Source organism: Balaenoptera acutorostrata, chromosome 4, assembly GCF_949987535.1.
Source record: "Balaenoptera acutorostrata chromosome 4, mBalAcu1.1, whole genome shotgun sequence".
In the NCBI taxonomy this organism is placed as follows: domain Eukaryota; kingdom Metazoa; phylum Chordata; class Mammalia; order Artiodactyla; family Balaenopteridae; genus Balaenoptera; species Balaenoptera acutorostrata.
Genome location: NC_080067.1, coordinates 56,701,478 through 56,840,875, shown reverse-complemented (window position 1 = coordinate 56,840,875; position 139,398 = coordinate 56,701,478). Strand labels below are relative to the sequence as shown.

Genomic DNA, 139,398 nt, shown 5'->3' with positions numbered 1-139,398 from the left:
CTGAAAAGACTATTAAATTTTTGCAATAAATGGGCAATATTTGTTGTGGTGGATTTTGTTTTTATTACCTAAAGTTGTGATGAAATAGAATTTCTAGGTTTTACTTTTTATTTTTATTTTTATTTATTTATTTTTTTATTATTATTTTTTAATGCTATTCTTGTCTGCTTACATTCTTTTTATGTATGTATGTATGTATGGCTGTGTTGGGTCTTCGTTTCTGTGCGAGGGCTTTCTCTAGTTGTGGCAAGCGGGGGCCACTCTTCATAGCGGTGCGGGGTCCACTCTTCATCGCGGTGCGCGGGCCTCTCACTATCGCGGCCTCTCGTTGCCAAGCACAGGCTCCAGACGCGCAGGCTCAGTAATTGTGGCTCACGGGCCGAGTTGCTCCGCGGCATGTGGGATCTTCCCAGACCAGGGCTCGAACCCGCGTCCCCTGCATTGGCAGGCAGACTCTCAACCACTGCGCCACCAGGGAAGCCCTATATTTATTTTTTAAAGGAACATTTCTTTCTCTTTTTTTAAATAAATTTATTTACTTATTTTTGTCTTTGTTGGGTCTTCATTGCTGCACACAGGTTTTCTCTGGTTGTGGCAAGTGAGGGCTACTTTTCTTTGCGGTGCATGGGCTTCTCATTGTGGTGGCTTCTCTTGTTGCAGAGCACAGGCTCTACGTGTGCGGGCTTCAGTAGTTGTGGCACATGCGCTCAGTAGTTGTGGCTCGCGGGCTCTAGAGCAGAGGCTCAGTAGTTGTGGTGCACAGGCTTAGTTGCTTCGTGGCATGTGGGACCTTCCTGGACCAGGGCTTGAACCCATGTCCCCTGCATTGGCAGGTGGATTCTTAACCACTGCACCACCAGGGAGGGAAGTCCTAGGTTTTATTTTTAAGTATGAAATGTTATCGACCAATAATACCATCTACTTTATAGTAAATTTAACTATTTCATCATAGAATTAAATGTTTTACTGTAACTAAATATTAACATTGTAATGGCACATAGAACTCATGTAATTGTTTTTCTCCTCTGTCACCATCCTTACCACCTCAAAGCATTTGTGAAATACATAGCTATATATAAAGCCACACTAGGTACAGTTACAAAGATTCAGTCCCTCTAAGAATTTATCACTTAAGATTTTTGTTTCAAAATCTTTAATGAGTAGCCATGGAATTCTGTACTTTCTTGGAATTATTAACATTTTCCAATTAAAATGTTGTATTTCCAAGTTGGTTATAATATAGCATCTTCCAACCTGTCATCTCTGCCTGTGAAACAAGCTTTAGAAATTATAATCACTGTGAGCCAGAAGAAGCTATTTTACATACCTCAACAGTCAGTAATTAGGATATGAATCATTGCTTTATTTATATGAATCATTAGGCTGTAAATCACTTGACATAGATTTGCAATAATGTACAAATTTACCACTTAAAGTTTCACTTGGACAAATAGAATTACTGTTCCTTGATGGAGCAAGAGGTTTCCAAATATGGTGAGGCCATTTTTCAAATTATGTAATTTGATTAGCAAAATTTTAGATGTGGAAAAAAAAATCTCAGTTCACTAGTCTCATTCTTTATTTTACAAATGAATTTTACCGAGGCCCACAACATAGAGCTTATATTCCTTTACCAAGGTCAGGTAACTGGTTAATGGAAAAACCAAGATCAAAAATTTTATTTCTATTAATCTATTTTGTCTTTATTAAATTAAAGATACTAATATTTATATTTTACATTAAACTTATAAAAGTACCAATATCTTTATTCATACTGCTTATATATTTTACTTTTGAGGACATTAAGATGCTTTCAGGGACTTCCCTGGCAGTCCAACGCAGGGTTCCATCCTGGTTGGGGAACTAAGATCCCGCATGCCACCCGGCATGGCCAAAACTAAAAAAATTTTTAAATTAAAAAAAAAAGATGCGGGCTTCCCTGGTGACGCAGTGGTTGAGAGTCTGCCTGCCAATGCAGGGGACACAGGTTCGAGCCCTGGTCTGGGAAGATCCCACATGCCACGGAGCAACTGGGCCCGTGAGCCACAGTTACTGAGCCTGCGCGTCTGGAGCCTCTGCTCCGCAACAAGAGAGGCCGCGATAGTGAGAGGCCCACGCACCGCGATGAAGAGTGGCCCCCGCTTGCCACAACTAGAGAAAGCCCTCGCACAGAAACAAAGACCCAACACAGCCATAAATAAATTAATTAATTAAAAAAAAAAATCTAAAAAAAAAAAAGATGCTTTCAGTTCCATAAGAGCCTTGTTGGTCTTGTTCACCAATGTATCTATCTTCAGCACCTAGCAACAGTTCCTGGCATATAAGATGTTCTCAAAAGTTGTTGCATGAATAACATTGTAATTGATCTTCAGAATCCATATTACCTTCTTCTAATTAATTCTCAAGTTTGCATTTAGAGTGACATTATGCAAATCCAAACTCATCATATCACTACCTCCTTAAAACCCTTCAATCCTACTAGGCCTCCATGGCCTGACCTCTACTTATTTCCAGCTTCATCTTACACCATGTTCACTTTCTTTCTCTTGAGTTCTATACCTGGCCTTCCTTCTCAAGGATTTTTGCATCTGCTCTTCTCTCTACCAATTCCTTTGATCCCCATTCTTTTAACCTAAGAGACAACTTCTAATCCTTTTAGCATTTGCTCACTTACTACTCCTCAGAAGATCTTTGCTAACTACCCATAACATCAGAATCCCCATTATACAGCCCCCAGCACCATGAGTATCTCTTTTGTGGTACTTATCAAAGATGTGATTATTGGATTAATGTCTCTCTCCTCCACTATCTAAGCTACTTGAAAGGGAAAATGTCTTTTTGTTTACCATTTTGTCCACAGTGAAGGCACTCAATGAAATATTTGTTGAAATAACAAGTAAATGAATTAATGATTAAATGAACTTATTTTTATTATAATATCAGTGATGTCCTTTCTAAAGTTATTTTAAAAGTTTTCTTTTTTTTTTTCTGATTTTTTTTTGGCTGTTCCGTGCAGCTTGTGGAATCTCAGCTCCCCAACCAGGGATTGAATCCGGGCCACAGCAGTGAAAGTCCAGAGTCCTAACCACTAGGCCACCAGGGAACTCCCCTAAAAAAGGTTTCTATTATTTTTACTTTTATCTAACCCGTTATTTATGACAATTTTTCAGGAAAAATTAAGTGGCATATTTCCAAAATTAATAAATTTACAAAAGGATAAAATAATTTACATCTTTTATTGACAATTGAGTAAATTACACAAGAATTGAATGCTTCTTATACCATGCCTATTCCAGCTATGAGTGGAAGAGAGTTAATGCTAATAGTACTAAACTGATTGGATAAAACTTGCCAGTGTTTATGAACATAGGCAATTATCCATATCAAAAATTCAGTTTTCCTACAACCTACACTTTCATACATTATACACTGATACTTATAAATTGCCTCTTCCACACTGTCAACTGACTTGTAAACATCAAAGTTATCCCAAAGTGATTTTGTCTTCAGTTTAGTTTTGACAGTAACTCCGTCTTTGTAGAGTAGTACTGATATTTACTGTGACGACAATTTGAATACTTGGATTGTACTTAGCAATATTTTGTTGCTGCTATTCAAATGAATGGAAAAATGGAATTGCTAATGCAATTGAAATAAAAATGGAACCCAGGTCCTCAAAAAATGGTGGATATTTGACCTCAGTTGGCATGAGGATTTAGCATAAGCAGATTAACTGTGGGTTTAACAATGAAGGAAAAATTACATGTAAATAGAAATGCATGGGGGAAGGTATTTTAAAGGTGAGATATACTGTTTTAAGCGATATTCAAGTGTATAATGCAACTATATATAAATCCTATGCCTAGAAAAAAATTAACATTAATGAAATACACAAAATGTTCTTAGTGTCTCTATCTTGACCATTGCATTTGCATTATTCCCCCTTCTCCTTTCCTTTTTTTTTTTTTTTTTTTGGTACTTTTCAAATTTTCTATCATGAGCATTTTAGTGGACAGTTGTTGCTTTCCTGGCTGTTGAGCATTTAACCATTCCTTCCTAATAATCGTCTGATTTCCCTTTTGAGAAATCACTCATTGAATATGGTTTTAGTGCAAGGTAATGTTCCTCTGTTACCATCGATCTCAGTGGAGCCACATCCTCTTCCCACGCTTAGAGCTCAGTCATCATCTGCTCTTTCAAAGGATTTTGAATTTTTAGCATGTGCTAAAGATATGGGAAGGGTTAAGGATCATATATTGATACATTCTAATAGCATCAACAGTGTGCAGACCAGCTTCTTTGAGTCCAGTAATCTTTGATGGTATTTCCACTGCCTACACCTCTGGAGCTCTCTAGCTCCTCCCAGTTCCTGAGGCTGACCCTCATACTGATTCTGTGAATTTGCAGAATAAATTAAATCCTTTTTTCCTTCAAGATAGTTAGAACTGGTTTCTATTGCTTGTGACCAAGAATGTCCAGACGCGTTGCTTTTACAAATCCAAATCTTGTTGTTTCTACCTTCAAAATATGTCCATAATTAAACTAGTTCTTATCCCTCCATTACCCTTTTCTACACTACCATCATCTCTCACCTGAATTATTGCAATAGCCTCCTAACTCATGCCCCCTATTTTACCCATAAATCTTCACCATCTATCCTCAAAGAAGCAACTGGAATATTCCTGTTAAAATATAAGTCAGATCATGTCTCTCTGCTCAAAACCTTTATTGGCTTCCAATTTCTTTCATACTAAAGCCAAAGTTCCCACAATAGTCTTCATGGCCCTACATAATCCTCATTGACATCCTCGCCCTCTCCCTTTCACACCTTTACTTACCTCTAGCCACACTGGCTTCTTTGCTGCTCCTCAAAGACACGAGGCACACTCCTAACTCAGGCGGATTTCTCTGCTTTTATGTTCTTCCTTCATATGTGCCTGACTTACCCCCTCTTCTCCTTCAATTCTTGCTCACATTCACCTTATCAGCTAGGTGGCTACCCCTCCAAAAATTGCAGCTCCTCCTCAAGCTCTCCTGGTCCCCTTTGCCTTACCCTTTTAATTTCATAGCCATTATCAACTACAAGTATGTATTTATTTGTTATGTTATTATTTATTGTCTGTCTCTCCATACTAGAATGTGAGCTCCATGAAGGCAGCAGGGGGGTTTTGTCTGTTTGTTCCCTAGTATATTTCCAGTGACTAAGTCAGTACCTGCCACATGATAGGTACTCAGAAATTTTTTGAAAAAAAGAATAAATGAAAGAAGAAAGGAAGGAATAAAAATAAGGAAGAAAGGAAATAATTATTTCTAAATATTACTTACATAATATAATGAAAATTTAGTTAATAGTTTATCCACTGTTTTCAAGCTTTTTGAATATTTCTTCAAATGAAATGTCACAGTGAACTCCAATACATAAAACAGATAAATGCCAAGCTGAATTGACATAGAAGAAGAGAGGTCATGATTTATCTTCATAGAGACTGCAGGAATTTTAATTCTTCTAGAACATAGAATTTGAAAACCACTGACTACTGACAGAATTTGGAAATGATTGACCATGGTATCTGAAGGGCCAAACCCTTTATTTACAAAACAAGAAGATGAGATTTACTCCTAATAGATATTTACACCCATCTATGAAGTTATCTAGCAAAAAAAAAAAAAAAAAAAATTCTTTTTGAATCTGAATCTAGTTAATCTCTAGATCTGATTTTTAGGAAATACAGAGAACAGAGAAACGTGATAAATTATAGCACAGGGACACAGTCAGTAAGATCTAGCCTTGTAGAAACTCTACAAGAAACCCTGATTTCTTCAACAAATAATTGAAAGGGGAAAATGAGTAGTAAAGGGATAATCAATAGATGAGACTTAAAAGACATAAAACCAAATACAACATGTAGATTTTATTTGGATCATGATTCAAACTTTTTAAAAAATTATGACAGCAGGATTTCTGCTTCTCCTATAGCTGAGTAAACTGCTGAACAACCAACTCTTTCACAAATAACTATAGATATAGGGGAAAAGTACAAAAAACAATTACCCAAAGGATTTGAACAGTGAACAAAAGCAGGTAGACTCTGCAGAGGAGTAAAAACTTGGACTGACATGGGGTGTTTAAAAATGTTATAACTTTTAGAATAAGAAAACTCTGCAGTTATTGTTATGCAGAGGCCAAAACTAAAAGTCAGTCTTTCTGTCATAAGGAGCAGAGGACAGAGTTTGGGGCAACCACAGCTGCTGGAAAGTAAGGGGGTACAGAGGGTCCTCTAGAGAGCCTAAGAGAAGCATGCTAAATTCTGCATATAAAATGAAACCATCTCTAGCTGAATCCTTAACCATGCAAATACAAGGAGGACTGCAAGTAATCCTGTCAAGGAAAAAAGAACAGAACTGAGATTTGAGCTGCTGCTCAAAAGACAGAGTTTTCAGTTTGAGTTCAAACAAGTAATTGCCTGACAATACAAAAATATCAGCATGTTTTTGAAGAATAAAACAGAATTCAGAATCTCCAAGATATAACCATCACATCTATGTTCTGTGCCATATCAAAAAAAAAAAAAGGCATGACACATTCTAAGAAAAATAAACCAATAGAGGCTAATTCTGAGGTAGCCCAGATTTGAAGATTAGGATACAAGGACTTTAAAGCAGTTATTATAACTATGCTGAACGAGATAAAGGAAAGTATTCTTGTAATTAGTGAAAACACAGAAAAATCTCAGCAGAGAAATAGTATTAAAAAGAATCAAATGGAGCACAAAAAGCAAGAATCATAATATAAATTAAGAAAAATTTTATAAATTATATTTCATAAAATTAAAAACGTCTACCCTCCAAAAGTCACTGTTAAGAAATGTCAACAGTTAAGAAAGTGAAAAGATAAGCCACAGACTAGAAAAAAATTACTTTCAAAATACCTATATGACTGAAGATTCATATTCAGAATATTTAAAGAACTCTCATGACTTAATAAAACAAGCAACCCACTTTTTTAAAATGGGCAAAGAAAGATTTGACAGATACCCCACCAAAGAAGAGACACTAATGGCAAATATGCACATTATAAGATGCTCAGCATCACTATTCATCAGGGAAATACAGGTTAAAACCACATTCAGGTACTACTACACATCTATTAGAGTGTATAGAATTTAAAATAAAAATGGTCAGTACCAAGTTCTAGTGAGGATGTGGAGCAACATGACCTCTCATACATTGCTGGTTCTTACAAAGTTAAACATAATTGCCAAAAGACCCAATAATCCCATTCCTATGTATGAGAATCATGGAGGAAATTTTATTCATAATTGCTAAAAACTGGAAAGAACCCAACTGTATATCATTAGTGAATGCATAAACAAGTACATCCGAAACATGGGAAACTACTCAGCAGTTTACATGCAACAAAATGGATGACTCTCATAAGCATCATGTTAAGTGAAAGAAAACAGAAACAAAATACATGTTGTATGATTCCATTGATGTGGCATTCTGAAAAAGACAATGGTAAAGGGACAAAAAACAGATAATGGTTGACGGAGGCTAAAGGGTAGGAGTGGAGGCTTACTGCAAAATGGCACAAGAGAACTTTGGGGGATGATGGAAGTATGCATGTCTTGATTGTGGTAGTGGTTACACAAATGTATATCTCTGCCAAAAGTCATGAATTTATTGTATTGAATAATGTCTTAATAAGCATAACTTTAAAAAAAGAACAAAATGGGAATTCTAGGATGGAAAATAAAATAGCTAAAACAAAAAATTAACTGGATGGGCTTAATAGTAGATTATGAGCCTGGCACACTGCCTACTGTGCTAAGGAGGCAGATGGATGGACCTAATAGAAGAATGAAGAGTCAGTCAGCTGGAACATAGACCAATACAAATTACCCAATCATAAGGACAGAGAGAAAATTTTTGGATAAAAAATGAGAGCTTTAGGAACCTGTGGGAAAACATCACATATAATTGGAATCCCAGGAGGAGAGAGAGAAAGAAGAAAAAATAATTTTAAGAAATAATGGCCAAAATTTTCTCAAATATGGGAAAAGACATAGCGTTTGCCAGAAGAAAAAGTTTCTATTTCCAGAAGCTCAGGAACCCAAATTAGGATAAATACAAAGAATGTCTCTCATATCATAGTCAAATTGCTGAAATCCAAAGATAAAGGCAAAATCTTAAAAGTGGCCATGGGGAAAAAAAAAAAGACACATTACAAATAGGAGAACAACAATTTGCAAATATACTAACTTCTCATTAGAAACTACGGAGACCAGGAGACAGTGGTACAACATCAAACAAATACTGAAAGAAAAAACTATTAACCCCAAATTCTATATCTAGTGAAAATATCCTTCCAGAATGAAGGCAAAATAAAGACATTTTCAAATAAAAGAAAACTAAGAATTAACTGCTAGAACACTAGTATTACAAGAAATGCTAAAGAAAGTTTTTCAGGCTGATGTGAGATGATTCCAGCTAGAAACTTTAATACTCATGAAGAAATGAAGAACTTTAAGAAATGGTAAATAACTGAGTAAATGTGAAAGATTATTTTTCTATTGATTTCTTTAAAACACATGTAACTGCTTAAAACAAAAATTATAGGCTTTTTTATGGGGTTTATAATGTAAGTAGATGTAATACATAGGACAACTACTGCATAAAGAAAGGCAGGAGCTCTAAACGAACCCACATGGTTGCAGAGTTTGCACATGTTGTCTTAATCTGTTTAGGCTGTTTTAACAAAAACAACATAGACTGGTTGGTTTATAAACAGCAGTAATTTATTTCTTTTTCTTTTTCTTTTCTTTCTTTTTATTTATTTATTTATTTATTTATTTTTTGACTGTGTTGGGTCTTCATTGCTGCATGCGGGCTTTCTCTAGTTGTGGCGAGAGGGGGCTACTCTTCATTGCGGTGCGCGGGCTTCTCATTGCGTTGGCTTCTCTTGTTGCGGAGCATGGGCTCTAGGTGTGCGGGCTTCAGTAGTTGCAGCACGTGGGCTCAGTAGTTGTGGCTTGCAGGCTCTAGAGCACAGGCTAGAGCTAGCGCAGGCTAGCTAGCACAGGCGCAGTAGTTGTGCTGCACAGGCTTAGTTGCTCCGTGGCATGTGGGATCTTCCTGGACCAGGGCTCGAACCTGTGTCCCCTGCATTGGCAGGTGGATTCTTAATCACTGTGCCACCAGGGAGGCCCCAAAAGCAGTAATTTATTGCTCACAGTTCTATAGGCTGAAAGTCCAAAATCAGGGTAACAGGTGGTAAGGTTCTGGTGAAGACCCTCTTCCAGGTTGCAGACTTCTGACTTCTCACTGTGTCCTCACATGGTGGAAGGGGTGAGGGATCTCTGTGCAGTCTCTTTTAAAACAACAGTAATCCCATTCATGAGGGCTTCAGCCTCATGACATAAGCACCTCCTAGAGGCCCCACATCCTAATATTATCACATTGGGCATTGAGATTTCACCATATGAATTTTGGGAGAATGCAAATATTGAGACCACAGCACATGTTATATGAGGTAGAATATGAAAAGTTGACTGTATACTGTAATCCCTAGAGAAAACACTAAATTAATAATTCAAACAGGCATAAATAAAAATGCAAAGAGGCAGAGAAAAAAATTAAGTAAAATTCTAAAAACATTTAAATAAACCAGAAGAAGGCAGAAAAAGGGAAAGAATAAAAAACTGAGAATCCAAAAAACAAATAATAAATGATAGATCTAAATCCAGAAGGTTTAAACAGACACTTCACAAAAGAATACAAACTAATGGTAATGACCAAGAAGCACATAAAAAGGTGCTCAATGTCATTAGTCATCAGAGATAAGCAAATTAACAGCAAAATGAGATAACACTATACACTCATTAGAATATAAAAAGACTGATAATACCAAATGTTGGTGAGGATGTGAGAAAATCAGAACCTTCATTGTTGGTCGATGTAAAAAGCTACAACCTCTTTGAAAAAATATCTGAACCATTTCCTGTAAAATAAGTATGCACCTACCCTATGACATTAATGCTTACTCAAGAAAAATCAGTACATCTGACCACAAAAAGACTTGTATAAGAACTTTCATAGCAGCTTTATTCATAATACCCCAAAACTGGAAACAGCTCAGATATCCATCAGAGATTATATAAACAAACTGTGGTATATTCACACAAGGGAATATTATTCAGCTGGAAAAAAGGAATGAATCACTGATTTCCACAACAATGTGGATGACTGACTCTCAAAAACATTATGCTGAGTAGAAAAAAGCCTCACACAAAAGAGTAAGGCTATTTATATAAGGTTCAAGAACAGTAAAATCTATTATGGAAAATAATCAGAACAGTGGTTGTCTCTTAGGTAATGGAGATAGGGAGTAAATGGGGAGGGGCATGATGGCAATGGCAATATTCTGTATCTTGACAGCAGTTTGAGTTACAGATATATGCATTTGTCAAAACTCAGTATATACTTAAGATTTGTGCATTTTATTGTTTGGAAATTTTATGACAAAAGAAAAAGTAAACAAATATTTTACTCTAGTTAATGATGTGCGTATTGAAGTAAATATTTAAGGGAAATTGTACTGATATCTGTAATTTACTTTGAAATGTGTGAAAAAAAATAGATGAACTAATGGATACACAGAGGGATAGATATATGATAAAAACAGAAATAGAAAAACATTAATGGTATCATCTAGGTGGTCTGAAAATAGGTGTTCACTGTAAAATTATTTCAACTTTGCTGTATGAAAATTTCACAATAAAATGTTGGGGGAAAGATTCAGTAAAAATTTATTTAAAATAAGAGGATATCAAAGAAATGTGAATGCAGACTGGATATTTGATGATATTAAGGAATTATGTTTATTTTTGTGTGTGTGATAATGGTATTGTGGTTATAGTCTTTAACGATATCTTATCTTTTAGAGATGCATTACAAAAAAAAAATCACATTTTTGAGACCCTTGCAAGTTTTTCTTTGTTTGTTCCCCAAATTTATACTTTTTTATTCATGTAAATTGACCTTATGGGCTTCCCAGTTCTCTGTTTTCCTATGATTGTGATATATTGACCCTGAATATGATACCTTTACTAAATTCTGGAGCAGAAATAGAACAAAAGAGTGACTGTTAGCAGGATTCACAGCTTATGGGATATGAGTTCAAAGGCACTGGGACTCGAGAAGTTTTAAACCCACAATGACTGAGCTACTAAAATTCTAGCAAGCGTTAGGGATCAAGTAGTATGTAAGATGCTATAGACCAGAGCCACACACAGGAAAAGAAATCCCATACTTTGGACAACAAAGGTGAATCAGAGGAAACCTAAAATTCAGGCAATTGTGTGCTTCCAGAAGTTCTTAACCTTTGCCCTATAGCAAATAAGCTAATGGGTACCCCATGAAGTGGTCTGTGAGTTTTTGTGCGAATTGTATAAAATGATGTTAGTGCTTAGAATAATGACACATAGAAAGCACTCAATCAATGCTAGATATTATTATTATTATGTATTTGACAAATATTTTTTAGGTACTTATTATACATCAGGCACTGTGCCAGGCACTGGGGATAAAATTATGAAACAAATTGGTGCAGCCTTTGCCACCATAGAGCTCAGAGTTTAGTGAGCTCTATGTAGACAATCCCCACTCCATCATAGTGCTTTCCTTTTTTTACAACTGGAGTTCACAAGGCCATATAGCATGCTAACCATCCATAACAGGTAATTTTATGTTAATATGTATAAAATAGAAAAATGTTTCCCTAATGCCTACTAACATGAAAGTTGTGATGCTTGATAGACTCGCAGATGTGAAAAAAAAAAAAAAACTAATGCTTTATGTCTCATTATTTTTACCTTCTTTTTCACACACAGTTGAACTTATAGAGGCTACTAAAATATTAGGCTATTTTCTCCTTCATTAAGCATAATTTCCTTTAATTTTTTATTAACATTTTGCATGCTTCTCTTTTTGAAGATTAAATGGAGCTATTATGTATAGTATCATAGAGTTGTTTATCAATATTTTCAAATTATGTTTCATTTTCCTAATTAAAATCCTTTCTTTGTTTTCTTTTTTGCATGAATATGACTGACCAAGGAATTGGTATATATTAAATCACTGCTCTTGAGAACACCAATGTGAAATTAAAAGCCATTATCTTATCAGATAGTAGATACCTTTAGACAGCACTTCTATGTTGATTTTTTTTTAATTGTAAACATGGATTACTTATATAATTTAAAACTTGGGAAAACAAAGCATCCTATTTATGCCATTTTCCTTATCAAACCTTTGACTTCCTGTTACCAGTAGCATATGTCCAAGCACTTTCCCATGAACATCCAAGGCCTTTTACCAACTCTCCCCCAAGCAGAAAGTACAAATATGTTTCCATGCTTTGAAAATAAGGAACATAAGTTAAAAGACCCATTTCCTGGAAACTCTTGGAATACTTTAAGGTAGAAACCACAATTCATATATTTATCTGAAGTTTTAATAATATCTAATTAGATATTAAATCATCTACCCATAAACTTTACAAGTATAGTGTAAATCTCAAAACAAAACAAAGCTTGAGTTTCTAGTCTATTCATCTATTGCATTATCTTGTTAAAATTGTAATGAATATATTTAGTATCTTACTATCTTAGGTTCCTAAAGAAAAACCAAATATGTGTTTGATTATCACAAGATTATCATAGGGAAAAGAATTTTTAGTAAAACAGACTTTGTACTGTCTTAAGCAAGGTCTGGCTTGATTTCTTGAGCGTACTTTAGAATTCCTCAAGACAGAAAAAAGTTTTATTATTGTGGCACAATTACTTTTCTTGAACCAGGAGAAGGGGGTTTAAGCGTAGGCTTTGTTTCCTAGGCCATAGAAATGAAGGACTGTGTTCTAGTTCACCATCTTTGGCTTATACCACATTACTGGGCTTTACCTTCACCTGCTTCACTTGGTGGTCCTTTTTTATATCTCCTCTCAAATGTGGACACATTCTGCCAGGAACCAGGGATCCCACAGTGGTCTCCCTTTTCTATGGGTCTTAAATAGCTCAGGCTGAGTCAGAGTACACTGGGCTGCACTATATTTGAAAAGGATGTGAATCTGCTCCACAATCCTGGATCCAAAAAAACATCATTTTCTTTATTGTTCTAAATTAGATATGCATGCCTAAGCTTTCTACTCAACAGGATTGGTGGGATATTTAATCCATCTTGTTTAGCTGATTATACAGAAGAATGCATATAAGGCAGACGGGCTGCACCCCTCTCTAGTATCATAAACAATCTGGGTCATCGTATACAATCCAGAAAATTTGGGGGAAAGGATTCTGGTCTTCAGTCCATTTTGATCACCGCTGAGATGTTAATTATTGATGCCTGCATAAATTATTTACAGGCAGCCACCTCTACTCTCGTCATACCATGCTTGAAGAAGAGTACCATCTGTTCCCCAAATGATGACACTTCGCTTCAGTCCCCAGGCATCCCCAAGCTGCCCCTACTCAGCAGCTGCCCCGTTTCTTACTTTTCCTGGGGAGCCGCGTGGGAGTGGGTCTGAGATCTTTATCACTCTCAGGACTGCCTCCACCATGTTTCAGGAAAAATGCCCTAAAAGTCAGACCAGAATCCATCTTCACCTCAGGGAACTGGTCTCTATCTTCTCCCTCTCCTCTTTCCAATCTTCTGAAACCCAAAATGGCCTTCTTCCTTGAGGGCAACGGCGGGAGTGCAGATGGGATCTTCAACATTACGGAGCTTTTCACGGAAAGGAACGCTCACTCCTATATGTACTTTGTTTAATGCTAACTTACTGCACTAACTAAACGTGAGTTATTATGAGATACTAAATCAAAACAAATTTAAACATTGATTATTTAATGAAACAGAAGTGTATAATAGAATTTCATATTTATTAATTAAAAATCATGTCTGATATATCAGGTCTTCTTAAATAATATAAACACATTTATCAAACTAAAAAACACAGATTATATTGATTAAAAAACTTATTACTACTTTTATACTTCAAGCAATTAAAATGTATTAATACTATGGATTTAAATTTGTTTTTCATTATTTCTATACTATTCTCATTATTATTTCTCATTACCCTTAGTGGTTGCCTTCCTAGGGTTACAGAAATATTAATTACCTGGAGGGGTATAGTGCCAAATTAAAAAGGAGAAAACATCAATGCAGGGTAGCCAAGGTTGCAGTTTCTGGATTGTCGGTATGTTGGGTCTGGCTGTATCTTTCAAATCTCAGCTGCTGATCTCCAGGCTGTACTTACTTTTCATAATTATTTTTGTAGCAAAGACTCTAATGTGAAATTTATGATAAGGTATTTTGGGCAAAGCAGAGCCAGAATCAATAAGAACAGCAGGGGATAAACCATGGAATGTTAAAGCTAGAGAACACCTTAAAGTCAGTGTCTGCTCATTTCATTTTTCAAATGAGGAAAAAGAAAAAGAAAAGATGCTGGTGGTAAGGAGACAATTAAGATGGCCTTTTTTTTTCCTCCCAGAAAATTGTTTATGTGATACTCTTCTTTTTTTTTAAATAAATTTATTTATTTATTTATTTGTTTATTTTTGGCTGCATTGGGTCTTCGTTGCTGCGCGTTGAGTCTTCATTGCTGCACGCAGGCTTTCTCTAGCTGCGGTGAGCGGGGGCTACTCTTCGTTGCAGTGTAGGGCTTTCTCATCGCAGTGGTTTCTCTTGTCGCGGAGCACGGGCTCTAGGGTGCGGGCTTCAGTAGTTGTGGCATGTGGGCTCAGTAGTTGTGGCACATGGGCTCAGTTGCTCCACGGCATGTGGGATCTTCCCAGACAATGGCGCAAACCCGTGTCCCCTGCATTGGCAGGAGGATTCCTAAGCACTGCGCCATCAGGGAAGTACAAGATGACCTTTTTAATAGCCCAGGAATTGTGATTCTATGGTCTTGAACAAGGGTGGCAGCAGTAAAAAAGAAGGCAGATGTCAGAGGCAGGGTAAACAAAACTGAAGACTTGCTGCTGACTAAGTTGAAATGCAAGTTTCTGTAATTGGTAACATGCTATGGGGAGTTGGTTTTATAACAAAAGTGTAGTTTATTTACAGCAGAGCTTGCCTTGTTTCTCAAAGCAGTAAAATTAGTAGAGCCAGCCAGTGAATGGAGTGATTGCCATTGAACAGTGTTATATCCCCAAAAGGATTGGTTATCAAATTGGTTTTTCTTCATACTATGCAGTAATTTTAGGTGTTCTAAAACAATGTTACCTAAAGTATGATCTGTAGATCAGAACCAGTCTATAAACAGTTATCAATTCACAGTGAGATAAATACAGAAATTGTGAGTAAGCATTTAGAAACTTTAATACCAATTTAACATTGCTGTGACATTCAACTGCATGATCAGAGTAACTTAACAAAATATTGGTCTGAAAGGATTGGAAAAATCCCTGGTCCTTCACAGGCAGTTTGAGAAACTCTGTTTTCAAAGACAAGGGAAGACTGGTGGCGCAGTGGTTAAGAATCCGCCTGCCAATGCAGGGGACACGGGTTCGATCCCTGGTCCGGGAAGATTCCACATGCCACAGAGCAACTAAGCCCGTGCACCACAACTACTGAGCCTGCACTCTGGAGCCCGCGAGCCACAACTACTGAGCCTGCATGCCTAGAGCCCATGCTCCGTGACAAGAGAAGCCACCGCAATGAGAAGCCCACGCACCTCAACAATGAGTAGCCCCTGCTCGCTGCAACTAGAGAAAGCCCACACGCAGCAACGAAGACCCAGTGCAGCCAAAAATAAATAAATAAATAATAATAATTTTTTTAAAAGACAAGGGAAGATATTCACAATATATGAAATTACAAAAGCAGTTGATAAAAACTTAATATTGTATGAAACTATTTTTATAAATATATACATTTATCTATAGTAAAAAGATAAAAGTAGAAATATATTAGCCAAAAAAGAGATTAAATAAAATAATGTATATAAAATACTTAGAACACTGCCTGGTACAGAGAAAGAAATACTCCATAGGTGTTCCTCATGATGATGATGACGATGCTGGGACCGCTCTGCAGTTGCCAGTCCTATTCTGGCTGTTCTATAACCATCAAGGATTTTAGTTCTATTCCGTAGCTGCTGCTACTGCCACCATTGTGCTTGCTGGTCCCTCACTGTTGGTACAGACCTCACCCCAGGGTCTCTGCCTTATCACTGTGCCATTCCAAACACACATTCATCATTAATCATGGATTGTTCCCTCGGCAGCCAAGGCTCATGGCTCTTTCTCTTTCTGAGTCAGTTTCAACAGGAGTTAACAGGATGTTAAGCCTACCAAGAAACGTAACAATACCTTAGGCTGCTTAAAAATCAAAATGCATAGAGTTGCTTGTGAAAGTCAGCTTACATCTTCCTTGCGGTTCTTATCTAGATTTACAAAAGAATACATTTATTTAGAGGGGTATAGCTGAAAGAAACACAAGAGATCACCTAATGCAGGTTAAAGAGTAAAGCTTTGGTAACAATGTGTCAAAGTCCATAGTCCAGCTCTGCCGTTGCCTAACTGTGTGACTTCGGGCAAGTTACTTAACCTCGCATGGCTCCTCTCTTAGCCTGAGATAGTAATATTACTTATCACCCCTTCAGCAGTGACTAGCAAAGTATGTGCTCAATAAATAATAGCTGTTGTTATTAACACAACCCTACCATTGACAGAGGAGGAAGCTAGGTCAAAGAGGCCCAAGATCACATGTTTGGTGCATTATTGAACTAGGACTAGATGCCAATGCTCTTTCTCATACCCCTCGCTGCCTTTCACAACTCTGTTCTCAAATTCTATAAATCCTCAGAGATGCCTCAGCATTGTGTTTATTTGTGTCTTGGAAAACATGGGCAAAAATATAGATATCAGGTTCAGCATATGTTTTTATTTTGTGCATTCATTAATTCTGGAGATGCGGTGGTATAGACCTATAGATGGATGTATACAGAGGAGGAGAGGAGAGGAGGAGAAGGAACAAATGCAACTAAGCTGTAATTCGTCTGTATCCTACGGATGTGCCACCACTGGCTAGCCTCTGCCTTCAGGAATTCTCATATATTAATGAGCTGGGTTTATAGAATATTAAAAATCATCATACTTGTGAATTTATTCTGTAAACGATTGTATCTGGGCTTTCTGTTATAAACAACAGAACCAACTCAGTCTAGCTAGTTTTAACAGAAAAGGACCAATCATTCTCAGAGGCTAAAGCTTCTTGGAGCAGTACCCAAAGCCATGAGACTGTCCACTGTGCCTCTGGGAACAATGAGGACAGACAGTACCACCCACCTTCACCTCTGACACCGCTGAGAGCTCTGTGCCTCTCAGCCAGACTCTTCATGATGCTCTTTTGAGGCAAAGGCATTCCATGAGTGCTGCTAATCGCAGAACCTAGGGCATCTGAGATGTGAAAGAGACTGGAGAGGTGACATTTATAGCTTCTAGCTTGCAGACCTGGGATTTACAATGTGGGAAATTACCAACATTTAGAGTGTTCAAAAGATTCTGAGAGGCCACAGATTTACAAAATGCCCACTCTGATCCTCATGCAAGTTTTCTTTTGGAATAAGGTCCCATTCACATGCCCACAAACTTATTTACTATAAGATGTATGAAGAGTCAGATGATTCACCTTTTAACATGGAATAAAATGAATATTTCTGAGGAGTTAAATAGTTAAAATTTTTTCTTTTTGTTCTCTTTCCCTCCAACACTCCCTTATCCCCTACTTTCCTTCCTATTCTCCCTCCTTTTTCTCTTGTCTTTTTTCTGTATCTGTGATTTCTCTAAATACTTATCAATAACCTGTATAAGTGACAATTGTCATTAAATTTTAACAAAATATTGAGTGAATTTACCAAGTTTTTTCATACTGTTAATGTTTTAAGTATTCAAATCTACATTTCACTAAGATCTCTCTCCTGAGATCCACACCTGTACATTGAACTGCCTCCCAGAATCTCCCTTTGGAAGTCTCACAATTACTCAATCTTCAGTGAGCCCCAAACTAAACTCAATATTATCTTACACAGACCTTCTTCTGCTGTATTTTCTAAGTGAATGGTGCCACCTACCCAATTGTCCATGACTTTAGAAACTTTGGAATCATCTTCCACTCCTCCCTTTTTCCAAGCTGTAATAGCCCAGCAATCCTGTGTACTATGCCCCTCTAAAATCCATCCAGTTATTTCCACCCCTTCTGCTGCTATCTTATTCAGGGTCTCAGCTCTTTTCACACAGACCTTGGAAGTGATGCTTCCAGGCTAACATCCTGACTTTCCTCTTGCCCTACCCACTACAGCAAGCATATGTTATCAGAATTATCTTTTTAAAAATGTTGATCTGATTATGTTATTTACCTTCCATTAGACTATCTCAAACAACTTCCTTAGCCTTCAGGTCAGTATAAAGCTTAAGCTACACCTTGACAATCAAAGTCCTTCATGATGTATTTACTGTCCCCTTCTCTTGCCAAGGGGTAGGGCTTGCCTTGAGTTGTATATTGGAGTCCAAGGGTCCAACTGGGGCAGGGCACTCTACCTATCTAAGGATGGCATATATGCACACTTTGGGCCAAGGATAGTTTTGCAGCATTCCAGGGTACCTTCCTCAAGTTTTTGAAGGGTTGCATTTAGCAAGTGAGTGATATGTATTTGTTTAGTATCTGAGACCATACAAGATTGAACATTTGTACTTATGAGATTAAGCTTAATCAGCAGGGATTTTGGTTAGTCTTAAGAGAGATAAGTGTTTTCCTGTTAGTTTGATTAATCCTGAAAGCAAGTTGTCAAATCTCTAGAAGTGTTCAAAAACATAATCTTATTTTGAGTAACTAGACATTAATCTAATACCAGGAGACATGCAGTTGTAGGAAAGAATTTTTTATAAAACAAAACATTTTATTAACAAAGATTTAATATACACAAAAATATTATATCTTATCACAAGAAACCATGGTCCACTCAACATACTAAGGGGATAAGACACAAGCTTAAAGTTTTATGGGGAACCTCATCCCCCCAGTCCTGCTGGAGTAGCTCTGTATTCATCCATTTGACCTCATTTGGAAATAATTCAAGGTTCATCTTTGAGGTTGTTTGTTGGTGTGAGTTCAGGGCCAAATGGCCCTCTGCAACAACCCCTCCCTCCAGTTTCTGGTTATGACTTTTATTTTAAAAGAATACTCTTTGTTCAAATAATCAATACAAATTAACAATGCTAAAATAAATAGCTACACAGTTTCAGGCAATGCTTTCCAGAAGAGTCTCTAAATGTTCACTGATTCATCAAGGGTAGGTTCCCACATCCTCTTTTGAGGGGCTTTAACTTGCTGCAGAAGACCTTGGCAAAATGATATGTGATGGTTCCCTGCTCTGCCCCTGAGTGTTGGGCTGCAAAAAAGGGCCAGGATCAGGCAAGAGAAACACGGATTTTAGAGCTGAGCCCCAGCAGAAACTTATTTAGAGTTTGTGTCAGTACTCAATGTGGGTGTCTACAGGGCATTCACTGTTCCCTAGGGAAGGGTTATATCACCTCAGCACTGAGACATGAATGGGGTTTCAGTCAGGCCAGTGGTCACTGTCACAAAACAGCTTTGCCCACTGTGCCAATCATACTGTCATTCTTGTTGACCTAAAACAAATAGACTGCCAGTTATTTCTCCAGCAGAAAAGAAGTGAGTTTATTCAGGATAAGCAGAGAATTGCAGTTTGGGTTCTACAACCATGATGAGCCACGGGCAAGTCCTTGCATGGCAAGGGAAGGAGAACTCTTTTACAAAGGGGTAAAGAAAGTTGGGAGGGCTATAGTAAACAAAGAGTCCATGGCTTTTCATTGGTTGAGTCCTTGCCAGGAAACCAGTCTTTCTTCTTCCTCTTGGGCTCTGCTATCATTCAGGGTGTGAGAGCTCCCCCTTCTGGGTTCCCAACTCAATTTTTTTGAGGTTTCTGTTCATTAATTTTTTAGTTGTAATAATTGTTATCATTGGATCAATACCTTCTAATGTATATCACTCTTTACAATTTACAGCATACTTTCACTTGCATACTCTCAGATTGTTCTCCCAACCATCCTATGATGTGGGCGTTATTATACTCCCATGTGTCAAATGAGGGGACCGAGGTTTAGAGAGATTATCTCACAGTTAAGTCATTGGCATAGCTGGGATTTGAATTGAGAGTCCACGTTCTTCTTCTTCTTTTTTTTTTTTAAACCTTATTTATTTATTTATGGCTGTGTTGGGTCTTCGTTTCTGTGCAAGGGCTTTCTCTAGTTGTGGCGAGCGGGGGGCCACTCTTCATCGCGGTGCGCGGGCCTCTCACTGTCGCGGCCTCTCTTGTTGCGGAGCACAGGCTCCAGACGCGCAGGCTCAGTAGTTGTGGCTCACGGGCCTAGTTGCTCCGCAGCATGTGGGATCTTCCCAGACCAGGGCTCGAACCTGTGTCCCCTGCATTGGCAGGCAGATTCTCAACCACTGCGCCACCAGGGAAGACCTTTTTTTTTTTTTTTTTTGGCCGTGTCACGCAGCTTGTGGGATCTTAGTCCCCTGACCAGGGACTGAACCCGGGCCTTCCGCAGTGAAAGCGGGGAGTCCTAACCACGTGCGAGAGTCGATGTTCTTAACTGCTCCACTGCAACCATCTCAGCCAGAGCCTCTCCATCCCCAAAGCTGGTGCCAACCAGACTCTATTTGTTGAAATAGTCTGCTTTAGTGACTCAGCAGTCAGTGCAGTGGAGTGAAACGAGCATGGCTGTGCAGTCAGACCCAGGTTCAAATCCCAGCCATCTATCTGAGTAACCTTGGGCAAATGACCATGTCATTCTCAGCCTCAGCTTCCCGTTGCGAAATGGCAGGAAGGGCAGAATTTGCTACTTCTTTTACCTTTATTGTACCTGTGGCTATGTTGTATGTTGAATGTCACAGATATGATCTGGTCCCTAACTTCAAAGAGGGGAGGGCCATATGTAAAGTGGGAAATGAGTCAGAGAATTCAGAATAGGAATTAATTCTGCCAAGGGAGGCTTCGCCCAGAAGAGAGTATGCAAATAAGGCTTTGAGAGAGATGAGGCCATGGGCTGGGTACACTCACATCTGCACAGGATATGTGGTTGACAAGGAATCTCATACCTGTTATCCAGTTGATCGCCACAGTAATGTTGGGCTTTAGCCCAGCTAAAGAGAAGGGTCTTTAGCAGATTACACCTTTGCAACTGGGGAAACTGAAGCAGACTGTATTCAGTCAAGGTCACAAGTCAGCAGGGAGCTTCCTGCCTGTCTTCTGACTCTAGACCAGTGCCCAATACCTCTGTTCCTCTCATAATAAAGTGACCCCAGGGTACCCGACTATTCCTGAACAGCTTGACAGAGCTTGTGTGCCCTTCTCTGGTCTCTGGCTGAAGAGACCCGGGTCATTCACATCTCCCTGGATTCGCACAGGGGACAGGCCCCACTTACTTCAGAAGGGGAAGGTGCCCAATTTGTGCAGATTCTCCTTCAGTTTCCCGTAGTCCACCTCTGCAGTGTCAGTGGAGGGGGTGGTCATGGAAGTAGATGCTTGTGATGCCCACCTTCCTCCCCTCCCTGAGGCCCAGCTGCCCGGGTTCCTAGACAAGTTCAGGGGCCCAGCATCTCTGCAGGAAGGAGAGGCCCATTTGGTCTCCGCCCCAAGGGAGGCTGGGTTTGGGCTCCTTCCTACCCCTATTAATGATAAATGTGTCTAATTAAAAATTTGCTACTATTAATGATAAATGTGTCTAATTAAAAATTTGCTACCCCCTGACTTGTCAGCCCTGGGGCAGGCCTAGGCTGGGTGGACTTAGAAAGTCCACATGGACTTAGAAAGAGTGGAAAGGATAACATTTTAAAACAACAAAAGTAGAAGAGTTAGCATAAAAGATAATTTTTAAAAACTAGGGAGATGCAGTTATTAAGTAGATGATCAAAGAATTTATAAGATTAATGAGACCTTCATTTAATAGAAATAGACCATTATATACAATAAAAAACTCATTATATATATGTTTTTCAGACTAGCCTGGGAAGTAAGTTTCTTCTTACTTCCTTACTAGGACTAGAAAGAACACAACTTCCTTTGTTGGATGCTGAGATCTCTACCACTGATTATAGAATTGATCTTGTAATTCAATTCATTAAAGCTCTATTTATAAAGTAATTAGTAATGAGTTAGTTAGTCATAAGTATTGCAAAAGCTGAATGATTCATTTTACCTAAGGAAAGGAAAAATAACTTTAGGCCAATGAGTCTAGAAGAGCTTAATTATGCTCCATATTTTTTCCCAATGATAGAATTTCTTGCCAAATATACATTTCTGTGGATTATGATCACCTATTGAACTAATACTGTATTTTAATGATTCCTTATTTTTTCCCACATAAATTACTTTTTTGTGTGATAGTTTTTGTATTTTTCTAATAAAAGTACATTTTTAGAGCCTTAAAGTGCCTTTTGGAATATGATTAGCCTGTATTTGCATTCTCATATGACTGGTAGCTCTTGGAGCTAGAAGAAATCTTAGAGATACTAGGTCCAAATTATTATTTTACAGATGAAGAAACTAAGAGTCAAGAATGATGAGTAATTTTCCCTAGGTCATATAGATAGCCTGTGATAGAGCCAAGTCAATAACTCCCAGCCAGCTTTCTTTCTATTAGGATAGGCTGTTTGAGGCAAATAAATTATAAAGGATTGTTTTATAAATAGAATTTTAAAATTGGATAAACAGATGTAAATAATGTAACTTTCAATGAAAGTCCAGGTTTATCTGGTATAAGATGGTTCCAGTACCAATTTTCTTTGGCATCTTTGTGACTTTTTGTTTCTAAGTCATTTTAAAAACATTATAGAGTAATGAATGAAGAAAATTGAAAATTTCAAAGTAATAAAAAGAAAATAAAATTATTCAAAGTTCTATTATACAAACACAAATGCATTTGAGGTTTGGGTGTATTTCCCTCCATTTATTGTATTTGTGTTGTTTTAAACATAATTGTTACCATAATATATATTCATTCACTTATAACTAAGCAGTTGTTTGTGTTGGTGGTATCCTGTTTTTTAAATTATTTTAAGGAGAAGGTGTTCTAATTACATTTAGATATTTATTTTACTATGTAGAAGAAACTTATATGTATTTACTTTAAAATAAATATTTTTCTACAAGAAACCATTTACATAGTTTCCAAGGTGTTTTCAAAAAAAATGTAGATAACTAATCTTTACTAAAGAATGTTTTCTACATAAAGATTCATAGCATCATTTATAAAAGGAAACTGGATACTCTCTATTTACCTACGTTTCCCAACATCTGTATGATCTATTCTAACTTTATAATTTTTTGGAGGAAAAGCAGGACCCTGGAAATTATTTTACATTCCTTGACTCTTGGAAGGTTAAACATTTTCCTATGTGTCTCTTTACTACCTGTGTTTTCTGCTACATGAATATAAACATTGTTAAAATGTACTTATTTTTATCAATGGAGTTTTATATTGATAAAAATTTTAAAATAACAGAAATTTAAAATTTTTAAACAAATGTATCAAAAGTCTACCATATTTTTTACTATGTGTAGCAAATTATCATACCTGAGTTACAAACTTGAGGGAAAAAAATCCTAAAACAGAGTTGACATGATACAATGCTGCAATAGTTGAATCACTTTTCAGGAGTCTTGAAATTACAACTTGCTGAATTAATTGTAAAACTCCCCCTTTAATGACACACATGCACAAGCAAAAAATAAAATCCTGCACATTTTAACAATTTTTTCCCTTAGCTTTTAATTACTGGTTTCAAGAGTTTGTTTATTTGTTTGTTTGTTTGTTTGTAAGGGTGGGGGCACTGATATTAGTATGATGATGGCATAGATATCCCTCATTTCTGTCTTCCCTCCCACCCCAGCAACAAAAAAGTCAGCATCCATCCACGGACAGAAGTGCCTTTGAGGGGGCTGTGGGTCCCCGCATCATATGTCAAGACACCCAGGAGGAGTCTTGCCAACCTCTGTGTCAGGTAATAGGCAGACAAACCTTGACTCCAACTGTGGGCCTTGCAGTGACCCATAAACCATTTCCAGCTTTTCTCAGTCAAGATCTGGGAGTCCCTAGAGAACACTGACTTGGACAATCACTCACAAACCAAAGAGCCTTTGTGGAAGTCCATGTTTGCAGAGAATTTCCCACACTCCATTGGAGAAAAAAAAATTTTGATACACATTGAACTGAGCATTTAGTAAAGACTAGAGGAAATGAGAAGACAGCAACACAAAAACTCCAAGGAACATGAAAAATCAAGTACACATGATACCACCAAAAAAATCACAATAATCTTCTGGTAACTGAACAGAAAGACATGGAGATCTCTGACTTACTGGACAAAGAATGCAAAATAACTATTTTAAAGAAACTCAGTGAGCTACAAGAAAACACAGAAAGACAACTCAGCAAAATCAGGAAAACAATACATGAACAAAATGAATTTAACAAAAAGATAGAAATCATCAGAAAGAACCAAACAAATTCTGGAGCTGAAGAATACAATGAATAAAATTAAAAATGCAATAGAGAACATAAGAGCAGACTTGATCAAACAGAAGAAAGAATCAGTGATATTGAAGACAGGAACTGAAATTTTCCAGTCAGAAAAGAACAGAGAAAAAAGAATGGAAAAGAGGAAAGAAAGCCTATACGAGTTATGGTATACCATCAAAAGGATCAGTTTGTGATCATTGCTGTTACAGAAGGAGAAGAGAGGGAGAAGGGGGTAGAAAACTTAATTAGAGAAATAATGCTGAGAAGTTCTCAAATTTGGGGAGAGATTTGGATATCCAAGTTCATGAAGCTCATAGGTGACTAAACAAAATCAAAGAGACCCTTCCAAGACACATTAGAATAAAAGTGTCAAAAATCAAAGACAAAGAAAATCTTAAAAACAGAGAGGCAAAAGGGAAACCCTCAAAAAGCTATTAGTAGACTTTTCAGCAGGAACCTTACCAGCCAGAAGAGAGTAAAATGATATATTAAAAGTGCAGAAAGAAAACTGCCAACCAAGAGTACTTTACCTGGCAAAGCTGTCCTTCAGAAATGGAGAGATGAATATTTTCCTAGACAAACAAAAGCTGAGGGAATTCATCACTACTAGACCTTCCTTACAAGAAATGCTGAAAGGAGGTCTTCATGCTGAAATGAAAGGATGATAATTAGTAACATGAAAACATATGAAGATATACAACACACTGCTAAAGGTAAGTATGTAGTCAAATTCAGAAAACTCTAATACTGTAATATGGTGGAGTGTTAAACACTTAACTCTAGTATAGAGGTTAAAAGACAAGAGTATTAAAAATAACTATAGCTATAATAATTTGTTAATAAGTACACAATATTAAAAAAAGGTAAATTATAACATCAAAAACATAAAAGGGGAGGAGTAAAGGGTAGAGTTTTTGTATGCAATCAAAGTTAAGTTGTTACCTGCATGAAATAGACTGTTATGTTTATATTTTATGTAAGCCTCATGGTAACCATGCAGCAAAAACCTAAAGTGGATTCACAAAAGATAAGGAGAAGAGAATAAAAGCATACCAATACAGAAAATCATTAATTCACAAAGGAAGGCAGCAAGAGCGGAAGAAAGGAACAGGCAATTGCAAGACATCCAGGAAACAATTGATAAGATGGCATATGTAAGTTCTTACCTATTAATGATCTCTTTTTCACAGTCAGCCTTTCAGATCTAAATATTAGACTTTACCAGCTATAACATTTATTGAACTTCAACTATGTGCCTAGAACTGAGAAGAGACCTGGATATAGGGCTTAGAGCAGGCACCGGAGTAGGTAATAACTTTAATTTTGCATTCAAATTTTTAAAAAGAATAACTTTCTGGGAATATGCTACAGAACTAACAAAAGTAAATGCCCAATAGATCTAACCAATGGTTTATTTTTCCAAGATGAGTATTTAAAAACCATGAGGCAGTAGAGAAACCTAACTGTGTACATAGCTCACTTGATTTACTTTTAACATATCTAGTTGCTAAAATTAAAATGTCATCTTGACTACTTCACCAGTAGACATTTTTAATAGCTAATTATTACAAAGCATATTTTTATCAATATAAATCATTTATTCCTGAGAAGTATACACTGATTATGCTATCATTGATTTACATAAATGCAATTAAATCACTGAAATGAATTATGATTGTAAATCACTAACTCAGGTCCCACCAGTAGTTCAGTTAAAAACAGACTTGTTTATATGATTCATAAAATCAACAGAAGTTGCTCCTTGAAAGTGTCATGCTCTTGCGCCCAAACCTTTGATTACACAATATGCTTGCATATGCCTTTCTGCCCTTGTCTGTGTACTTCTACTCAGATATTCTTTCTACACCTCTCCTATAGCACTTAGCAAGTTTTCTTCTATTTATTTTCCTGTTTATTTATTTTCTTTCCTACTAGACTGAGAATTCCTTCCCTGCAGGGATATTGTCCCATTCCCAAGAATGAAACAGTGTTCAATACTTAGTAGGTCATCGGTAAATGTCTACAGATTTTGTAAATAAATGACATCTATGTCCAAAGATAATAAGGGAATTGTAACATATTGTGATATTATATAAGTTTAAATATTATCAATTCCTTTCTACATAGTTTCATGCATAGACCATGAAAAGATATCTGGTTCTTGAATGCACACATAAAATGGAAGGAGCTACTTTATATCAAGAACTATGAAATAATTTTCTCAGGGTTTAAAGGAATATAAGCCTTAAATGTGTTACCCACAGTCGTTTGCATCAATCTGAAAATCTGAAAAAAAAAATGGAAAACGGAGAAAAGATACTTAACCAGAACCCTACTAAAAGGCTAGCTTTTAAGCAGGCAAATATTCAATAATCTTTCCGAAACAAGATTCTGAAATAAGAAAATCATGTTAGTATTTCAGAAATATTGAAAATTACTTTAAAACAGGTTTCTTCAGGATACAAATATCCAATAACATAACTTTCTGTCTAACTCACCCCCTTTACCCAGAGGTAGGTCATTTAAGTTGGCTTTGTGAGAAAGGTAAGAGTCTTAACTGCTAACTGATCAGATAGCAGTTACAGAAGGTGCTTCTATGACAAGCTTCAAGGTCCAAATGTATTACACGCTTAACATTGTAAGACATTGTCACTCCGAGGAAGTGACATTTAAACAGATACCTAAATAATAAGAATGGGCCAACTAGGATGAAAAGTAGAGGGCAGAGAGTGCCAGGTAGAGGAAATGGCACAGAATGACACAAATAAAGACCCAGAGGCAGAAGAGCCTTCGTAAAACTGACTTACTGAAAAGAAGCCAGTGTGGCTGCAGCATAGAGGACAGGTGTGGAGGGCACTAGGTGAGCTACAGAGTAGGCAGAAGCGGACCAGCCAAGGTTGGTAGGCTTGGGAAGAACTTTGGAATTTATTTGAAGATTATATTCAAATTCACAGGTGATTGACTGGAGCCCTGATTTCCAACTCACCACTTTCCATCAGACGCACCCCAGGACCAACAACCATGCCCAGTCATCTACCTGGGTCACACCTTTTCCGGTGGATAGATCCACCAAGGACACCTTAATAACAATCAGTTCCTTGGAGAGCGCAGAAGTTTTTAGAAAATGGAATGTGCCTGACTTTAAACGAGAAATACCTTTGGTCAAAGATCCCAACTTGTATCTTATTGCTGAGTACCTTTCTCCTTTGGCAGTACCTGAGCTAATGCTGACCAGATGCTGGTTTAAAAAAATGGTCTCACATGTTTTCTACTGACCTTATTTACCTTCTGATTTTTAAATTTCGATCTTATTTTAGAAGATGTGTGTGTGTGTGTGTGTGTATGTGCGTGTGAACGTGCATGCACGCTGTAGATTCTTTGAGCAGTGCCACGGCCATGTTTCTGCAAACAGCCATCACCACTGGCCATGATCCTCCCCACATATACTCTTCTTCTATCAGCCTGAAATCTGAACAGTACGGTTTTGAGTTAGAAAGCAAAGGAAGTATTACTTCCAAGAGGCCATCAGTCAATCATAAGGAAAGTTCCTATACATCCCCTACCCTCACCCCACCCCTATTCCCATCAGTCTGAATTAGTTATTAGATTAGGTGTCAATCCAAAGACAAAAGACTGAGCTTCAGAAGATGAGCAAGGGGAACATCACCTGTATAGGAACTGCCCAAACTATCTCAGGAGGCCTGGGAACCACGCGCACAGCCACTGTGGGGGAAGGGGCAGGATGCCCAGCTAATGTGCTTCCATTACTCATCTGACTCTTGGGTACTGTACTGGATTGAATAGTGCCACACACCCTTCCCAAATTCTCTTCCTTCCCAGTACCTCAGCATACGACCTCATTTAGAAATAAGGTTGTTGCAGATGTGATTAGTTAAGATGAGGTCACACTGAGATAGAAAGGACCCTTAATCCAATATGACCGATGTCCTTATAAGAAGATGAGACACAAAGACCTGTACACAGGGGGACAGTCATGTGAAGACAAGAGGCAGAGATTGGATGCATCTACAATCCAAGGAACGCTGAGGATTGCCAGCAACCACAGAAGGTAGCATGAGCGAGGCAAGGAAGTATTGTCTCCTAGAGCCTTCAGAGAGACCATAGATGTCTGACACCTTGATTTTAGACTTCTAGACTCCATAACTGTGTGACTATAACTTTCTGTTGTTTTAAGCCACTCAGTTTGTGCTACTTTATTACAACAGCAATAGGAAGCTAACACATTACTGAGGGCAAGATCCAGGAAACTGGGAGATTGGACGTCGCTGTGGTCGCTGAGTTGTGTGTTTATGATGGGAAGAGGAGGCAATATGATGCTCCCGATCAAGGAGTGTCACGGCTGTTTTTGTGAAGTTGCCATAGGCTGGTCCATGCTGGATTCTTGTGTGTGTGTGAAGTCATAGATCTTTGGATGATACCATAATAGGATGGTTGCAAGAAAAAAGAAAAACTTCCTTTTGTTCTTTGAACACAAGCCGAGGTTTTCTGTCTTAAGTGAGTATAATGTCACAATTGGCAAGACCAAGGATGAGCTTCAAACCATAATCAGTAGAGGGATTATGAAAATTAGGCACATACATTATAAATACAGTAATTCACAAACTAATTTTCTTCAACATATCATGTAGTAGCTTTGACCTTAATCAAAGGTCACAGCACTGAACTCATCATCTTACCCTCAAACCTGCTTTGCATTCAATATTTCTTATGTCAGTTGATGACATTACTCAAACCAGAAACTTTGAAGTCATTATTGACTCCATCCTTTCTCTCCCCTTTCAAGAATCCAGTTAGGAAACTCCATAAATTTAACTTCTGAATGATTTTCTCTCACTTTCACTATCCATCGTTACTCAGTTGTCTAGATCAGACAGTCCCCTTTCTGACCACTTCTTCTTGGCCTCTGTTGTCAACTTGTCCTCTTCCTTCTCCTAATCAGTAAATGTCAAGGCCCTCAGGCCTGGCTTTCTTCCTCGCACTTCCCAAGCTCTTAGCTTCTCTCTCTTCCACTGTCAGGGCTTCAGTTGTAGGATGAAGACTCCCACACTTACATCTCTAGCTTGGACCTCTCCCATGAGCTCCTGACTTGTATGTCTAGGAGTCTACTCAATATCTCTTCTTGGATGTTCCATAGAAACCTTAAACCCAAATACTCCCCAGTGAATTTGTCATTTTCCCTCAAATCTTTTACTCTTCCACCATTCTTTATCCAGTTGCTTCAACAAGAAATCTGGGAAATCACCTTTTCCCTCCCTCTCCAAGTCCTTTTGATTCTACCTCTTAGATCTCTTCGGACTCTTCAACCCCATTACCAACACTTCATACAAGTCTGAACTACAATAGCATCCTCTTTCTCGGACACCTTGGAAGTGACACACTGCCAGCAGCTTCCCCTGCTCTCCTCCAGGCCGCATACCCTCTCCATCGTCACTAGATCTAACGTAAATCATCCAGTGCCTCCCCACTGCCTAGGGGATAATGTTCAGACTCCTTGGCACAACCCACCAGGCCCTGCATCGCATGACCTCTGCCTAACTCTTCAGGTTAATCTCTCCACCTTCCTGCATTTGATGCCCGAGAAGTACCTGAACTACTTGCAGCTCATACCACATTTCAGGACTTTTATGTGTGCTCTCCTCTCTGCTTGGGATGATCTTACCTAATATCTACCTGCACACTCCTGTCCAACCTGCCCATTCTGCTCCGTCATCACCTTTCTTGTAGGTCTTCTTACTCCTCACTCTTCTAGAACAGATCTACTCATGATTTCCTCCTCTCTATAGCTCTGGAATTTGTATATTTCAAATAATAAAAAGTTTATCTGACTTTCTCTCTGACTAGAGTGGACATTGTTTTGTGGGAAAGGGACCATTTTTATCATGACAGCACCTACCACAGTGCTTTGTAGACAGCAGGACTCAGTAAGTGTTTGCTGAACTAAAGTTCTGCTTGTCCTTAGATGAAGAAGCCCACTTCATATGGCGTAGTATATGGCATTTTGGGTAAATTATTTCAAGTAATAAAAGTAAAAATTCTGTTAAGCAATGATATTAATATGTCATATAATTAGGAGATCTTAATAAAAACGAATTTAAGATACTCTATATAAATAGAAACGTCAATTGCCTAAACATCAAATCACACATTATTTCCTTAGAAGCAGAGCATTTTATTGACTCTTCTCCTTTTATCACCCTTCACAATCTGTATGTCCTGTCTCCCCTTTCTCTAAAATGTATTCTAAATCTGCCCCTTCTCTCTGTCCCACCGTTAACACTGCCCCTCCAGGCCACCATCATCTCTGATCTGGATGACTGAAAAAGCCTCCTGTTCTCTACACTGCAGCTGGAGTGCTTCTTTTCAAATACAGATCAAATTCTCTTGCTCCTCTGCTGCAAAGTCTTCAATGGCTTCCCATGCCACCTCCTTATCATGACCCACACAGTCCTAGACGATCCACCCTTTTGCATGCATGCTACCTCTCTGACTGTGCCTGCTCTACCGCCCCTTGCACATGACCCCTACCTCTCCAGCACTCTCTCTGTTCCCTGATCTCGTAACACCTCAGGGCCTCTACACTTGTTCCCCACCCTCTAGATTCCTGCATGGCTGTCTCCTTCGTCATTCATCTGTCAGCTCAAATGGCATCTCCTTAAAGAAGTCCCCTTCATCACCCAGTTTAAAGCAGCAACCAGCCACAAGGTATCACACTACCCTGTTCTATTCTCTTCCCAGTCCTAACCACTTGGCAGCAGGGTTGAGCAGTAAAGCACATGAGCACAAGGGCCAGACTCCATGGGCTCAAATCCCAGCTATACTTCCCACTACCTAGGTGACTTGGGGCAAGCACTTCATCTTTCAGTGCCTCTGTTTTCAGAATAAGAAGAGCACATACTTCATAGGAATTGTTGTGAAGACTAAATGAGTTAATACATTCAAAGTGTTAACCACAGAACCTGGCTTGTGGTTAGCGTTCCATGCCTGTTAATTGTTAACATTTATCTATTGTTTGGCTCTCCTTTCTCTACTTTCCTTACTCTCACCCCACAACTATCATCACTACCAAGCACGCAAAATCAAAAAGAGCAGAGACCTTACTGCCTTGCCCCCACTCCTTTATTTCCTAGTGTGGACCAGGTATATTTGTGGAATGAATGAAGTATTAGAAACAAGTGATGAAGGTGTTTAAATTTATCTCAGATTGCTTTCATTTTATAAAGACTCTCAGATCTACAGAAGAAGCACTGAGAATCATAGTGGTTTCTTTGTTTTTTCTTGGTTTCTATCTCTTAGTGCACTGCTGAAGGGACGCTTCACAGCACCGAGAGGCAGGAGCAATGAATATTGGTTCTATCACTTACAAACTAGAAGACTATGAACAAGCTGCTCTGGGCCTCAAATGACTCATCTATAAACCAAGCTTGTAACTACTGGCTGAAGATGGAAGGATGGGTCAGGTGTGGGGTTGTTGTTGTTTGTTTGTTTTGTCATCAGCTCTAAGATCTATGATTTTATGAATATAATCAAAATCCAGGAAGAAAATATTAAAGTCTACAAGGTAAAACTTTGAATTATTTTACAGATTACCTAAAAGAAAATTATGTGAATCAATCCAGTTGTCAATTCGGTTGGTAGCTCTGGGATTGTTTGTAATCACCCGTAGAGATTAGCTTTTAACTTTATGCACATACATTCACTCACAAACTTATATATCTCTTTCTGTTTAGACTTATATGCTTAACTAGTAACTACAAAGAAAGATAAAATGATGATCTCAAACTTGAATGCTTGAAACATCATTGAAGTTTACCCTTCATATAAATGTCTTATTCCAAACTTTGAATAGGAAGACAACTTTTCCCAAGAGTATCATTTTCAGTCCCAAATTTATGATTATTTCATTACTTTGGATTAGGTTAAATTTAAATTACTATACTAAGTTGCAAAAGTATATGTACCAGGTGTTTTAAGGCCTCGATCAATAAGTTTGGAGTTATTCTCTAACCACCTCCTTAAAACAGTTCTTCCAGTTTTTTCCTTCTGGATCTCTGGTTGTAATTCTGCTGGTGAAGTTTCCCCCCCCCCCCTTTATCTCTCTCATTCTATATCCCCTCCCCTCCCCTCATCTTTAATAGGAAATCTGGATTCAAATGCTTTTTCTGTTACCACTGACCCACTTGAAAGAATTTTTTTCACGTGGTGTTTCCCTATTTATTTATATTAGTATAGACTCCTAGATATTTATTTTATTCAATGGTTTGTAATCCATTATTATTTATTTTGATGCTAAAATTATCCCAGCTTTAGCCATGGGGAGACACTTCCAGCTGCCACCTGTGTCCTTTTGACCAGTTCCCATCATTTTTTAGCACTTCTATCTTACAGAACAACAGGTTCATCCTGTACTTTACCTGTCCCATCCCTATAATCAGGCTTTTCTCCACGGTGCCATGGCAAAGAGTCATGGTTCCTTTTATTGGAGAATGAGATCTGGAAACCAAGATTTGGGTGCTAGATGTACTACTGGCTTAGCATTGCTTGAGCTATAAGAATTTGTTACCTTCTCTCACCACATAACAGCTAGAATTTACATTCCATTGCAAATCTGGCTGAAGACAGTGGATTTTTATCATTATCATTTTATTATCTTTCTCACATCGGACTCCATTTTGAGTCAGACTGGCCCACGTGCTTTGGACAGACAGAAACTCATCACACCGAAACTATTCCAGGCATGTTTCCGTTTGGGAACCTTCAGGAGGGAGCCCTTGGTCACAAGGGTGCAATACACACCTGTGTCCTCCGGAGTCCGCTGTTCTGCGCCCAGCACAGCCCCAGAGCTTTCTCAAACCTGGAGTGTCTGCAACACTTTGCAAGGACACAGTGGAGAGGGCACGTCAGCGCTCCGACTTCCTCCCGACGCCGCCTCTGATTGGCTCCTGGACATGTAAGAAACCGGTGAATGAGCGGCTGGCCCTTGCAGAAACTTGCCTGAGGTCTTTGGTGGCATTGCCCTTTCCTCCTCGTCAACCCGGCAGGCCAGCCGATGAGGGGGAGGATGAGGTCGTCGTGTGTCCTGCTTACCGCCCTGGTGGCGCTGGCCGCCTATTACATCTACATCCCCCTGCCAAGCTCCGTGTCCGACCCCTGGAAGCTGATGCTGCTGGACGCCACTTTCCGGAGCGCACAGCAAGTGGTGAGACGTAGCCCAGGGCTGATTCTCTCTCCCTTCTCTTAAGCAATGTTTAAAGGGGGAAACAGAATTTCCGGACCTTGTCCCACGAGAATACAAATTCTTCTAACGCAGTGAGGCGATCGCTTTTTAAGGTGGTTCAGGCTGACATTTGCAGGGTGTCGCATTCGCCTCTTTGCTAGCAGCGGGTTAGGTCTATGTGCGTCTCGTAGTCTGTGTTGGTAATGGAGAAGGTGAAGTTCTTGAATAGAATTTGACGATTGTTTAATCCTTCGTCTTTCCTAAATGCCCCCCTCTTTCTTGGTTTTCAGCGCCAGAAACGGATCTTCCAGCCTTTTATAAACCACCCCTCCTCCATTTTTGTTCTCCTATAGAGGGCGGCAGAGAGTGAGTTAAATGTTTTAGGAAGGCTCTGGGGAAAACGGGTTCTGGTTCCTGGGAGTGCAGCCACCTTAAAAGCAGACTCGGGCGCGGGTGACCTCCCAATGTCCCCGACAGTGGAGCCCCCCATTCCCGGGGGCAGCAGGCTGGGCTCCTCCAAGTACTTGGGGAACAGCACAGATCTCGCATTTCATGCGTGGCACTCATCACCTCAGCCCAAGAAAAGAGGCCAGGAGACCTGGCTGGCTGGAGAGGCAGTGGCAGCCGGTGTTTGCATGATGCATTTCTTTCCTGCCTGCCCTGCAGAATTTAGTTTGTCTTTAACTGTCGAGGAGATAACCTTTGCCTGAGCCAGGATACCCTGGCTTACCCTGGCAGGGTGACGGTTCTCTCTACTGTGTCATGGGTGTGTATTTCTTTAACCCCGTAGACAGGAAAATGTAACTTTCCGGTTTATTCTATGTAAGAGGCATTATTTTTAGTGCCAGACAATCTAAAATCTAAACTACAATCTGTAGTCAAGGCTGAGCCCTATGACTGAACAGTATTTCTAAGCATCCTGCTCTATCTAAACTCCTAACCCTCCTCCAAAACCGAGTCTCCTCCCTTCCCCCAACCTTGGGCTTTAATCTCGGGTTATTTTGGTAAACTCCTTTCAAGAATGACAACTAGAGAGGAAAAAAAAAAACACGTGATTTTCCTAGAGGGTCGATGTTCCTTTTCCCTGTCCGTTCTAATTGTGTGTAGGATTACATAGTCTCTGAAGCTTTGTCCTATCAAAAAGTCCCTTAACTAGGGTATTGTAGCACATTCCTAGGACTTTGCTTTTCTCGAATCCAGCATCGTTCTCCACCCCTAAGTCCCCTATTGTCTCTTAGGTAGGGCCCATTGAGGCTATAGAGCCTCTTCCTGACCTCCTGCTTACTACAGTGTTGACGTGATGAAAGAATTACCATCCCCTTCTCTAGCATTGGCTCCAAGAAAGGCAATTTTCGTACAGGAAGCCCTACAATCACTCTCTTCCTCCAGAAATTATGTAGCTGGGGAGTAAAACCCTTTAAAGATTCTAGGGTACAATGGTATTTACCTGGGTGGCTTAAATGGCCCTCTACAATAAAAAGAATAATGACTAATAAGAAGAAGAATAAAAACAGAAAAAAAAAAAAAGAGTCAAACTACTATGTTGGCCACAGAAATTATTCTTCCTTTTCTGGTCACCAAGGAAATCTTCCCTATCATAAGTAATTTGGGAAAAGCCAGGTTTGGAAAAAAGCTTTTCTTCCCCAACGAAGCAGCCAACCCATTAAGGCCTTTGGATCTTACAGTCCTCTGCAGAGTATGCTCTCAGCTGGTGTTTTGGAATGATAATGTTAGTAATGCCGGGTCACAGAGATAGATAAGGTAACAGAGTGTCCTTACTTGACACTGTGGCGGGAGGTGGGTTAGCACAGAAGTGGCTCTCATCACTTGTCTTCTGAATTGTAAAATATCAGAAAGATCATTCAGACCACAAGGAAGCATATTCTACCCAGGAAAGCAATTTACCATTGTCACTTCAAATTGTCCTGGGGAAAAGGAAAAACATGGTTTGACACTTGGTAGTAAATAGAATATGACTGTTAAAGTTAAGAGTCATGCTTCCCTGAATCCCACCTCAGCCAGGCCACTTGCTGGCTCTGAGGCCAGCCCATTTACTAACCTTCTCTGATCCTCAGCTTTCCTTGTAAAATAGGGCTAACAGCTACTTTGTAAGAGTGCTATAATGTATTTAAGCGGCTAGAACTGGTTGTAGTTATTCTTCTAACAGTTGTCCCAAAGGGCCACTATGGCTTGTGGGGAAAATCTGTGGTACTGCCCAACTTTGTCGAAACAATAAAGCAAATGCAAACTGGAAGTAGTTTACCTCCTGGAATGAAACCTGGAATGCTGTCACTAAATTGCATGGCATAACATTTGTTACTCAAATCATTTTCGTTTGAGTTGATTAGCTTAACTACAAAGGCTATCAATACTTCAAAGATAAGGCTTGGCCTACTTCCTAACACAGCAGGCACCTGCCTAGCATCAAGAAATGTGACTGCTCAGGACTTCCCTGGTGGTCCAGTGGTTAAGACTCTGCCCTTCCACTGCAAGGGGTGCGGGTTCGGTCCCTGGTCTGGGAACTAAGATGCCGCAGGGCCAAGAAAATGAATGCTACTCTTATCCTGTTGTCATTGGCAAATGATTCACCCCTAGCTGCCCCTTCTAATCTCCTTTATCTTCTGCAGATGAGTCAGATTATTGAGATTATGTTCCTTGTATTTTTCTTCCTTGGCATCCTCCAGTATTACGTAAGAAGAAACTACTTAGGATCTTTCTTAAGTCATCTCAAACACAGATGCTACATTAGAGTCACCTAGGGAGGCTTCAAAAATCCTAAAGCCCAAGTCACACAATAAACCAAATTTATTCAGAATCTTTGGGAGATGAGTCCCAGGCAGCAGTATTTTTAACAGTTCCCAAGGTGATTTCAATGTGCAGCAAAATTGAGAACCACTGCCCTGTAAGTTAAATAAAATGCACTGCTGATGTAGATAATATATTTTTGTTAAACTGCTTGAGTTATATTTCACACATGTGGCTGGAAATGAGCCCCTTAACATTAGCATGGATTCGTTTATCAGATTTGTTGGTTGATACTTTGGCTCTAAGAGTCTAAGGGGATAAAATACGAGCTAGGCAACTTTCAGTGTTATAGCAAAGCCATTGTAAGACTTGAGCAGTGGAAAAGCACAAACAAAAATAGATCTGGGAAGGACAGTGCAGAGAGGTTTAGATGAAGATTGGGCAGCAGGAGACTAGAAGAACAAAAGGAGGGAGTTTGGGGGAGGTTCTGAAGACATTTCAAAATGCTGTGCAAGCAAAGATTTTTTAAAAATGGTAATCCCAGTACAGGTAGAGATATTGAGAAGTATACACTGCTGGAGAAAATGTAAATTTTAACAACTTTTTTGAGGGCAGTTTGGCAATATCCATCAGAAGCTGTAGAAGCATTTATTCTTTGACCCAGAAATCCCTCTGGATGAATTTATTTTAAGTAATTATACATATAGTCAAAGCTGTAGCTATAAAGATAGAAACATTTCACAGGTACAGAAATCTTTTTAAACCAGTCCAAAAGCACTGCCATTTATGAGAAATATGAGGAAACATTCAGCAACCTTTCTCTTCTTTTTTTTTTGCAGTTATTTAAAAGAATTTAAGAACAATAAGAGATTAAGTAAATATGGTAAACCCATATTTTGGAAACTATGCAGTAAAAAAATTTAAGTTGTAAAAATAAAGTTTAATGGTCTATAAATGATTTGTACTGTGTGTTAAGTGGGAAAATGCTACAAAACAGCATATATGCTGTTATCCCATTTAAAATATCTATTTATCAAAACATACAGTTTTATATATCTATATATAGATGTACAGAAAGAGCTAAAGGATATAATTTAAAATATAGTGTTTTTTTTCTGGGCCATAAGATTATATCTTCAGTTTTCCTATCTGTATAGTCTAGTTTTTCTACAATGAACATGGAATAAGAAATTAATTAAAAACTTTTTTGTAGTAGGTTTTCTACTTCTAAAGCAGAATTGATGTGCAATGCATACCAATGTGATTAATATTTTAGTAATTGTTCTATGAAGAAAATAGATTTCTTTCTTTCTTTTTTTTTTGGCTGTGCTGAATGGCTTGTGGGATCTTAGTTCCCTGACCAGGAACTGAACTCCAGCCAAGGCAGTGAAAGTGCCGAGTCCTAACCACTGGACTGCCAGGGAATTCCCAAAAATATTGGGGAAAAGTTCCTTCGGTTTTTAAGTAAAAATAAAAGACACGTTTTTCATTTTCACCAAAAACTTTATTGAACAATGTATTCACTGTTTTGTTCCACTACCTTCTGTCACTTTTCAGGCAACTTCATAATTCCATCTTCCCAAAACTTTTAATCTTTTTTGAGCAAAGAACTGTTCTAGGTGCCTTTTACAGTCTTCCAGGGAATTTTCCATTAAGAGAATTTTGGGGCTTCCCTGGTGGGGCAGTGGTTAAGAATCCGCCTGCCAATGCAGGGGACACGGGTTCGAGCCCTGGTCCGGGAAGATCCCACATGCTGCAGAGCAACTTAGCCCGTGAGCCACAGCTACTGAGCCTGCGTGCCACAACTACTGAAGCCCGAGCACCTAGAGCCCGTGCTCCGCAACAAGAGAAGCCACCGCAATGAGAAGCCCGCACACCACAACGAAGAATAGCCCCTGCTCGCTGCAACTAGAGAAAGCCTGCACGCAGCAACGAGGACCCAATGCAGCCAAAAATAAATTAAAAAAAAATAAATTTATTAAAAAAAAAGAATTTTGTAAAGACCAAAATAAACGGAAATCTGAAGGTACAATGTCTGGTGAATATGGGGGATGAATCTGAACTTCCCAGCCAAGCTGTAACAGTTTTTGCCTGGTCATCAAAGAAACATACAGTCTTGCTTTATCCTGATGGAAGATTATGTGTTTTCTGTTGACTAATTCTGGACGCTTTTCGTCCAGTGCTGCTTTCAGTTGGTCTAATTGGGAGCAGTACTTGTTGGAATTAATTGTTTGGTTTTCTGGAAGGAGCTCATAATAGAGCACTCCCTTCCAATCCCACCATATACACAACATCACCTTCTTTGGATGAAGACCGGCCTTTGGTGTGGTTGGTGGTGGTTCATTTCGCTTGTCCCACGATCTCTTCCGTTCCACATTATTGTACAGTATCCACTTTTCATCTCCCGTCACAATTTGTTTTAAAAATGGAATGTTTTCGTTAGGTTTAAGTAGATAATTGCATGTGGAAATATGGTCAAGAAGGTTCTTTTTCACTTAACTTATGTGGAACCCAAACATCAAAGCAATTAACAAAACCAAGCTGGTGCAAATGATTTTCAGTGCTTGATTTGGATATTTTGAGTATGTCAGCTGTCTCCCATGTGGTATAACATTGATTGTTTTCAACTAATGTCTCGACTTGATTGTTATCAACTTCAACTGGTCTACCTGACCGTGGAGCATCATCCAGTGAGAAATCTCCACCACGAAACTTTGAAAACCACTTTTGACGTGTTTGATCAGTCACAGCACCTTCTCCACACACTGCACAAATCTTTTTTTGTGTTTCAGTTGCATATTTACCTTTCTTGAAATAATAAAGCATAATATGCTGAAAGTGTTGCTTTTCTTCTTCCATCTTCAATATTAAAATGAAAATTCACCAATTTTGATAAGTTTTTAAAAAATGCACGCTGATATGACAGCTGTCACAATACAATCTAACAAAATTGTTTCGAGTGAAGTTAAAGACAACTTAGCACTACTAGAGCCATCTTATGGAAAAACCGAACGAAAGAACCTTCTGGCCAACCCTATATATACATTTCTTTTAGAAACACATCCTGGATCCTTTGATAGCTATGACGATAGCAGGCTTCACGCTCAGTCACTTAGATGTAACACAGATTGAAAGCTTACTGTTTGAGTCTGACCTACAACAAATTGCAGGCTAGTATGATGAGAAGCCATGTTAATATACAGCTATTAAAAAGACAAGGGACTTCCCTGGTAGTCCAGTGGTTAAGAGCCCACCTTCCAATGCAGGGGACTTGGGTTCGATCCGCGGTTGGGGATCTAAGATCCCACATGCTGCAGGGCAACTAAGCTCATGCGCTGCAACTACTGAGCCCACCCCTCAACTAGAGAGCCTGTGTGCCACAAACTACAGAGCCCATGCACTCTGGAGCCCTTGCACCACAACTAGAGAGAAGTCCACGTGCTGCAACGAAAGATCCTGCATGTTGCAATGAAGATCCCATGTACCGCAAATAAGACTCAACACAACCAAAATAAATAAATAAATAAAATAAAATGTAAAAAAAAAGGCAAGAGCTGACAAGTTTTTCAGAAGCTCATAGGAGGGAGTGGTTATGTACAGTTCAGAGGGGTGATAAAGATGGTGACTAAAGGTAATAATGGTATCTCAAAAGAATTCAGAGCCAGAGTGTGGCTTGTCTTACCTCGATTATTTCCTAGCTTTCTAGTTCTTACCCTACGTATCTTTTTGATGACATAATATAAAAGAGAGATTATTGAACCTGGTATTTCTGCTGACTTTATTTCTTATAAATGGCAGTGCTTTTGGACTAGTTGAGCAAGGTTTTTCATCCCGTAAAATATCTCCAAACTTGTTGAAATCTAATGTGACCTCACCTGAATTCTCTGTGCATGTGCCTTTGGACTGTGTGGGTATGGTTTAAATGACAGCTCAGCTGGATGCCATGCAGAATTCCAACTTGGTAACCTTTTTTATAACCATTCATGAGCTGGAATGTTTACTACTGCCACGTAAATTTAACTTTAAAACATTAGTAAATAATAACTTTTGCCTACTGCCTTCTATATTTGCCTTGATACATATTTCTTCATGTAAATTAGAGATTTCACTAAGCACAATTTTTAGCTGATTTAATGGAATTTTCTTTAGACACCTGGCAGCAGAATGGCTTTAAGAATAGCTTAAGGGCACAGTATTTAATCAGCATTAGTTCTGACAGGTGCTCAATATGAGTTGGTCTCGGTAGACAGTACCTGCCGGTGAATCCAATCAAATATCAAGGTCAGATTGAATCAGCTGCAAGTGTGTAAGACAATACCTAATTTATAATTCTCCTTTTTATTTTTCCCAGAACTCTACAAATATGGCCCTGAGCACAGAAATGCCATTATTATTACTTTATTTTAATGGGACATCCTATTTCTAACATGTGGCTTGAGCTTGATATGAAAACATTTCTGTGAGGTGTGAAAGTGTAATAATTGTTCTTAAACATTCTATTAATGCACAATTACTTCTTTTAAATTAGTGAGCATATTTTTACTTTTACTGCCAAGTGAAACTATATGGGGACTATCACTTATTTTCTTCTTCATTTATATTTATAAAGAATTAAGACATATAATTAAATTTCCAAGTGGCAAACCTAGCTATATCCCCTACCTAATCTGTCTTATTATGAAATTTTAACAATCTTTCAGTGTTTCCAAAATGAAATTAAAATCCTACTTTAATATCCTATCCTTAACAAAATTAAAATTCAGAAGTCATCGTTAATTCAATGAGTATTAACTGAACCCTAATGCTAGGAGTTGGTGAAACAGAATAAGACAGACACCTAATCTGGAGAAGTTTACAGTCCAGTGAAGGGAGATAAACCTACTGACAGTTACAGATTGTGCACTTGACTGATAGAGGAAGAGTTATGATGGAGGCATTTGTGGGTTGCTATAGGAGCCTTAAAAAGGACATCTAATGTTGACCTGGGCATTAGGAACAGATGTCTCCCTTTCACATTGATATCTACTGTGAATTCTCAAGGTTGAGCATTTATGGTAAAAATAACATCTATTAAGGATATAACTCAGCATTTACTCTGTGCCAGATACTGTGCTATGTGCTTTACATGCAATTCATTTAATCCATGCTATAATTCTATGAGATGGACATTCTCATTTTCCTTATCTTACAAGGGAGGAAACTGAACTGTGAAGAAAAGTAACTTGCTCATGATAACAAAGCTTATAAGAGGTGGAGTCACAATACAACTCGAGCTTGTCTTACTGTGAGTTCAAGAGTTCAACCATTGTGCTAGGTTGACTTTCCGTAAGAGCTAGCTGAGTGGAAGAGGTGGGGAAGAGAAGAGGGAGAGAAAGGAGGGTGAAAAGGGCATTCCAGCCAAAGGGATTGTTCCAATGGGAGAGGATGGTACAAGCTAAGTCTCTAAAAGTGGTTCAGAGTGGCTGGAGCATAAAACTCAGAAGTCAGAGAGATGAGGTAGGAAGGAAGCACAGGCCAGGTAATGAAGGGCTCTGTGGGCCAAGAAAGGAGCCACTGAAAAAGATTTTTAGTAGGGAAATCACATGCTTAGATCTGTGTTTGAGAACAGTCTTTCTCAGTGGCAGTATAGAGACTAGAGTTTAAGAAACCAAATGAGGGCAAAAGACCACTTGGAAGCAATTATCCAGGTAAGAGGGGAGGGCATGAACTAATAAAATGGGACTGGTTTAGAGTGAGGCTGACCAGAGTTGCTGATGGAGGGGGCGTGGGAGGTTAATATGGAGTGAAGGAGAGAAAGGAGTCAAAGATGACTCTTGGGACAGACTCTGGAGTAACTGGGTGAATGGTGATGACCCTGATTAGGAAAAGGAGCGTAGCTGAGGGTGAAGGTAATAGAGTTTGGCACCTTGCTTTGAAGTGTCCGTGGGACTGGTTTAAGGATAGCTGTTCATAAATAGTTTGCATATACAAGACCAGAGCTTGGGAGTGAGAGAAAGAGAGACAGCTGGGCTTGAGACATGGATTTGGCAGAGGTCAGTGAAAGGGTGGTGGTGGGAGTGGTGGGAATGAATGTGTGTGGGGTGAGAGGAGGATTGTTGATCCTACCAAGGAAACCCCAGAGGCTCACCAGTAAGAGGAGGAGGAGGCTAACCCTCGTAGAAATGAGACCCTAAAGAACATAACTTTTTGTTATACCGTATATGTATGTAGCACTCCAGGTTTTACAAAGGGTTTCACTTACAGCATCTCATTTTATTTTTACAATAAATAACTGGCTGGCATTAGTTACTTCCATTTGTCAAGTGAGGAAACAGGTTCAGAAAGGGTCGATGATATCCCCAAGGTCACGTGATTAGTTATAGTGGCAAAACAGAACTAGAATAAAAATTCCTAGACTCTTAATTTCATGTTCTCACTGCTGGGCCAGGGTGACCTGAAAACAAAGTCCTCCATGATGGATTTGCCCGTTTTTGTCCCTGGTGCTTGTTCTCTGACAGGCCCCTCATAGCTGTGGCCATGCACGTGAGAATGCTCACGATGACTTTATCACAACTACACTGTATCTTGACTTTTTTTTGAGCTCCTACCATTAAATTAATCTACACTGGTGTTTCCCAATCTTTTTTCATGTCAGAGACTTGATGACTTTTGTATGCCGGGAAAAAGTGGAGGAAATACCAGGGGAATCTGTAAGGGCTTGAATGACAGAATTCACAAGATTCAGAAAGAAAATTATACAAATGGTTCTCAAAGAGAATGCCAACTCTGATAAATTTTGAATAGTTATAAAAAATGGTTTTAAGTTTTTACCTCTGTAAAACACCTAACCATCAATATCTTATAGCCCATCTGTAACCCATTAGCAGCCTACCAGTTGGGAAGCTCCCTTCCTTACAGTTTGTAACTATTTAAATACACGTTTATTATTACTGCTATTAAACACAAAGATACGGTCCCCGAGTTACATATACCTAGGTAGCCACATAATTTATTGTCCAAACCATGACATTTTTGAGAGTGATAGGGGCTGCTGTTAGTAATCATGCCAGGACAACCGTTTGTCCCAGACAAATCTGGACATATGCTCAGCCTGCATTTTTGTGACTTGCATTGATCAGCATAATCAACGCAAAGTTATGGAGTGATTCCTGTGCTCCCTGTTCTGCCCAGATTTGACTGTTGACCCTCCAGGGAACCAGCTCCCATCCATCACCCCCAGGCGGAATTCCTGTTCCCTAGGATAGTGGCCAAATAAAAGTACTAAGTTCCTTAGCTGGCACTTAGGGTCTGCTCCAACCTGGTACCACGCTGCTGAATCTAGCCTCACAGTGTTCCCATGATAATCCTGACAGTTGTCCTCCTGTTGTCACCTCTGCCTCACATGCCCTCCCACCCTCTTACTTTAGCCAACATCCCACATGTCTTTCAACACCTACTCAAAAATCATTTCTTTTGGAAACTTCCTCTTTTTCCCCAGTCAATCCTAATTTCTCTCTCCGTTATACTCTGCTAGCATTTCGTTTTTCTTTTATGGCCCTTGTATGTTTCTTTCCTAATGTTGATATTTCTTTACGTACAAGCTCCCCACCAAATCATAAGCTTTCTCACCTATCATAGACAATTTTTCTCTTACTATTTTAGGGCTTTTGTTTTTTGGGTTTTTGAGAGGGGAGGCTTGAAGATCATTCATGATAGAGGAAATAGGAATTCATAGTTCTGCTTTCTTTCAAGCCTCTGTGTTACTCCATTTGCCCCAAAGGGCAGACCTGGTGCTTTCTTGTGCTTCTGACTCTGAATTTATCCCCAAATGGCTTTTTGTTGTCCTTTGCAACTTTTTTTTTTTTTTTTTTTGCAAGCCTTGCTGTTTTCTGGGTTTCTAACTTCCTCAGAATATTTTTGTAGATTTATGGTTGTTTTTGAATTTGTAATGAATCATGTGTTTCTAGCTAAACATTAGTTGTAATTACAGGCCATCTCCTTAAAAGATCACTAGCAAATTCCCACATTCATTTGGTATCATTCTACTTTTCTCTTTTCCTCCACAGTGGATAATTGATGAATGCCCCCTGAGAAATTAATTTGACCGACACTCTTCTGCGCTTCCTGTCCCATAATATTTTATCTGCCCTAGGACACAAATACCTCTTCCTTGACCATTCTAAAGTCTACTTTTCTAAAATGCAAGATGTTTATTTCACTATTCCTACTTTATGCCATTTCATGGCATAATTCTTCCCTGTTAGAAGCAAGTCCAGAGCAGCAATAATCCCTGCTTCCTTGACTTTCTTAGCAAGACAAATCAATTTTGCTTTTAAAAGATGATCTGCTTTTAATAGAATAAGATTACTGGCAGATGTCTGCATAATAATGGATCCATTTATTGAATAATAAACACAGCCACCTTGTGAAATGGCAGTTAATGTCCTCACTTAACGAGAAGGGAAACAGAAGCTCAGCAAGGTTGGGTAACTTGTTCACAAACACATGACTGCCTGGGAGGCTGGCTGTGAACCAGGTCTGCTGGACTCCGCAGCCCTCTCAACTGTATTCCACAGATTCCTGTTATGATTGTTCAGTCTCCCTTCCTCTCCTTGTCACTTGCCCACTCCATTCTAAAATCTTTTGTGTAATCCACATTGAACAAGCATCACGAAGGCAAGGAGTGTGTTATGTACTACTTACACATTTTAGTCCTGGAGGGTTTTAGTATATGTTACACATTGAAAAGTGTTCCATGATTAAATAAGACTAGGAAATGCTGAGTTAAAGAAATCAGGATTTCTTTTTTAACTGTGAAACATTTCAGAATTCCTACCATACTAACATGTATTTTGAATTTTAAAGAGAGAATATTTAGTGAGTCCCATATTTAATTGACTATAGATCCTTATTTGAACCTCATGATACTGATGGTGTATTTGCTAAATTTGGGGGTCCATTTTCATGGTGTTTAAGAGCATGGATTTTGGGGTTAAGAAGACCTGTGCTTAAATCCAGGCTTGAGCTATACTAGCTGTGTGACCTTGAAGAGTATATTTAACCTACGCATGTTTCCTGATCTAGTAAGTGGTCACGATACTTAGCCCGTAAAGTTATGGTGAAGATTGCATGTGATAATGTGTACAGAGCTTTATCGTTTGTCATCATCATCACACAGTAGTTAATACATAAAACACTTGGAACGGTACCTGTCACATAAGAAATATATTTGGTCCAAGTCTGATTTTTAGCAGTTGTCTACAGTATACTCCAATAGTAATATGCAGTTTTTTTCTTTTTTTTTTCTTTTTTTAAACATCTTTATTGAAGTATAATTGCTTCACAATGGTGTGTTAGTTTCTGCTTTATAACAAAGTGAATCAGCTATACATATACATATGTCCCCATATCTCCTCCCTCCTGCACCTCCCTCCCTCCCACCCTCCCCATCCCACCCCCCCAGGCAGTCACAAAGCACCGAGCTGATCTCCCTGTGCTATGTGGCTGCTTCCCACTAGCTATCTGTTTTACATTTGGTAGTGTATATATGTCCATGCCACTCTCTCACCCTGTCACATCTCAACTGTCCCCCTCCCCATATCCTCAAGTCCATCCATATGACCCAGCAATCCCACTACTGGGCATACACCCTGAGAAAACCATAATTCAAAAAGAGTCATGTACCAAAATGTTCATTGCAGCTCTATTTACAATAGCCAGGACATGGAAGCAACCTAAGTGTCCATCATCGGATGAATGGATAAAGAAGATGTGGCACATATATACAATGGAATATTACTCAGCCATAAAAAGAAATGAAATGGAGGTATTTGTAATGAGGTGGATGGAGTTAGAGTCTGTCATACAGAGTGAAGTAAGTCAGAAAGAGAAAAACAAATACAGTATGCTAACATATATATATATGGAATCTAAGGAAAAAAAAAAGGTCATGAAGAACCTACTAAAGTTTTTTTTATCTTTAATTTTCACCATTATTCTTGTCAATCTGCTACTGCTCTCAGGTTTGTGGATGTCTATACAGCTGTAGATCTTTTTCACCTGGACTGCTGTTGGCTACGGCTACTCGGCTTAAATCGTGACTTTAGCACTTACTAGTTGTGAGACTAATTGGGCAAGTTACTTAAACTCTTTAAGCTTTAGTTTCCTTATCTATAAAAGTGGGATAATGACAGTGCCCCCCTCAAGGCTTGTTATATGGATTAAATGTGATTGTGTATATAAAATTCTTAGCACAGTGACTGGTATACAGCAAGAACTAAAAACCTCTTCGTGCAGTTAAAATTTTGGAGTCCATGGGCTTAGTTTGCTGATGTTCTAACTGGATATATGAGTCATCGTCATCATAGCTAACTCATACAGTCTAACCATTTCACATATATATTAATTCAATCTTTATAACAGCCCTGTGAGGTAAGTACTATTATTCCTATATTAGAAATGAAGAAACTGAGGCAGAGAGGGGTTAAGTAGCTTGCCCAGATCATACTCCCGGAGCCAGAACGCTAATTCAAGCAGTCTGGCTTTGAAGTTAGTGCTCTAAAAGCTGAAGAAATTGAATGTCTTTTAGACTGTCATTGTCTTATGTCAAAGATCTTCATCAGACTCTGCCAAGGTATCAATTCATTTTAGAATAATATGTGTCACCTGAAAAGAGTTCTTTAGACTTTAGGTACCTAAGGAACAGTTGGTGACATGACATTTTGTTATGTAAATTAAAGTGCTTTACTTGAACTCTGCCCTGATGGTGAGCCATATGCCACAATGTGACGGTAGTAAAGAAGCACTTTACTTCAGGGTAGATACTTTCCTAAACAAAGGGCTCTGGATTTGCTCAAATGATTGCCATCTGTTGGGCCCAGAGATCTGGCCTATAACCTTGGAAAATATGACATTGACCTCTAAGGATACTAAAGGCAGGTGTCTTCAGCTGACCACCATAATAGAAGAAATTCACCATGGCCTCTATCACCTGTTTAATTGAGCAATCATTAAGTGCTGGGCCCTGCGGTTATAGCAATTCACAAAACAAATAGCACTTGGCCTTCCTGGAGCTACAACACTGAGCCAAAAATATGTGGCAAATAATTATAGAAAGGAAAATCCAGGAAATATGGAGAAATTTGTTGGCAGGTCACTGGTAACTGAAATCCCCTAAAGACATGAAAGTCCCCTAAGGAAACAGTGTTGAATAAGAGAATAGTTTTAGAGTTGAGGAGAAGAGGCGGAGCCAGCAGAGGAGATAGAGCAATCAGAGAACAAAGGAAAACTGGGGAAACAAGAGTGTCAAAGAAACCAAAAACCACCGACCGAAGAGCTCCACTAGGAGCGGGTGGTCATCTGTGTCAAATTCTCCTGAGAAATGAGGAATCTGAGGATGGAATCAAGCCCATCAGCTCTGCATCCTGGTGGACCTCTCAGTGGATCAGCCACAAAATGTGCTTCCAGGCAACAGTGGCTTTTACATTTCGCTGTCTCAACCTGTATCCTCTTCATTGGAATGATTTCAAGGATTTCTGCCAAAACTAATGTTTGACTTTGGCAGTGTTGTTATTGAGCTATCACTTATGACAGGAGATAGCCAGAATATCCTTTATAACTTGCGATTAAAAAACCTGAGATGGAAGTTACTGATGGATATTACTGAGGTACTAAATAGGTTTATCTATAAATATATATGATAATTATAAATATATAACTACTTAGTACATTAAAGAAGTAAATATATATTTAAAAATAAAAATTAAAAACAAGGGGAAAGAAAAAGTCAAGAAACACCCCTTCCCCAAATAACTATGTCTAAATTTGTGTTGGTTGGTTCATCGATGTGGAAACATATTTTAAAATCTAGACTCTTACAGGCTAAGTAGCTTATCCTGTCTGCTTCCCAATGAGGTTCACATCAGATAAATATTAAACTTGCTCCCTTGCAGGTTGATGCCTATTAATCCTATAGTTAGCAGTGTACCATTTAAATGCATGTGCTATACTTTTGTCAAGGATAGTGGGCCAGTGTTTTACGGGACACAGTGTGCCAGATTCAGGGCTCACTGGCCCCCTACTGACCAAAACCAAAAACTTCTCCGTCTCATTGCCTCACACAGCTAATCCAAAAGGCACCATCCTGCAACTTAAATGAAGATGTATCCTGGATGAAAAGAAGAACATTGTTATTGGTTATGTCTACGGAAGGAACCTGTTTGGAAGTGATTTCCAGTTACTCTAAAAACAGTAACATGATTTCCTGACTCCATAAAAGCATATTTTGGGGCAAATCATAGAATTTAAACTGCTTAAAAAGTTGGACTTTCATTTAGGTGTTGTCAGTGGTTAAATGTCTTCTGCCATTATCTCCCCCACCCTCCTTTTTTGTTTTTGGTTTTGTTTTGTTTCATTTCCATTTTCAGATTTCAGAGAGCGGCAAGCAACCATGGGTAGCATTTTTTAAGTTCTATACACCTGTGATCCTTAAAGTTGCTGCACTACAGATTGGTTCCTGTGGTTTTTAGTGCATGTGGGAGAGCCAGGTTTCCTTAGGGTCTTTTTGTAACTATTGAAATTATGCTTAATGTATAGTGTTATGCTGTTTCACCTCTTTCTCTTTCTGTTCATGGAGGAAAATGGTGCACTGTTCATTCTCTAAAGTGCCGATATACTTCCAGCAATTTATTGAAAGGTGTCAGACACTGCAGAGACATTGAGGTGCTCACATTTTAGTTTGGAAAAGCCAAGGAGACACTTCCAACAAAACCTACTAAGTGCTGTGGTTCGTGGTATGTAGTGGGTGCTGTGGGAACCCAGCAGAAGAAGCTTCTGTGTGTCTGGGGAACTCAGGCAGAGGATCCCAGAGGAAGTACTGGCTCAGCTGAGTCTGGAAGGATGAGAAGAAACACATCACACAGGTGTAGAAGGAAGGGCATTGCAGGAAGAGAAGAACAGCAGGTGCATATCCCTGAGGTGGGACAGCATGACACATACAGGGAGTTATTTCTATTGCATTTCTGAAAGGTATAAAATGTTTGAAGGAGATCTTTGTATAACTGGGCCATGGGTGGAACTAGTCTTATCTTGTGTTGTTAAGATACATTTCACAGCTTTAATTATGGTAACTTTAAGTAAGCTAATATGATTATGAAAACACACAACCAATATATGATTCTTCAAGAATAAGTACTACTTGGTGAAATAAGCTTTAATCTACTTATTAAAAATATTCTCTGTTATAAACCAGTAGAATAGCATTAAATTCTGGTGCCCAAATACATTAAAAAATTTATTTATTTATTTATTTATTTTTGGCTGTGTTGGGTCTTCGTTGCTGTGCACAAGCTTTCTTTAGTTGCAGCGAGCGGGGGCTACTCTTCGTTGTGGTGCGAGGGCTCCTCATTGTCGTGGCTTCTCTTATTGCAGAGCAAGGGCTCTAGGCGCGCCGGCTTCAGTAGTTGTGGCACGTGGGCTCAGTAGTTGTGGCTTGCGGGCTCTAGAGCTCAGGCTCAGTAGTTGTGGCGCACGGGCTTAGTTGCTCTGTGGCATGTGGGATCTTCCCAGGCCAGGGCTCAAACCCGTGTCCCTTGCATTGGCAGGCAGATTCTTAACCACTGCGCCACCAGGGAAGCCCGCAAATACATAATTTGATTGAAAATAAATTATCTTTCTACTGTTGTTTGGTTTTAGTAACTTTTTGTCTTAGACTGTCTTAATGAAATTGTTTTTCTTGTTGTGTTCCTACTGTGCTGCTTCAGAAAGTCTTTCTTTGTTTAAAGTTTGAAACAGACACTGCAGTTGTTGGCAGCTATGGTGTCTTAATTGAGACAAAAACTTCTTGCATGGTCATCAAAGGAGTCAGGTGTCTGGTTAGAGACCTCTTGTTTTAACCACCCAGTCTAGTTTCTGTCTCACCCCTATTTTCCTCTCTCACTCTACCCTGACTTTTCCCTCCATGGAACATACTGCTATTGGTGATTATTTCTTTCATTCCTCCTAACTAATTTGTCTCTCTAAGTAATCCTGTCTCCCCTGCTAGGTTGGAAGCTCTGTGAGGGGAAGGAGCAGGTCTGTGGGCTTCCGTGCTGTGTACCCAGCTCCTAAAAGTACATGGCAGAAAGTAAACGCTCCCATAATTGCTGAGTGACTCAATGATGAGTGATTCAAAAATCCCTGGACAGCTTCCACAATAAAGAGGGTTGGTGATAACAACCGGCCAGGAAGTTTTCCCTGTACATCCTACTTCTCAAATAAGGCATCATCATCAGTAGGACCAAAGAGCAAAATGTGTTTGCTTTTACCCTGGATTCCTGTTTCCTTTCCTTGAAGAGCCCAAGTAGGAAATGATAAGGGGTAAGCTGCCTGCTTTTTCAGAAAGCAGGAACTTGGAAGCAACAGTGAATATAAGCCATTCATTCAGCAATTATACTGAGCACTAATTATGTACCAGGCAGTGTGATAGACCAAGGAGAACAAAGGTGAAGGAGATAGCTCTAGAAAATTCATAATGACGATACAGCAAGTATCAAAAATAGAAACTTGGGGCTTCCCTGGTGGCACAGTGGTTGAGAATCTGCCTGCCAATGCAGGGGACACGGGTTCGAGCCCTGGTCTGGGAAGATCCCACAAGCCGCGGAGCAACTAGGCCCGTGAGCCACAACTACTGAGCTTGCGCGTCTGGAGCCTGTGCTCCGCAACAAGAGAGGCCGCGACAGTGAGAGGCCCGCGCACCGCGATGAAGAGTGGCCCCCGCTCTCCACAACTGGAGAAGGCCCTCGCGCAGAAACGAAGACCCAACACACCCAAAAATAAATAAGTAAATAAATACATTTATTAAAAAAAAAAAAAAATAGAAACTTGAACCAAGTCCTAGAGAGCACTGAGGCAGGAGCAACCGTCTGAGGAGTGAGTTGGAGAGCGTGTCACAGAGGAGGGTGCATTTGAGATGGACACTGAAGGAGGAACTGGAATTTGGTCAAGCGGGAGAAATTCCATTAGCAAATGGAGCCCTGCAGTTCAGCCTTCTGTTATCTTTGAGGAAAGTAAATACTTCATGGGCAAGACAGACAAGGTTTATAGGCAAAGGTGTGTACAGGGAAGTAGTGTGTGGGAATATGAGTAGGTATAGGGTGTGTTTGAGCAGTAGGTGGATGTCAGAGAGTGGAAAGTGTTCTTTTATTTATTTATTTATTTATTTTTGGCTGTGTTGGGTCTTCGTTTCTGTGCGAGGGTTTTCTCTAGTTGTGGCAAGTGGGGGCCACTCTTCATCGCGGTGCACGGGCCTCTCACTATCGCGGCCTCTCTTGTTGCGGAGCACAGGCTCCAGACGCGCAGGCTCAGTAATTGTGGCTCACGGGCCCAGTTGCTCCGCAGCATGTGGGATCCTCCCAGACCAGGGCTCGAACCCGCGCCCCCGGCATTGGCAGGCAGATTCTCAACCACTGCGCCACCAGGGAAGCTCAAGAGTGTTCTTTAAGTTCTATAATCTCCGGCTATCACAGCCACTTAAAAATTTTTTCCCGTAGAAGCATATTTCCTTTAGTAAATTAGAAGACTGTATTATTTTATATACTATAACAGGTACATAATTATGCTATAGAAAATTTAGAAAATAGAAAAATTCACCTACTCTAACTGTGACACAGCCACCATTTGCTTTTTGTTATATTTCCTTTCAGTCTCTCTTTTTGTGTATATGTTGTCTTTTGTTAGATGCTGTCATATTATACAACTTTATGCACAACTTAATTTACTTGTCATTATACCAGAAGGATATACCACGTTATTACTGCATAGCATTCCTTTCTCTTTGTAATGGACGTATCAAAGAGCAGGTGCCATTTTTAACATAACTATTTCCCTATGACCAGAAACTTAGACTGTTTCGTTTCTTGCTATTATAAGTAATGTTACAGTGAACATATTTGTGTCTATAATCTTTTTTGCTTTTAGGATTTTTCCTCAGGAGAGTCCTCCAAATTAGAACTACTAGATCGAAGAGTATAAATATTTTTGCAGTTCCTCCTTCTTATTTCCAAGTTATTTTCCTATTTATATGATTAATAACAATGTGAGAAAATGCCAGTCGTGCTATATTCTTTCCAGCGTGAACTGTTGTAATTGATTTTTTTAAAAACTTGTTAATTTAATAGCTTGCATGGATACCTTGTTTAATTGTAATTTCTTTGAAAACAGTTGACATTAGAATTTTTGTTCATTCCTTCAGTGACTATTTATTGCATATGTATTTTGTATCAGCTCTACTCTGGGGAAAAAGTGGTAAACAAGTGTAATTCCTGCTGTCACACTATATATTCTTACATTTAAAGAAACTTTCATTTAAAAAAAAATACTTGAGAGGTAAAGTATTTTTTTAAAAACTCATACAGCTGGTAAGCTACTAAGAAGGAATTTTAACCGAGTCTCTTATTTCAATCCCTTGGTCTTTCCAATCTGCTACACTACCCTTCAAAGGGAAATATAGTGACTTGTTAGTAGAGTGCCTGTTCCTCCAGGTATCTTCCTCTAAACTTTAATCTAATGATGATGCCATCGCTAATACTCAGAACTTGTCTAAAATATATATATTTTTTAATTTTATTTATTTATTTTTGGCTGCGTTGGGTCTTTGTTGCTGCGTGCGGGCTTTCTCTAGTTGCAGCGAGTGGGAGCTACTCTTTGTTGCAGTGCAGGGGCTTCTCATTGCGGTGGCTTCTCTTGTGGAGCACGGGCTCTAGGCGCGCGGGCTCTAGAGTGCAGGCTCAGTAGTTGTGGCACACGGGCTTAGTTGCTCTGCGACACGTGGGATCATCCCGGACCAGGGCTCGAACCCGTGTCCCCTGCATTGGCAGGCGGATTCTCAACCACTGTGCCACCAGGGAAGCCCTAAAATATTTTTTAAGAAATTTCATTCCAAGCCATTTCATGTGGTGCATGTCAACGTCATTCTCATTACTTTATAGTCTCATCTTGTTTATGAACGAAATGTGATCCTCAGCTTGATCACACATCTTGTTATCTAGAGGAACTTTGGCTTTTTCAGAAATCAAATCCAACTTCAGGGAAAGAGGATTTGTCCCCATTAAGGGTATACAGAGGAGTGAACCAAGGTCTCTGAAAGCAGTTCTAAAAAAATACTTTAGTCAGTATTCTTAGTCAGTTGGATCACACATGTGAACTCCCTACTTCTTTGCAAGGGTTAGCATTTACATGCTATGGAAGCTGCTTTGGTTTTCGGTTTGTGTGAGGACTGTCAGCTTCCACTCCTGCTGGAGTTATAGGGCCCTGCATGTCCAGAGCACCTGTGGGTTATCACCAAGTGTTTAACACGTCTGTCAACTTCAAGGAAAAGGGCCAGTGACCCTTAGCACAGTACTGAACACCTATCATTGTAACACCCAGTTTTAAATAGCCCACTTCCTGGCATCCTTGGGGTGGAGGGGAGAAGAAGGAGGTAGCATTTAGGCAGCTTGGACCTCCTTTCATACTCATATCATATGTCATATCATATTATAGTCTCTTTAACATATTTTCCTTTTATCTTCTTACTCTAACCCAGCTAATTGTCTCAGAAAAATTAGTCTTTACCCCCCCATTTCTTTTGCGATGTCTCAAGAATGACCATAATTACCTCTAACAAGACTATAGTCAAATCAAGGAAAAGGAAATCTGTGTGGTTTTAAGGGAAAATAATTTTTTTTAATTAAAGTATAGTTGATTTACAACACTGTATTAGTTTCAGGTATACAGCAAAGTGATTCAGTTATATATCTACTATATATATTTTTCAGATTATTTTCCATTATAAGTTATTATAAGAAATTGAATATAGTTCCTTGTGTTATATAGTAAATCCTTGTTGCTTATCTATTTTACATATAGTAGTTTGTATCTGTTAATCCCATATTCCTATTTTATCCTTCCCCCCGCCCTTTCCCCTTTGGTAACCATAAGTTTGTTTGCTATGTCTGTGAGTCTGTTTCCGTTTTGTATATACCTTCATTTGTGTTATTTTTTAGATTCCATATATAAGTGATATCATATATTTGTCTGACTTACTTCACTTAGTATGATAATCTCTACGTCCCTCCATACTGCTGCAAATGGCAATATTTCATTCTTTTTTATGGCTGAGTAATATTCCATTGTACGTATGTATTACATCTCCTTAAACCAATCATCTGTTGATGGGCACTTGGGTTGTCTCCATGTCTTGGCTATTGTAAACAGTGCTGCTGTGAACATTGGGGTGCATGTATCTTTTTGAATTAGAGTTTTTGTCTTTTCTGGATATATGCCCAGTAGTGGAATTAGTGGGATCTCAATTTCCTGGCCCAGGGATTGAACCTGGGCCATGGCAGTGAAAGCCCAGAATCCTAACTGCTAGGCCACTAGGGAACTCCCTATTTTTAGTTTTTTAAGGAACCTCCATACTGTTCTCCATAGTGGCTGCACCAATTTACATTCCCACCAACAGTGTAAGAGGATTCCCTTTTCTCCACACCCTCTCCAGCATTTATTATTTGTAGACATTTTGGTCATATCCATTCTGACTTGTGTGAGGTGATACCTCATTGTGGTTTTGATTTACATTTCCTGAATAATTAACGACGTTGAGCATCTTTTCATGTGCCTGTTGGCAATCTGTATGTCTTCTCTGGAGAAATGTCTATTCAGGTCTTCTGCCCATTTTTTGATTGGGTTGTTTGTTTTTTTGATATTGAGTTGTATGAGTGCTTTGTATATTTTAGATATTAACCCCTTGTTGGTTGCATCATTTGCAAATAATTTCTCCCATTCTGTAGGTTGTCTTTTTGTTTTGTTGATGGTTTCCTCTGTTGTGCAAAAGCATGTAAGTTTGATTAGGTCCCATTTGTTTCTTGTTTGCTTTTATTTCTTTTTCCTTGGGAGACTCATCTAAGAAAATATTGCTATGATTTATGTCTGAGAATATTTTGTCTGTGTTCTCTTCTAGGAGTTTTATGGTGTCATGCCTTATATTCTTGCCTTCTTTGTCATAGATTAACTGACTGTAGGTGTGTGGGTTTATTTCTGGGCTCTCTATTCTGTTCCATTGATCTATATGTCTGTTTTTGTGCCAATACCATGCTGTTTTGATTACTGTAGCTTTGTAATATTGTCTGAAGTCTGGGAGGGTTGTGCCTCGAGCTTCATTCTTTTTCCTCAGGATTGCTTTGGCAATTCTGGGTCTTTTGTGGCTCCATATAAATTTTAGGATTATTTGTTCTAGTTCTGTGAAAAATGTCATGGGTATTTTGATAAGGATCACACTTAATCTGTAGGTTGCTTTGGATAGTATGGACATTTTAACAACTTTAATTCTTCCAACATAAGAGCATGAGATACCTTTAAGGGAAAATAATTTTTAAAAAGAAACAAGTGCATCAACCTGTGCAGTCCTTGGGAGGACCCATAACTCCCATTCAGAGTCTCTGTAATCCCCATTGCCATCACCTTCTAATTAAACTGCTTCTATGCATCACTGTAATTTAAAATGTAAAATGAAAACAAGAAAAGCCAAATATTTCTAATTTTATGCCTTAGTTTTGTTATTATTGTCCAGGTTTGGGGATAGAACATTGTCAATTACACACATTGTCTGTCTAAAAAAGTGATCTGACTTTCTCAAACAGCAAGCGTGAGAGATACAGATTGACATGCAGATATTATTTTTGGTCCACACTGCTTATTAAACATTTAAAAATTCATTGCCAACATCTAAAATTCAAAATATCTCACACAGTAACCTGGACTTCCTATTTTTTGAAAAATCAGATCATCTGACAGCACTGGGCCAGACTTTCCACATCACACAATCACCTGGGGAGCCGCACAGCTTCTTCCTTACTCAGGGCATTGTTTTTCCAGTTTGCCGCAAGCCTCCCCACTCCCTGATGTTTACACCTGTTTTACTCATTTGCATGAGCTGCCCTGGCCCCTGAAGAGATGAGTTTATGACCTATGTTCTACAGTTAACACTCATTTAATGTTTCATGTAATTAACAAGTATGTTTCATTTTGCACAAGTGTTCCAAAAGGTTCCTATGCTTGAATGATTCAGAATCTATTTGGGGAAACAAGATATAATTGCATAGCCAATAAAGTCATAACAGGAGCATAAACCTAGAGATGTCAGGACTCAGTAAATACATGGGTAATTTTCAAATGGACAGTGGAGTTAACAAGGGCTGTAAGCTCCAGGATTGACTGGAATGACCTTGGGAGGGTTAAGATCAAAGCTGTTCCTTAAAGAGTGGGTCAGAATAGCATTGCAGGGAGGCTAGGGGAAGGGGAGGGGGGGGAAGAAAAGAATAAAATATGTACAAAAGCAAGTTGGTAAGAATGAGCATTTGGGGGAACTGTAAGTAGGCCTGTGAGTTTAGTTGGATAAAGGAGCTGTTTAGCAGAGTATGGGCTGCCCCTCATCAGTGAATACTATCTGACATCCATCCTTTAATTCTTCCCATCATTGTCTATTCACTTTACAGTTGTTCTGGAAATGCCCACACCAAAGGTAGCAAGCAATTTGTGCAAACACTTGGCCCACCACTCTTTATGCAAAGCATGTTATCCACTCTCTTAAAACTCCTTCTTTGTGTTATTGCTTCCTAGCTCTCCCTCCCTCAAGAAAATATGGAGAGGAGACCTTGATTCCTGGCCTAGTAAGGTCTCTAGAATCAACTAGGAAAACTTGGAGAAAATGAAAAGAAAGCACAGAGAGGAAGGAAGGGCAGTTTGACATGCACCAGCAAATTTTTGGAGAAGCCCACGTTCACCTAACTCTTTTACCTAGAGACTAAGGCCCCCGTCTGGAGAGTCTTACCCTCAAATTGCCTCCATGACATTTTGCTCGGGACTTGTTCCTCTAATTCCCTAGAAACCCCTGAGAAAGATCCTTAGGATGGCTTTGCGTGCCTGTGTCCCAGTGTTTAGTGTTGCACAGAAGTTGTATAACTGAGGAAACCCAGCACAGTCCTATGTTGAATGGATGTAGGATCAAACTGAAATAATATGATCAAGCATCCACCCTTCTCATCTGCCCCCACAGTCATACACTACATGAACATTTGTAGTCCATCCCGGGACAAAGGGTTGGATCTTGAGTGTGCTGAAGACCAGAAAGAATTGGATCCAGCAGAGGGGAAATAATACTTAAAGAGTAGGTCCTGGCCTGAGACTCAGAGCTGGATTGGAGCCCTGGCTCTGGCCCCAAAATAGAGTAGGACCCTGGTCAGTCATTCAAATGCGGATTCAGTTTTGATTGTAAAACAAGGGGGTGTGGACTAGGCAAGGCGTTCCCCAATGAGTTTTTTGTTTTTGTTTTTGTTTTTGTTTTTTTTTTTTTAAATTTTTTTTTTGAAATTCACGGTCTTTTATTTATTTATTTATTTATCACTGTGTTGGGTCTTCGTTTCTGTGCGAGGGCTTTCTCTAGTTGTGGCAAGTGGGGACCACTCTTCATCGCGGTGCGCGGGCCTCTCACCATCGCGGCCTCTCTTGTTGCGGAGCACAGGCTCCAGACGCGCAGGCTCAGTAACTGTGGCTCACGGGCCCAGTTGCTCCGTGGCATGTGGGATCTTCCCAGACCAGGGCTCGAACCCGTGTCCCCTGCATTGGCAGGCAGATTCTCAACCACTGCGCCACCAGGGAAGCCCGAGTTTTTTGTTTTTGTTTTTGTTTTTTTAAATTTATTTTTGGCTGTGTTAGGTCTTCATTTCTTTGCGAGGGCTTTCTCTAGTTGTGGCAAGCGGGGGCCACTCTTCATCGCGGTGCGCGGGCCTCTCACTATCGCGGCCTCTCTTGTTGCGGAGCACAGGCTGCAGACGCGCAGGCTCAGTAGTTGTGGCTCACAGGCCTAGTTGCTCCGCGGCATGTGGGATCTTCCCAGACCAGGGCTCGAACCCATGTCCCCTGCATTGGTAGGCAGATTCTCAACCACTGCGCCACCAGGGAAGCCCCCACAATCAGTTTTAAGGGAATTTAATAGGTGGAAAAGATGAATGACTCAGCAGAGTTAAATAAATTTCTCGTTTTCTATTGGGACTTGTCAGTGTCTTTAAAAACCTGATGTACGGGCTTCCCTGGTGGCGCAGTGGTTGAGAATCTGCCTGCCAATGCAGGGCACACGGGTTCGAGCTCTGGTCTGGGAAGATCCCACATGCCGCGGAGCGGCTGGGCCCGTGAGCCACAATTGCTGAGCCTGCGCATCTGGAGCCTGTGCTCCGCAACAAGAGAGGCCGCGATGGTGAGCGGCCCGCGCACCGCGATGAAGAGTGGCCCCCACTTGCCACAACTAGAGAAAGCCCTCGCACAGGAACGAAGACCCAACACAGCCATAAATAAATAAATAAAATTTAAAAAAAACAAACAAAAAAACCTGATGTGCACTGTGAATCTCTGAGAAAAGAATTGATATGCAGCATATCCTAAGCTTAGTTGATCACAGGATCACAGAACCCTTCACTCTTTGTCCTCTGTGTGAAATCATCACCTCAAAACTGCTGCTCCATAGAACTCAGTTTGGGAAAACGTGCTCTGTAGTTTTCCTTTCAGATCTCACATGCTAATATTCTAAGTATGTAAAGAGGCAACAAAAGCCTAGAAAGCCAGAGGTATCAAAGAGAGCTCAAGAATCATGTCTTTGGACAGTTCTGTAAAGATTGCAGATGGTGAGGATTTAGGAGGATGCTGTTGAAACAGGGATGCTCTAGCTGTAGTTCTGGGCAGCGGATGGAATGGTAAAGTGGGAGGGTGGAATTAAAACAACAAAAATAAGCGTAGAGTTAAGCAATTTTGCTATGAAGGGGAAGCAAAAAAAAAAAGGTTAGGGTCTCAGAAACTTTGAGGTAAATTGACACTTTTTTCCGTAGAGATGTAGTGAAAGAACCTGGGACTAGGGCTCTGTTGACCTGAGTTGTGGTCCAAACACGTCAGTAACCGGATGATTTGGAACTTGTCACCCCACCTCTCTGTGCATCAGTTTCCTCAGTTTTCAAAGAAGACAGTCTATATGCATAGGCCCTTAAGATTTTAAAATTATATGACTTTATTGGCATCTAGTTTAAGTTAGTAAGGATTGAGCCCTTCAGAGAGGGATTTGGCGAGAAAGATGTATGAGTAAATGAGAGCAGAGACCTAGATTAGAGAGAATTAGGTCAACAGAGGCCCTTTACAAGTTCCACAGGGATGGATCTTTAATGATACTCTGTGAAACAGTGTGTTCCAAGTGCTGGCACTTCTCTGCAGCATTGCACATAGACTAGATGATATCTGTTCAGCTGGCTTTTTAATGTTAATGTGGTTTAATTTCCCAGCTAAACTCACCAGACATTTGAACTAGATGAGTTGTCATTAACTCTGCTGAAGAATTGATTTACTTGATTAACTTTCACCCTGATTTATTGAGTTGGCCAGAAAGTTCGTTTGGGGTTTTCCGTAAGTTACGGAAAAACCCGAACGAAATTTTTGGCCAACCCAGTATGTTTTTTCTGTTAGTAGAGTTTCCAGATAATGACAGTTTAGTGAGCCATTGCCAATTTTCATTGTTTGTAGTCTTGTGACATTTTCTATATTTGATTTTCTTGGGTATTTGCTAAGGTAAAATTAGTTTTAGTAATTTCATAATTATGAGCCATGATAACGCATGTCTTGGTAAATAGTTTAGATATATGAGAAGTACCAGTGTATTTCTTTTTCAAGCATTAAGCACATACTTCTAAGTGTGGTTATGGACACCCATTTGTTCCACAAGTGTTTGCTGTACATGTACTGAATGCCACGCAATGTACTAGAGATGAAGCAGTGCACAAATGCATTGTTATTATCCTTACAACCTGTGTTGATAGGTATCTAGCTTCAAAGAACTGTTGCCTATGCAAACATTCACTCCCTAATTCATTTTTATTTAATGATTCTTTTCATTTTGTGTTATAAAAGAATGATAAAGTGGCAACTTTCAGCGAAGCATTGATGGAAAGAAAATATGCTTAGTCACCTTATTTATCCAATATTCAGTAAGACAGGAAGAACATGTTTGACAATACTAGGTTTTATTAATACCACAGTGGTAAATAACCTTATGTTTATGTTTTTTTAAAATAAATTTCTGAGTTACTCACAATTCAAAACCCACAAAGAAGCTGAGTCTTTAAGTTAAATGCACTCTTCCTGAAAATTCTTAGCTGCTGTGTCTATCCTTGAAAAGTAACATTTTATTATCTACCATTCAGTATCTACACAGCAAAATAATGAAGGCACAGCTACTGCAAGCAAACTTAAATCTTTTCTGCTTCTGAGCTGGGGGCGTGGGCACACACTTGGATTGGTGGTTTTCCTGGACTCGTTAACAATAATGTCCTGATCTCCATCCAACACAACCTTCTTCGAATCCATCACTCTCTTCTGAAGTGTTAAGCTGATGATCTCTGGGTTACAAAAGACAACATTTTTCTTGGGTTCTGCTTTTTCTGCACTAGGAAATTTCAGGGCTGAAGGCGTTGAAGAATTAAGCATCAAAAACATGTTCAGTTTTGTCTTGGTGTTCCATGTGTAGCAAGCTGTTATGATGAATGGGTTTCAAAATGAAAATCTTTACCTTGTACCTACTTGACAACCTTTATAAGCCTCAATTTCCAATCCTCCCAGAAAAGCTCACGAAAAGGTCATCTCAAGGGTAAATCTTCTCCCACACCTTTGGATATATTTATTGTGTTCAAACGAAAGTCAAATTTAAAACTAAGGGGCTGGCCAGGATCTGACTGCTTCCATTTCATATATTTTAAGAATGTCAGACCGGGTTCACGTTGTATTTTAATGATAAACCTTAAGTTCACCAATATTTTAAAATGCTTTAGTATTGTTTTTTTTTTTTCCTTAGTTTTCTTTCTCCTCTTCAAGCTCTGCCCTTTCTTATTTCTCTGGGTCATCAGACACTTCAGAGTGGGTATCCTGACCATTAAATACACCTTGTTATCATCTTCTTCCTCTTCCTCCTCCCACCTCTTCGTCCCTTAGCCCTCAGCCTCTAAGGGTTCATCCCTGTCCCTCCATTTCGCCTGTGGGCTCGTGGATCTTGGCAAATGAGACCTTAGAGATGTCATTGTACTTGTTTCCCAGGGACTGAAATTCCTTCAAATATGGCTTCTATCTGATCTTGTCGCTTCTGCAGCTTTTTGAGGGCAAGGACTGGGCTTTTCACAGAGCGCATCAAGCTCTCACGGAAGCCATTTTTAGGCCTGGTACATTCTCCTCTGGGGCCTGGGGCTCCTCTTCCAGGTGACCAGTGCACCCTGAGTCCCCACTGTGCTCCGGCTGTTGTGCCGCTGCCTCTTCCACCGTCTGGCTCGGCTCCGGGGGTCCCTTGTTCCCTGAGTCTGGGGTGTTAGAGAAGTGGCAAAGGGGAGGGGTGGCATTTTTGAGGGCCCAGCTGCAGGGAGAGAAACTGGGCCGCGCCTGGGAGGGGCTGGAGGAGGTGGGAGAGGGCAGGCCTGTGGCCGGAGCTCCTGCACAAAAGGAGGCTGGGGAGTAGAAGCCTCCCCTGTCCGGCAGCTTTGAGGCACATCTAACTCCCCCTCTGTATCCATTCATCTCTGCACACCAGCTGCTTGGATATGCAGATTTCTTCAAATGTGTTCCTACTCTCAAAGAGTGGATGGGAGAACAGGACACAAACCAAACCTCACACTGAGAAAGGAGAGGTGCAGAAATGGAGATACGTTCAAGCCACATCTTGACACACAGAGTGTGACACACAGAACACAAAGAGATCAGTTCTGTGCCGAGGAGGGTACAGTCGGGGGGGCCTTTACAGAGGAGGTGTCTTGAAGGATAAGAAGGAGTTCAGAGAAGGGATCATTCAAGCCTGAGGGAAGCCAGTGTGGTCATTCAGACGTTCCACTGTGGCTTGTCATTGCAAGCCCCACCCTTAGCAGCATTGTCCCAGGACTTTGACCCATTGCTGTTGCAAAGAAAATCAGTCACAACAAAAACTGCCTAATGAGAGACTGTTTCATGCTTTGAAGAGAATAGGCCAGTGTTTCTCAACTCTAATGTGCAAAAGAACCACCTGGAGAGATTCCTGGGTCCCACTCCCAGAGATTCTAATTCAGTCGGCAGAGGCACAAGAATTTGTACTCAGATGCTGCCAGTCTGGGGAACACCCTTTGAATAATCTTGGACTGGACAACTTGCCTGATTGTGTAATGGTGATAACAGAAATAAGAGACAAAAGAACTAGTTCTCAATGACCTTCTCTTAAAAACAGGTGAATTTTTAAACCGAATAACTTACTAACCTATTGTTTTGCCAAACTCCTTTAGTGTCTTCATTTGGGATTTATATCTTTTAGTGGAACCAGACTTTTGCCTCCCTAGGTTTTGTCCCTGGGATTGAAAGGGAGGGGGGCGTGGAGAGGAAGAATAGATGTTCTTAAAAAGTATCATGAAGAGAGATGATTCAAAGTCATATCATAGATATGGACCATTTTCCTTATGATGGGATATCTAACCTATAAGTTCACCTTAGGACAGCAATACAGTCAGTCCTCGGTTTCCACCGTTCCTCACCTGGATGGATATTCTATGCTTCAAGCCCTGGATGTAGAGAGCCTACTGCATTACGCCACTTTATATAAGGGGCTTGAGCATCCACGGATTTTTGTATACGCTGAGGGTGGTGGTGCTGGAATCAATCCCCCACTGGTACCAAGGGACCACTGTATAGTTATATAATCTGTTATACAGATATTTTGACTTAGACTTAATATGTTATACATTAAACACATTAGATTGTTGTGGATCATGATTAAACGTTTGTGAGGAGTAAATTGTTTCAATTTCCTGAATCTGTTAAACCGAGAAGCCTCTCCTGGGGTAAAAGTAAAACCTCCATCATTGGGGACTCCAGATTCTATCACAACAGCCCTGCCTTTTGCTTTCCTTCTTGAGCCTGGGGGTCCAGCCTGTTTCCTAATGCCTCAGGCCAAGGAGTGACTGAGCTGTATTAACTTAACACTGCTGGCTGTAGAAATTCTAATTGCTGTAAACACTGGCTTTTGCACTGATGCCAATTTTCTTAGGCACTGTTTACATAGGCAAACTGGTCCTGCTACCCAGCCCAGCAGATCTCCTGGCAAAGAAAGTATGTAGCCGGTAGGGTAGAGTTTGGGATACATTTCATGACCTTCTTCCCCTCTCTACCCTGATTTTACACTTTTTACTCCTAAGTGTTCAAAACCTGTGTGATGGGAGAAACTCAGCTTTAAACAGTGGTTTGGTTGTTGATTTTCTTCTGAGCTCTGAGTAATAACATTCAGAGTGATGGGGCAGTCATTTGGGCTTTTGGGTACCCATACTCACTTTGTAACTTGGAGCTTTACGATCCTGGGCAAGGCATTTAACTTCTCTAAGCCTCAAATGAGCAAAAAATGAGTGTAATACATGCTCTTCCTATTTCACAGGTCCTTGTGAAATTCAAACCAGTGAAAGCTCAAATGGTCATAAACTGTAAAGCACTGTACAAAAGAGTAATTATTATAAATATTGTAATTTATTATGTATTTTATATAGTATGTATTAATTTATTATAATCACATTCTGAATGTGCCAAAGGGGTCTTAATTTATTATAATTATCATCTGAATGTGTCTCTTCAGACATGAGTAGGAATCTATAAAAATCACTTGCCTTTTATCTTTTGGGTTTATATACCATTTAATAAACAATTTTTCAAAGAGACAACTAATTTGCTGCTTTCTCCACTTTACATAGAGCAAGATTAACTCAACTCCTGGAGTATCCTGTGTAACACACTTGTGAAGTCAGGCAGAGGGCATGAGTGGGCAAGCTCTGAACTGCCATATAGCAGAAGGGAGTTTAGGAGGTTTTGTTTAGAAGTTTAATTCTTTTGTGCTGCGCTGATTCAGCTGCTATTTGGAACACTCAGATGAAGACAAATGCTGCTTGTCCTGGCAGTGGAGGCTTTTTGCAGCTTGAGTAGCCTCATAAAGGACATTTGTTTATGACCGTGTACATGGGACACTGGAAAAAAACTTGATCTCCAAGCCTCAGACCTTGCCCCAAGGAGCTCACAATCTAGTTATTGCTATTGTAGGTAACAGAGACGTGAGTACAAAAGAACTCTAATTTTTTTAATCAGCTCTCATGTGCGTGTGTATGGAAGGTAAAGGGGAGTAAGATAGGAACAGGACTGAGAAAGGTGTTAGCAGAGAAGGCTTGGGAGAGAAATGTGCTGGTGAGGAAGAGCTGGAGGACAGGGGCAGAGGGGAGTGCCTTCTCAGCCCAGAGTGGTCAAGGCTAAGCTACTGATCCTGGGAGAGTCATGTATCCATTCTGGGCCTCAGTTTCCCTTTGTGTAATATGGGAGACTAAAGGATCGTTCCAGATGTGAAAATCTTCCAGTTTTCTGAAGTAGGTTTGAGAATCAATTGACTAATGAATGGCTATACAGGATGATGGCTGAAGGTTCTGGAGCCAGAGGGGGTTCAAATCCAGCCCACCACTTTATGCCTATGTGACGTTGGGTGATTCACTGGAACACTCTTGGTCTGAGACTCCAGACTAAGAACGGTGACTGGCAGAGAGCAAATGTCAGTACATGTGAGCTCTTATCCCCCTTGAATATAGGAGGCTTTTGGAGCTAAGCAAGTACATTGGCGATACAGAAACTGTCGTCTGTGTGATAGTAAAAAAAATAAACAAAAAAGTTTAGGGACTGGAAAGAGACAAGCCTCTCCTTTTTGTGTTCCCCCAGGTCGAATTGCAGTGAGAGAAGAGACTGAAGGCTTTAGGGTGAAGGGGTTAGGGTGTCAGATCCCTTTGAGAGCTCTTGCCTTTCTCCCTTCTAGATTACCTTATTAGTGAGTGGTGGTGAGGTTCTCCTCAGGTTTGCTTTGTAACTTATAATAAAATCTTCCATAGAGGACTAAACAAGTTTGAAATTTTAATACAGCAATCTCATCAGAGAACCCTACCGTAACATAATCACACATTTGTGCTTCACAGATTGGCTTCATAATTCCCTCCAGTGCTTTGCTCTATGGAGAGAGTGCCCTGCACAGAACTCTTTCAGTCCCTGACTGTTCTCAGAGTGTGGGCCAAAAGGTTTACTTTATAAAAATAATGCTGACTAAAGGAAATAAGGGAGAAAGGACAACTATAGGAAGGGTCCTTAACTGGATGGGGATCTACCAAAGGCCTGAGCAGGAATCCTGCCAATTCTGGGCCTCTGGAGAGAGGGGACAACGCTTGATAACGTGGATTTACTCCTCACGTGCACTCTTTTTTACTCCTTTATCTGGGAAACTTGGGCCCAGACAACTGGGGAAGCTTGCCCAGGTCACATAGCTAATAAATGATGGAGCCAGGACTTGGCCTTGGGCTCTGTCCGAATTCTGTGCTCTTGTCTCTCTATCTTATTTTGTTAAGCCTTTCTGCCCTTGCTCAAAGAATCTCACGGCAGGATCATGAAAAGTGATTCTTCACAACCTTTTCTTCTGAGGAAGCCTTGAAGATGGGGTTTACGTCACTTCAAGGGCTCTGCTACCCAGAAGTCCTTACATAGCTCTCAGTTTAGGAACATGGCAGCTGATGATTCAGCCTGGCTCCAAGCTACTGTGAGATTTACTTTGTGAGTTACCAGAGCTGAGCTAAGGCAGCGAGACTTCATTATAGGACAGACTGAAGTGCTATGAAGCCCTGACATAAGCAAATAAAAAGAGGTAACATTATGAGAACTTACGTACTAAGTTCTATGCCAGGTATCCTTTACAAATCACTATAAAATATAGGTATTATGATCACCCCAATTTTACAGGTGAAGAAACTGAGGCATAGAGAAGTTTGTGACTTGCCCAGAACTACCCAACTAGCAAGTATCAGAGCCAGGATTGAACCTTGGCTGACTGCCTTTATCATCCACACCCTAAAATGCTGTGCTCTGGATGAGTTGGGGATGGGGAAGGGTGAAGTAGAGGCAGTGGAGTGCTCTTTGGGGGTGCGGTGTGGGGAAACGCTGATTTGGAGCTATTGCTGATTTCCATGATATAAATACCCACCCCACCCCCATGGTCACTTTCAAGCTACTGACCTGATGTCAACTGACTTGTACATTTAACAAGTTGGTTTTCGTGACATGGCAAGAGCCGGCTTCAGCACAGAACTGAAGGGTATTGCCAAAGAGAATAGCAGGTACTGAAAAAAATTGAGTTATGCAAGTTATGCCTGGGTACGTTTGACTCTAGAGGACTAGAAAGTACAAGGGGTGGGGTAGTGAGAAATGGAGCTGGAATGTAGAGAGGGACCAGACTGGAATGTCAAGTTCAGATTTTGTTTTTTCTGTAGGAAACCGGAAGTCAGTGGAAGTTTTTAAGCAGCCAGGTATTGTGGTCAGTCTTTCAGGATAAGAACCCTGAGAGCAGTGTGGAGCAGGTTATAGAGAAAGGAAGTGCTGTCTAGAATTCAAGTTAGTAGGCAAATGATGAGCATCTAATCAAGGCAGCTATGGGAGTCGGGCTAGAGTCTTGGGGTAGAGCTAGATTCAGAAAATGTTGGCAGGTAGAGTTGACATGAATTGATGACTGATTAGATATCCTGTGAGAAAAGGAAGGAGCTGAAGAAAATATTAAGATTTCTAGCTTGGAAGCTAGATTTATGGTCAGTTCATTCATTGAGAATTTAATGGAGTGAGTTGCTGAGTCAGGAGTGGAGAAGCAAGTGTAGAACATGTTCATTTTGAAGCGCATATAGGCTATAATCCTGGAGATGGTTGGAAAAGTGAACCCAAAGCTTAAGAAAGACAGATCATGGATGGGAGATGTGGAAGTCACCAGCATATGGATAGAGATTGTAGCCATTTAATTTATTAGGCTGCTAGTAAGCACTTCCTATTTGCCAGGCATTATGGCATGGTGGCACATTGGTCTGCTCAGGGAAAGCAGGAATTATGTAGCTGAATAAAATAAAAAATGGAACCTTGGGGAAAACCATCATTTACAGGGCCAAGGGACAGGAAAGGAAGAAACAATCAATTAAAAACCCAAAAGAAAAAAAGGAGGAATTAATTATTAGCATGCCAAGAGACTAGAGAAGTTCAGGAGGAAGAGAGCTTCAAGAAAGAGCAAGTGCTCACCGAATAGGTCATTGGTGATGGTAGTGGGGTCATGGTGTCATTGGTGAACCTAATAAGTCCAGTTTCATCAGAGATATGGGGCTGAAAGCCAGATTGTAATGGGTTGCCTTCGTCTTTGAAAAGTCACTGTCTTCTCTAGGGTACAGGTAGAACTGACCCAACAGAAATCAAGTTCTATTTAGAGGCAGATCTTCTCTGCTTTCCTCCCTGCTTCCTATATACTCCTCTCTTACAGCTTCCCCCAAGTCTAACCCTTCCTTATGTTTTCTATATCCTAGCTCCCCTTCATCCTCCAGGATCTTAATTCACACATCATTTCTTTTCTCCTCTGTAACCTTTGTTTCTCCTTGTTCACAGGCTCTTTCCCTAGAAGTGTGTTTAAGTGTCTCTCATCTTGGGAAAAAAAAAAAAAGGTTTTTCTTTACTGTTTCCCTCAGGCTGTTGTCCTATTGCCTTCTTTATCTCTACAGTGAAAGTACTGTCTACAGTCACCGTATCTATTTCTTCACCCCTATGTACTTTGCAACCCATTCCAATCTGGCTTCCAGGCACACATCTCTGACTAAACTGTACTTGCTGGGTTCACCAAGATCCCATGACCCCATTGCCAACACCATTGACCTACTTTTCCTCTCTGCTGGCTTTTTTTTTTTTTAAATAAATTTATTTATTTATTTATTTTGGCTGCATTGGGTCTTCGTTGCTGTGCACAGGGGCTACTCTTTGTTTTGGTGCGTGGACTTCTCATTGCGGTGGCTTCTCTTGTTACAGAGCACGGCCTCTAGGCGCACGGGCTTCAGTAGTTGCAGCACACAGACTCAGTAGTTGCGGCCAGCAGGCTCTAGAGCACAGGCTCAGTAGTTGTGGCGCACGGGCTTAGTTGCTCCGCGGCATGTGGGATCTTCCTGGACCAGGGCTCGAACCCGTGTCCCCTGCATTGGCAGGTGGATTCTTAACCACTGTGCCCCCAGGGAAGTCCCTCTGCTGACATTTAACAGCTTGCTCTTGAAACTCTCTGCCCTGCTGAACTTCTCCAATCTTTTATTTTTCTTGCCATGATAATAATTACTTCCTCTTCTTTTGGGGGTGGAGGAGGGATGTTTTAATGATCGATTCTTCTCTCCTGCCTGCTATCCCTCTAAAGGATGGTGTTCCCTAAGGTTTCATTTTTATTTTATTCAACTTTACGATTCCTCCTTTCCCTGAGCAAATTGACTTTCCCTCTTTGGTGCAATTTACCATGTGGCCTAAAGCCTGCCAGCAGAGCCCCATCCTTTCATCAGAGTTGAGTTAGATTAGAGATCCAACCCCCAGCAAATAAAGGGATGTTTTTATCCATGTAATCTGGGTGGGACTAGGAAAGAGGACTTCGATGCCTTCTTATCCTTACTGGAGGAGGGCGATGCTGAACACTTGCAAAACAAAGTACGATTGACGGGCAGGAGACTGAAGTGTGGCCCACGTGCCCCACAACCACAGACATCTGTGTGCCTTCCCCCACCCTCCTCTCCTTCACCAGCCTACTGATCACTCATTAAAGTCATTTCAATCAGCTGCTACTACCTCCAGGCAACCAGACGAGGCCGACTCCCTCTCTTCTCTCCTAAGCTGGTTATACTGATACATACTTTTGTACTTTAAGGTACATATCTCTACTTTTTAAGTTTCTACATCATATCATAATCATCCATTATGTCTAGGATGTTCCCACGTTTATATGTTCCTCAAAAATAGGCCATTGTGCTTTGTTCATCCTTGTACCCCCAATGCGTAGAACAGTCAGGACCAAATAGGTACTTAAATGTTGGTCGAATGAATTTGTTGATTTACATAGTGATTCTCAGCTTTGCTATGTATGCAAGGAATTCCTCTAGGAATTCACCTAGAGAGCTGAAAACAATACCTATGCCTTAGGTCACATTCCCAGAGATCATTGTTTAATAGGTGTGGAATGGGACTCAGGCATTGGTAATTTTTAAAAGTTTCCAGGTGATTCTAATATGCTTCCAGCTTTGAGAACCACTGGCTTAAAGGAATAAAATAAGATACACCAATGCCTGCTATGTGCCAGATGTTTTAATTACATTCTCACAATAACCAAATGAAAGGGGATGAGATTTGGTTTTGTTAACACACGGAAAAAAACTGAGGCTCAGAATGACATAATAACTTTGCATAACCCACAAAGTTGGTAAGAGGCAGGGCTAGGACCTGATTCTGTTACCTTGCATTACCTTTCCAGCTTCCCAGCAGCTTCCCTCCAGTGGTGAGGAATCCATTCAATCTCTTATCCATTCTCTCAGAGGTGGAGCGCTGGCCAGCTGGCTGAATTGTGTAACATTAGAAGAAATGTGTGATTAGCTCTATTCGACCTCCAGAAGTGAGGTTGGATTGGAATCAGCCCATGTAAGAACTTGTCTGTGTCACAACTTCATGTTTTTCACATTTGTAGGACAGTTATGCCTTTTTTTCTTTTTTCCCTGGGCTGGGCACTCAATCTTGCCTCTGGGTCTCTTTCTCTGAAGGATGGCCATTCCAGTAGCTTCTTAGTCAACCCTTTACACACCCCCTCTTACCCTTTCCATCTCTGAAATGAGCCTATAAATCTAATTTTTCTTTCCAGGTCACTTGCAATTTCTTTAAGGTTCTGATGCTAACAGTGTTTCTCCTTCTACAAGTTCTATATGATACATATTTATTACAAAGAACTAAAAAAATCACTTAGAGTTTTTGGGGAACTTTATGATATCTCAAATTCATTAGAAGATATGCTGGGATCTTACAAGTTAACCATAAATTACAAGTTAACATAAAAGTTACTGATGGCCAAAAGCAAGTCAAGTTGTTCTAAACATTTAATTTGTAAATTTTAATAAATTAAGCAAACATTCTCTAAATACTCTAGTTAGTCTTTTTTTTTTTTTTTTTTTTTCTTGCTTTATTTATTTATTTATTCATTTTTGGCTGTGTTGGGTCTTTGTTTCTGTGCGAGGGTTTTCTCTAGTTGTGGCGAGCGGGGGCCACTCTTCATCGCGGTGCGCGGGCCTCTCACTATCTCGGCCTCTCTTGTTGCGGAGCACAGGCTCCAGACGCGCAGGCTCAGTAGTTGTGGCTCACGGGCCTAGTTGCTCCGTGGCATGTGGGGTCTTCCCAGACCAGGGCTCGAACCCGTGACCCCTGCATTAGCAGGCAGATTCTCAACCACTGCGCCACCAGGGAAGCCCTCTAGTTAGTCTTAATTAACAGTAAGTTAGACCTAAATATTGTCCAGTTTGTTCTGTGGGATAAAAACTAAGTAACACTTTCACAATATTAATTATGAGTTGGTAATCATCATAACAGCTACGTAGTGTTTGCTATGTGGCAGGCACTGTTCTAAGTGCTTTCTACATGTTAACTCATTTAATCTTCAGAAAAACTCTGTGAGTTAGGTACTATTATTCCCATTTTATTTTTATTTTTTATTCCCATTTTATAGATGAGGAAATTAAGGCATAGGAACATTAACTAAGACAAACCACCAGTATGTATTAGAAATAAGATTCAAACCTATGCAGTCAAGTTTCCTAGTGTTTGCTCCTAACCAGTTTTCTAGATTTGCCTAACACAAAGCTTGGAAATTAGACCAGTTTTGCACATGAGTGAGGAAGACTGATATGGTGCTGTAATTCCTGAGTATCACTTAGCCTGGACTGACACTTTTACCACTTGGCTTGAGCAACCATGAACACGGGAATTCTCTGCAGGTTGGAATGGGAGGCATGAGAAGATCTTGACAAAGCCAAAAGGTTGGTACGGCCATTAAATCTTTAAGGGAGCAGTACTCGGAATGCAGAGCTAGCAATGACGAGGCTGTTGAAATAATTGGATTATGCCTCCACAGTGTGCCTAAAACTTCTGGCTAGTAGTGATGACTTCCTAATTATGTTAATGGGGCTTCCCTGGTGGCGCAGTGGTTGAGAATCTGCCTGCTAATGCAGGGGACACGGGTTCGAGCCCTGGCCTGGGAAGATCCCACATGCCGCAGAGCGGCTGGGCCCGTGAGCCACAACTGCTGAGCCTGCGCGTCTGGAGCCTGTGCTCCGCAACGAGAGAGGCCCGCGCATCGCGATGAAGAGTGGCCCCCGCTTGCCACAACTGGAGAAAGCCCTCGCACAGAAACGAAGACCCAACACAGCCAAAATCAATCAATCAATCAAAACATACGCATCTGATTCAAGATCCTCATTAAAAAAAAAAAAAAAATTATGTTAATGGCCATTTTTTTAGTCCTTAGCTCCCTCAAATTGCCAAATTATCAGTCTTTTAAAAAAATTCTTCCAGATTTGACTTTTACTTTCTGATTCACTCTCAGTTTTCCTCTTGCCACTCTCTGGATTTCTCCATCTAGATTCTTCTTTTCAGCCTGTCAAAGAATGTTTTCCTCCCTGGTCTATTTCTTTGTCACTGTGTTCTGTCTCTTCACTAAATTTCCTGAGTCTTACTACTGTCTGAGTTGTTAACAGTTACCTCTGAGCTCTTCCTCCAGGCCTGACCTCCTTGAATCTCTGACCCTGCATTTGCTATCTGTCTTTTGGACCTATCTACCTAGATGTTCCATTGGCTTTAAATGGAATAATTTTAAAATGGAACTTTTCTTACTTTCGCTGACTGTTCTGCCTGTGTTCTCTGTTTCTCATACTCCAAGTGAGGACCCTCCAGGATCTTTCAATCCTTTCTCTGTGTGCTACCAGCCTGCCTACCTGATCCCATATACTACTCTGTGAGCGGTTACCAAGGCCTATCAACTCTGTCTCAGTGAACTCTCTTGAATATATTCCCTCCTCTATATTCTCCTGGGGCAGACCTTCATTTCTCTCCTGTGGACAATTGCCAAACTATGATAGCTGTTGCCCTCTAGTCTCTTCTCCCACCAATCTACTGAGTACACCTCAGCTGCATAATTTTTCCCAAAGTATAGTCTCATTAAAGAGTGTCCACTGTATAGCACAGAGAGTTCTGCTCAGTATTCTGTAACAACCTAATTGAGAAAAGAATTTGAAAAAGAATAAATACATTTATATGTATAACTGAATCACTTCGTTGTACATCTGAAACTAACACAACATTGTTAATCAACTATACTCCAATATAAAATAAAAAGTTAAAAAGAATGTCCAAAATCTTTGTTGTTTAACCATTAACAACTAAGAGCATTTCATCTGCCACCACCTTTCCAGCTGCACCTGCAGTAAGACTGGATCGTCCTCTACATCAGAAGTTGCAGCTTGTGGCCCTTAGTCCAGATTTGGCCTGCAGGCAAGTTTTGTTTGGTCTGCAACTTAAAAAAAAATTAATCTGAATCAATGCTTTAAAACCAGAGGACTTCCCTTAAAAGTTAAAGTCTTAGAGAAAGTTCAGAGAACTGTGAAAACTTAAGGACAGATGGAAATTTGCAGGAGTCAGTCAAGATTTAAATTCTTAGCTACGTAAGTTCTCAGTCCATCTTTCACCCATCTTTGTATCCTTGAAACATGTAGCAGAATCTTTACATACAATAGGTGCCTAATTAACACTTGTTGAATTATAGTTACTTGACTTTTGATAGTTTCTTGGTGCAAACATTGAGGTTGTTTGTAGAACAAAAGTGCTGCATTAGTGAATCACAGGTGATCTGTACAGTGGTCTTAAGTGAAAGGCATATAATTTGTGCGCCAATAGAAAAAAAATAAATCTGCATTTTAAAGTATACTCAAACTTTACAATGTTTAAAAAAATGTGACCATAAATTTTCATACACGTAAGTGTTCTACGAAATTGTTTTCCTGTAATAGGCAGGAAGAGAGCAGAATCTGGAGGGGAGAATTTAAAAGCTGCTTGACAATGAAATGGCCATCACTGGAAAAGTTGGGGAACCACTGGCATGGAATGCAAAACTTTGAATGTGAGAAATGAAGCAGGTAGTGAGTTATAATAGATGCTCTAACTATTTAATGTGGTTGGTTCATGTTGAAATTTGACCACATGCTAAGTTATTGATGTGTGTGGAATATCAGTGTACTATGGCTTTTCCCCACCTCTCCCTCCCACGTTGACATGAGCATACAGATGAACTTTTTAGAAATAACTATTTGACATCTTTTTCACCTGTAGTAATTTCAGAACTTGGTGATCATTGGGGTCCTAATAACAAATGTACATACTGGGAGAAAATGATAGTCTCAGCTTCCCTGGAAACATCGAGCTATCCGTCCCTGGGCTCACATTTCTTCATGCAGTGATCTTCCGGATCAGAGGTGTGACAGTAACGATAACCAACTCATAGAAGGCTTGGTATGTGCCAGGCACTGTTCTAGGGGATTTTACTTTTTTAAGCTTCACAACAATATTTTGAACCAGTTAGTATGTCATTTCTGTTTTATAGGTGAGAAATTGAGGCACAGAGAGGGTGAGGAACGTGCCCAAGACCCCACTGCTGGAAAGCGGGGGAGATGGGCTTTTTTTTTTTTTTTTTAAAGATTTATTGATTGATTGATTGATTGCTATGTTGGGTCTTCGTTTCTGTGCTAGGGCTTCCTGTAGTTGGCGGCAAGCGGGGGCCACTCTTCATCGCGGTGCGCGGGCCTCTCACTATCGCGGCCTCTCTTGTTGCGGAGCACAGGCTCCAGACGCACAGGCTCAGTAGTTGTGGCTCACGGGCCCAGTTGCTCTGCGGCATGTGGGATCCTCCCAGACCAGGGCGCGAACCCATCTCCCCTGTACTAGCAGGCAGACTCCCAACCACTGCGCCACCAGGGAAGCCCGGGAGATGGGCTTTTAACCAGGTATTCAGTCTGCAGTCTGTGCTGCTGACTTTGGCTCCCTACCTGCCTCCTAGACTGAGCCTTTTATTGCCAGCTCCCCCTGCCTACACTTGCCTTACTTAGCTTTTCTTCCCATAGGCATTTGAATTATAACACTTGCCCGACACTTTGTCATCTTGGTTTCCTATCCTTTTCCTTGCTACTCGCACTTCGTCTTCTATTAAGGCACAATTCAGAATAGATGCCTTATCGGATTTCATCCCAGAATGAACAGACACAAGTAATTCCTTCCTTCTCTGGGCTTGTGCAACCCTTTATCTAGGTTTCTCTTACTAAGCTTGTATTGCTTAACTAACATCAGCTATTCATTTACAAGTCTTGGCTCTCCTCTGTTTCCCTGAGCTCCAGAATATGGTCTTTTTCTCCCCCTTAAATTTCCCTGCCCGTTGAATAGATTTTCTAATTTGTATGGTGAATGAATTAGCAGAGAACAACCCCATTCATAAACTAACAACAAACATATTTTAATAAGCAGAGTATAGATTCTGCTTGGCTGCCTTTGATTTTTGCTTGTCCTCTGACCTTTGGTCATCAGACCTGGGTAGGGAGCCAGTGGCCACCTATTTTGCTGTATCTGGTTCTACTGAGGTGTAATAGAGTACCCTTCATCCCTTCCACCTCCTCAGGCAGAATTCCCTTCTAGAGCCTGAAATGGTTATGGGGCAAGTTTTAAGACCTCTAGTACTGCCCTGGAGTACTTCAACTAGCCAAGACTGGGTCAATTCACAACCTGTGAAATTCTTAACACTTGGCTTGCTTCTTTGTGCTACTGGAGTTTTCCAGCTACTTCTAAATAGGTTTCAGGAAACTTTGTTAACTAGAGAATGTTTCTTGGGTGGATCTGTATCTCATTTCACAAACTCAAGGATGCAAGAAATATAACTTGATCTATATTTTGAGCCTTCATTCTTTAGGTAGAACTTAATTCCAATGAATTTGGGTATTCCCCCATCACTGTTTTCTTTTAGGTTTTGAAGTGTCTCATGCGATGTTGAGGCATAATGCATGGGGGGAGCCATCTGGGTACTCATCCTTAGCCCACATTCATGTTCCACCTGGTCCATGGTGTTTGGTTCCTACAAGTTGCCCTGGGATATCCTTTGTTCTTATTTATAAGAGCCCCTCAGGTCCGTTAGTGCTCTCTTCTATTCCTGTTAGACTCTTGAGAACATGTAGTGGGCCACGGATAATGGAGAAGTTGTCTCAGACCCATCTGCAAGACACTTATGCAGCCTTCCTATTTTTATACCTTTTTGGACACATGGAGTCATTCTGCTGCTCCTGCACAAGCTGGAGCCTGAGGGGCTCTCTGAGGCCATTTGAGGCACCACCTTCCTAAACATACCTTGCGGTCACTCTTCCCTAGAGTCTTGCCTTTTTCCACGGTTCTGTCTGGGCATGGGGCACATGTCTGTTGCTCTCAGGTTCCATAGACATATCTGAGTGTTGCTGTGTCCCAAGGTTCTTTTTTCATTGGATCTCAGATATCAATCCGTTCATTCCTCATTTCATCTCTAATAATTTCTCCTCCCCTCTTCCACCACCTAGCTCGGAGAATCACTTTCTATTCTAGGAGACTTCTTACTCATCATGTAATCTCCTAAATCAATGTCTTTTTTAATTCTCCAAAGGATATAGGCTTTTGAAAATCAAAAGCAGGAAGACATTTCTGTTTCTTTGCTATTTGTTCTCATATCCCTTCCCTGAAGTAACAGCTACATAAAGGCTTGGCTACTGATTTTACTTGTTGGACAGTAGGGATGGGAGGGGAGTAGTGAGAGGACCTAAGGGAAACAGATATTAGGGGAAAAAGTTAGATACCATTCACAGTTTGATCATGCCTCGTGACAGCACATACACATACGAATGTCATCCTATCCTGGATAGGACTCAGAGCAGCTTCCTGGGCCCACACTGTTCTCAACCAGCATCTCTAGGGTAATTCTGTATGTCCTGCAGCCCTCTCATAGTTCCAGGAATCCAGCTTCTATACTGGTTACTTAGTCTCTAAACTTCTCTTCTCTCCTCTTCACAAGGAGGAAAATAACAGAATTGTAGCCAGAATTCAACAACCTCTCCTCATACTGTAGGCACTCAGGCAGTGATAACTATTATTATTAATAATAGTAATGATAAATTGGTTAATGACAGATTACTGCTTGATTCTCTTCATTTTCAAATTTTGAATCAAAGTCAATATTGTCTGTAGGATAATGATTTTTCATTCTCTAATTTATCAATACAATTCCAAACATTAGCACAATTTTATTTTAACACCTTTCTGGATTCTTCTTTTCCCACCCATCCAGCCTTTCTTACACCCATCTGCTTATCTTCTTCTCCTTCATAAACAAACTATCCCTTCTCCAATGAGCACTTCTGCTCCCACACCACCCTGTCAATGTTGTGAACAATGCAGATAGTTGTTCAGAAATTCTATTAATGCAAGTGCTCATAAGCTAATACAGCAGAGGTGCTTCTGGAAAGGTATGGGCAGATTGAGGCAAGTCTGCATGCACTCAGAGCATGCAGTACACATAAAGGAAATCAGGGGTGGATTCTATGAAAATGAATACTCTTCTCTAATCCGCCTTGTAAAGACAACTCACTTGTTTTACAGCTTTCCTTTAGTTGAAGAAACTCATATGATTTGTCTTAAATATGCAATGAAGTCTTCGTTTAACTAAAAACAAAAAATGTACTTCAGAAAGTAACAGAGCCAAGCCTGCCATTTCTTTGTTCATAGTTTATTATTTGATGCCTATCAAGCTACTTGGCCTGTGAGAAATGGAATGGATCTTGCGTGTTCTCTGTTCATTGACAAGGGTTTATTGTGTGAACTCTAGAAATCTTAGTGAATACATTCTCAGCCATGCCCTGGCAGATCTCCATATTCCCCAAGTTAGACTGACGTGTTACCACGAAACTTAAGTGATGATTGCTTTTTCCCAATTTGCCAAAGACCTTAAACCCTTAAACTTGTGGTTAGATCCCTCTGTATGTGCGTGCACACACTCACATTTGTTTGTTTCGTGTCGAGAACGTTAACAGTTGTTTTAACTTTTTCAATAAATTGGTCAATTGTACGTATAGAAATTGAATTATTTTCTTAATATTCATTTGCTTTCCTGTTGCTTATATTTCCAGCAAATGAATATTAATAGAATTACTGGAAAAGCTGTTCATGGTTAGATAAATTGCCTCTTGTTCTTGTTTTTCATGAATACTCGCTAATGGTTTTATAATGCAGTCTTTCCAACTCTTTTCACAGCACGGCGTATGTATACAATTTTATACGGGACACCGGGGTAAACAACTCAGGAACTTGGCTGCCCAGGGGCTGAGGGGATCAGTGTCACAGCACATCTGTATCCTCTTCAAGGCATACCAGTGTGCCCCATGTACATGCTGGGAAGCTGTATTATGGTGTATTGCAGACTACATACAGTTCTCATTTCTAGTAGTAACACTGTTTTCTTGATCTTATGAAGGCATTAAATATTTCACTAATCATCAGTGTTCTGTTTCATATTCTACAGAAGGGCACTGTTACTCTACAGCTGCTCCCCTTCAAGGTTTGAGATCCACTAGGCGATAACAGTATCTGAGTTCACGCACCTGTGCCGGGAAGGTTTCTAATCACTCTGTGACACTTCTGGGCCTCTCTACCTTGACTAGTCACTGGCTTCCAGATGGCTTCTAATTCTCTGACTTTGAAACATGGCCAATAGGTCTTGCAGGGAGGTCGGTTTTATAAGTGTACTCAATAGGAAGAGCTTGTATAAGAAGTAGAAAGAGGGAATACACTCCACAGGGTCTTTGCTGGGTGGATGGCCTGGGTCTCCTCTCCAACCAGATAACTTCCTGTGAACACTTAATGCAGCGCTCAATGCCCTCAGGGCTCAAAAGGGAAGCGACAACAGGCTGCATGTTCTTTGTACATTTCTGTAAAGCTCCTGGTTGTGTCTGAGCTGGTCTGCTTCTAAATGCCAGGGCTGCAGTTGACTCTGCTCCTTCCCTCTCACACACTCATTCCTTTCTCTTACTCTCAAAACAACCAGACACACTTAAATATATAAGCTTAAAAACACTTTAAAAATACTTATAGTAAATATAAAACTCTCCTCTCTTCTATTTGTATTCAAATAAAGTATTCTTCCTCCGTTCCTAGTATGTTATTGGAACTGTGATGTGCTGATTTAGGGTGGGCAGGGGTCGGGGGAAGGGACTGAATCCTGGAATTCACAGTTCCTAGGTTTGAGTCGCAGAACTGCCATTTATCCAGCGAAATGGGCAAGTTCAGCTAATTTCTAAACCTTCTTGATAAAATGAGACTGATGACACATTTCCCTCTCAGAGACTATCTGAAGATCAAAGGAGATTTACTCTGATATTTTCAGATGAAAATACTCTCGAAGCTCTGAAAACGAAAGGTAAATATGATTTGTTATTGTATTGAAAGTAGCCAGTGAGTCCTCAAGGGCAGCGACAATTGCTTACAAGAATTCGAACACTGAAGGGTTGGTGAGTGTGGCTCAGGTGATAACTCAGCTGACACACACTCTCCCTCATTCCCCCCTCATCCTGCAGAGCAACCTGATACACTACTTGGGCCTCAGCCATCATCTGCTCGCGCTGAACTTCATCATCATTTCTTTTGGCAAGAAAAGCGCATGGTCATCTGCTCAGGTGAAAGTAACTGACACTGACTTTGACGGTGTGGAAGTCAGAGTGTTTGAAGGCTCTGCAAAGCCAGAAGAGCCGCTGAAACGCAGCGTTGTTTACATTCACGGAGGAGGCTGGGCCTTGGCAAGTGCAAGTATGTCCTGGTCACGTTCAGGTTGTTTGGGGTTGTACCTGGCCCACAGAGATGTGTGATTGAATTGACTTTCTTACTGGGTAAGGAGAAGGGGGCCACTGGACTTGGTTCCCCTGGCAGTCCCAGTTATCCCTATTGTCTCAGCAAAATTATTCATAGTGCCCCCCCTTTCCATTCTTGAAAGGGTCCTGGTTTGGATGATTGATTATATAGCTACCCTACGTCAAGGGTTTTGCCTGTTTGTTTGTTAATTCAGGCAGACTGTTTTGAAAATATTTCCTGTAACCTAAATCCTAGACTAACTTGTTGTGAAGTACTGAAGTTGCTTTCTGCACCAAAACAAGGTAAAGTTTCCCTGGGCCAGAATATGAGGCAATTATCTGTAGCTCTATGCCAACTTGTGTTTTAAAGACATCTTTCTATGAAACAGAACAAGTATTTCTGAATACACGTTAACTCATCAACATTTCATCTGCTTGTGAAAACAAAGATGAAAATATAAAACATATGCCAAAGTTAAAAGGAAATGACCTTGCAAAGTTCAAGAACATTCTCTTTAGTATTGGTTCATTTAGTATTTAGTTCATGAGCAGAGCACACATTAAAAATGTCAGGCAGCCAAGGGGGGCAGCCTAGTGAAAAGCATACTAAGGAGGAAATAAGGGCCTTATCTCTGCTTGTAATTATTATGGTGCTACTTTCTCATCTTCAGCCCAGAGCTTTTGGCATCCCCTAAGTTTAAAGGCGATGGCAACTTGTTTTAGTTTGTCTTTTTTTTTTTTTTTTAATGCAGCGAAGGCCAAAAAGTATAACTTTTCCTAGTAATCTCATTTCATTTAGCTCCATATTCATCATTTATTCTTTTATTCATTGATTTGTTCACATTTCCATAAGATGATTACTGAATATGTAGGTTTGCCCAGGACTGAGTAGTTTCCCAGTGTGCAGGACTTTCAGTACAAAAACTCAAAGAGTTGTATGCAAACCTGGACCTCTGGTCACCCTAATGTGTGCTTGGTGATGGGGATACAGAACTGAGTAAGACAGAGTCTCTGCCCTAGAAAAGATTGCATCTGTAGCACTGGACACTTGCCAGGTGAGATAGTATCAGTACATCAGAGGCCAGGAAGTATAAGTGCCAGGAATGGTATGGATTATGAGTCAGCCTGGCCTTTTCCACATAATTTTGACTGATCACTTCTGCCAGAGGAAGAGCTGGAGGTAGGTATGCAGGTGTTTATGTAGTTATTGAACTTCTGGTTCTTAGACTGCCTTGGAAAACCTATAAATAAGGTAGTATTTGGCTTTCTGTTGACACAATCCAGCTCTTAATATATTATAAAAACATTAATATATTCAAAGAACAGCCTAAGGGATTAAATTTTTACATATTAAAATTGCTTCTGTCACTGCAAACCTTTGGATTCTCTTTCTAAGAAATGCTAAGACTTCCTAAAATTCTATTTGTTCTGTGTTGGTTTAAACGGAATACCGTATTCTTCAAATTGGTGACTTTTCTGAATCACAGCAAATGATGGTGTTAAAAGAGAAAAATTTTTTGGTTCTAAGGAGGAAACTGCTTATTTTCTATGATTTCTGGAAAGGCATACATTTGAAGAACTACAAATTCAGAATGAATCTGATGCACTTCATATAGTCCATTATGAAATAATTTTTTAGTTAGTTAAAAATACATTCAAAGGTAATCTAATATGGATTTCCTGTTATTTTATAGTAATTGCATTTTATGAGAAACCAGATTAATTTTTAACATTTGTACATGTAGCTCTGTTAATGAGGTATATGTTCATATTTACTTTTTATTGTTTTTGTTATTAGTAACTTAAGTCCAAGTCTAAAAACAATCCATAGTTAGCAGAATTTAAGAATGGACAGTATTAAATAAACTGCTTTATAGTGAGTGATTGCTCCTTTGTCTCTTTCAGAAATCAGGTATTATGATGAACTGTGTAAAGCAATGGCTGAGAAGTTGAATGCTGTCATTGTCTCCATTGAGTAAGTAATTAATAATAGTCATAGAAAAACATTTAAGAAGGAATCCTAGATAACCATCTAGTTATTTTATTTTACAAGTGCTAGAGTGTAAAATGAAAGTCCAGAGAGGTGAAGTGATTTTCCCAAAGTCACAGAAAATGATTTCTGATGTAACTTAGAATTTCTTGAACTAGCTTTATAATGCCTCAAACTATCTTTTTATTTTAGTTTTGGAACCTTCTGGAAATGGAATTAGCTGAAATTGAGAGAAATATATAATCAGTTATTTATAGTACATAGTTTGATTACTGCCTTTTTTTTTTACTTTAGTATAGCTCTGTATTATTAGACTATTGAAGTGTAAGAAAGCCATGCAATGCCTTTCAAGAGGAATTAAAGTATAGCTAACTAACCTTAATAAGTTATAGTTGAATCATTAACCTTGTGAACTGCAAGGTCAGACAGTGCTCATGGAATTTCAGGAGAAAAACCCTAAAGGGAAAGATTATTTTGTTATGCTGTTATGTGGAAATAAACTATGATAAAAGCATAAGACAGAAGGGATTTTTTCCATCAAGTTTTTTCTTAGACAACCAAGTAAGAGCATATTCTAAAAATTACCACTATAAATTTCAACTAATGTTGAAGTTAAAAAAATTCCTGTATAGTGTGACTGTTTTCTGTGTTAATTCTCTTACTTTACCTTCACAAGTGCTGAGAAAGCAAAGGAAGTTTGGACATACCAGATAATTCCTACTATTCCATCAGATCCACTCATTTGAAATTAAGTGGAAATACAGTTAAGTCCCCTACAGTAAGTCTCAGAACGAACAAGTTCTGTTCCGAGAGCGCATTCCTAAGTCCAATTTGTTCGTAAGTCCAACAAACACAATCGTTATCGCTTGGTGCTTCTTAGCAGTGTACCAGCTACTTCACCGCTGCTTTTAGACTTGCTTCCGGACACCCTGGGCTTGAAATAAAGATACTGTACTACTGTACTCCAGACAGTACTATACATGATTACTGCCTTTTTAAATCTGAAAACCAATCAGCATTTTAAGAGAATCTCTCCTACACCAAGAGTTGGAGAAGTTATTCTCCTGGAGTTAGGTTCTGTAATTCAGACCTTGTAAATAACAGTGTGTTCAACCAATCTTAGTTAATGTAGCTATTATTATCATTATTAGTATTAATATTAATATCAGTGTTTTGAGTTGTTTCTACCAGTTCTATATTAGCTATTTTTCTGGGACACTAAGAAGAAAGTGAATAATAATTATAATGATTGCAGTGATGGTAATAATGCAAAAATCATGGTACCTATTCCATGGCAGGCATTGTGCAGGTGCTATATATATATTGTTTCTCCTCCTTCAGATCTTTGTTCAAATATCATCCTTTCAGCAAGGCCTTCCTTGACACCCCTAAAATTGCAGTCCACTTTTCTTCTGCTTTATTTTTCTCCAAAATTATCATCAACATCTGACAGACCATATATATAACTTATTATGTATTTATTGTATTGAATATAAATAGACAATGTAAGTTTTATGAAGGCAGAGATTTTAGGAATTTTTGTCTGTTTTGTTCATTGCTGATCATTAGTGTCTGGAAACATCCCTGGCAGATAGTGGAAATTTATGATATTGTGATTTGTAAGAAATATATATTTGGTCATTCAGATGACCAAAGTGTATTTTTCACATGTACTTGGTCTTTGTCCAAAGTTCCTGGCTCACAGCTCCCCAAATCCTTCAAATTTCCTAAGTGTTCAGAGAGTTAAAGGAGTCTTTTGTGGGACTTCCCTGGTAGTCCAGGGGTTAAGACTTCACCCTTCCACTGCAGCGGGCAAGGGTTCGATCCCTGGTCAGGGAACTATCCCGCCCCTGCTCCCCTTGCATGGCCAAAAAAAAAAAGGTGTCTTTTGTTATGTGAATGAGGTGACTTTTGGAAGCACCTAAGGATGGGGGCTGGTTGCCAGGAGAACCAACCATGTGATTAGAGGGCTGGGACTTTCCCACCCCGCTGGCCTCTGGGGAGGGGAGATGGGCTAGAGGTTGAATCAATCACCAATGGCCAATGATTTAATCAATCATGACTAGGTAATGAAGCCTCCATAAAAACCCAAAGGACAGAGTTCAGAAAGCTTCCAGTTGGTGAACACATGTAGATTTGGGGAGAGTAGTGCACCTCCAGAAGGCATGGAAGCTTTGCACCCCTTCCCACCTACCCTGACTTTTGCATCTCTTCCATCTGGCTGTTCCGAGTTGTATTCTTTTTTTTTTTTTTTTTTTAATTTTTATATTTATTTTTGGCTGTGTTGGGTCTTCGTTTCTGTGCGAGGGCTTTCTCTAGTTGCGGCGAGTGGGGGCCACTCTTCATCACGGTGCGCGGGCCTCTCATTATCGCGGCCTCTCTTGTTGCGGAGCACAGGCTCCAGATGCACAGGCTCAGTAGTTGTGGCTCACGGGCCTAGCTGCTCCGCAGCATGTGGGATCTTCCCAGAGCAGGGCTCGAACCCGTGTCCCCTGCATTGGCAGGCGGATTCTCAACCACTGCGCCGCCAGGGAAGCCCAATATGTATTTATGGAATGAATGAATAAAGAGTCTTGCTTAACTTTCGTATAAATCATCCAAAGTAAGTATTTTGATATTTTCCTCATAGATGAGGAAATTGAGGTCCAAAAATTAAGTAACCTGCAAGAGGTCACACAGCTACTTAGTCACATATGTGGAGTGGGGAATTGAGGCAGGTGGAATCACTCCCCAGGCTCCTATGCTTCTTTGACCCAGTATCAAACTAATATTGAAGGAAGCTGATGATGCTGACTGACAGGGTTATGGCAACATCAGCCGCTTTCCATGCCCTACATCTATTCAATGTAGCATCCAGTTTATCAGCAGATAAGCATCACAGCAGTGGGCAAGTACCATTACTCAAGGCTGTGTAATCTCAGCTGCCTGTCTCTGCCAGCTGCACTCCCATTCATAGCTCACCTCCTTCTTGCCCCTACTCCAGATCGCAGACCTAAGAGAATCCTTGCTTCTCCAGTTCCTTGGAAGCGTTGGTCTCCTAAGTCATTTAGGCAGCTCTGACCCTGTGAACAGGAGCCTTAGAATCAGAGTGACGCTGTGGCTTCCTCCTCTGCAAATGTGGCACTGGACAGCTCTGGACAGCTCTGGACAGCTCTGGACAGCTCCCAGGCCTCCCTGGATCCTCAGCTGGGCCTCCCAGATCATTCAGGGACCCCTGATGCAGTTTTATAATGCAGGAAACTTCAAGTAAACGATTGTATCATCTGGCCTGGGTAGCTGGCCAGAGGAAGGCAGGGCTGTTTAAGCAGCTGAACCCCATTATGGAGCAAGGTCCTGCAGCTTGGTGCTGGTGAGCTGGCCTTATTAGCTCAGTGCCTCTTCAGTGGTTTCCTGTGTAGCTCCAGCTTCTCAAAGGCCTGAGGAAAGGAGAGAAGGTGGACTTGTTTTACTTGGTACCATAAGGATTCTCCACACAAGCCTTATCCTCCAGGGCTAATGTAAGCAACTGGCAGCATGCCTAAGCTCTTCCTACATGCCCTTCTCCACCTATTAGCATCTGTCTCCAGTGACACAGGTGTTCTTTTAAGTCTATGCTTATCATAAAACAAAGAAGGATGGATAGGGTGTTTTTGGTTTTTTTTAAAAAATAAATTTATTTATTTATTTTTGGCTGCGTTGGGTCTTCGTTGTGGCATGCGGGCTTTTCGTTGTGGTGGCTTCTCTTGTTGCAGAGCACGGGCTGTAGGCGCGCGGGCTTCAGTAGTTGTGGCTCACGGGCTTAGTTGCTCTGCGGCGTGTGGGATCTTCCCAGACCGGGGCTCGAACCTGCGTCCCCTGCATTGGCAGGCGGATTCTTAACCACTGCTCCACTGGATAGGGTGTTTTTAAGAAGATTTTTTTTAAAAAAAAGAACTAAAATATAGAAGGGCCCTGCTTTCATCTTCACTTGCCACTGCACCAAATCTATTCAATGTAGCATCCGGTGTATCAGCAGATAAGCACCACAGCAGTGGGCAAGTACCATTACTCAAGGCTGTGTAATCTCAGGCAAGTCACTTAACCTCACGTGCAAAATGGGGTTAGGAATCTTTCCTGTGTATGTAGAACGTGAGCTACTGGGAACAAGAATCATGTCCTCTTTCCTTTGGGCCCACTGCACCCAGTACATGGCTTAAACATGTATGCTAATAAGTAGATACACTTTGAGTTGGGTTAATGATTTCAGAGAGTTGTTATGAGAATCAGTTTGGACATTTGAGATAAAAGGGCTTCTGATACTCTAAATCACTAGACAAGTGTGAAGGGTTAGTGCTCTAGCCCATAGGACAGAAGGGTCCAACTTAACTAATTTATTTATCAACGTGTTTGGAACTCACAGCACTTTTCTTTGCAGAAATAATGAGCTAAGGTAATTAGGATCCATCCAGGCGAGCCAACCCACAAAGAGCCACATAACCTAAGCTCTAGTTGAGGTATAGCCAACATCATATGATCGTGATGTTTCTCTTAGAAAGTATGTCCAGAGGTCTAACGTGGGACCATATTTCTTCTCACTGCTCACCTCTTTCTTTTATTCCATAAACACCTATTGAATTCCTGTTATGTGCCAGCTACTGTGTTAAATTCTGGTGGCATAACAGTGTAAGACAGGCATAATTTCTGTCCTCATGGAGTTTACAATCTAGATGAGAAATCAAACCTTGAACAAGTAATATTAAATGTGATAAGTGATGTGAAGTAGTAATGGAGGCATCGAGTAGGTAAGATGTTACCTAGTTTGAAGGGTTTGAATCGAGCTCCTAGGGATGAGCAGAACCTAGTTAGACAGAATGAATTGGTCATGGAAGTCCAAAGTGGTGTAATGAGAGGGCTTGGGAGGATGGGAGGAGGCAGAGAGCATTAAGGGAATGAAATATGAGAGAAGACAGATGGAGGGACTTACGCTTCTGGCAATGACTAAGGAAAATAAGAAATAAGGGTGGATGATCCTGAGACCCTTCAGAAGGATGGTGGACTCTTGGTTATCTTGGAATTCCTTCTCCTAGCAGGGAGGTTGTCTGGAGACAGCTGCTCCTTATCCTTGAGGCCTACAGGAGTGGGTAGTGGTGTCATGGCTTTACTTCATGTAGAGAGTGGCCTTGTGGAAGGTTAGATATAATCTGAGGAAGCTGGTAGGCAAGGGTTGGGGGCAGCCCTGGTGATGGAATCACTTCACATGAAGCAACACCAGGGGCTGGAACTTCTGAGTTTACATCACTGCTATTGGCTCAAGATTCCGGGAACAGATCCAACAACTGAGGTAGACAAAGATCTCAAGGTATAAAAACAGGCCATGACTTCTATTTAGTAGCTTCTACAACACTATGCTATTTTTACACATAATTGCACAGTAAGTATTTGTGAAATAAATGGAAGAATTCATCTAATAATACCCAAGATACATGGATGTATCCTCATTTACATAATCTGGGAAGGAAGTTTATATTCATAAGCTTATTTTCATAAACTTCATTGCAGTTTAACTATAATATGGTACCTTTTTACCTGTAGTTTATATAATAAAACACAATACTAGAACCATAAGACATCAGGGAAAAGGAAGATTTAATTTCTTTCTTCTTTTTTTCTTAAATTAATTAATTAATTTTTTTTTTTTTGGCTGTGTTGGATCTTAGTTGCAGCATGCCAGATCTTCGTTGAGGCATGTGGGATCTTTTGTTGCAGCGTGAGGGCTCTTCGTTGTGGCGCGCAGGTTTTCTCTTCTCTAGTTGTGGCATGCGGGCTCCAGAACGTGTGGGCTCTGTAGTTTGCTGCCCGTGGCCTCTCTAGTTGAGGTGTGTGGGCTCAGTAGTTGCGGCGTGCAGGCTTAGTTGCCCCGCAGCATGTGGGATCTTAGTTCCCCGACCAGGGATCGAACCCATGTCCCCTGCATTGGAAGGCTGATTCTTTACCACTGGACCACCAGGGAAGTCCCTAGTTTTTTTTTTTTTAATTTATTTATTTTATTTATTTATTTTTGGCTGTGTTGGGTCTTCGTTGCTGTGCGCGGGCTTTCTCTAGTTGTGGTGAGCGGGGGCTACTCTTTGTTGCGGTGTGTGGGCTTCTCATTGCAGTGGCTTCTCTTGTTTTGGAGCATGGGGTCTAGGTGCATGGGCTTCAGTAGTTGTGTCACATGGCCTCAGTAGTTGTGGCTCGCGGGCTCTAGAGCGCAGGCTCAGTAGCTGTGGCGCACGGGCTTAGTTGCTCTGCAGCATGTGGGATCTTCCCGAAGCAGGGCTTGAACCCATGTCCCCTGCATTGGCAGGCGGATTCTTAACCACTGCGCCAGCAGGGAAGCCCCCTAATTTCTTTTTTTTAAAAGATAAAATGCTAATGTACAGCATGGGGAGTATAGTCAGTAATATTGTATTAACTATGTATGGTGACAAATGGTAACAACTTATTGTGGCGATCATGTCATAATGTATATAAATGTCGAATCACTATGTTGTGCCCCTGAAACTAATATAATATTGTATGGCAATTATACTTCAATTACAAAAAGATAAAATGCGAGATAATAACAAAGTAGGCATGTCAGATATTATTAAATTCTACAAGGCATTTACATTGATTTTTTTAGTTGTCAAAAACGGTTTCAAGTTGTGTTTTGCTTTTAACTAAGTTTTTACGACACTAAAACTCTCTATTTTGTGTCAGTGGAGACCTATTCCCATCCACCAAATATCAGGCGGCACTATGCACAGAGAACTTAAAACTTGACAGAGCTGTAAAGAAGAACGTTGCTCACGTAGACAGAATAGAAGCTGGACCGCGTATCTTAGTCTGCTGCTAACAGAGTTATAAGCAATGGGACTTTTATGACTCTGTCCTGCTCATCCATAAAATCAGATGAGTGCAAGTTGACAAAATCACAGAGCTTCTAGAGGCACAATACAACACACATCTCAATAAATAGTTGTTCGAACAAGATACTCTGAAAGACACGAGCCATGGTGACCTAGCTGTGTGACTCTCCCTCTGCTCCTTTTCCTGCTCTTCTTCCCAGACCTGCACGCAGAAATCCTCATGCCTCACCCCGACCTGGGCAGCCCTGGGAGACGGGCAGACTGAGTTCCTCAGGGTTCCCCTCCAAGAAAGGGAAGATTTGTCCAAAACTTTCCTTTTACTCAGTCCAGCCTACCTTATTAGCAAACCCAAAGGCCAGTGTTACAAATAATTTATTAATGCGACAGAAAGATAATATTGAGACTTCTTTTAAGAAGTAGGTTATTTTAGTTCCTTCACTATCATTAACTAATGAATCTCCTTTTTAGACATATTAAGCTAATGTCTTCTTGGCTCTGTTTTCTACTAACATTAAAAAAAAAATCCACTGGTTTCTCTCTTGTGGTTTAGGTCTTTTAGAATTTGGGGGGAGGGGGGCTTGGAGCTGTACAGAAAGCCTGTGCTGCACGCTGCAGCGAGGTTGGGAAGCCTAGTTCCACCCACACCTGAGCCCAGAGCTCTGTTTAGCTTCTGAAATCACACAGAGAAAGGAGGTCCGAGGGACTTGGCACCAAGCCTGCTTGGGCTTCTGTAGCCACCTGAGGGAATGTTTGGCTCTCTATTCCCCCTTGAGGTTAAAGGCGAGGTTTACATCTGAATTGGGGAGGGGAGACCTGGGGAGCTCCCTGCCGTGTCCATAGAGACGTCTCAGGAAGTCTTAACTTGTAAACAGCGTCAGAGCATCACATCATTTAAACGGATCACAATCCTAGGTTCAATCACTCCTAGGATTTTGGTGACACATCCTGACATCTGTCAGTTCTTTTGAACGTACTTATTATCCAATCAGCCAAGCCTTTGTTAAGCTCCGCTCTGCCTTGCCGAATGACTAGTAGTCAAAGCTATCTCGAGAGCCAATTTTGAGAGTAGAAACAGAAAGGAAGACCCTTCCTCAATCTTTATGCACAAACCTCATTGCACAAATAGACAGAGAAACAATTATCCATTCACAATCTTTCCACTTTTATGTAATTTTATTATATATTCTTTTAATGGAAAGGAAGCTTCTACCTATTAGAGGAATAAATAGATTCTTCCCCTGGAGTTGTCCCCCTCAAATAACACAATATGACTGTAATTGTTGATTTGTTTCAGATAACCCCTACTGATACGGGTTCTTTAAGACTGAGGAGAATGTTAGCCTTTTTATGTTCTCAAGATGAATCTACTGAGCTCTTCTTGGGAGACAGTGAAAAAGGAAAAGAAAAAAAAAAAAAAAGGCCAAAATGGAATGTGATTTTATCTCACTCCTGAATCAAATAGGAGTATAATTTCATTCCGGAATATCACATGTACCTTTCACCTAACTGGCACTACGTGAAGAGAACTCAGTGTCCTTGCCCGCTGCCGAAGACTGTCTCAGTGTTTCCAGGCTAGGTTATTTTGAGGGAGAATGCATTTTACAGCACTCTTAGAGCACTAGTATTATTCAGGGCTTCCACATCCTTAGTCTTGGAAGCAACTCACGTTTCCCTTCAGCTCTGGGCTTGTGTATCTGCCTTTGACTTAAGGAAGAATTTGTCAGTCTTTCTGAGCATTGCTCCATCTCCCTGGTCACTAACAAAGTAGGTAATAAAGTAATAGATTGTAGAAATGGTGCTGCTTATTTCAGGTGGGTATACATCGAACTCTAGTACGTAGCTGTGACTTTCCGTCTACTCCTGGAGGAAGTTGACATGTCTGTTATGACCTATTGTAAGAGAGACTTTGAGGGCTTCAAGAAAGGAGAGTTACTTTTGGCTGGGCTCTTAGAAGATTTCATGAAGGAAGTGGCATTTGAGATGAGACTTAAACAATGGCAACATCTGATGAGGAATTGCTGGGGGAAGGGCATAGGGGATGGAGAGAAGGACCAATGCATTGGGAACAGGAACAAGGAGTTGTGTTCGGAGGAGAGTGACAGTATGGTTGGATTCAGTAATATTTCTAAACCCTGGCTGCACATTAGAATTACTTGGGGGAACTTTTCTTCAAATATAGATGTGCTGGGCCCCACCTCAGATCAAATAAATTGGAATGTTTTGTAGAGGAGCTCAAACCTCAGTGTTTTTTTATAAAGTTCGCAAGATTATCCTAAGGTGCATATAGAGTTGAGAAACTCTGAGCTATGCAGAGCATACAGGCAGTCCTTGGAGATGTGCCCCAAGAGCAGGTGGGTTAGGAACAATTTCTTTTTTTTTTAATGTTTTTTAAAGGCATATAGCTTATTACTTTCCCCACCATAATAGTATGTAATAAAATGACATATTTTATATGTAAAAAGTATAAAAGAAATCTCTAAAATTTTGTTTGGGACGAATAAAAATATCTTATTAAAGATGTACCATGTGCCAGGTACTCTGCCAGGTGGTTTGTTTTGAGAATATTGCAAAAGCATTGAAATCATGAGAGAAGTTCTGGGATGTCAGAAATCTACAGTTTTGAGAACTTACTGCTTTGGTGAGGTAATGAGAACATACACACATACATTTATTTAAAGGCTGTGGGTTTGGAAGAATGAGAATATTTTAAAAGGGGGAGGCGTGTGGATTTTGAAGTCAGTTGTGAATTCAGATCACAGCTTTGCCACTTACTAGCTGTTGTAGACTAGTTATGCATCCCCCTTGAGCCTCATGTTCTCAACCTTAAACCCACAGGTTTGCTCTGATATTTGAGTGAAGCATCTGTAGAGTACCTGGTGAGGTACCTCACCTAGCAGGAAAAAGATAATTTTTATAGAGTGTACATATTTATTAAATTGAGTAAACCTCATTCCTGAATTTACACCAAATTTTGTTCTTCTAGTGGGAGGCACGTGCAGTAATAGGTAGGTAGAAGCTGACACTGCAGAGTCATGTATCCTGCCCTGAGTTGGGCAAATTGAGACTGTATGTGCCACAAATTCATCAGGTGCTTTCACTCAAGATCTACAATTGAAAGAAAAAAGAAAAGGTGGACTCGTCCTTCAGTACTTTGCAGGGACACAGCCTTGAATAAAAGCAGCAGATAAATGTATTTATGCATGCTTTCTTTGACTACGCTACTCAGAAATCTCCTCCTGACTCTCAGTTTTCTGTGTCTATAATGATATTACAGAACTTTCGTGATACTTCTCAGGTCAGTTTCAAGCTACTTTGAAGGCTCATCTTAAAAAGATCTAGTTTCACTACATCCTTCAGTCCCTGAAAATAGTATCCCTTCTTATTGTATAAAACTAGAGAATGTTTCCAGAATGAACAAAGATAAGGGGAGGAAGACTTAGGAGATAGATCTTCAAGGGCACCAGAGGACTAGGATGTTTACTCTGTTATCTGAGCCAGTTATTAATCAACTCATAAGATTTGAGGCAGTAGCATAGTTTTTAGATTACCAGTTCCTCTTGATTCAAAGTCATTAAGACCTTTTGTGAAACAACATCTGAAAATTTGATTCACGTATGTGTTCTAGCAAAATATGTTCTGACCTCTTGGGCCACTAGGAAGATAGTCTATCATGCTATCTGGAATCTTCCTGAGACAAAATAGCCTTTATTTTCACACCTTGAGTCATGAAGTGCATTTGTTCTTATGTCATTGAAAGAATTAAGAATTCAGCTTGGTAATATTGAAAGTAACAAATTGAGACCTCATCCCAGAACTGAGGGTAAATAGAATCATATGAGATGACGCCACCTATTGGACAAAATGGTGTACTCCTACTCCTTTTACCCATTATTAATGAATGAAGTAAAGTAGCAGCAGCTTCACTAAGACATTGTGAAAGTCAGCTGGAGAAAAAATATTTCAGATGATTACTTGATCATCACAAATGGAAAAAAAAAAGAAATTAGAAAACTTATTTTATCTGTTATAGGGCAACCACTAAGGGAATTTCTTATTGCATTTTGTGTTTTAAAAATATAGTAATTCCTGAAAGAGCAGATCTACATTCACTACTTATCAAAGTATTTCACAAATATTTGTCAGCTTGATTGTGTCTGCACAGAATGTCAAGATTTTTTTTTTTTTTTTGGCTGCGCTGTGCAACTTTTGGGATCTTAGTTCCCCAACCAGGGATCGAACCCATGCCCCCTGCAGTGGAAGCACAGCGTCCTAACCACCGGACCACCAGGGAATTCCCAGAATGTGAAGATATTTAATTAACTATCTGGAATTTAGATGGGGGAAATGAATGACCTTATATAGAGTAGTATAGAAAAAACTAGTTTCTGAGAATAAATATGCTCATTACAAATTGGAAATCAAAAGACTTGAGTATTAGCTGACTATTATTAGGTTTTAATTAATTAGTTCCTATCCTACCTTGTTTTGATTTGTGTTTGGTTTATTTTACAAATCAAGTAGTTTCTCTATGCCTCAGTTTCTTCACTTGCAAAATGAAGGTATGTTAATACTTAGAAAATTTTTACTAGATGCATGATTATGTGCTCAGCACATTGATAGATATACACTGGAAACACATAGTCCCTGATATCAGAGAACACACTCTTAAGAGGAAATACGGAAAGAAATCATGTTACTATGAGGCAATATGAGCAATATACCCCAGCACATAGAAGTATCAAGGAATGGTAGCCAGCTGAGCCCCAGAAGCAAGTGGAGTTGTGGTCAAGGAGAGCTTCCTGGAGAAGGCAAACCCTCAAGTAAAGCTTAAAGGATGAGTGAGAAATAAGGAGGGTGGAGGCTGAGAGGGCACCTCAAGCCGAGACTACCAATGGATTTGTAAGGTGATATTATATATAGGTGGGGCATTTGACAAAGCCAGGGCTCTTGGGGCTCTTAAGGGAATCTGAATCCTACTAAGTGTACAGAGCAGGATCCCAGAGGGACTCTAATCTTGCAAAGTGGGGCAGTAGGAGAAGCCCCAGAAGTGTCCCAGCAGGCCTGCCATGGGCCATCTGGAAACTTGGTTTCCCTTTTTTTTTTTTTAATTTATTTATCTTATTTATTTATTTTTGGCTGCGTTGGGTCTTTGCTGTTGCGCGAGGGCTTTCTCTAGTTGCGGCGAGCGGGGGCTACTCTTCTTTGCAGTGCACAGGCTTCTCATTGCAGTGGCTTCTCTTGTTGCGGAACACAGGCTCTGGCGCGTGGGCTTCAGTAGTTGTAGCACACAGGCTCAGTAGTTGTGGCTCGCGGACGCTAGAGCACAGGCTCAGAGTTGTAGCACATGGGCTTAGATGCTCCGCGGCATGTGGGATCTTCCCAGACCAGGGCTCGAACCCATGTCCCCTGCATTGGCAAGCGGATTCTTAACCACTGCACCACCAGGGAAGCCCTTGGTTTCCCTTTTGCTGGTTGACAGCTGACGTTTTAGTTCCAGCCTTCTAGGGAGCAAATACATTGCTTGGGTTTAATGTCGGGCTGGCATGACCTCTTCAATGGAGTACAGTTTTACTATATTTATCAAGTAAATCATGAAGAATACCATATGGACTCATTAAACTTGAGACCAATGAAGTGGTTAGTGCTGCTGAGTCACCTTCTAACCCAGAGGTGTTGTGAATGGAACACTGACTTCCAGAAATAAAATTCCAGAATCTTTTGTGGTTCTATCTATATTTTAATAATCAACATCTGCCTTTTACTTCAAAGCTTTGTTTTTGCCTTGGTGGTGGTTGTAGGTTTTTGTTTTTGTTTGTTTTGTTTGGTTTGGTGGCCCACAGTAAAAATTACTATGACAAAATCATTACTTTTTAAAAGTAAGTATTTGAATTGCAAGAAAATGGTTTATTTTTATATTTATTATAATTCCTTACCTGTTTGTTTCTGGCTTCAAAAGAACCAGTTTTCCCTTAAACTTTAAATGGCCTATAAAGACTTGGTGAAGTCCTTAAATGAATACAATTTTTGTTTTCACAGATACAGGCTAGTTCCAAAGGTTTATTTTCCTGAGCAAATTCATGATGTTCTACGTGCCACAAAGTACTTCCTGCAGCCAGAAGTCTTGCACAAGTATTCAGTTGACCCAGGCAGAATCGGCGTTTCTGGTGACAGTGCTGGTGGGAATTTGGCGGCTGCCCTGGGCCAACAGGTAACAGAGAGCCCTGAGGTGCTGGTGGAAGGAGAGCATGTGATAATGTTCAGCAGACCAACAGATCATCCACTAGGCATGGCAAAGGCCTAGCTGGGTGGGCTGGTCACTTGGGGGCCAAGTAATTCAGATGACTGCACTTGGAAAGCTCTCAGAGATCTTTTGAAGTAGGAAGAGGGGTCATTGAAAGAATTGTAATCTCTGAGTCCTTGGAAGGGCCCCGATTACAATTAAGGTGAGTAATGTGAGAGGAGGGCTAACATTTTAGAGGGCTCCCTTACTCCTCAGGGATATGCATGGAAATTAAGTATCTTCTGCTCCTTTTCCATGTTGGACTTACAAAACAAGATAATTTTGCTTAAATTCCAATTGCTAAGATTGTTTCCTTAAACTTTGAGCCAAATTAAAAAATTTAAAAGTGTTTCCCAAAGGTTTTTTTTTTTTAATATAAAAGAAAGAGTTAAATGTTTCATCCACTTTAAATGTTACAATAAAAGTTAGTCTGAGCTCTAGCTGGTTAAATTCTTTGAAAACTGTCTAGCTGTAGTAGCATCCCCAATTTTGGGCAGCTGTGTAGACTCAAAGATAAGTACATTTTCTTCCTTTTCTGGGTTAAATAATTTAAGAATAGCATCTCTGTCTTCTTACCTCCAAATTTCTTTTGGCATTCTCAAATAGCATCTGCCTTTTCATTTGTGGCATGTCCTGATTTCTTCTCTCTTGCTATAAATAAAGAACTTTGTTCTCCGCTTGGCATTGGTGGGTTTGCTATCCACATGTCCAAAGCGGTAAGAAGTAAGTCCTGGTACAGTGGGGAGAGCATCATGGGCTTTAAAACCGGACACAACCAGGATGGAATCCAGGCCCCCCTGTGAGAGCTGTGAGGCTTTGGCAAGTCCTCTCACCTCTCTGAGTCTCAGGAAAATGAGGCTCATGCCATCTGATTGCAGGGCTGTTGCCAGGATTTAGTGATATGAGGTATATACAGTTCTTGGCACACATTAATAATACTATTAACTGATCATTTCCTCCTGCTTTTACAGAGCAGTTACATCTTCCCTCGGGATGGGGTTCTAAAGTGCAGTGTGAAACAAAATTGTATGCCTAATGTTACCTTGAAGATTGTTTAGCTGCTTGTGAAACACAGTGACCTAGTTAGCTGCCTTTTAGATGTTATGTAAAAAATATATCATTTTAGTCACTAGAATTACACAGTGAGGCAATATATTTGCCTTTTGGGGAGGCCAGGGGGAATGGAGTTCTGCGGGGTGGGGGGATTCATTCACATTCCATCTCAACTGTACTCTCAGGCACATGCTCATTAAGTAGAAAGGAGGGTGCACTGCCAACACTATTTAAATTCTCACCCTCTCACCAGCCATAGGGACTAACGGCTCATGAGAGGAGACACCCTGAGGTCCTATTAAAACACTTTGGAGTCCCATCACCTGTTCATTTAGCTTTTCCTACCCGTCTACTCTGGAAGAGTCAGACTAGTTTTTTCTCCCTAGTAAGCCATTGCCTTTTGGGGCCTTTCAGGGAATACAGAACTAAATAAGATTCACACATTATCCATCCATAATACCCAGCCCCGTGAGAATTATGCCAAAGGATAGATACAAGTAAAGTGTTGATGGGGGTTTAAGGACCTAAGGGGTCATGTACCTTTGAAGTGTTCACTCAGAACTATGAGTTGCAAACATCACACCTTTCTCAGTAAATATCCAGCAGCTTGAAGGGTGGTGGTAGTGGTGGCGATGGGGAAGTATTTATTTCTTAAACTACATTCCTTAATACCATGCCTGGTAGAAATGTAACACTTGTACCCCTTTGATTGAGTCAAGGTAAAGCACTGGGCTACTTTAAAGGGTATGGTTTCTGTAAAAGAAGCCATTCAAAATGAAATAATGTGTTCGCTTTTTCTTCTCCAGTTTAATCAAGATGCCAACCTAAAAAACAAGCTCAAGGTGCAAGCTTTAATTTATCCAGTTCTTCAAGCTTTAGATTTTAACACGCCCTCTTATCAGCAAAATGTGAACACCCCCATCCTGCCCCGTTATGTCATGGTGAAGTACTGGGTGGATTACTTCAACGGCAACTATGACTTTGTCCAGGCAATGATAGTTAACAATCACACTTCACTCGATGTGGGAGAGGCTGCTGCCCTCAGGGCCCATCTAAACTGGACATCCCTCTTGCCCGCATCCATCACAAAGAACTACAAGCCTGTCATGCAGACCACTGGCAACACCAGGATCGTCCAGGAGATCCCTCAGCTGCTGGATGCCCGCTCAGCCCCACTCATCGCAGACCAGGAAGTCCTGCGGCACCTCCCAAAGACCTATATTCTAACCTGTGAGCACGATGTCCTAAGAGACGATGGAATCATGTATGCAAAGCGTTTGGAGAGTGCAGGTGTGGAGGTGACCCTTGATCACTTTGAGGATGGCTTCCACGGATGCATGATTTTCACCAGCTGGCCTACCAACTTCTCAGTGGGAATTCGGACTAGGAATAGTTACATCAAGTGGCTGGATCAAAACCTGTAAAGGAGTGAAATTTGTAAAAGGCTTGAGCCCCTCTTGATCTCCTGCACCTGCTTTGGAAAGACATTCACTCTTTAGTTGACTAATTTCCCCTCGTTACTTGAGTTATGGAATCTCTATTCCCTGCAGACTTTATGTTAATTTAATTTTAAAAAATGCTTTTGAGTAACATAAGTGCAAAAACATCTGAATCTGGTTCTCTAAGTGAGCCAGTCTCTCTGTTCTTGTTTTAACCAAATTACTACTAACACCCACAGCTGCAGAAAGCAGGGCTAGGAGCTGGAAATAGCTTTGGGTCTTGCCTCCCTCAAGAAGTTCTTTTTAGAAGAAATTCTACCAGCTGTGGATGACCTTTAATGAGTAAAAAGAAAATGTGGGCTCTTCAACTTGCTAGAGTTTACTTTGAGTTAAGAGTAGTGTTAAATGTGTTCACTTCAAGGTCAGTGCTGGCTACCAAGTGCCCTCTGTTCTCTGTGGATGGATGGCTTTGTTTCCTGTGGGAATTTTGGCAGAGCTGTTCTAGCAAGGACAAGTTTCTCAAATGACTTTCCTCCTTTAGAGTGTTAATTTTATGTGATAGCTATCTCTAAGTCCAGTTGGATTATGATAATACTTGAAAGTTACTTTCTACCACTATTATTAGAAACTATGAGGTTGCATGCACTGGATATCTGTACATCGTTAAGTTTTTTGGTTATGCCATCTCCCTGCGGGAGATCTTTTGGGAGCAAATTAATTTAGATTTAGAATAAATTTTCCTTTACAGAACAAGTAAAAACAGACAAATGAACCAACCTATTGTTTTCATAATGAATACTTCTCACATAAATTACCAAGAGTGGTGTGTATATATTTGGCATAGTCAGAAAAGAAGATACATTTAATATTAAGATTATGAAAAATAGCTTTAGAGGGTCTAGTTTATTCTTGAAAACTCAACTTTTTCACTTACATGGCTTTAAAATGGGGCTATTTTGGTATATATAATGTACTGTATTGTTTATTTTTTTAAGTTATTTAATGTTAATATATATAGCTAGACAAGATTTTTCAGAATAAAGTCAGTAATGAATATTAAAAATAATGATTTTTTTAAAAACTACCTTAGAGTTTAAAAAAAACAACTTTAGAATTATATCCACATGTAATTTTATGGAAAGAGGTAAAATAGCTATTAATATTACTATATATAAGGCCTAAATATTTTGATGTTTATATGCATATACAAATCACAATAATTAGAAACTGACTACACCTAGTAAAGTCATCTAAGTTTATAGTTCAATAGCTTAGACAAGACACACATTGGTCATTTCTGCTCTCTGTGGTCGGAGGAACTACTTCATACTCTTCTGGGTGACACCCTTCATTATCGCCTTCCAGGTAGGTCTAAAGTTACAATAGACCAGGCTTAATTTCATGTGAAGCCTTCACTGCCTGTGGGACATCTTTGGCATAGAAAGAAACTCCCAATTCTGACTTGACTTGTGTACCTTCGCCCTCCCTCCTGCCACTCTTCCTACTGCTGCAATCTGTGCTACTTTCAGAGACTGCAGAGAGCGGCCACACAGCCAAGTCATGATCCAATAAATTTATCAGTGGAAAGAAAGTAGAGCCTTTTCACTCATTTGAAAGATGGGTATTTCCTACTTAGGAGGATGAAATAACAAGTGAAAATCTGCATGTTTATTTTTCATTTATTATTTAAGTCAGGAGCATTTTATGTACAAGACAGAAGTAAATGCAACAGTGAGTATCTGTCTGTGTGCCTGTGTATGTATAAAAATAATCATACAAATTAACATGCTAATGGACTCAGGCAAGTCACTTACCATCTCCAGGCCTGTTTTCCCTCTCCTCTAAAGTCAGAGAATTGAATTACTTAATCTATGAGGTGTCTTCCAACTATAAATTCCAACCATTTTGTCAGACTGGAAAACTGTATTGGCCTCTTCTTCAACAGTGTTTTTTTGTGTGTGTGTGTTTGTTTCTATAGGTCATTATTCCATATACACAGACAGGTACATGATCAATTTTTTCCCCTAAAAACATGGGATTTTAGTTCTTACTCTATGACAGCTACCCTCCTCATTTAATACTATTCTTTTTGATGCCATTTGAAGGAACCAATGTTTTGACCTTATTTTGAGGTTACCCATCTCTAGGAAAGCAAAGAAAATATAATACATGCACAGAATTCCTTAAAATGACATTTCCCACCCCCCCCCCCGGAATTGTGAGCCAAATCTTGTACTAACTACAGACAATGAATGATTCTAGGTCTCCAAAGGGCTCTCTCAGGTGAAAAGAGGGAGTGAAAGAAAAAAGGGGTCAAGCACTGTTTCTGATGAAGCATCTAAGTTTCATTAAAGCTTTTATTGGGAATTCCCTGGTGGCCCAGTGTTTAGGACCCAGCGTTTTCACAGACTGTGGCCTGGGTTCTATCCCTGGTCAGGGAACTAAGATCCCACATGCCACGCAGCATGGCCAAAAATAAATAAATTAATAAATAAACAAAGCTTTTATATATAAAAGAAAGTGACTTATACTATATCCCACCTCAGACCTTTCTTGAAGGTCTTCCTTGAAATTTTCCTTGGTATAATAATTGGGAATCATGATACACAAAAACCACTAGATACAAGAAAGGCTAAACCAACCAAAAATCTGAGTGCTAAGAATTCCTTTGGGAAGCATACAGAGTTTATACTGAAGATATTTTGGCTTGGAATCAGTTTATTTTGTTTTAATTTTTGTTCTTATAAAAAATGTTTATGCTCTGCAGATTGATTCTTTTTAAGTGTTATGGCTTTGTTTTGTTTTCCTATTTTAAGAAAAAATGGATAGTCTTTTTATAATATCATTGTTGTTTGTGAAATGTGACCATAAATATATGATGAAAAAATCTTGAAGTGCTACAAAATATAGTGAAGTATAAATTAGTTACTGTTTTATCATTGATTTGTGAAGAAGTTAAGACTGTTGTATATCTTGGTGGATATAATATTTTATGCATGACCTTTTCACCTTTGACTTTTTGCTTATTTCTCACTGCAAAGGGCAAGGCAGATTTTATGAAGGATTTTGGTAGCCAGTCTATTTTGTAAGATGAAAATCCACTGTGGAGGTAGGAAAGTATAAATCTGTTTTGATTCATGTTTGTAAATAAAATGTCTCCATCTGGAAATGTGCCTCTTTCACTTCCCCTCATCTCATTTTCTGGTTCCCACCTCTCTTTTTCTTGGTATCCTAGATCCCTAGCCACAATTCAGCCCAAATCTTCTGCCCCCTGGAGTCCTCCAGCTGCCTTTCAATTACTGAGAGGGACTCAGTGGCCTCTCTGATGACATCCATTTCATGTCTGGATACAGTATGTGCTGCTCGTACTGGAAACCCGCCTTGGACTGGCTAGAATATTCATAAAAGCTAGGCAGGCCATGAGACAATTTGGGGACTTTCCATACACATATTAGGAAGGGTTGATCACAGTGCAAATGAATTTGGATTTGACTAGTTCGGGCAAAGAAGTATTGATACCACTGAAGGCAAGTTTTCACATTGACTCTGTCATTACAAGCAAAGCTAATAATTTCACGCTTGAGTTCATTATACTTAGTTCACTTCAATATCATAGGAATTTGCAAAACTTGTTTTTCAAAGTAAATTGTTTGTGTTGGTTCTAAATGGTCACATATGTGTGGGTAAATTAGATTTTCCTATTCAATTAGAGTTATTTTCATCTTCTCCAACAAAACCTCTGGTGCGTAGCTATATTTTGCTGAAGGGATCCACTAATGGTTGCAACAATTCTCCTTTAGGGCATTTAAAATGTACTCTATGTGTTTTAATATTGTTTTTTCTTGTGATTTTCATTCTTGTTTAATCCCCCATTTTCAAAAAAAAAATAACGTCTCATATTTTCCAATGGATCCCCTATTTAAACATCTAGAAGATACTGATATCAGCACCACATTCCCCAAATTTCAGAGATTGAAAATGTAAATGTGATTTCCAGTAGGCATACATGTATTGTTCAGCCCTGTCACTCAGCATTTTGTGTCATTAGAGAGACTGGTGACATTTTGTGTCTTGTTAGAAATGTCCCTCCCGGATTTTCCCACCACTGGTATTTCAGATTGAGAGCTCCATCTTCTCACATAGGCTGCCTACCAGACTAGCTATTTGTTACTGTTTTTCTGTCATAAGTGTAGAGTGGAGTTTTCCAGCTGCTACTTGACATGTGGCGTTGTAGTAGGTGGGCTGCTGAGGCAGATATGAGAATCCAGATGGTCCTGTTAAGCCATACATTAAAGAGTTTTGCAAACATGTAAAACAATGCCACACTTCTCACTCGTTTGTGTTTGGAAAATTTAGTGATTTTTTTCCCCCATAGAATATAGCTTAAGGTAACATGTAATTAAGTATATGAATAACTATGTTTACAATTTCTCAGTTTTAATTCCTAATACAGTAAACATCAATAAAGTTCATATGAACAGAAGCTATTTGGGGTCCTCAATAATTTTTAAGAATGTAAGGTCCTGAGACCAAAACAGTCAAGAAGTGCTGTTGTACAGCATCATCTATGGCAAGCCCTGTATTCTGTGCTAGGCTATATAGCCAGCCAACGCTGACCTTATCACCATGGAGAGACACATGCCATATTTCTCTTACCTAATACTCTTCCCTCCACCCAGAAGCCCTTTCTTTGCCTTTCCTTGTCTTCCTTTGCCAGCCTGCTCCAGGAAGCCTTTCCTAACTCCTCCCTCCTCAGGATATTTAGGTGTCCCTCCTCTGGTCCCACATTGCACTCAACACATGGCACGTAATTGGCTATTAGTGGGTCCGACTCCCTCACAAGACGGTGGGATCCTTGATGTGGGGTCATGTCAGCATCACCTTTGTGACCCCAGTGCCTGACACAGTGCCTCTCACAGAATAATCACTCAATAAGTCTTTGCTGAACAAATGTTCTTATGTTCTTGCAATTAAAGCATAGTGTTCTTTCTTTTCAATGGCATGTAAAACTATGCCTGGTGCTATTATATATATTTGCTTATTTATATTCTTAAGACACAAATCTCTGTTTGTTTTGATTTTTTTCCCCCTGCAGATGTTTTCTTTCTACTCATGCATTAAAGACTTATTTGGTCAACAAATGAAATCCTGGAGCCCACAGAGTACTTTTAAAATTCAAGGCAGCTGCCAGCAGAGGGCACTCTTGAAAGTAGATGGCATTAGCCATCCTCCACGCTGCTGCTTATGTTTCACCTGGTGTTTAAAAAGAAAAGATTTCCCAACAGCTTATAAAAGGTAAATAAAAAGGCATGCTATATTTAATCACAGAATAAATTAAACTGAGTATTTTTTTAAAATAGAGAGACTTTAAAATCCTCATAAGTACCTAGAGAAAAAGACTGCATTTTCAAAACAAAGAAAAACAAAACTAAAAAGCACTCACATTGATTCTTTGTTAAAGCATGACTCACCTCTCTGCCCACCAAAGCGTTTTGTCTTTTTTTTTACATGTTTTTATTCAAGGTAGGTATTTGCCATCCATTTGGAAAAAGGCTGACAGAAAAATGGTGTTCTACATTTTTGAAGGACCATTTAGTACAGCAGGAAATATAGGACCTTCATCTTTTGTTGTGCCCGCTGGCCAAACCTGGCATCCAGCAACAGATGAATCCTTAGTTGGGAAGAAACTACCTTTGAAAACAGTAAGTAAGGCAGAGCTAGATGGCCTTCAAAAGCTAAAGCACATTTTCAATTCAAACAGCATTCAGCAGTGACATTTTCAGTATTGCCATACTTTTTTTTTAATTTCTAAATTTTATTTATTTTTTTATACAGCAGGTTCTTATTAGTTATCCATTTTATACATATTAGTGTATATATGTCAATCCCGGTCTAGTATTGCCATACTTTTAAAAACAGATGTAATATGTTCCACGGTTAAGGGAAAATACCTTGCCATTCAGCTCACGTGGAACAGAGGAAATGGCATGAACTAGAATTTAGGAAACCACAATTCCAGTTCCAGCTCTGCCAGAAATGTCTCAGTGAATTTAAGTAAGTCTTTATTGGTACCTTGGTTTCCCCATTTTTAATTTATATTTATCCAGACTTATTTTTTTAACCTCTTTATTGGAGTATAATTGCTTTACAATGTTGTGTTAGTTTCTGCTGTATAACAAAGTGAATCAGCTATACATATACATATATCCCCATATCCCCTCCCTCTTGCATCTCCCTCCTTCGCACCCTCCCTATCCCACCCCTCTAGGTGGTCACAAAGCACCCAGCTGATCTCCCTGTGCTATGCGGTTGCTTCCCACTAGCTATCTATTTTACATTTGGTATCTAAACTTTCTTACTCCATGAAAATACTTGAAGCAGCTTATAATGTAAAAATACAATGAAATAGAGGTATAGAAATGGGAGCTTATAGCCAAGGAAAAGAACAAAAATATGCCAAATAGAAAAATCAGTTGTGGTTAACTTCTGGTTTGGCTCTGAGTCCCCTGGCAGTTGAGGAAAAAAGTAAAAAACATGATTAGTGATTTGGCATTTCTGTCAGTGTTTCTGAGGCATTCTACTTTCTTAGGGTTGACGGTCTTTCCCTAAGAATTCTGAATTCTAGAAGAAAATCCCTCCATGTGACTTAATGGAAAATCTCCTCAATTATTTTAAAGCAAATACAATAGGAACTCTTACATAGCTATTATTTATTTAGTCAATTTCAATGAAACCTGAGGACATGATTTTAAACCTCAGTGTATCCATGTGTTCACTCAATGAAAGTTAATAGTGCTTACCTTGCTGCCTGCCTCAAAGGACTATTTAAAAAATAAAGCTAAAGAAGGACATTTTTTTTTAAGTTATGAGTTTGTTAACCTGAGACAAATAGGCTGCCAGATATTTCTCCAGCAATGATGGGTTTATTCGGGATCAGCAGAGAATTGCAATTCAGGGTCTGCGGCTGTGGTGATCCACGTGCAAGTCCCAGTATGGCAGGGAAAGGAGAATACTTTTACAGAGAGGAAAAGGAAACTTGGGAGGACTATTTAGTAAACAAAGAGTCCAGTGGCTTTTCATTGGTTGAGTCCTTGTGGGGAAGAAAAGGAGGCTGTCTTCTTTTTGGGCTCTACTATCGCCACAGGGCACAAGAGCGTCCCCTTCTGGTCTCCCAACTCTATTTGATTGAGGTTTCTGTTCATTCATTTTTTACAAGTTAAATGTTAGATATTATTAAATGTATCCCTCTAGGTATAGTAATAATAAGATGATCAGCTTTCTGTTCTTTTATTGATGCCAAGAGGGAAAAAATCAGGGAGCATTATAGGTAAGGTACGTAGGAAAATGATTAAAGGTTATACAAGACACTTAACTGGTTACCTCTGGGGAGTGAAGATAAGGGTCCTAGGGGAAGATCTTTTTCTCTACCTTGCTTCCCTCTGAAATTTTTGAATTTTTTATAATGACTATGCATTATTTAATATTTAAAAAGCATAAGAGAAAAGGCAATCTACTCATAAATAATATCTATACAATCTAGGGCATGCAAAATAATGCCAAATATCTATTTTTATTTCCTTTTGGTGGTGATTTAGTTCATCTCTTTGCAAGTCATCTCTTGCAAGAAACAGATACTCATTCAAGCTAGCTTAAGTAAAAAAGGGAGGTTTATTATAAGGATACAACCAGAAATCTTCTGTACATCCAAGATAAAAAATGAAAGAAAGCCTGCTCTCACGGAGCTTGGTACAGAAAATTCAAGGAGCCAGTCTTCTTCCTCTGTCTCTCAGTGTATCTAATTTCTGCTTCTTTCTTCTTATCTTTCTAAATAACTAACTTCTCTCAGCAGATAGGCTTTCTTGGCTTGCTTTATAAACCCATCATAACTTTGTATGATCAAAAGTGACCATCAATTCTGGATAGGGTTAAAGCACCCACTACTGACTTTCTAAAATATTTGTGCCTCTTAAGCCAGCACTTGTCAAATGTTAATCTGCATTGGAATCACCTGAGGATCTTGTTACACCATAGATCCTAATTCAGTAGGTCTGTGTGGGTCCTGAGAACCCTAGGTGATCCCATGATGCTGCTGGTAGGCAGACCACACTTTGAGCAGCAAGGCCTACTAAAAATAGCAAGTGCACATTTCTGAGAGAAGGAATCTGATTGGTGGCTAGCCAGCCAATGCTTTGGGTTGGATGCAATCATCTGGCCTGGGGTAACTATATGACATGCCCATTTAGCATGAGCTATGGATGGAAGTAGAGTCTTGGAGAAAGTGGGGAGGCACCTCAAAACATAGACATTTTACTCTTGTCTGCATCTAAAGTTGCCACAAACATGACCCAGCTACATACAATAGAAAAACTCTCTCTCCCTGTTCCCAGTAAGTAATAATCTAAATAAAGTCAGGTCCAAAGGTAACTCTGGTTTCCTCAGAGCTCACAACTTCATGATGAACATTCTTCCTTCAGGTTTATTGCTGTCAGTTCCAGCTGTGGTTTCTCACCGTTTTGAGCTGATGGCATCATCAGTGGTTCCCAAACTTGAGATTCTGATTCAGTGAATCCGGTGTGGGACCTTGGCATTGGGATTTTGAACAAGCTTCACGGGTCCTTCTGATGCATCATGGCACTCCAGTCTGAGACCACTAAACTGAAAAAAAAAAAAAGTCCTTTCCAGTGGAGTGGAGGGTGGGGCAGTAGAGGATAGTGTCCCTAACATTAAAATGCATGGGTAACTGTATGTTACATCAGTGGTTTTCAAACTTTAGCGTGTATTAGAATCCTTTGGAAGGCTTGTTAAAACACAGACTGTTGCACAGATTGCTGGCTCCCAAATTTCTGATTCAGTAGGTTTGGGACTAAGCCCCATAATTTATATTTTTACCAGGTCCCAGGTTACACTGTTGCTGCTGAGGCTGCACGCATTGTGAGGGCCTCTGTGTTATATGACACCACTACTGATGATCACCTACCTCACAATCCTATGAGTATAGGATTGGTGGAAAGTGTGCATGTAAAAATTTACGGAATAGCTTAGAGCTATAAAAAATGTCCCTTAGTTGTCAGTGAATAAGAGAGGAATGGATAGAAGATGGTTTCCATTCAGCTACTGGCTAATTTTTAAGGACCTAAGATAGAAAGGCCAAACTCACAGATGCATTATATTCTCTCTGCACCCGAGGTGTATCAGTCAGAGTCCTGGCAGGTGAGAGATAGCACACTTAATTGGTTCATTTGAGAAGCATTTAACAAAGTGACTCTATGCAAAGATGTGGGTAGGATTTAAGGAAACCAACAAGAGACAGGGCAGTACTCTGGGGCTGGTAGCAACAGGGAGCTGTTATCTAGCCCTAGTAACACAAAGGAAGGAAGTAATCCCGCATTCTAAGAGACGGCGGCTGTGTGAACAAAGCCTGGCATCCACTGTGTCTTTTGGTGGACCATCAGAGAAGGAACCAGGGGAATAAATTCCCAAAACGTCATTCTTCTTCTGCCCTCCGTTCTCCTGCCTGTGCCTTCCCTGTTCTACACTGGAAGTGAGGGAGCCCATTCACGCAGTCCAAATCAGTCAGACTCTGTGGGCCCCCAGCAGGATAGAGAAGGGTAGAGAATGGATCTGCAAATAGAAGACACCCAACACACAGGTTCTGTAGGCTGTGCCCCACATCTAGTGCTTTTGTAGCCCAGGGTTTAGCAGCAGAGATTAAAAAGGAGAGGTAGATGTTTTCCATGTCAATTTCACACAGGCAGATTTTAGCTCTTCATGCTCTCTGAAGTAATTATACTTAAAAAAAAATAGTAGAAGTGATATTTAATTTAGGATGGCACTTAGCAGAAGTAATAGGTGTAGCTGTATTATGACATCTAGCCCTAGTGGTTACCCTGGCTCAAAATTTGTAAGCACAGTAACTAACAAAAAATACACTACTAGCCTTTCCTTTTAAGTATGAGTTTTAGGATCAAATGATTTTTCCTGCCTACTTCAGAGAAATAGCTTTGGCTTATAGTAGGCAACAAAAGGACCTCATAAACTGTAATTCCAGCATTTATAGGGATGAAGACTTCACTTAAACTGTCAGTTTACTGGTCAGTCAAGAAAGAGAATTGTGCTTCTCTTCTATGGCCAATGAGGACCGTTCAGGCACAGAAGGGACACAAAGATGGTACATTCAGCAAAATATTGGGTCTCAAAATACCCTCTTCTCCTGTGGTCTTTCATTGATTCATTCATTCATTTAATAACTGCTGTTGCATCCCTCCTAAATGCCTGGCCCAGTTCCAATCTCTAGGGATCACTGGTAAACAAAGCACTCTCCAGGCTCTCGAGGAACTTGCAATCCTGTGATGGAAATGCAAAAGTTAATGATATTCATCTAATTATGAAAATAACTAAACATGTTCATAATAATCCATGGTTTACCAAAGCATTTTTTTTACAGATGTTATCTTACTTAATCCTCATTCAACTTGGGAAGTAATTTTAATTGTCCTGATTTTACAGGTAAATAACTGAGACTCTGAAAAGATGGGTACTGACCAGTGATTGGCGGAGATGGAACTGAATCCCAAGTCATAGGACATACACCTCTGTGCTGAGCATTGCTCTGTAATTGCCATCTTTGTTTAAAAGCCAAATACACAGGAAGGGTCAAGTATCAAGACAATTCCAAAATATAAGTCAACTTTAAGCGTGACAGGAATAGGACACCTTGAGAGAACACAGAAAAGAAAGTAAGTACGTAATGAAAGTTGGCCTGGAAAAGAGGAAAACAGCATAAAAATAAAAGATGAAGGTCACCAACAGGCAACAGTCTCTGCGTTATAACTTCACTCAGCTCTGGCCCTGTTACCTACACAGTCTCCATGACTGCTGCCCCCAAGATTCATTTCCAGGCTTGAGTCTATAACCAGGTCAATTATAATTAAGCTGAATTATTTGTCTAGCTTTGCTGAGAGGGAGTGGGATACCAGGTTAATGTGATAAACAATGTTCTATCTGTCCTTGTGGTCAGCATTTGTTCTTTTCCTTGGGGCCATAATGAATTTGTGCCCCAAACAGCACATGAAGTTCTATGTAGCCAATTAAAATGCCCTGTAAGTAGCCCCAACAGCATGTTTTGTTTTGTTTTTTTTCCAGTTTCCAAATTGGCATGGCCTAAAAGGGAAAGAGTTTTGAAAACAAGTGGGAACACTTTGTTGTCCATAAAGGGAGACGTGCCCTATTTCCTCCTTGGCTTACCTTGCCAAGTTTGGTACATCAGACACCCAGTGAAGAATCAGGTTGTATCAAAATCAAAGCACATGATAGAGGAACATGGAACATACTAAGTATTAACGTCATGGTCTGGTTTGATTTTCAAGACTTTACTAAAAGTTGTGGATACACTTTGGTGATTTTAAAAGAACACTGAACATACCTTAAAAAATACTACATTCAAGCTACTCTGATTCATCTTCCATCTATAAACTATTTTCTATTTACCTAAAGTACCAAGTGCAGAATAATTATTTTTTGGAACAATGCTATATAAATCCTGAGGGAAGCACTAATAATAATAGATACGATGTACTGAATGCTTACGTATGTGCTAAGCACATCACAATATTTTCCCCTAACAATCTGCAGTATCTTGTGCTTTGGGGAGGAGGAAATTGAGAGGTTAATTAGCTTATCCAAGATCACATAGCTACAAAGTGGCTGAGATCAGGGATTTGAATCCAGATCAATTTAACTCTAAATCTGCGCTCTTTCACACCCCAAGGAGGCGAGTTTTCTGATCCCAAGCTCCGACTTTAAAGTCTTAAGGGCTGCATTGATTGTTTGGGGCAGTGGGGGAGATCCTGTTAGAACAACTCATGATGGTTAATTTTATGTGTCAACTTGACTGGGCCATGAGGTGCCCAGATATTTGGTCCAACATTACTCTGAGTGTGTTTGTGCGGGTGTTCTTGGATGATATTAACATTTGAATTGGTAGACTGAGTAAAGCAGATTGCCCTCCCTAATGTGGGTGGGCCTCATCTAAACAATTGAAGGCCTGAATAGAACCAAAAGGCTGACTGTCTGTGAATAAAAAGGAACTTCCATCTGCCTGACTGTCTTTGAGCTGGGACATTGGTCTTCTCTGCTTTTGAACTTGGACTTGGACTGGAACTTACTCCATTGGCTTTCCTGGTTCTCAGGCCTTTGAAATTGAACTCGAACTATACCACCAGCTCTCCTGGGTCTCAGCTTGCAGACTGCAGATCTTGGGAGGCCTCAGCATCCGTAATGACATGAGCCCATACCTTATTATAAATATCTGAATGAATGTATATATATATATATATATATATATATATATACAATTGACCCTTGAACAACACGAATTTGGACTGTGCAGGTCCACTTATAAGATACGTGGATTTTTTTCAATAAATATAGTGCCTGTATTTTCATTTTACAGATCTTTATGTTAACAAAGTGTGGAGGAAATTTGTGTTCGATTAGAGAGCACAATATGTGGAATCAACAGAACTAAGGTTTGAGTCCTGATTTTACGCAAACTGTTTCAGCCTCCTGTCCTTGGGTGTCACTGATCAATTCCTTGTTTTTGAGGAAGAGATAGCAGTACACAGATTTTTGATTGGGGGGGGCGGGGGTTGGCAGTCCTAACTGCCCCGCATTGTTCAAGGGTCAGCTGCATATATATGTTTGTGTGTGTGTGTGTGTGTGTGTGTGTGCGCGTGCATATATGCATATATATCTCCTATCTCCTATTGGTTTTGTTTCTCTGGAGGACTCAAACTAATACACAACTCTTCTCATCATGTATTCTGAGGTCAGCCAGTTGGCCAGCTGTTATTTAAGTTTCATTTGGTCCATCTCCAAGCCTCTGACGCATTCATCTCTGGTAATATTCTGGAAATTCCCACTACACTTCCCTGATGGCAAAATTCACACCCACTTACCCTTGATGTTACTGAGATTTTCAGGAGATAAAAGTGACTCACCGTCCAAAAAGAACTAAAACCTTCTATCTTTTAAATTAAATTTTTAAACATAAAATTTATTTTTTAAAAGGTCAAGTTCTTTGGTTCAAAGTAGAAATTTATTTTATATTGAAGTTTGCATATTTAGTTCAACATTCTTTTTTTTTTTTTTTTTTGGCTGCGGTGGGTCTTTGTTGCTGTGTGCGGGCTTTCTCTAGTTGCGGCGAGCTGGGGCTACTCTTCGTTGCGGTGCACGGGCTTCTCATTGCAGTGGCTTCTCTTGTTGCTGAGCTTGGGCTCTAGGCACGCAGGCTTCAGTAGTTGTGGCACGCGGGCTCAGTAGTTGTGGCTTGCAGGCTCTAGAGCACAGGCTCATTAGTCTTGGTGCACGGGCTTAGTTGCTCCGCTGCGTGTGGGATCCTCCCAGACCAGGGCTCAAACCTGTGTCCCCTGCACTGGCAGGCGGATTCTCAACGACTGTGCCACCAGGGAGAGCCCCTGAACAGTCTTAGTAGATAAAATATACTGCCTAAACTACTTCAAGTATATCTCAAGCTGTATGAAACTCATCTTTGGGTCAGAAAGGGGGACATTAAAAACTTGAAATGCATAAAAATCAAAATGGATAATTCACCCAATTTCTAAGACCACATTTTGAATTAGATAGTATAATCAACTGCACCATACCTAAGAGGGTTTTCCAACCAGCCACCTAAATTGTATTGAGGAGTCTGTGAAACAAACCAGTTGAATAGGATGTTGCCCTGGGCAGGAGCATCCTGACCCACCTGGGAAAAAGTTGGCTGCTTATCTGCCACCAACGGGCCCTGGCCTCGGCTCTCTGACCTATTTGACATTCAGGGGATTTTCTGTGACTGCCCTATCTCTGTGGCTGTAAGAGTAAATGTGCCCACAAAGGAGAGCAAATTCATTTCCAGGATATTAATGAGATCAGACCCGTGGACAAGTGAGCAAGAATCCTATTTTTAAAACCTCAAAAAATTGTTCATGAGTGAAATGCAAGCTGAATCTGCAAGTCACTGGCTACATTCAAATATCCCAAAAAGGGGAGGTGTTTCTGTGCATTACGATGTATTCCCCCAAGCTCGTTCTGTAAATATACATTAGAAATGTGTACCTATTTGCCTGCTACATCGTTAACTCATTTATTTATTATTCATTTATTCAATACACATCCATTAGGTATCTTCCATTTTTGAGCCATTATGCTGGGTACTATAAGAGGTTTTAAGATAAATAATAGAAACGTAGGGGGAAGACAATTACCCAAATAACTGAAATGCAAAACAGCTTTTTTTTTTAAATTTATTTTTATTTTTTAATTTATTTATTTTTATTTTTTAATTTATTTATTTTTGACTGCGTTGGGTCTTCGTTGCCGCGCGCAGGCTTTCTCTAGTTGCGGGCAAGCGGGGGCTACTCTTCCTTGCGGTGCGCTGGCTTCTCATTGTGGTGGCTTCTCTTGTTGTGGAGCACGGGCTCCAGCAGTTGTGGCATGTGGGCTCAGTAGTTGTGGCTTGCAGGCTGTAGAGCGCGGGCTCAGTAGCTGTGGCACACGGGCTTAGTTGCTCTGTGGCATGTGGGATCTTCCTGGACCAGGGCTCGAACCCATGTCGCCTGCATTGGCAGGCAGATTTTTAACCACTGTGCCACCAGGGAAGTCTGTGCAAAAGAGCTTTATATGTATAGGCGTATGAGGAAAAACAAATGGTTATCAGGATTCAAAACAGGCTAAAATTTAGACAGCGTACTGCATGAAGTAAATTAAGATATACTATATGAAAGATGAAGAATGTGATTTTAGCGTTGAAGGTTGGCAGACACTTCAGCAAAAAGGGCCACTATGAGCACACATGTGTAAGTGGGAAAGTTCACTGACCAGCACAGTTGGTTGATGGGAAAAGCATGGGCGATTGGAATGGGATGATGGACCCAGCCCTGATCAAAGGAGAAACCAGAGAAGCATATAGGAATTAAAGGTTAAACTCGGCCAGAAGGAAATTGCCCTGTGCATACCATGGCCAGTATGACACGGTGGAGCAGGTGCTGCCAGGTCTGTGAGTCAGAAAATCTCTACTCTATTCTGGGCTCTTCCTTGTCTTCTGGGGGCTCATTTCCCCTCTTTGGGTCTCAGTGTCAATATATGTGAAATGGGAGTACTACTCTGCCTACTTCACAGAATCCTTATGAGGATTAGACAATGCAGATGATTACTGATTTCCAGTGTAGAGTGGAAGATCAATTGGTTAGCACTATGCTATTCAATTTTTGAGAGCTCAGAATACTAATTCATTTTTAATGTAAAAACATCCCTCAAAATTCTGGTTAAACAATATAACTACTTGATGTAGAGCAAAAACAATCTAATCATATTATAGCAATGATGATAAAATTTACTTTGATTTTTCAACTAACCCTCTTGATATGGATACTATTATCACCCCTAATTCAGAGGAAACTGAAAATTAAAGGGAGTAAATCAGTTGCCTACAGTCAATGGACTAGAAAATGGCAGAGTTGAGTCTATAAACTCAAGCAGTCAGTCATGAGCCCACACCAAGCTACACTACTTTCATATAAAGCAAGAAAGACACAACCTTGCACATGGTTTTAATAAAAGAAAAAGTATATACCTTCAGTGTCTATTGTCCAAACGAGTATTAGCCCAAAGAGACCTAATATTCCATTCTCTCCTTTTTTAAAAAAAGTACACAAAAGAACCTTATTTAATGTTAATACTATAACTCAATGAATTGAAATTAAATGAGATACTACTTTAGTTAACATTATAGCAGATCTTTTAAAAATCATTTGCATATATTTTTCTGATTTTAAGTTGACAGGCTCATCATAGAAAATTGAAAAAATATTGAAAAGTATAAAGAAGACCATAAAAATAACACACAATCCCATTACTAACATTTTTTTTTTTTTTTTGGCCGCGCCTCACAGCTTGTGGGATCTTAGTTCCTCGACCAGGGATTGAACCTGAACCCTAGGCAGCAAAAGCTCAGATTCCTAACCACTGGACCGCCAGGGAATTCCCTAACATTTTGTTAAATGTCTTTTCAGCCTTTTTTAAATCCAAAGATAATATTTTTAGGCTTTTCTGTCCCTAGTGAAATATAGCTACTTTGTTAAAAATTAAAAATATTTGCATCTGAAGGTCTAGGTTCCTCAGCAACAGAATTTTCACTCACTGCTAGCTTTTTCCTTTATTATATATAGTTATATGTATATGTAAAATATAACATGTATAACATATAAATTACACCTATATGTTTAATTTACACACGAAGTGTACACATCTTGAGTCTAGATCAGTTAATTTTTACATACACCCATGTAACCACCACCCATGTCAAAATATAAAACATTTCCAACATTCCAGGAGGCTCACTTTTGTCACCTCCCTGTCAATACTGTCCCCCAACCTGGGATAACTATTGTTCTCATCTCTCAACCTTCCCAGCTTGGCTTGAATGACTATCCTTGATCAACCGATCAAAATTTTACAGTCTGTCTCTTACTTATTATATAACATCTTATAAACATCTGACAATGCAAAGCAACTAGGTGGCAAAATGAAATTGCAATTCTTGCAAAAGCAGAATTTCATGACATTGATAAAAGTGAAGTTGGAGAACTGTTCCAATCTCATGTATATTCACATATCAAGAGAGTAGGTAAAAACTGAAGAATAAAAGAAGAGAAAATGGGTAAGGATGATGACACAATAAATGATTCCAAAAGGTACTGGCTTAAATACCAAAGAATTTTAAAAAATCTCTTTGGAAGATTGACTAAAACGCTTGATTTTTAAAAATTCTTAATTTTAAATTATTTTGGAAAAATGATCCCCTTTGATAGTGTTGCACAGGGTAACATGAACTAAAGGATATTGCATTGTTCCATTCTACAATTTTGCCCAAGAAAATGTGTCTTCTCTCTCCAAGCCAAATCAGCTCCCTAACATTCTTTGGACTAAGAATTTGTGCATTGTTGCAATTAATCATAAATTCTGTTAACTTTAAGATAATTATTTGTATTATATACTTTGAAATTTGCTCCTTATTATAAGAGGGTTAATTCACTTTGACCCTTTGCTGCTACCATTTATCCTTGGATGACAAGTGTTTCTTGTAACTCTGGTCTCTGTGATGAAGTTTAGAGATGTAATTTATTTATTGCATCCACACTGTCCTCACTTGGCCAACAGAATAGAAGCATAGAGCAGATAAGTGATCTGCAAGGGCCACAGTGATGGTGTTTGCATCCATGTCTGTCTGACTGCAGAGTCTATTCTCTTTAGGTCAGAATTCCTCCCAGGACCTCAAAAGTGGAGGCAACCAGAAACCCAAGGTGATTCCTTTTACTTTCCAATCCTCAGTCCTTTGAATGAGAAAATGATGTCTGTATTCTTACTCTTATTACTAACACGAATGCTTTATGACTGCAAGGGCAAACCACCTCCACACACATCTCATTTGGTCCTTACTACCACCCAAGAGGTGGTGGAGAAACAGGCAAGCAGGAAGCTGAATGACTCGCCCCAGGACCCCCAGCTCACAAGCAGCAGTGCTGTTAACTGGAATTAACACCTTTAGACTTAGAGAAGAGCAGTACTCTTTTCTCTTTGCAACTGTCTCCTGGCATGAAAAGAGGTCTGGGGAAGTTAGAAAAGAAGTTCACTGACCAAGTTAACGTCTAAGTAACATCTCTACCTAATACATGGCCTTCTATTGTGATATTTTCCAGGTGAACAACCATACTGTCTCCCCCTAAGGGCGGTGCCTGCAACCCCAGCGAGAGGGAGGCTTTGAAGTCACAATTCTCACCTTGGAGGCTCAAGAAGTTTCTAGCATTTGAATTCTGTACCAGTAAGAAAACCGGCAAAAGGACCCCTCAGGGTCTCTGCCCCACCCAGCGCACTATCCAGGGGAGCCGACAGAGGGCAGTGACCCAACACAGATCCTGTGAAAATCAACCCCCTGAGTTGTTTTCTTTCAAACAGCTTTAACAGTTTTACTTTCTATTTCTTGAACTAACTTCTCAATTTCCATTCTTGTCAGGGGAAGGCTGAAGACCACAGCAGCAACACACCAGGATTTATAAATCCTGTTTAGCCCTTATTTCCCATAGAACTCTCGGCTTTTCAGACCTATAAGATTTATTCTAATAAGCCCTGATCAATGTACACTCCCGCCCCTCTGGATATAACTGGTAATAACATAAAAAGCAACAGGGTCAAATGTGGGGACCCAACATTGCGGGGCGGGGAAAAAGCACAAAACCAACCGTTTGGTACTGCACAGCCTATGAGAGGAAGCAGCAGCTTGAAATAGAAACAAACACATTTTGAAATAAAAACAAAAACATGCACATTCTGAGCTCATCTACATCTAAAGCTAGTTTGAAAAAGTTATTATTCCTTTTTCCTTCTCTATCATGTTTATCAGGATTTTCTCTCCATCTAGGGAAAGATTTTTTTTTTTCTTTTTTAGGTTAGTAAAGCTTTTGCTCAGTTTTTCAATCGAAAAAGAACATGAACTTTCATATCATCTTGGAGTTCTTATCTAAGAACTCCACCCAGTTCTTGGCAAATTCCAGATTAACTTCCCGCTAGCTCTAGTTAATCAGTTAAGCAGTGTGTTAGCTACTCAGGGGAGCAGTTTCTAGATGATTGAACCTGCTTAGCTGAATTCAAATGTCTTCATGTCCCCTGAACCAGCACACACATTCTCTACCTGAGGAATAAAGTGTAAGGGTCAAAGTGAAGTAACCCTCTCATAAGGAGCAAATTTCAAAGTATATAATAAAAATAATTATCTTAAAGTTAACAGAATTTATGATTAATTGCAACAATGCACAAATTCTTAGTCCAAAGAATGTTAGGGAGCTGATTTGGCATGGAGAGAGAAGACACATTTTCTTGGGCAAAAGTGTAGAATGGCACAATGCAATATCCTTTAGTTCATGTTACCCTGTGCAACACTATCAAAGGGGATCATTTTTCCAAAATAATTTAAAATTAAGAATTTTTAAAAATAAAGGAATTTAGTCAATCTTCCAAAGAGATTTTTAAAATTCTTTGGTATTTAAGCCAGTACCTTTTGGAATCATTTATTGTGTCATTATCCTTACCACAAGATAGGCAAGACATTTCAACAGCTTTCAGGATATATATGTGCAAACTATATATATTCATTTGATATATATGAATATAGACAATATGCAACATCTATCTGTCCGTTTATCTATCTATCTATCGTATATATTGGTAGCTAGTTGTTAAAGTAATAATAATTCTTTACCTCTGGAGAACTCAAAGTGTAATTACAGCTATTATTCTCCTGTCTGCATTGTCTTTGGGAGGGAGGGAGGGAGGGAAGGCAAGAAGGAGAGAGGGAAAGAGGGAGGGAGAAATCAAAACTGAGATTCCCTTCTCCAGAGCTGCTCAACTTCTAGACCGCCTACGGCTACTCCTGGGAGGGGCACCAGTGCGTCCTGAGGACCAGCCAGCCGGCCACGGTGTACCCAGCCCGGGAAAGGACAGTTACGCCTGGAGCCGCCCTCTGACCGGCTCCCAAGACCAAGGCAGGAGCCTGAGGCCGAGGGCGGCTCCCGCTGTGGTCGGATGCCCAGGACTCAGGGCGGTTGCATCCCCTTAACCACATTTAAAACATCACACTACAAAAAAAAAAAAAAAAAAGTTGAGCAGCTCTGGAGAAGGGACCCTGGGGAGGCGGTATATGGTTCCCTGGCTCCTTCCTCCAGGGCTTTTCTAGGCTTTGATGGCTGCCATGTCCCCATTCACATAACCGGGCTTCCCGCCGTCCTCGTCTGGGCTTCCTACGGGGGAGGAAGGTACTTTCCTCGGGACTGGCTCCGCCACTCTCACTGTTGGATGTAAGCCGAGTTCTGATAATCCTCAGAGCCCTCCTTCCCTTGGGGAATTTGGCCAACTTTGAACAAACAGGAACACCTGCCTGTTAGACTTTGACGCTTGTGGGAAAACTTCCAAAGCACATACACACTGGCCTTGATTGCGTTAAGTGGCTTAGAGTGGATTTGCCTGGGTTGAGTTCTGGAGTCTCCAGAATTTTAAGGAGAAACAATAAATTATTTCTTGGTCTTTGCTGTGTTTACAACAAAGCCAGCATGACAATCACATCCTCAGGGACATGTGGAGGAAGCTTTTTTAGGACTCTGAAGCTCTGCTTCTACCCTAGCACACATCACCATACACACATTATGGCTCAGAAATGTGTCTTCAAGGGGCCTAAAATTGCTGGGCCGGAAAGGGAACAAAACAGCCTATCTCTGGTCTCTGGACCTCTGCCCATCTTTCTACCTGCCACCCGAAACTAGGAGAGGCAAAAGCTTTAAGGAAAGTTCACCAGTGGAGATCCCAGTGTTAAAGAAAATCCACTGGGATGTTTTGGACTGAACTGACGTTTCCTTTCCTTTCATACAATTGTATGGCTGGAAGTCCAAGAGTCTCAGAGAAGCCTTACCAAAGGTGAGTGAGAGAGAGGCAGCTGGACCCAGGAAAGGTATTGACTAACTCTTCCCTCCTCCTATCCTAGCAAATGCAAAAAAACCCATATTAAATCTTCTTTTAACTGAATGCCTCACCTGTCAAGATTTAGCTTATCCTGCTTTTTGAAAGAAAAAAAAGTCACAATAATAAGGATCTGGCATCTGGCTCTGTGTAAAAGCTGATGTTCTTAAACCCCAAGGGTCTCTCCGAAGAATTATCATTATTGCAAAGAAAAAAAATGCATTGGGGAAAATAAACATACATACTTGTATATTTAATTTGTAAAGAAGAATACGTTTTCCTCCTCTTTTCTTTAGGAAATGACTCCACTGATTCTTTGTAATGTTTCTTCTTTTTTTTTTTTTTTTTCATAAGGTTTTTTTGGTTTTATTTATTTATTTATTTATGGCTGTGTTGGGTCTTCGTTTCTGTGCGAGGGCTTTCTCTAGTTGCGGCGAGCGGGGGCCACTCTTCATCTTGGTGCGCGGGCCTCTCACTATCGCGGCCTCTCTTGTTGCGGAGCACAGGCTCCAGACGCGCAGGCTCAGTAATTGTGGCTCACGGGCCTAGTTGCTCCGCGGCATGTGGGATCCTCCCAGACCAGGGCTCGAACCCGTGTCCCCTGCATTGGCAGGCAGATTCTCAACCACTGCGCCACCAGGGAAGCCCCAGTAATGTTTCTTCTTATAGTAAACACATTAAAGGATATTTTTCTTATGCTCAGACCTAAATCCTTTTCCTGTGTTTTCTTTTTTTCTCTCTTCTTCCTTTCTTTACTCTCCTTTTCTGATCTCTACTCTCTTTGATTTTCTTCTGTTTCTGAAGATAAAATCAGGAAAAGAGAAGAAAGAAAAAAGTTAGGTGTGTACTTACCACACTGGCAAGACTTCCATACGTATTTGTACTGGAGTAAACAAAGAGATAAGCCTGAGTATACCTAGATTAGCTGGCAAAATTTGCCTTAAATATTCTCAGTTTAGTCTGAGAAGGACCAGTGTACTACAGTTCCATATCCCAGAAGTAAATAAATGCCTGTAACACTATCTCATGAATCCACTCACGCTTTTTTTGAGTTTAAATAAAATAAGGTGCTTTCATGAGATGCTTTTTTCATAGCTTGTGTCTGGGTGTTCGTGTGGAAGAGTGACTGTAGGTATGTGTTTGAATGTGTAGGTGTTTATTCATGTCAAGTGTTCTTGCCAGATTTTGAGCTGATGCCTTATTTCCTAGAATTAGCCCATTTATAAATATGTTTCTCTTTGCTTAGCTTTCACTTTTGCTTACCCTTACCTCAGATGAACTGTACAGGTTTTTGGTTTCTTAGAAAATAAGCTTGGAGTTTCTCTTCTATTAGCCTGTGTTGATTTACATTTGTTCAGTTCCACAGATCTTGATGAATTACGATTCTGGAATCAAGAGCTAAATCTGAGGCATTCTGTCATACAGCAACAGTTTCTAGAGCTTCATCCATTCTGTAAGTTTTCAGCATTCAACTTGGCAGTGGAAAACTATAGCCCTGTAGCCTGGGTTGGAGAAGAACAGTTCACCTTCCCCTTACCCCATGTTCCACATCATGGAATGGTTTTTACAGTGGGGGCAATTGTCATCTTTGTCAATAAAAAGAACCCAAAAAGATGTGTTAGGAGCTGAAGAATCAGACTCCTCCAGGTCTCAATCTTATGTCCAACCACATCCCCCTTTATTTGCTTTCCCTGACTTTAGTTTGGTGCAAAGAATCCAGCTTTTTAACTCTGCAAAGCTCAAGTCTATCCATCATTCAACCATATTGGATTTATGGTCATAGGCAAAATGTATCTTTCTTAGAAAAGCTGTATTTCCTTCTTCTCTGCCTTTCAGGGAGGCCACACTTGATAGAAGCTTCTCACTTGTATGATGTTACTGAATTTTTCAGGACATAGTCAACACATCCTAACATCCTGATATTGTCCCATCAAGCCCCCCAAAATCAAGGCTTAGTACCAGGCTGTGCTATGATTTTATTTTTAAAAAACAGGTGGGGAGAAAATATTTGCAAAAGGTATATCTGATAAAAGATTGTTATCCAAATTTTATAAGGAACTCTTAAAACTCAACATAAGAAAACAAACAACCTGTTTGGAAAATGGGCAAAGGACCTGAACAGACACCTCACCAAAGAAGATATACGGATAGCTAATAAGCATATGAAAAGATGTTTAATGTCACATGTCATTAGGAAATTGAAAATTAAAATAACAATGAGATACCACTACACACTTATTAGAATGACCAAAATCCAAACTACTGAAAGCACCACATGTTGAGGAGGATGTGGAGCAACAGGAACTCTCATTCATTGCTGGCGGGAATGCAAAGTGGTGCAGACACTTTGGAAGTCAGCTTGGCAATTCCTTACAATACTAAACATACTCTTACCATATGATCCAGCAATTCCATTACTTGTTATTTACCCAAGTGAATTGAAAATGTATGTCCACAAAAATCCTGCACACAGATGTTCATAGCAGCTTTGTTCATAATTGCCAAAAGTTGAAAGCCACCAAGATGTCCTTCAGTAGGTGAACGAATAAACTGTGGTATATCCAGACAATGGAATATTTCAGCACTAAAAGGAATGAGATATCAAGCCATGAAAAAACATAGAGGAAACTTAAATGCATATTACTAAGGGAAAGAAGTCAATCTGAAAAGGCTACATACTGTATGATTCCAAATATTATGACATTCTGGAAGAGGCAAAGCTACAGAGACAGTTCAGTGGTTGCCAAGGGTTAGAGAGGAGGGAGGGATGAATAGGCAGAGCACAGAGGATTTTTAGGGCAGTGAAAGTACTTTGATGCTATAATGGTGGGCACACATCATTATACATTTGTCAAAACCCACACAATGTCCAACACCAAGAGTTACATATACCCTAATGTAAACTATGGGCTTTGGGTGATAAGGATGTGTCAATGTAGGTTTGTCAATTGTAGCAAATGTACCACTATGGTGTGGGATATTGATAGTGGTGGAATTTGTGCACGTATGGGAGTACGGGGTATATAGGAACTCTCTCCACTTTCTTTTTTTGGCCTTTGAGTCGTACAGAAACCCAACTTAAACTGGCTTATTTAAAAATGAGAATGTATCAACTATATAACTGAAAAGTGCAGGGATGAGACTGGATTCAGGTTTAACTAAATCCAAGTGGTTAAAAGATACAGTCAGATTCCCCTCACCTCCCCCCCTGCCACCCAGTCCAATGAGGGCTGGCTCTCTCCATGTGGTGGCCATATGGATACCAACACTTCTGGACTCATGTTACACTGGTTAATCCGTAGTTAGAAGAAAGAATGCTCCTTTCTCAGTAAAATTTAAGCTGCTATCTCATTGGAAAGCTACTTGCTGAAACAACTTTAGTCCACTCTTTCCAAAAGTGTGTATGCATGTCACTAGTGTTCTATGAGATGATTCAGTGGTAAGCAATCATTTATCTTAACTTCAAGAATTACATTAATTTTCATGTATATAAAAAATAACTAGTACAACGAAATTTCTTTTATGCTTTGGGTGAAGCTGAAATATTATAGAAAGGAAGGTAGTAAGCCACTTTTCATGGCTAGGATGAGTGTCAAGATGTTCAGGCATGTTCATGAACATTTCAAACCGTTGGTAATCTGAATCACTCACCAAGTTTTCATCTTTTCCATGAAGGCAAAGTGTTGTGTAGGCAGAAAAATCTAAGCATGTTGTATATTGAGGGGAAAAGTTTAAGATAATTTAAGTCAAGGATTCTGGAAAGATCCTTGTGATCCATGCGATTATTCATCAGGCAACTTTTGAAATGAAGTCAATATGCCACAAATATTTAGAATTTGATGGTTTCACATTCCATATTACAGTTGATAAGTGAAAGATTTACTTCTGTGGAATGTCATAATATCATGTATGACCCAGGGGAGTTTGAATTAATGAGGTATGTAGGCCCATAAGTGTACCTTTGAAAATTTTTTCCCCACTTGAGAATAGTGTCATTTTAGTGTAAAGCAAAATTAATTACGTGACTGACTCACCCACAGTTAAGTTCCTTATCAACCAACATTACATAACTGATTTTTGTTCCTTCTGATTTATTTTCATGCAGTTTGATTTCCGAGATAAAGCAAGCTTCCTTCTTAAGTTTAATTTGAATTCTATTCCAGGAACAAACACAAGCTGTTTCTTTTTACATTTTCTTTTAAGGTATCACTTTTGTTTCTCTGTTGTTTCACTATGAGGAGTAACCCAAGGAGGAAGAAGGCTGTTATAATATGTTCGTATTTCTATACATGAGTGAGTTCTTAAAAATTCCTTCAGGTAAGTAGAGTATGTAGTTAAAATGTAATTTTCATGAATTTACAATAATAAAAACTTATAAGGATTCATCCACCACAAAAATACAAAATAAGCTTTCATTGCTCTATATAAATGATTATTCTACATGATGACCAATATACCAAACCTAAATTGTCTATATCCTTCCTATGGTCATTCCAATTGTCTATATCCTTCCTATGGTCATTTCTTTTTATTCATTTTGTCACGAAAGAACTCATTGAACCCATACCCACAATCAGGGCAAAACAAAACTGAGGATACATCTAAACAATGGTCAAAACAGAAACAGGAAAGAAGTGAAAATTAAAAAGAAGCACTTGTAAACTAAGGAATGGAAGGAAATAGATATTTACTAAGCACTTTATTACACATGTTATTTATATAGTACTCACATGTGGAATATTATTTCTGTATATGTACATATTTTTTAGGAGGTTAAATAATTTTCTCCAGTTCACCTGGCTTGTAAGTGGTATTTTGTTTGACTCCAAAGACATTGCTTTACCATTCAGCCTCAGGAGGAAAATCTCACAGGCAAAATTAATGTAACTTATTTAAAACTCTTTGGAATTTCTTTTGTGCATTCTAATATTTCCTGCCACATTAGAAGGTGATTTCTCTAATAAAATAGATTGGAGGCCAGAAAAACCACTATTTGGCTAACCTGCTTCTTGAGCACAGCAAAGGTGAAAGGTCTTGCTCAATAGTAGGAGAGGCAGACACCTGAGAACCCATAGGTCTCACTCAAAGCATGGGGGAAGCAGCTCAGAAAACTGTAAAGGCCTTGCAAATACCATTATCCATGTACAATTTGCTCTTGCCCAAGTACCCTCTAAGCAACAAGTAGTGAAATCCCACGTTTCCAGTGTGGGGGAGGGGAGGGGACATTCTGAGGCCTTCTATCTTAAGTGGAGAGTAAAAAGCAACTACCAGTTGAAATTCTACAGTGAAGCCAGGCCCACACGGACAGGCCATAGTTACAAGGAGTAGCCAGTGAACCAGGAAACAAAGAGGGGCTGTTTAAAACCTAGGTGTGGCCTTACTGCCAGTCATAGGAGCCACACAGATCTACCACGCTCGGCTATTGTGATAATAACAGTAACAGTAATATATACTTTTTAAATGTACTTATTTTATTTATTTTTATTTTTGGCTGCATTGGGTCTACGTTGCTGCGTGCAGGCTTTCTCTAGTTGCGGCGAGCAGTGGCTACTCTTTGTTGTGGTGCGTGGGCTTCTCATCGCGGTGGCTTCCCTTGTTGCGGAGCACGGGCTCTAGGCGTGCAGGCTTCAGTAGTTGTGGCGCACAGGCTTAGTTGCTCCACGGCATGTGGGATCTTTCCGGACCAGGGCTCGGACCCATGTCCCCTGCATTGGCAGGCGGATTCTTAACCACTGCACCACCAGGGAAGTCCCAACAGTAATAGTAATATTAATAATACTTTATCATAGGTGCCTTAGATATATTATTTCTTGTTCTGAAAACAACACTGCAAGGTTAGTATTAGCATTTTGGTGTGAGGTACAGTGAAGTTCAGAAATGCAAACCCACCCAGCAAGGGTGGAGCTGGAGCCCTCCCAGGTCCTGGGCTACTTGATTTCTCCAAGTCCCTGCTTGTTACACAGTCATACCAAGCAGAACACATGTGTTAAATGTGTAGTCTTTCACTTAGTACATGCTAGGGCACTCAATAAATTTTAGCTTTCTTCTTCTTGCCTGTGACTTGCCTGTTGGAAAGAAACTTCTGGTCTTGTTTCATCTTTGGGTCTGATTGTTGGCTGTCTTTATTAGCATCCTATTGCTGCTACAAATTTAATGTCTTTAAACAGCACAAATTTATTATCTTATATTTCTGGAGGTCAGAAGTTCAAAATCAATCTCACTGGCCTAAAATCAAGACGGTGGCAGGACCGGTTCTTTCTTGAGGCTACAGGAGGGAATATGTTGCCTTTTCCAGCAGCCAGAGGCTACCTGCATTCCTTGACTTGTGGCCTCTCATCACATCTCCTTTTCCTCTCTGTGCCTGTCATCACATCTTCACAACTCTCACCCTTTTGCCTCTCTCTTGTTAAACCTGTGATTGCAGTGGACCCACCTGGATAATCCAGGAGCGTCTCCTTAACTCAAGATCCTTAATTTAATCCCACAGCAAAGTCCCTTTTACCGTGTAAAGTAACATAGTCACAGTTTCTGGGGATTAGGGCGTGAACATCTTTGAGGGGCCATTATTCAGGCTATCACACCATGTGGGTGACCACTGGGTGGTCAGGCTGTGCTGCAGGATAGAGTATAACATGAGTGGGGCCCAGGCTAAAGGGCAGGCATGTCACCCAGGGAAGAAACCAGTACATGATTTGAGGTCACTGCGAACAAACAACGCACACACCAAGCTCAAGTGGCACAGCATTTATTCATAGCAAGAGGAGAGAAAGCGTGCATAAGATCCAGCTCCTTGCAAAGCGTTGGGCCCCCAGGACCAGCTGATCCACTTAACCACCAATTCAGGTAGCGTGACTGCACGTACTCTATTTTGTGCTGCAGTAAAACGACCCAGACTCCAACCCCACACCTGTGGGCTCTGACTTACAGAAAGCTGGGAGTGTGCCTGAGGGCACTGACACATGCACACGGTCCGGTCATGTGCATGCAGACGGTCGTGCACAGTCCTAAGCAAAACAAAGGAACACACGGTGAGTCTGAAACAGGGAAAGTTATTCCCACACAAGGCGATAAACCCAGCACAGGTGTGGGGGCTCCCTGTCTCCTGGGAAAGCCCATTCTTACGTGGCTGAAAGACTGCATGCTTGAGATTGCCTTTCCCAACACTTTTTTTACCCCCTTCACTGGGAGCTGGTTTGGGAGCTGCAACCGGGAAGTATAGGAAGAGGGGAGTGGCCAAGATGGTGGGGTAGGAAGACTGAGCTCACCTGCTCCCACGGGCACCCAAAATTACAACTATTTACAGGGCAACTATGGATGAGAACGACCTGAAGACTAGCAGAAAAGATCTACAGCTAAAGATATAAAGAAGGAGCCACAATAAGATGGTAGGAGGAGCAAAGGCACAATGTAGTCAAGACTCACACCCCCAGGTAGGTGACCCACAAACAGGAGGATAATCACAATTGTAAATGTTCTCCCGAAGGAGCCAGGGGTCCGAGCCCCACATTGGGCTCCCCAGCCCGGGGGTCTTGCACTGGGGAGACGAGCCCGCAGAACACCTGGCTTTGAAGGCCAGGAGGGCGTACTTTCAGGAGGGCCAGAGGGCTGCAGGAAACAGAGACTTCACTCTGAAAAGGAGCTCACACGCTCTGAGACCCAGGGCAGAAGCAGTCATTTAAAAGGAGCCTGGTCAGACCCACCTGCTGATCTTGGAGAGTCTCCTGGAGAGGCAGGGGGCAATTAAAACGCACCCTGGGGACACAGATGCTGGCAGCAGTCTTTTGCGGAGCTCGGAGCTCATGCTACCGTAAGGACACAGGTGCTGGCTGGCACCGTTTTGGAGTCCTTCCTCCAGCTTTTCAGCAGCTGGGACCCAACCCCATCCACCAGCTGGTCTGCACCAGTTCTGGGAAGCCCCCAGGCCAAGCAGCCAGGAGGCTGTCAGCTGCCATAGGTCCCTGTGAGCCCACCTAGGGACCCCGCCTTGCCCACCACTGAGCCAACACTAGCCACAGACCAGCCTCACCCACCAGCAGGCGGGCAACAGCCCCAGGACCCACCCGGGGCCCTGCCTACCTGGGGGTGCCATTCACAGAGCACACACTGTAGATCTGTATATTTATTACATCAATTTTCCAACAGATAGAAGTAATGTGTCTTGAGAAAAGATTTCTTTTATTAATCTGCACAATGGTGTAGCGCTGGCAAGCACTGGTCCTGCTCTGCCCTGAGAAGAAGAAAAAGCAACTCTGGGGTTGTGGGGAAGGGGAAAGAAAGGCTTATCACAAAGAAGGCTGGTTCTCATCAAGAGTTCCTTAACTACCTGCTCAAGGAACTCAGCTTAAGGATGTTTAAAAGAACAGTTATCACTTGAAGATACCAAGTAGACTAGCAAGTTAAGTCACCCCCTTATCCTGAAATTTTGACTTGATGGTCTTAATTTTCACAACATTTTACAATTTGTTTTAGTCTTGGGAGATCTGGAGCAATTCCTATGAAAATCCAGCTGAAGTAATTGCCGGATGAGAAACATTGACAAGGTAAAGTCTCTTTTTTTTAAAAAAATAAATTTTATTTATTTATTTATTTTATTTTTGGCTGCGTTGGGTCTTTGTTGCTGCATGCGGGCTTTCTCTAGTTGTGGCGAGCGGGGGCTACTCTTCGTTGCGGTGCGTGGGCTTCTCTCATTGCAGTGGCTTCTCTTGTTGCGGAGCACACGCTCTAGGCGTGTGGGCTTCAGTAGTTGCGGCATGCGGGCTCTAGAGCGCAGGCTCAGTAGTTGTGGCGCACGGGCTTAGTTGCTCTGCGGCATGTGGGATCTTCCCGGACCAGGGCTCGAACCCGTGTCCCCTGCATTGGCAGGTGGGCTCTTAACCACTGCGCCACTAGGGAAGCCCCAAGGTAAAGTTTTGCTTGTGTTTTTTGCTTCCTTTCTACCCTCCAGGGCTGCCTTAGCTGGGCTCAAATCCTGAACCATATTCAGGAAAAAGTTCTGTCATCTACAGGAGGGAAAAAAATGGCTGCCCATCCATTTAACCTCTATATTACTCCGCCTCATGTGTGTTCTGTAAGATCTGTAAAAAGAATGGTGTCCAGCTTGCATCTCTGGAGTAAAACTACTTACTGTGGACATACCCAGTGCACAAATTACACAGGGAACTATACTCAATATCTTGAAATAACGTATAATGGAAAAGAAGCTGAAAAAGAATACATATGTTCACTTTGTTGTACATTTGAAACTAACACAATATTGTAAGTTAACTACACTTCAATAAAAAACATTTAAAAAGGGAGCCCTACCTATGCTCATCTATGCTGGATGATGATGGTCACCAATATGTGAAATATTTTAAAATTTGGTATAGATAAACAGAAATAATCTCAAACTGTAGTTTTCCTTCAATAGATCTTGAAACATCTAAGGAAAATCATGGAATGGAATCATGCCTTTTTTGCCTATATGGATTGATGGGGTGTGTGTGTGTGTGTGTGTGTGTGTGTGTGTGTGTGTGTGTGTAGTTGGGGGAGATGAAACTTACTACCAAATACCCAAGATCTCATTGAGGACCTCAAGGAAAAAATCTCAGTGGACACCTCCTCAAGTAATTGTAAAATCCTTCTGGAAAATGGCCCCCAAGACTGTCCTCTGGTCTCCACCCCACCCTACACTTGACAGGAGCATAAGTCTGCACAGTTAGGCTTCTCTCTTCCTCTGCTCCCAAAGTCCCCTAGACCCTCTTTGTTCTGAATCCTCAGGCGCCTCCCAGTAAACCATCCCCTGAGACTCTGTGATCCCATACATCAGGTTGCGTCAGAATAAGGTTAAGCTTTCAAGGCATTATCTCTAAAATCTTGAAACAGTAGGAAGATCCACTCTGGAAATAATGGACCCAATATCTGGGACATTTGATCTTCATAGTTGGAAACTAGAAAGAGTCAACGTGAAGTAGCTGTATCCTCAGAGGAAGCCTAGATTGCAAAAGGCAGAGGATAGAGCAGTGGCTTGTATCAAAGAATCTGAATCTAGCAAGCAGCATTGATCCTGAGATTTGAATAAGTATAACTGGAAGCAACTTGGCCTTTACATGTGAAGTAATTTTCGTTTTACAGATTTAAAAAATATTTCCACAGGAGCTTAGATATAATATTAACATACCTTATAATTATAGGATATTAAAGGTAGAACTGGTTTGCCCAGCAGGGACTCATGCATTTGAATCTTACACATACCATTCATTTAGTTACTGATGACGAACCAAATGGTGGCTTAAATGAAATTTATAAACAGAACTTTGGCGATTCAATGGCTGACTTTTTCCCTCCTATCTGTTACGGAACTTTTGTTTTCCTCTGAAGTAAAACTTAAAATCTTCTAAAACCTGAGAATGGTCACCATAAGAATATGAACAACCTCAAATTGAAAAAGAGCAAACAATCGCACATTAGGTAAATGTTTCTATAACATGTAGAAATGAAGGATTGTGAATGACTGTAGACCAAAATAAGTTGATAATACATCTGTAATGAGATGTATTCTAAGGACAAAAACAAGTAAAAGAAAATCTCGAACTTCATCCTATCATCTTATAGTTTGTATTAATGGTGTTATTGTTTTGGAGTTATTTTCTTTTTATTGTTAGGTAAAAACTAATCAGCAATAATATTTATTTTGTTAAAAATCAAGTTTTTTTCCAGCATAAAAGAAGTGGAGGTACAATTATAGAAAATAATTTAAGTAATAGCACAATAGTGTTAGAACTGAATGAGAAAAATCAATATAAACTCATGCGTTAAGAGGAAAAAAATGTGTCTTTACTAGAACTATCCACTAAAATTGTTTTCTAACAATGGCATCCCAGGTGTAATACAATGACTATGTATGTTTAGTATACATATTATGGTGTATAATACCATATTTCCACAAAAACAAACCAGGACTCCTTGGAAAAATAGCCAATTCCATGTCTGTGTCTAGAAAGGTGTAAGGCAGAAGACAGGAAAACTTTCCAAGAACAATCTGCATAGGTGCTTTAAAAAAAATTTTTTTTTTTCATTTTGATAGAATTTCTGTCTTACAGAGAAGTTGCAATGTTATTACAAAGAATTCCTGAATGTTCTTCGTTCAAATTTCCCAAATGTTAACATTTTAGTGCATTTGCTTCATTTTTTTCTCCCTCAATATATATTCTGAAATATTTGAAAATAAATTGCAGGCATGCTAGCCATTACCACTAAATACCTTAGTACATTCTTTTATATAATCACACAACAATAATCAAAATCAGGAAATTAACACTGATATAATTCTTATCTAATATCAGATCTTATTCCAATACAGCAAATTATTCCAATAATGTCTTTTATAACAAGTGAAAATCTTGGATCATGCATTGCATTCAATTATCATGTCTTTTAAGTCTCCATTAATCTGAAATAGTTCCTCAGATCTCCTGCGTTTTATGACACTAACATTTTTGAAGCACACAGGCAAGCTATTTTGTAGAATGTCTTTCAGTTTGGATTTGTCTGACATTGTCTAACCATTAGATTAGGATTATTTGTCTTTGTTAGGAATATCACTCAAGTGTTGCTGTGTTCTCACTGCCTCACACCAGGAGATACATGATGTTGATTTGTCCCTTTACTAATGATGTTGACTTTGGCCAGTTGCTTAAAGTGGTGTGATAAAGGTTCTTTTCTGTATATTTCTTCTATATGTTTCAGTTTGCTTTGTTGGGGGTTATAAAGGAGACAACTAAGTCATATTTGTTAGCAACTAAAGGTAAAAAAATCAGAAAGTATTTCAGCAGAGATTATATTTGAGAAACTATTATATCAGTATACACTGGGAAAGCATTTAAGTGAATATAAAGGATTGTTATTATTTTTAATAATTATTCTACTTTTAACATTTCCCAAGAAAAAAGTTATTTAATACGTGATAGGGTAAGCCACTCAGCTTTTTTATCTGGATTTTGTCAAGTAAAACAATCACATGAAAGTAGTATCAATCCAAAGTCAAATGCCCTAGAACTCTGGATGAAGGATGACGTCTATGTTTCTCAAAGTCTTGATCTCAGCTCATTCACCTACACCTTGGATAAATTACCTAGAGTCTCCGAGTTTTAATTTCTTCTTCTATAAAAGAGAGAGAGGGGGGAGAGAGAGAGAGAGAAACCCTTAGTTTCCAGAATAGTTGGGAGGAACATATATAAAGTACAAGGCACTTAGAGTAATGCATAATGCTTGGCAAGTCACTGTGAAAAAGAAGACATATTATTATGGAAGTTGTCCCTATCCTTATGCCCTGTGGGTCCCCATAAGATAGGTAGGATAAGCATTTGTTATTATCTCCATTTTAGATGTGGTAACTGTCTCCAAGATGACCTAAATCAAACTAGACGTGGGGCTGGTGCCTGCTTTTGGGTTACGATTTTATTGTTGTTTCTTCTACATTATGGCCATGACCTTGTGTTTGTGCTTAAAGAATTAGTTTCACGTTTAATGCATATACAGTTTTGCTTACACTTTTCATAGATTTCATGCAGATCAAAAAGTGATCATGCAGGGAATTCCCTGGCTGTCCAGTGGTTAGGACTTGGTGCTTTCACTGCTGTGGCCCAGGTTCAATCCCTGGTCGGGGAACTAAGATCCCACAAGCTACGCAGTGCGGCCAAAAAAAAAAAAAAAAAGATCATGCAAAAGATAATAATAGCCTCTATTTAATATCAGTTAAATCATTTTGTTCACTTATCTCTTGTGTTGAAAAGAAAGTTCTCAATAGAATGAAAGGTGACCTGAGTATGACTGCAAAACCAAGTCATATATCAGTGTTGGAGGCAACAGCTGCAAACATTTCTCTAATCTGAATTCAGAGGCATTCTCACCAATCATGCTGGCAGAAAGCAAAGCAACATTGCTTTTACCCAGAGCAACCTTCCATCTGACTAGTAACCATAAAACCATGTGATACATTCTGCTGAAAATATATTACCTTGAAACCTCACGCAGGAAAGACCAATAAGTCTGTCTCTGTGGCATTCAGTTTTCTAATTGCAACTTTGCTTTTATCAAACTGTTCCTCAGATCTAGATCTTTAGCTTATAAATACAGTTGCCAAAATGTGAAGAAAAAATTATTAGTTTTCTTTGGTTGGCCATATTCTTTGGTTTGGTGTTATATAATCCAGAAATGAAAGAGAGTCAGAACACTGCTAAATAGTTAAACAACTTCAATTGCTTAATAATTTGAAAAAGGTCCAATTAGTAGGGAAAATTGCTAATAGGAGGCTCCCAAGACAGTGTCTATTCCTGGAACTTTCCCCACCTCAGGGAACCCAGGAGCAGGGTAGCAAATCCACCCAAGCATAACCACCTCATTCCTCTCCCCCAGATCATATTCTCCCCCTTACCCACCCGCCACCTCTCTCTCTCTCTCTCTTTCTCTCTCTCCTTTCTGTTTCCCGACTCATACCTTTTTTGTGAAAACAATCTAACATTAATTTAAAAAGTAAAGGCTGGATGCTGACAATCTTAAAACAACTTTTGAGAGAAAACCTCTTTGGTCTTCTTCTTATATGTAAATGCAGATAATATTGTGATGGTTTTTTTCTTCTTTACCGAATTGTAAAATGGGTAAAGTTTTTTTTTCATTTCCCCCCTCTCAAAAATATGTTTTCCATTTGACCTGGATGATTATGGGTATTCAGGTTGTGTAGATGTTTTTAGTCAATTGTGAAAGCACTCAGACAAACCCATTCCAGATCCAGGAAGCCTAGAGAGTTCCAAATAAGATGACTAAGATGAATCCAAAGAAATCTACACTGAGACACATTATAATTAAATTGTCAAAAAGTTAAAGACAAGGAGAGAATCTTAAAAGCAGCAAGAGAAAGACAGCTCATATGTACAAGGGAATCAAGTTTTTTAGCAGAAACTTTGCAGGCCAGAAGGGAGTGACACACTATATTCAGAGTGTTGAAAAAAAGAAACTGCCAACCAAGAATACTATAATCAGCAAAATGTTTTTCATGCTTTTTTTAAAAATGCAGAAGAGATAGACTTTCCCAGATAAACAAAAACTGAGGAAGTTCATCACCATTAGACCCACCTTACAAGAAATACTAAAGGGAGTTCTTCAAGTTGAAATAAAAAGATGTTAAACAGCAACATGATAGCATAAGAAAGTATAAAATTTTTGATAAAGGTAAATATACGGATAAATACAGAATATTGTAATGATGGTGGGTAAGTCACTTCTAATTCAGCATAAAAGTTAAAAGACAAAAGTATTAAAAATAATTATAACTTTAAAGATGTTAATGGGTACCCAGTACAAATAGATATAAATTGTGACATCAATAACAAAGTGCATGTGGTAGAGGGAGAAGTAAAAGTGTAGAGTTTTTATATGTGATTGAAAATAAGTTCTCATCAGCTTAAAATAGACTTATAACTATAGGAAAATTTATGTAAGCCCTATGGTAACTACAAAGAAAATACCTATAGAAGTTACACAAGAGAAAAAGAGAAAGAAATCAAAGTATATTAATATAAAAAATAAATGAAACATGAAGACAGCAAGATTAAAAAAGAGATGAACGAAGTACAATACAAACAGAAAACAGAAAAATGGCGATATTAAATCCTTCCCTAACAATAATTACATTAAATGTAAGTGAATTAAACTCCCTAATCAAAAGACACAGAGTGGCTGAATGGATTTAAAAAACAAGGTCCAACTATGTACTATCAACAAGGAACTCACTTTGGATTGAAAGACACACATAGACTGAAAGTGAAGAGTTGCGAAAAGATAGTCCATGAAAATTGTAACCAGAAAACAGCATGAGTGGCTATACTTTTATCAGACAAAATAGACACTAAGTCAAAAACTGTCACAAGAGACAAAGAAGGATGTTATATAATGATAAAAGATCAATTAAACAGGAAGACACAACAATGATAAATATATATCCATTCAACATCAGAGCACCTATATTTATGAAGCAAACATTGACAGAACTAGAGAAGAAATAGACAGCAATACAATAATATTAGGAGATTCAATACCTCACTTTTAATAATGGCTAGAACAGCTAGACAGAAAATCAACAAAGAAACAGTGGACTTGAAGAACACTACAGAGCAAATAGACTAAACAGACAGATATAGAACATCCCACCCAACAGCAGCAGCATATGCATTCTTCTCAAGCGTTCACAAAACATTCTCAAGAATAAATCCCATATTAGTCACAAAACAAGCAGACAACTTATCTGATTCCACAGGTTCACAGCTGGAGAGGAATTTTGCTTCAGGATGAATCGTACCTGTCTCACCCATACTTGATTTAGATATTTAGATGAGATTTGGGACTTAGAGTTGATGCTTAGAGTCAAGACTTTGGGGCTATTGGGACTGGGCAGGGGGTGAATGTATTTTGCCTGTAAAAGAACATCAGTTGAAGGAGACAGGATATTATGAGCTGGATTGTGTACCCCCCAAAGTCATATGTTGAAGTCCTAACACCTAGTGCCTCAGAATGTAACTGTATATGGAGATAGGGCTTTTAAAGATTAAGTTAAAATGAGGCCATCAGACTGTGACCTAATTCAATCTGACTGGTGTCCCTATGAGAAGAGAAAATTTAGATGCACAGAGACACCAGAGATGTGTATGCACAGAGGAAAGACCATGTGAGGACATAGCAAAAAGGCAGCCATCTGCAAACCCAGGAGAGAAGCCTCAGAAAAAAATCAAACCTGCCAACATCTTGATCTTTGAGTTCTAGTCTCCAGAACTCTGAGAAAATAAATTTCTATTGTTTAAGTCACCCAGTCCATGGTGCTTTGTTAAGGTAGCCCTGGTGGACTAATACAGGAGTCCACTGTTAACCACTGTCTCACCAGTTGACCTTAGCAGGACCCTCCTGCTCTCCAGGCTCTGGGTTCCACATCTGAAAATGACAGTTCAGATTAGATGATATATGAAGGTCCCATATGTTTTTATGGTCAACCATTCCAGAATTATCATTGATTTTGATCTGACAGATCTGACTGTGAGAGGATAATCACAGTTTTTTAACTTCCCATTGTTCCTCATCTCTAAAAGCCGGGAGGTTACAATTAGGCACTCAGCATCTGTACTAGTTCGCCAGGGCTGCTACAACAGAGTATCACAAAGTAGGTAGCAAAAACACCAGAAATTTTTTGTCTCACAGTGCTGGAGGCTGGATGTCTGAGGTGTCAGCAGGGTTGGCTCCTTCTGAGAGCTGTGAGAAAGAATCTGCGTCTGCCTCTCCCCTAGCTTCTGGTGTTTTGCTGGCCATCTTTGGCATTCCTGGGTGTACAGAAGCATCATCCCGATCTCTGGTCTCTGCCTTTTTGTCTTCACATGGCACTCTTCTGTGTGCATGTCTGTGACCAAACGCCCTGGGCACTAGTCATATTGGATTAGGGCCCACTCTAGTGACCTTATATTAACTTAATTACCTCTGTAGAGACCCTATCTCCAAATAAGGTCACATTCTGAGGTGCTGGGTATTAGGACTCCCCCATAGGAATTTGCGGGGGACACAATTCAACCCATAAATAACAGCATCCCTAACGGCTCACCTCCCACCTTCCAAAGAAACGATCACAGAAATCTTCCAGGGCAGCCTCCTGTCATAGTTCGTGTCACACCCACATGCTCATCCTGGGTTCTCTTGCCTGCTGCTTTGCGTCTATTACCTGGTTCTCTCTCTCTGGAAGCTCCAGAGCTGACAACAACTTAGAGAATCTGTTTGGTAATCGCCTTCACCTTCCATTGGAGGTTACAACAGTGTAGGTGCATATTTTCCCAGCCTCCCTTAGATCCATATCCTCAAGCCCATGGACACGCCCATTTTCAAAAACCCATGCGGGCCAAAAATCCCCACCCGAGTCAAAACCCTAGATCCCACCCTCCAACCCTACAATCGTCTGAGAGGGGAGTGTGAGCAAGAAAACTCACAGATCCTGAGATGGTAGATTAAAAACGATCTCTAAAACAATAAGCAGAAGTAGAAAAAAGACAATAGGGCAAGGAGTACCACCCCAATTTGTAAAAACATTCATTTTGCCACACCCCATCTCCTTCCTAGCGGACTGCTTTCATGTTCTCAGAACTTGGATGGGGAGAGATCTGCAGGTCTACAGCAACCTCCCTGCTTTCGTAAACAGTAAGAAGTGTCACCCAGGACCAGGCAAGAAGACCAATTCACATGCTCGCAACCTTTTGGAAGCCCTGGTTTAAGAATTAATTCACTCCACTGGGAAAGCACAATTATCATTTGTCACTTAAGGATGTTGGTACGCTGAAGGAGAGTAATTAAATAACATATGTTAAAAAGATGATTCCTTAAAAAAAATTGATCCCTACAGAAATGTTCCTTGAGCCTCGGCATACGAAACACAATAAGAAATGGCGTTTCCCACAGCCAGCACTGAGGTTGCCATGGTAAGAACAATTTTTTAGAGCTACCTAGGAAAAAAAAAAAAATCAGAAACATGTACAGTTATGTTCTAAACACCAGCATAGAGATGTTTTTCTTTTTTTTTTTTTTTCATGTAATGTCTGAAACATTTATATTAACATATTTCCATACAAATAACCCAATGAAAGTTTAGTATTAGTTGTTTTGTTTGTTTTTTTATACTGCAGGTTCTTATTAGGCATCAGTTTTATACACATCAGTGTATACATGTCAATCCCAATCGCCCAATTCAGCACACAACCATCCCCACCTCACCGCAGTTTTCCCCCCTTGGTGTCCATATGTCCATTCTCTACATCTGTGTCTCAACTTCTGCCCTGCAAAGCGGCTCATCTGTACCATTTTTCTAGGTTCCACATAGAGATGTTTTTCTAAAAAGGCGAATTTAATGGAAGATAAAACTTTCTAGTCTAGAAACTTTCTATTCTATTCTAGACCATGATTCCCCACAAAGCTTCCTATTTCAAGGAGAACTGTAAACATATTTGAATGCTGCATTGTATGAAATGTCAGTAAGGGAGCAGCTAAGTTCCTTGAGTATGTCCTGAGGTGCTGGAGAAAACACCTCCCTGTCAGGGTTGTTCCAGACACATGAAGTCATCGGCTATCTTGTTTTCCCCTGGCCCTTGCGTCTGTCACGTGTTATCTCTATTTCATGCTGGGCTGAGCTGGTCTCACAGTTTAATGCCTCTCAACCCTTTGAAATTGCTAAAGAGAATTCACTTACACAAAAGTATGTAGACTCTGAAAATGTCAAAGGGTAAATGAAGAAGACAGTTTCGCATTGCACAACTCCCTCTCTCCTTATCTCAATTTTTTAAAAAAAAATCTCTATTTGGTATTTTTTTCTCTAATGTTTCTTCTTTGGCTGTTTTAGCCACTAAAAACGGGCTACCTACACACACTGCTCACTGGGCCAGGCTTACCATCCACACTTTCTGTTTCTCCCAAATCCCTCCTCACCATTGTCCCTCCTCCCTTCTCTTTTGCTGAAGAATTCAGTCTGTCTTTACTCCTAAATCCAAAGTTGCACAATCCAAACCATTACGAAATTCAGGAAAAGTCCTCTGTTACGTAAGGATAGAAACACCCCGTGTTAGGGACTATGCCCACTCCCCAGCCCATGGTAGGCCCTCAAAAGCCTAGGGTTAGTATAACTCTCCTCCTCTCCTTGAAATTCAGCCTCTTCTCACTTCTTCAGCTGTTTTCCTCCCCTACAATGTTCCCTGCAGCTCCTGGAATGAAAGACTCCTAAAAGCTTAAAGCTGAAAAAGACTTCAGAAGCAAATTTCACACTCTCACTTGACAGAGAAGATCAGTAAAACCCAGAGAAGGAAGGAGACTTACTTGTTCAGGTCACAGGGGACTGATAGTGACAGAACTGTGATTATAGCCCAGATCTCCAGGTTCCTCTCATCTCCCAACACTCTTTCCACAGCATCAGTGACATTCAAAATATTTTTGACCACAACCTGCAGTCACAAATACATTTTACATTAGGTCCCTGAATATCCATATGTGTGTAAATATATGATGTAAGATGCTTAGCCTTACTACATGTGATGCATGTCAATATTTTCTATTTTGTTCTATTGAATCTCACTTTTTACTTTTTTGTCTTTTCTTTTCTTTTTCTTTTTTTTTAACTTAGAGTATAATTGCTTTACAATGGTGTGTTAGTTTCTGCTGTATAACAAAGTGAATCAGCTATACATATACATATATCCCCATATCCCCTCCCTCTTGCATCTCCCTCCCACCCTCCCTATCCCGCCCCTTTAGGTGGTCGCAAAGCACCGAGCTGATCTCCCTGTGCTATGTGGCTGCTTCCCACTAGCTATCTATTTTACATTTGGTAGTGTATATATGTCCATGCCACTCTCTCACTTCGTTCTAGCTTACCCTTCCCCCTCCCCATGTCCTCAAATCCATTCTCTATGTCTGCGTCTTTATTCCTGTCCTCCCCCTATGTTCTTCAGAACCTTTTTTTTTTCTTTTAGATTCCATATACATGTGTTAGCATACAGTATTTGTTTTTCTCTTTCTGACTTATTTCACTCTGTATGACAGACTCTAGGTCCATCCACCTCACTAAAAATAACTCGATTTCATTTCTTTTTATGGCTGAGTAATATTCCATTGTATATATGCGCCACATCTTCTTTATCCATTCATCTGTCAATGGACACTGAGGTTGCTTCCATGTCCCAGCTATTGTAAATAGTGCTGCAATGAACATTGTGGTACATGACCCTTTTGAATTATGCTTTTCTCCAGGTATATGCCCAATAGTGGGATTGGTGGGTAATATGGTAGTTCTATTTTTAGTTTTTAAAGGAACCTCCATACAGTTCTCCATAGTGGCTGTATCAATTTATATTCCCACCAATAGTGCAAGAGGGTTCCCTTTTCTCCATACCCTCTCCAGCATTTATTGTTTGTAGACTTCTTGATGATGGCCATTCTGACTGGTGTGACGTGATACCTCATTGCATTTGCATTTGATTTGCATTTCTGTAATGATTAGTGATGTTGAGCATCCTTTCATGTGTTTGTTGGCAATCTGTATATCTTCTTTGGAGAAATGTCTATTTAGGTCTTCTGCGCATTTTGAGGTTGGGTTGTTTGTTTTTTTGATACTGAGCTGCATGAGCTGCGTGTATATTTTGGAGATTAATCCTTTGTCAGTTGCTTCGTTTGCAAGTATTTTCTCCCATTCTGAGGGTTGTCTTTTCGTCTTGTTTATGGTTTCCTTTGCTGTGCAAAAGCTTTCAAGTTTCATTATGTCCCATTTGTTTATTTTTGTTTTTATTTCCCTTTCTCTAGGAGGTGGGTCAAAAAGGATCTTGCTGTGATTTATGTCATAGAGTATTCTGCCTATGTTTTTCTCTAAGAGTTTTATAGTGTCTGGCCTTACATTTAGGTCTTTAATCCATTTGGAGTTTATTTTTGTATATGGTGTTAAGGAGTGTTCTAATTTCCTTCTTTTACATGTAGCTGTCCAGTTTTCCCAGCACCACTTATTGAAGAGGCTGTCTTTTCTCCATTGTATATTCTTGCCTCCTTTATCAAAAATAAGTGGACCATATGTGCGTGGGTTTATCTCTGGGCTTTCTATCCTGTTCCATTGATCTTTATTTATGTTTTTGTGCCAGTACCATAATGTCTTGATTACTATAGCTTTGTAGTATAGTCTGAAGTCAGGGAGCCTGATTCCTCCAGCTCCGTTTTTCTTTCTCAAGATTACTTTGGCTATTCGGGGTCTTTTGTGTTTCCATACAAATTGTGAAATTTTTTGTTCTAGTTCTGTGAAAAATGCCATTGGTAGTTTGATAGGGATTGCATTGAATCTGTAGATTGCTTTGGGTAGTAGAGTCATTTTCACAATGTTGATTCTTCCAATCCAAGAGCATGGTATATCGCTCCATCTGTTGGTATTATCTTTAATTTCTTTCATCAGTGTCTTATAGTTTTCTGCATACAGGTCTTTTGTCTCGCTAGGTAGGTTTATTCCTAGGTATTTTATTCTTTTTGTTGCAATGGTAAATGGGAGTGATTCCTTAATTTCTCTTTCAGACTTTTCATCATTAGTGTATAGGAATGCAAGAGATTACTGTGCATTAATTTTGTATCCTACTACTTTACCAAATTCACTGATTAGCTCTAGTAGTTTTCTGGTAGCATCTTTAGGGTTCTCTATGTATAGTGTCATGTCATCTGCAAACAGTGACAGCTTTACTTCATCTTTTCTGATTTGGATTCCTTTTATTTCTTTTTCTTCTCTGATTGCTGTGGCTAAAAATTCTGAAACTATGTTGAATAATAGCAGTGAGAGTCGGCAATCTTGTCTTGTTCCTGATCTTAGTGGAAATGGTTTCAGTTTTTCACCATTGAGAACAATGTTGGCTGTGGGTTTGTCATATATGGCTTTTATTATGTTAAGGTTAAGTTCCCTCTATGCCTACTTTCTGGAGGGTTTTTATCATAAATGGGCATTGAATTTTGTCAAAAGCTTTTTCTGCATCTATTGAGATGATCATATGGTTTTTCTCCTTCAGTTTGTTAATAGGGTGTATCATATTGAACGATTTGTGCATATTGAAGAATCCTTGCATTCCTGGGATAAACCCCACTTGATCATGGTGTATGATCCTTTTAATGTGCTGTTGGATTCTGTTTGCTAGTATTTTGTTGAGGATTTTTGCATCTATGTTCATCAGTGATATTGGCCTGTAGTTTTCTTTTTTTTGGTGACATCTTTTTCTGGTTT

General features: G+C 39.9%; 1 protein-coding gene across 1 annotated transcript; it reads left to right on the top strand.

The window, feature by feature from the left end:
- The first annotated feature begins 33,349 nt into the window (after window positions 1-33,349).
- Window positions 33,350-100,832, top strand: NCEH1 (neutral cholesterol ester hydrolase 1). Its single transcript, XM_007197497.2, has 5 exons — window positions 33,350-33,825; window positions 79,167-79,395; window positions 81,342-81,411; window positions 94,311-94,482; window positions 96,414-100,832. The coding sequence occupies exons 1-5, from the start codon at window positions 33,676-33,678 to the stop codon at window positions 97,029-97,031; spliced, it is 1,239 nt and encodes a 412-aa protein (XP_007197559.1). The 5' UTR covers window positions 33,350-33,675; the 3' UTR covers window positions 97,032-100,832.
- The last annotated feature ends 38,566 nt before the right edge of the window (window positions 100,833-139,398 follow it).

Bases quoted from the DNA above. Each gene is read 5' to 3' on its own strand.
- NCEH1 (XM_007197497.2), top strand. From the start codon at position 33,676: ATGAGGGGGAGGATGAGGTCGTCGTGTGTCCTGCTTACCGCCCTGGTG. The intron at 81,412-94,310 runs GTAAGTAATTAA...TTGTTTTCACAG, and splicing joins GCTGTCATTGTCTCCATTGA to ATACAGGCTAGTTCCAAAGG. The intron at 94,483-96,413 runs GTAACAGAGAGC...TTTCTTCTCCAG, and splicing joins CGGCTGCCCTGGGCCAACAG to TTTAATCAAGATGCCAACCT.